The following is a 144179-nucleotide window of genomic DNA, read 5'->3' as shown; positions in this document are numbered from 1 at the left end:
TGGGTTTCCCACATGGCAGGTGAGTGTATATATTTTAATCTTTTGTTGAAACCTGGATATTTTGATATTTTTAAAATGCATTATTTCTGGAATTGAGACTCTGAGGCATCTGCTCCGTAAGTTGGGATCCAGCTAGTACCATGATGGAGTTTCCCTTGAGTGCTATTTCATTGTGGTTTTGATTTGCATTTCCCTAATGTCTAATGATGATGAGCATCTTTTCATGTGCTTTTTCGCCATTTTTATACCTTCTTTGGGGAAATGTCTATTTAAGTCTTTTACCCAATTTAAATTGGTTTGTATTTTTGTTATATTATAGGATTTCTTTCTATATTCTGGATGTTAATCCTTTATCAGATATATGTTCTCCAAATATTTTCTCCCATTCTCTATATTGTATTTTTACTTTCTTTTTTTTTTTTTTTTTTTTTTTAAAGAGAGAGGGAGGAAGGGAAGGAAAGACAGAGAAGGAAGGAAGGATGGAAGGAAGGAAGGGAGGAAGAAAGGGAAACATCTTTAAACATTTTCTTGTTTTATTATATTTTGTTTGTTTGTTTGTTTTTTACATGGGCTGGGGCCGGGAATCGAACCGGGGTCCTCCGGCACGGCAGGCAAGCACTCTTGCCCGCTGAGCCACCGCGGCCTGCCCTGTATTTTTACTTTCTTGATAAAGTCTTTTGATGCACAAAGTTTTCTAATTTTGATGACATCCCATTTTCTGTTCTTTCTTTTGTGGCTTGTACTTTTGGTATGAAGTCTAAGAAGCCATTGCCTAATACAAGGTCTTAAAGATGCTTCCCTATATTTCCTTCTAGGAATTTTATAGTTATATTCTTTCATAATTGAGTGAACTTGGCACTCTTGTCAAAAATTAATTGACCATTAGATGTGAGGATTTATTTCTGATCTCTCAGTTTGCTTTTGTTGGTGTGTAATTCTCTCCTTGTGCCAGCACCAGGCTGTTTTTATTACTTTAGCTTTGTAATAAGTTTTAAAATAAGGGAGTTTGGGTCCTCCAACTTTCTTTTTCTTTTTCAAGATAGTTTTGGCTGTTTGGTATTGAACACTACTTTTCCCTGCTATGATTAAATGTCTCAGATTGTAAGATAGCTATGTCTTCAAAGTGGGAGAAGGAAAAAGGGAAGCTCAGGAGGAAAGAAAAAAAAACTTGTTTTCCCTTTAACTTCAGTCAGTTGAGGAATGGTCAGGCTTGTGGTTTTTCCTTTGTGTCACTGATTGTCCTGTTTAGAACATCGCAGATACGAGCTTTTCTAAACTGTATTATAGTGGAAGTTATTAAGTGGAGACCTTGAAAGTCTTTCTTGTCTCTGGAATTTGCTCTCTAACCTGTGTAGGTCTGTTAGCATTTTTTAATGAGCTTATTAGTCCTTCAGTACACATTCTGTGAGGCTTAATTTTATGTAGATATGGTAGAGGCCACTGTGCTTGGGCAACAAATAGAGTACAATGTGGGTGGCTTAAGATATGAAAACTGAAATCCTAACCATGTGAAATGAGGAATTTATCAAGAGCCATTTGCCGCCTTGGATCCTGGGAGTTTTTCACTCGTTATTCTGCGAGTCGTTCTAGTTCTGCAGAGGGTTTCGCCTTCTTTGAGCAGTGGGGATGAGCCTAAGAAAATGATGGTGGAAAAGTGAAATTCACCGCACATCCCTACCCTAATACCTTTCTCTTCTCATCTACTTTGTTCTAATTCTGTGATCTTTGCTGATGGAATCTGGGTGGGGAAGGTTTTATGATTTATTTGGCAATTGATCCAGAAGTTTCCAAAAGGTATTATGGTGAAAGGGAAAAAGGGATTTCTTTCAAGAAACATGGTAAGAATTATTTGGTTCCTGCCTGAGTAATTTTACAACAGTATGACCTCTGTTAGTATACAGTTTCCTTTTATTCATGAATATTTAATTCATAAAAAATGTGAAAATTTAGGAAAATATTTATATGCTTGGCTGGTCTGTTTTCTTTTCAGTAATCACACAATAACGTATTATAACGTGAATGTCCTTGGGTCTCACCAAGTATAGTGGATACTCTAGAACTTTCATATCAAGAGGGGTCCAAATTTGCTACTTCACAAAGGCTCTTATAAAGCTCCTTTATCCCCAGTAGGATTTCTGTTAGTCATTGGGTTGGGGGAGGGGCTTTTACAGATACTGATAAGCTATCCTGCAGCATCAATCATACTGTTTCTTTCAGGTTCCAAGCCTTCCTCCTTGATGTCTTTTGCTCATGACATTGCTTTCCACTCTCATTGCCACTGTGTTGTCTCTGGTGCCTCTTGTGTGAATGACAAAGGGCTGTCTTTTTTGTGGCAATATGTATATAACATAAAATTTGCCACTTTAACCAGTTTTAAGTGTACAATTCAGTGGCATTAATTACTTTACAATGCTGTGTAACCATCACCACTTTCCATTACTAAGTTTTTTCTGACCCAAAATAGAAATTTATTAACCCATTAAGCATTAACCCCACCCACCCCCACCCCAGAAAAGGGCTGTCTTTTGGTGCTCACAGAGACATTTGTCCTCAAGAGCCATGGTGCTTTATGAAATACAGAGACTGCCCCTTCCCCCAGCTTTGAGTTGTGTCTTAGCACTAGAGAAAGCAAGGAATTACTTTTGCTCCCTCCCCCAAGTCATGCCTTTTGTAACTTTTGATTAAAACAGTCTTTTCCGTTTCCCCCTGCACTTCTCTTGATTCATGGTCAGGCCCTGTCTCCTGGGGCAGTTGGAGAGCTAGTACCTTGATATTCTCCATTTTCCCTCCTACTTCTTACTCCTGCTTTGGGTACATGGGTCTGAAACGCCCTCTTCCTCCTTTATTAAAAAGTCATCTGGATACAAACAGACACTTGTGGGGGGCTGTGTTGGTCCCTTAAGACATATGGTCTCAAGAATGATCTGGGCCCATGCTCTGGTTAAGCAGGCTATGTGGAGCTTTTCCAGGTTCCAAGCTCACAACCTTGGCACCTTAAGAAGGGGTGAACATTGAACCAAGCCCTGAGAACTATTTTATCCTCTCTCAGCAGCCTGGTTGGCTGACCTTATCTGCCTTTTCTTCCTGCTCTCCTTCTTTTCTTTCCTCCCTCCTTTTCTTTGGATGAAGCATAACTTTGGTGATGGTGTTACAGTCAACCTGTTTGAAGTTTTGCTTCAGTGAAAGCTAGCATTTCACTCTGCCCTATTCTTTGATTGGTGGATTTAAGAATCAAATAAATCACATTGGTAGCATTCTGAGTGTGGCTCTTGCAGTTCAGTTAGTGCTACCTTCCTCTTATTGCCTGTGGTGGGAGGCAGGTAAGACTGAAGTTGTTCTAAGATCTGGCTGTACATTAGAATCTCTTGGACAGTTTGAAAAAACTACCAATGCCTGAACCCTGCCTTCAGAGGTTATTATTTGATTGGTCCAGGACCCAATACTGACTGCATATCAGACTGCATCTTGATACTTAAGACACAGAACATCTGAGGGGAGCCTGGCCTTTGATACCAGGGACCACTTAATCTGTCAGAAATTAATACACATGTCCTTGGTGTAGCATCGCTTCTTGATGTGTTTTAGAAAAAATCTGGGCACAACAAAATAGCTGGTCCAGAATGAATCTGCTGACACTCGATTTTAATATTCCTAAAGTGGACCGTTTCATGAAGATAAAAGTTGTCCAAATTTTGATCTTAATTCTTCCCATTTTTTTGTTTTTCTTTTTTTCTGTGGATGGGACTATTTTCTGAAAACTCACAAGAATGGACTAAAGATGAGGCAGGAACATCCCATGTGCACGAGAATATGACATTTTCTTGGATTTGTGTAAGTTTAAGTTAAGAATGCACCTCCACAAATGTCAGAAATAGGTCTCCATCCAGCACGGTGTCAATAGGTTATCATTACAATAGAATACTATGGGAGTTTCCATGCCAGAAAGTGGTAGCTATTTAGATAGGGAAAGGTGAGGCCATTGTGAGTAAAAATGCCCCATAGTCCTGAGGACTCTGAGCAGTTTACTGGAGTGTGACGTCAGTTTGCATGTACAGTGGGGGATTGGGGTGCTCTGTGTTAGAGTAGCTCTGTGGGTCTTCTTGATGTGTACATGTTGACATGTCAAGAGAAAGCATCCCAGCGTTAACTCAGATTGTGAGATAATTACGACTTATTCACAGCACTGCAGGCCGATTACAATAATGATTACATTTCTGTAACAGTTTCCTTCTGTACTCCTTCCTGTCCCTGGGAAGCCTAAAGCATATTACTTATCTATTTTCATATTGTGCCCAAAGTTTAGTTGCATATATTTTTTAAACCACAAAGACATGACTTTGGGGAAAAAAACAATTACTCAAATTTATGAAACGAGGTGGAATTAAACCTTACCTAAATAATTTGTCTTTACCTGCTTTATTATGTTATGAGAGCATCATAAATACTGAGTGTAGTTTCCTTTAAGCTTGCCTTAGTATGGAGAGCAATGGATAATGGTTGAAAGGATGATGTGGGGCCAGTTGTAGAGGAAAGAGCATGTATTGTTAGATTTCTCTTTAAAGGTACTGGATTAGTGAGAAGAGGTAGCACTGGAAAGCATATTAATGCCTTTCCTTGGAGACTGCAAATAAATAGGAAATTTTAGCCACTTTGCCAAGTGATTTGGCAGTGTTTTATTTTCCTAAGCTGCTTAAAGCAAAATACCCTGATATAGTTGCCCTTAAACAATGGGAATTTATTAGCTTACATCTGAAGGCCACGAGAATGTCCAAATCAAGCCATCATCAAAGTGATGCTTTTTTCCTGAAGATCAGCTGCCTGTGATCCTTGGCTCCTCTGTTACCTGGCAAGGCACAAGGAAGTGCCTGCTGGCCTCTCCCTTGTCTTCTGGGTTTCAGTGCTTTCAGCCTCTTGCTTCCATGGCTTTCTCTCTCTTGGTCTGAATTTCTTTGTCTTATAAAGAAATCCGGTAAGAGGATTAAGACCCATTCAGATTGAACAGGGTCACACCTTGACTGAAGTAGCCTCATCAAAAGGTCCTACTTACAATGGTCCACACCCAGAGGAATGGATTCACTTTAAGAACATTCTTTTCTGAGGAGGCATGCAGTTATAAACCGCCACAGGCAGTACTTACTAAAGGTGAACATATGCCTACCCTATGACCCAGAAATCCTACTTTGAGATATGTACTCAAGAGAAATGAATGCATACATCCATCAAAAGGCATGTATTATGAGAATGTTTATAAGTCTTATTCATATTAGCCTCAAAATGGAAGCAACCTAAATGTCCATCAATAGGAGAATGCATCATTTATAATATGTACATATGATGAAATGCCACTCAGTTAAAAACAAACCCTACTGATTCTCACAGACATTATGAAAGAGGCCAGACACAAACGGTACATGCTGTATAATTCATTGATTAAAAAGTTCAAGGAGAGGCAAAACTAATAGATAGTGATGAAAGTCAGTGGAGTGTTTCTCTTTGAGGGTGCATATGGATTGGAGGGGTCGTGAAGGAGACTTCTCAGTGCTGGAGATATTCTAGATCTTGATCTGGTGATGATGACCTGGGTGTGTTCATATGTCAAAATGCAAACAGATACTTGTACACCAATGTTCATAGCACCGTTACTCACAACTGCCAACAATTAGAAGCAACGCAAGTGTCCATCAGCAGCTGAATGGATAAACAAAATGTGGTGTATCCCTATAATGGAGTATTATTCAGCTGTAAAAAGAATGAACTGATACATGTGACAACAGGGATGAACCTTGAAGACAACATGTTGAGTAAAGAAGCCAGACACAAAAGGACAGATATGCTATAATTCTACTCATATGAGATATATAGAATAAGCAAATTCATGGAGATAGAAAGTGGATTAAAGGTTATCAGGGATTGAGGAGGGGTATGGGGGAGTTATTGCTTAATGGGTACAGAGTTTTTGTTTTCTGTGATGAAAAAGTTTTGGTAATGGATGAAAGTGAGGTATCACAATATGAATGTAATTAAAATCACTGAATTGTACACGTGAAAATGGCTAAAATGGGAAATTTTGTATTGTATATATATTCCCAGAGTAAAATTCTTAAAATATACTGAGCTCTAAACTTGAGATTGAAACACATCATATACTTTTTGTATGTATGTTATAAAACAATACAAAGACAAAAACACGTAAATAATTACAAACAGATAGGAGCGGTCTTCTGATGGCAAAGAATCAGATTTAAAAATCGAGAATTAAAGTAAAAAAAGTGAAAGTTGATTACATCACTTGTGCTAAAATCATTTTATTTCAATAACTAGAAATTTTCAGGTGCTGATAAATTACTAGCCCTCAAAAGGATCATCTGGTAGGCAATTAACAGAATAAAGCCATGTTCTTTTTTATCCCTCTATCAATAAGATAGTCATTAAAATTTTTTTTTTTGCATAGGCAGGCGCTGGAATTGAACCCAGGTCTCTGGTATGGCAGGCGAGAATTCTGCTACTGAGCCACTGTCACACTACCCTAATTTTGTATTTATCATAAAGATGTTGGTAGCAGATCTGTGGATTGGCTAACTAAAAACCATTTCCAACCTTTTGTTCTTGCAGATTTCTTATTATAGATGTTGGAAAATCCAGAGATTCACTTTCTCAGCTTCTCCTTCAGTTTTACACATAGATCCTCTGTCTGGATGGGAAGACATCCACAGAATTTGTGGACGTGTTTTACAATTTTCACAGCATCCACCATTGATATAAATATTAATTTTCAGCTTTCAATCACTCTGTTTAAACTAGGAGAAATAGGAAGCCAATTACAATCCATTTGGGTTGTATCATGCCTCCATTTTAATTTTTTAACTGTAGGTAGTCTTATGAGCCTGTGACCACGGAAGGTGGGAAACAATTGTGGAGGAGTCAAACCAACAGGGTCTTCCAGGGATTTCTTTCATTTTGTTGGTTCAATCAGTAATGGACCAAACCAAATGGATAGGGAAAGTAAGGTAGATTTATGATTGTCTAAGACAGAGGGTTTTCAGGGGAAATGAAGTATAACTGCTACTGGGTAAGAGGTTTCTTTTTGAGGTGATGAAAGTGTTCCAAAATTGATTGTGTTGATGGATGCACTATTCTGAATATACTAAAAATAATTGAACTGTATACTTAAGTGGGAAAATTACATGGGTGTTTATTATATCTCAACAGAGTTAAAAAAATTTTTTTTAAGTAATAGTGGGCCAAACAAGAAGGGCTTTACAAAATGAGATAAAAGACTAGGATTTTTTTTTTTTTTAATACAAACAGGCACCAGGAAATGAACCCGGGTCTCCAGCATGGCAGGCGAGAACTTTGCCGCTGAGCCACCGTTGCCCCAGACAAGTAGGATCTTGAACAAAAAAACCCTACGTTTCTGTTTGGGGAAGTAATGCACTTTAAAAAATAAGGTGCCTTAGAATTTGCCTCATTGAAGGAATAGATAAAATATAAATAATTTAGCTCTGTGGTATAATTTGATCATGCCCATTGGGGTATTAAAAGAAGAGAGCCTCCACATTCCTCTTATTTTCTTGGGGTATAAAAAGACAAGGTAGGCTTCATGTTCTTAACACTTTGTGTAGGAAAAATGGCTTTGAACACCACAAAATCTGCTTATAAATCGAATGGGGTGGTAGAATACTTGCCTCTCACATGCGAGCCCTGGATTTGAGTCCCATACCATGTGTCAGGTACCCCCCCCCCCCCAAAAATAGAATGGGAAAGAAGCATTCAGTGAAACAAATGATAAGATAGAAGAATTAAGGATGAAAGTAAAAGTTTTCCCATAATAATAATGAAGGAAAACTGAAGTTCAACACTTCAGTTTGGAAAGAGAGGAACACACACATAATTAGGTGTTTCTATTTTACTTGAAGTTGTACAGTATAAAGAATTTGAATATACCATTTACTTTTTTCAGATTTTTTTGTATTTTTCCAACCTTTACATCCAGAAATATTGAAAAACTGTTCTGTGACCACCTTCATATCCGCCACCTAGATTCTATAGTGAATGTTCTAACATATTTGCTCTATCCTCTGTCTCTCCTTCCACCCATCCTGCCATCCACCCATCAATTCAGCTTATTTTTAGATGCATTTTGAAAAACATTTTTTATTGTGAAATATAACATATATACAGAATAGTGATAAATTTCAAAGTATAGTTTAACAAGTATATGTTATAGAGAAAATTTCAAAGTATAGTATGGGTTACAGTTCCACAATTTCAGGTATTTCTTCTCATTCTTCTGATGTACTAGAAATTAAGAAGTATCTATATGATTCAATAGTCATAATCATTTGTCAAATCCTAACTTCTCTGTTAAATAAGTCCTCCCTCTTATTTGATCAGTCTCTCAATCTTAAGGGATATTTGAGCAATGACCATTCTGACTTTTTCATGTTGAAAAGGGGTATTGACATTATGGGGTAGGGGAATGCAACTGGTTGATACTCTGGGAGAGACTGGTTCCTCTACATTTCAGGGCTCAACTGGCAAAGGAACAATCTAGAGGTTTTGAAAAACAATCTAGAGGGTTTGAAAGTTTCTGAAAAACAAAATAAGTAAAACTTTTATAGAGTCTTAAGTAGAGCCCAGGGTTTTCTTTAGGATTGTCAGGAATACTGTGGGTTGGGGCTTGGCATACCATGGCAATTTGTAATATCTGGCAGAAGTTTACGTAAGAGTAACCTCTAGAATGACCTCTCAACTGTATTTGGAATCTCTTAGCCACTGAAACGGTATTTATTTTTTTTTAACTTTTTTTATTGTATAGTACAATGTATATGCAAAGCAAAGAAATAAAGTAATAGTTTTCAAAGCACTCTTCAACAAGTAGTTACAGGACAGATTCCAGAGTTTGTCACGGGCTACCAAGCGATCCTCTCTTATTTTTCCTTCTAGCTGCTCCAGAACATGGGAGGCTAGAGGGCTTAAATACTTTTTTATCATCAAATCGACTTTTTCTTTCTTTCTTTTTTTGGTGAACAATAAAATATTTACAAAAAAGCTATAAAGTTCAAAGCACAGCACCACAATTAGTTATAGGACATATTTCAGAGTTTGACATGGGTTACAGTTTCACGATTTTAGGATTTTACTTCTAGCTTGCTCTAAAATACTGGACACTAAAAGTAATATCAGTTTAATGGTTCAGCATTTATATTCATTTGTTAGGTCCTATCTTCTATGTATAATTCCACCATCATCTTTGATCTTTTCATACCTTTCTTTGGAGTTGTTTGGGCTATGGCAATTTTTCATATTGGAAGGGTCTGTCACTAATACGGGGTAGGGAGATGGAACTATCTGATGTGCTGGAGAGGCTGGGCTAGGTTTCAAGACTTCCCTGGACCAGGGACTCATCTGGACATTGTAGGTTTCTGGCAACTTACTCTAGTGTCTGGAACCCTTGTGGAATCTCATATATTGCCCTAGGTGTTCTTTAGGATTGGCTGGAATGGTCCTGGTTGGGGGTTGGCAGATTATGATAGGTAGCAAGGTCTACCTGAAGCTTGTATAAGAGCAACCTCTGGAGTAGCCTCTCGACTCTATTTGAATTCTCTCTGCCACTGATACTTTATTAATTACACTTCTTTTGTCCCTTTTGGTCAGGATGGAATTGTCGATCCCACGGTGCCAGGTCTGGATTCATCCCTGGGAGTTATCACCCACATCACCAGGGAAACTTTCACCCCTGAATGTCATGTCCCTTGTAGGGAGGAGGGCAATGATTTCACTTGCAGAGTTGGGCTTATAGAGAGTGAGGCCACATCTGAGCAGCAAAAGAGGTCCTCCAGAAGTAACTCTTAGGCATGACTATAGGTAGTCTAAGGTTCTCTGCTACCTACATAAGGTTCACAAGTGTAAGCCTCATGATCGAGGGCAGGGCCTATTGATTTGGGTGTCCCTAAAGTTTGATGCAGTATCAAGGGATTCCCGTATGGTAAGGTTTGATAGGTCCATATTTTTCTCCTCTCCCTCAGGGGACTTTGCCAATACTTTTTGATTATCTGCTTAATATACTCTAGGATGTATCCAGGCATTACAATAACCTCTACAGGATTAAAGGACCTCTTTCTTATTCTGTGCTCCCTGTGTTTCAGTTGTTCAAATGTCTTGTCCAGATAGGTTGAATAAGATTATGCACTACAGAAAATTTGAGTTCCAGACCAAATAAACCTTTCTTTCATTGGTCTCAAAGAGTATGTGTGGTTCTAAAATATAGACACTGTTTTCCTTACCCCTGTGTTCTGAATTACTTTAACCCCAACCAGTTCGGTTTAGTTCTTATCTCTAAATATAGAGATTATTTATATAAAACAGCTTCTCAGAATTCAGAAATAATAATCACCACTCTGGACTTAATGTGTCGGCTCTAAAAGCTTACAGTCTAGGCCCCTGTTTTCTTATAAACGTTTTCTAAAGGTGACCATACCATTGTTGTTTTTTTGTTTCTGCCTTATTTTGTGTCACCTCAAATGCCTCACATGTTCATTCACATCATTGCACGCCTCACGACATTGTTCCTTTCTGCAGTAGCACAACCTTCATTCATAAGCATACACCCTCGTTCACCAATCTACTTCTCCATTAGTGCATCCTTCAGCTACCTGCATTCATTGGACATTATATAGAGGGCTGAAAGTGCACAGTCCATCAACATTCTCAATTTTACATAATTTCATTGTTCCCAAGAGACAGAAAACCGGTAAACACACCCTCACCAAATAGGAAATCTAAACCTCCTCCTAACTCTTGTCCCTTACCCCATAGTTTACCTCTGCTGTTGCTGTGGTAGTGCAGATGGTTTCCTTTTGAACATAGCTCATAGCATGCAATAGTAGTTTTCCCCTGTACCCTGGACTTAAACACTCTTTATACAAGAATCTTATCTTTGGAGTAATTCTTACAAGAACTCATTCATATTTCTACTGTGAGTGAGTAGAACACGTAGGTCTATACAACCCCTTTCAATCTTGTTCATCTTCAATATGGTAATATTACTTCTAGACCCACTAGAGAATCACCTTCACTCCTATCTGTTCCCTTACATTGGGGTTAAACCTCATTAGTTAATGGTTCACTCATCTCTAGCTTCTATGTATCTCTAAGTCCCTTATATTCTGTATTATAAGCCTCTGATTATACCTTTATGCTGGTCATAAAACTGGAATCATAGGGGAAAAGAAGTATAATTATTAAAGTATCAGAGGCAGAGAGAGTTCAAATAGAGTCGAGAGGCTACTCTGGAGGTTGCTCTTATGCAAGCTTCAGGTAGATCTTGCTACCTATTATAACATGCCAGCCCCCAACCAGGACCATTCTAGCCAATCCTAAGAACACCTAGGGCAATTTATAAGATTCCACAAGGGTTCCAGGCACTAGAGTAACTTTCCAGAAACCTACAACCTCAAGATGGGTCCCTGGTTCAAATAAGTCTTGAAACCTAGCCCAGCTTCCCCAGAACATCAAATAGTTCCATCTCCCTACCCACATTAGTGACAGACCCTTCCAATATGAAAAATTTAGAATTGCCATAGCCCAAACAACCCCAGTGAGAGGTGTGGAAAGATCAAAGGTGATGGTGGAATTATACATAGAAGATAGGACTTAACAATTTAATATGAATACTGACTAAATAAATTGATATCTCTTTTAGTCTCCAGTATTTCAGAGCACCTAGAAGTAAAAACCTAAAATTGTGCAATTGTAACCCATGTCAAAGTCTGAAATATTTTCTACAACTAATTGTGGAGCTGTGCTTGAAAATTTGAAGCTTTTTTGTATATATATTGTTCGCAAAAAGAGAAGGAAAAAAAGTCAGATTGTGATGATAAAAAAGTATTTAAGCCCTCTAGCCTCCTATATTCTGGAGTAGCTAGAAGGAAAAATGTGAGAGGATCATATGGTAGCCCATGACAGACTCTAGGATCCATCCTGTAACTACTTTTTGAAGAGTGCTTTGAAAACTTGCTTTTTTATTTCTTTGCTTTGCATATATGTTGTACTATACAATAAAAAAGTTTTAATAAAATATAATCATGTAATATCTTTCCTTTTGTGTCTGGCTAACTTCACTTAGCATTATGTCCTCAAGGCTCATTCATCTTGTCATGTGCTTCCAGCTGCATGTGCTGGTTTGAAATGATGTATGGACCCTAGAAAAGCCATGTTTTAATCCTATCCCATTTTGTAAAGGCAGCCATTGCTTCTAATCTCTATTCAGCATTGTATGTTTGAAACTAATGAGATCATCTCCCTGGAGATGTGATGTAATCGAGAGTGGTTGTTAAGCTGGATTAGGTGACAACATGTCTCCACCCATTTGGGTGGGTCTTGATTAGTTTCTGAAGTCCTATAAAAGAGGAAACATTTTGGAGAATGAGAGAGCAGAGCAGAACAACATAGCCACAAGAAGCAGAGTCCACCAGCCAGTGACCTTTGGAGATGAAGAAGGAAAATGCCTCCTGGGGAGCTTCATGAAACAGGAAGCCAGGAGAAGAAGCTAGCAGAATGTGCTGTGTTCGCCATGTGCCCTTCCAGATGAGAGAGGAACCCTGAGTGTGTTTGCCATGTGCCTTTCCAGATGAAAGAGAAACTTTGACCATGTTCACCATGTGCCCTTCACTTGAGAGAGAAACCCTGAACTTCATTGGCCTTCTTGAACCAAGGTATCTTTCCCTGAATGCTTTCTATTGGACATTTCTATAGACTTGTTTTAATTGGGACATTTTCTAGGCCTTACAGCTGTAAAATAGCAACTAATTAAATTACCCTTTTTAAAAAGCCATTCCGTTTCTGGTATATTGCATTATGGCAGCTAGCAAACTAGAACACTGCATAATATTCCATCATATGTGTATACCACATTTTGTTGATCTACTCGTCTGTTGATGGGCATTTGGTTTGTTTCCATCTTTTGGCGATTGTGAATAATGCTGCTATGAACATTGGTGTGCAAATGTCTGTGTCGTTGCTTTCAGCTCTTCTGGGTATATACTAAGTAGTGCTATTGCCAGGTCGTAGGGCAATTCAATATTTAGATTCTTAAGGAACTGCCAAACAGTCTTCCATAGTGGCTGCACCATTATACATCCCACCAGTAGTGCCTAAGTGTCCCAGTTTCTCCACATCCTCTACAACATTTATAGTTTCCTGTTTGTTTGTTAGCAGCCTTTCTCATAGATGTGAGGAGGCATCCATTGCTCTTGGTTTTGAATGACAGTTTTGCTGGGTATAGAATTCTTGGTTAGCAGTTTTTCTCTTTCAGAATCTTAAATGTATCATAACAATGCCTTCTTGCCTCCATGGTTTCTGCTGAGAAATCCACACATACTCTTATTCAGCTTTCCTTTTATGTGATGGATTACTTTTCTCTTGCTGCTTTCAAAAGTCTCTGTGTATTTGACATTTGAAAATCTGATTAGTAAGTGTCTTGAAGTAGGTCTGTTTGGATCTATGGTGTTTAAGGTATGCTGTGCTTCTTGGATTTCTGACTTTATGTTTTCATAAGAGATGGGAAATTTCAGTGATCATTTTCTCCATTAGTTTTTCTGCCCCCTTTCTCTTTTCTTCCTTTTGAACACCCATAACATGTATATTTGTAGTCTTCAGGTTGTCATTCAATTCCCTGAGATGCTATCTGTGCCAGTTTGAAAGGATGGTGTGTTCTAGAAAAGCCATGTTAATCCTGATCCATCTTGTGGAAGCAGCTGTTTCTTTTAATCCCTATTCAGTACTGTAGGTTGAAAATTTGATTAGATTATTTCCATGAAGATGTGACACGCCCAATTGTGAGTATTAACCTTTGATTAGAGGGAGATGTGACTCTACCCATTCCAAGTGGGTCTTTAATAGTTAAATGGAATCCTTTAAAAGAGAAAACATTTTGGAGAAATCTTCAGAGTCATGAGAACCATGAGAGTCCATGCAGCCAGAGACTTTTGGAGATGAAGAAGGAAAACACCCCAGGGGAGCGTCATGAAACAAGAAGCCTGGTGAGAAAGCTAGCAGATGTCACCATGTTCACCATATACCTTTCCAGTTAAGTGAGAAACCCAGAATAACATTGGCCTTCTAGAACCAAGGTATCTTTCCCTGGATGCCTTAGATTGGACATTTCTATAGCCTTGCCTTAATTTGGACATTTTCACAGCCTTAGAACTATAAATTTGCAACTTACTAAGTTCCTTTTTTTAATAGCCATTCTGTTTCTTGCATATTGCATTCCAGCAGCTACTAACTAGAAAACTATCTAGTATGATTTCAGATGTCCTGTCCTCTAGTTCACTAATCCTTTCTTCTGCCTCTTCAAATCTGTTACTGTTGGTCTCCAATATTTTTTCCATCTCTTCTATTGTGCCTTGCATTCTCATAAGTTTTGCCAGCCATTTGTTTTTACAAACTTTCGAGTTCTTTATGTTTATCCAGTGTCTTCTTTATTTCCTTAATTTCTTTTGCCAAATCTTCCCTCAGCTCATTGATTTTATATTTGATGTGATTTTGCCTCTCTGTTCAAACCTCTTGAATTAGTTGTTTAAAGTCCTGTATCTCATTTAATGTTGATTTGTTCCATTGAGCCATATCTTCGCTTTTCCTAGTATGAGTCATTATTTTTTGCTGGCCCGTAGGCATTTGATTTCCTTCATTAGGTTATTCTGGAGGTTGTTTTCACTCTTTTACCTAGGGTTTTCTTCTTGATTGGCTTTGTTCTCTTTGTACTCTTTGGCATTCAGTTCAACGTGTTCTAGACCTCTAGCATAGGTTCTCTTTGACTGATTAGAATTTTTCAGCTCTTCTTTTTCTGTTCTTGCCCTGCCTATATGGAACCTTTTTTTGAAGAGGGTCTCCTTAGATATGATAAAATTCAGTCAGATTTTCCCAGACCAGATACTCCCATGTCTCAGGAGGAAAGAGTAGCCAGTATCAAATTTCCCTGAGGGTGAGACCCAGCTGATTGTCAGCAGGTTCATAGCTTTCCTATGAAGCTTCTAGATACTGTGCTTTTCCTGTTCTGCCCAGCATGTGGTGCTTGTCTGCCTGCAGCTTCCCACCAGTGTAAAATGATGCAGTGCCTTTAATTTCAGCAGTCTCTCCCTGCCAGTGGTGTAGTTGAGACAGAGACTGAGGTAGAGGGTAGGCTTAGGTTGTTTCTGTTTTCCAGCCTCTGGGGCCTCTGTTCCCTGAAGGAGGGCCACCACTTGAACTGGATCCTGCCCCCCCTTTTCTTGGGTAACATGTACCCTTTAGGGAATTGTCCCCATTCACCTTACTTTTTACTTTGTCTCTCAGACATGCCTTAATTCAGCCCTTGCCTGGGGCAGTGCTGAAGCCTGGGAGTGCTGGCAGTTCTATCTAATGAACTGTTTAGAAGTTTAAAAAAGAAAAAAGACAAAGCCTTTCCAGAGCTGGACTTCGGTTCCCCAGGTTTGCCAATCAAAAGCTGGAGTTGGTATCTGACTCTATGTGTCTCTAGGCTCTATGTGCCTCCTTTTCCTTGGGGACCAGCCCTTTTCTAATACTTTGTGTTGTCCAACTCAAAAAGCCTCTCTCTCTCTCTCTCTCTTTTTTTCTGTTAGCCCTGCCCCTTCTCTGCCAGGGTAAAAATCCCTGGTTCTTTTAGTGCTTACTCCAAGTTTATCTGCGCTTGGGGTCTGTTTTCAGCAGTCAGAATTTGTTAATTAATTCTGCAATTGGAGCTTGGTTGCGCTAACTTCCTTGCTACTAGTCAAGTCTGTTTCCTTTTCCCTCAGGGAACCAGCCTGCCATGCCCATGAGGGAAGGGTGCTGTCCTCTGCAGCTTGGGAGACTTAAAGTTTTGTGTGGGATCTCAGCTGTTCCACTGTTATAGACTGGTGTATGAACCTAAAGGCTTCCTGTGGTTGTTAATCTCTGGGTTACCTCATCATCCCCTTTCAACTCTTCAAAACATTTTTATAAGTCCCAGAATTAAATTCTCTCTGTTGAATTACTCAGTGTGGGTTGTGTTTTCCTGACTGGATTCTAACTGATAGAGGTATGTATGTCCGACTGTGTAACCTTCTGGTTTCTGAGACAGTTCAAGGGAAGGGAGAAGTCTGAAGAGGGGGATGAAGCCTCAAGCATTTGTAGGCTTCGACAACCAATTCATTAGAAAAGTATTAGAGATATGACAATATTTACACCCATATTATTAAGACCATTCTGATTAATATTATGATACATATTATAATAATTGTGCAACTTGATTTTTATATTTAATGGTATGTCTTGGACAGCTTTCAAAGTCAGTATAGCTCATTCTTTTTTTTTTTTTTTCTTACATGGGCAGGCACCGGGAATAACTCATTCTTTTTAATAGCTTATATAAGTTAGGATACCAATTTGGTTGCTATAATACAGACCAAAATAATAGTGGGTCAGTGCAACAGAGATCGGCTTTTCTCTCAAAAGGTAGGTGTAAGTGTTTCAAGGCTGATGGCAGTTCCACAGCATGGGAGACTCAGGTTTCTTATTTATTTTTGTTCTGAGATCCTCAAATGCAGCTTCTGTGTCATAGGATAGCTGCTTCAGATCCTGCTATTTGTATTTTTTTTATGTCCTATCATGGCAAAATTTTAGCCAGGGGTAAATGGAGAAAAGGAAAGGTAGAGTACAAATTTGTCCTTTGGGGAATATGATCTGAACTTTGTACCCATCGATTATACTCAAATCCCATGCAAACCACGGCCACATCATTATGAAAGGGAGGCTTGGAAATGTGGACTTCAGCTGGGTGGCTATGTACCCAGCTAGAATTCTAAACTCTTACTAAAGAATGAAGGTGAATGTATATATTGAGAAGCAGCTCTTAATTTCTTCCACAAAACTGCATAATAATCCATTGTATGAGTGTCTTATGACTTATCTGATCCCTTACTGGTAGGTGATCTACTCATATACAATTCCTTCAACAAATAATTAGAAATGTTGACTATAATGTTACTATGCTAGTGAAACACTAAAAATAATGAACAAAAGTGAGTTGCTGTTCTGTCAGAGACCAAGCAGAATGGATACTATATAAGACTGCATACATATGTTCAAAGATTCAAGGATTCCAGGGAGACTTCTTGATGTGGTTCAGTGGTTCTCAACCTTTGGGCCATGTCAGGAAAAAATATGAATAACTTTGAAATGGGCAAAGAAGATTAGTAAGCGTCCTGTCTCATACACCCTTTTGGGTTTTCCATCCCTTTCATTGTCTTTGGGCTATTTTACAAGTTCTTAAGTTGTAGATAACTGAAAGCAATGAAAATGATTTTTGTTGATAGACTTACAAATGATTTTGTCTTGCGGAGGTGCAGTTGATTTCCCTCTCCTCCTGTGAAAGAAGCCAGTTTTGTATCTATTAAGCAAATTCATTTCCGCATTCTTTTTTTAAACTTTTTATTTTGAAATAATTTCAACTGTTTCAGCATTCTTGATGAACTATATATGTACCTGCTCTTGGGCTTTCTTCTCAACCAGTTATGACATTTTACTGGTTCCCTCATTGATTAACGAGCTAGATAAAATCTTTGTCATGTGTTCATTTTATATTTGTATGAGAGTCATGATTTTACCTTTTAAAAAAATTATCCTTTGACAGACATATCGGAATAATTTTTGGAGCGTTAAGAAAAAAACATTTTTTCCTTCTGCCATTAATATTCTGTTTCAGTAGATCAAGCATGATGCCTAGGCATCTGCATTTTTAAAAGCTCCTTGGGTTATAAGAGGTTAAGCAACACCTGTGTAGTCTCTTCAATAGAAAGAACTTGCCTTTGGAGTCAGACGTATCTGGATATCAATTCCAACTGTGATTCTTATTAGCTGTGTGGTCTTAATCAAATTACTTACGGTATTTATGCCTTAGATGGCTGTGACAATTAAAAACTGACTTATAGAAATAGTCCAGCCCAGTGCTAGGAACAGAGCAAATATTAGTTCCACATATGCTTATGCCCAATATTTATGTGTGGGCTTCAGTAAATCATAATATTTATGCCTTTGCTATCCTTCCATTTAAGTGGACAACAAAGAAAATGATTTACTTCTTTCTGAAAATTAGGTACATAATCACTGGGTCTATCTATTAAAAGAATAAATCCTATAGCAATAATATTTATGGATTAACATTGCTTCAGTAAGAAATATACATTAGTTACAAACAGATTTAAAAACCGAAACTCTCTAGGTAGAACTAAACTGATATTTTTATCCAGTTTCTGTTTTTTCTTGGTCTTCATTTTTTCCTTGACATTCTGTATATTATGTAAAATTGGTTTTATCCTTTTACTTTCTATATTTTGAGGAATGTTAATAAATAAAAGATATGAAAATCAAATTGCTATTCAAATTCAATTGGTTCCAATTATACTAGGAGCTAAGCAGAACCAAGCAATTCACAGTTTCTTAGCATGAAAGCAGCTCAACATTATTCAATCTCCTATAAAAAAAATAGAGAAAAAGTAGGGGAAATTCAGAGATTAAGAAGTATGATGATATGTTAGTATTATGAAGATGACATGGTTTTAAGAAGGTTCTGAAAAATCAATGTCAATACCTGGCATTCTCTGCTACATTCCTAGTATCATTGAGCCATCTTTATTATTGGGGACTTCAGTCTTTTCTTGCGTTTTTTTAAAAAAATTTTGAAAACTTTTTTATTGTATAATATATATAAAAAGCAAAGGGAGAAAAAAGCAATAATTTTCAGCGCATACTTCAACAAGTAGTTATAGAATAGATCCCAGAGTTTGTCATGGGCTACCATTCCATCATCTCAGATTTTTCCTTTTAGCTGTTCCAGAACACTGGAGGCTAGAAGGAATATGTATATATTTTATTTATTTATTTATTAAACATAACAACATACAAACATGAACATTCTTACCATATGATCATTTCATTCTTGATATATAATCAATCACAGTATTGTCGCACAGTTGTATATTCATCATTATGATCATTTCTTAGAGCATTTGGATCAGTTCAGAAAAAGAAATAAAAAGAGAAAAGAAAATTCGTACAAACCGTACCCCTTACCCCTCCATTTCATTGATCACTAGCATTTCAATCTACTAAATTTGTTTTAACATTTATTCACCCTATTATTTATTTTTAATCTATATGTTTTACTCATCTGTCCATAAGGTAGATAAAAGGATCGTCAGACACAAGGTTTTCACAATCACACAGTCACATTGTGAAAGCTATATCATTATACAATCATCTTCATGAAACATGGCTACTAGAACACAGCTCTACATTTTTAGGCACTTCCCTCCAGCCTCTCCATTATACCTTAACCAAAAAAGTAATATCTATATAATGCGTAAGAATAACCTCCAGGATAACCTCTTAACTCTGAAATCTCTCAGCCATTGACACTTTATTTTATCTCATTTCTCTCTTCCCCCTTTTGTTTGAAAAGGTTTTCTTATTTCTCTTGATGCCGAGTCCCAGCTCATTCTAGGATTTCTGTCCCATGTTGCCAGGAAGGTTTATATCCATGGGAGTCATGTCCCATGTAGAGAGGGGAAGGGCAGTGAGTTTGCTTGTCATGCTGGTTGAGACAGAGAGACCACATCTGAGCAAAAAAAGAGATTCTCTGGCGGCGAATCTTAGGCCTAATTTTAAGTAGGCTTAGCCTTTCCTTTGTGGGGATAAGTTTCATATGAACAAACCCCAAGATTGAGGGCTTGGCCTATTGCTTTGGTTGTCCCCACTGATTGTGAGAATAACAGGAATTCTCCACATGGGGAAGTTGAATTTCCCCCCTTTCTTGCCATTCCCCGAAGGGGACTTTGCAAATACTTTTTATTTACTGTTCAAATCATTCTGGGATTTATTGGGACATCACTCTGGACTAACCTACAAGATCTCATGCCCTACTCAAGATTCCATGTACTTATGGTGTTCAATTAGATGGTCCACATAAGTTACATTAGGAAATACACTAGTCAAAATATAAATTTTATACCAAATAAACATGTTTTTGCTTTAGTCTCACACACAAGTTAAAGTTTTAAAATATGAATTGCCATCTGTTTTCAGCCCCCTGCAGTATTGACATTCCTTTGTTCTTCCTCATGCAAAAACGTTTTTAAATTTGTACATTTAGTCACTATCATTATATATTCTAGGCATTCCTAGATTATACCATCTCAGTCTTTATCGTCTATCTTTCCTTCTGATTTCATTTGTGCCCCCAGGCCTGCTGCCTCAATCATTCTCACATTCAGCTTCATTCAGTGGACTAACATTATTGTATTACAGTTAGGTAGTATTGTACTATTCATTTCTGAATTTTTACAATCATTCCTGTTGTACAGTCTGTATCCCTTCAGCTCCAATTACCCAGTATCTACCCTATTTCTATCTCCTGATGCTCTCTGCTCTTGGGTGAAATTCTCCAAGTTCATTCACTAATGTTAGTTCATATCAGTGAGACCATACAGTATTTGTCCTTTTGTTTCTGACTAATCTCACTCAGCATAATGTCCTTAAGGTCCATCCATGTTGTTACATACTTCATAATCTTATTCTGTCTTACAGCTGCATCATATTCCATCATATGTATATACCACAGCTTGTTTAACCACTTGTTTGTTGATGGACATTTGGGCTGTTTACATCTCTTGGCAATTGTAAATAATGCTGCTATGAACATTGGTGTACAAATGTCCATTTATGTCCTTGCCTTCATGTCCTCTGAGTAGATGCCTAGCAATGGTATTGCCAGATCATATGGCAGTTCTATACTTAGCTTCCTGAGGAAGCACCAAATTGCCTTCTACAGTGATTGTACCATTTGACATTCCCACCAACAGTGGATAAGTGTGCCTCTTTCTCTACATCCTCTCTAGCACTTGTTGTTTTCTGTTTTATTGATAATGGCCATTCTGATTGAGTGTAAGGTGATACCTCATTTGGTTTTGATTTGCATTTCCCTAATAGCCATGTGTGTTAGTTAGATTCAGTTGTCAACTTGGCCAGGTGAGCATACCTAGTCTTGTTGCTCCGGACATAAGCCAATGGTACGTGAACCTCATCTGTTGCTAATTACATCTGCAGTCGGCTAGGAGGCATGTCTGCTGCAATGAGTGATGTTTGACTTAATTGGCTGGTGCTTCAATGAGAGAGCACAAGGTAGCACAGCCTAAACAGCTTGGCATTCCTCATCTCAGCACTCGCAGCTCAGCCCAGGCTTTTGGAGATGCAGAAAGGAATCACCCTGGGGAAAGTTGTTGGAACCCAGGGGCCTGGAGAGAAGACCAGCAGAGACCATCCTGTGCCTTCCACGTAAGAAAGAACCTCAGTGGAAAGTTAGCTGCCTTTCCTCTGAAGAACTAACAAAATAAATCCCCTTTTTATTAAAAACCAATCCGTCTCTGGTGTGTTGCATTCCAGCAGCTAGCAAACTAGAACACCATGGAAGTTGAGCATCTTTTCATGTGCCTTTTGGTCATTTGTATTTCTTCTTCTGAGAAGTGTCTGTTTATGCCCGCTTTGTGACTGAGTTGTCTGTCTTTTTGTTGTTGAGTTGAACAATCTGTTTATATATGTTGGATACTAGACTTTTATCTGATATATTGTTTCCAAATATTGTCTCCCATTGTGTAGGTTGTCTTTTACTTTCTTGATGAAGTTCTTTGATGCACAAAAGTGTTTAATTTTGGAGTTCTGATTTCTTTCTTTCTTTCTTCCTTCAATGCTCCTGCTTTGGGTGTAAGATCTAGGTAACCGCTGCGTATTATAAGATTTATATTTCCCTACATTTTCTGCTAAAGGTTTTATGGTCTTAGATCTAAAGTTCAGGTCTTTGATCCATTTTGAGTTAATTTTTGTATAGGGTGTGAGATATGGATCCTCTTTCATTCTTTTGAATGTGGATATCCAGTTCTCCAGGCACCATTTATTGAAGAGACTGTTCTGTCCCAGGTGAGTTGGCTTGACTGCCTTATCAAAGATCAATTTTCCATAAATGAAAGAGTCTATATCTGAACACTCTATTTGATTCCATTAGTCAGTATAGCTATCTTTATGCCAGTACCATGCTGTTTTGACCATGGTAGTTTTGTAATACTGCACTACCTTAAAGTAAGATAATGTGAGACCTCTGACTTATTTGGGGCATCCTACTCTTCCAGATAAATTTAGGTTATTGTTTTTTCTATTTCTGAAATGTAACTTTTGGGAATTTTAATTGGTATTGCACTGACTCTATAAATCAATTCAGGTAGAATTGACATTTTAACTATATTTAGTCTTCCAATCCATGAACATGGTATGCCCTTCCATTTATTTAGGTCTTCTGTGATTTCTTTTAGCAATTTCTTATAGTTTTCTCTGTATTGGTCTTTTGTATCTTTAGTTAAATTTATTCCTAAATATTTTGTTCTTTTGGTTGCAATTGTAAATGGAATTTGTTTCTTGATTTCTCCTTCAGATTGTTCATTACTAGTGTATAGAAACACTACAGATTTTTGAGTGTTGATCTTGTGTCCTGCCACTTTGCTATACTCATTTATTAAGTCTAGTAGTTTTGCTGTGGATTTTTTGGGGATTTTTGACATATAGTATCATATCATCTGCAAACAGTGGAAGTTTTACTTCTTTCCAATTTTGATTCCTTGTATTTCTTTTTTTGTCTAATTACTCTGGCTAGATCTTCCAACACAATGTTGAATAACAGTGGTCATAGTGGACATCCTTGTCTCGTTTCTGATCTTAGGGGAAAGTTTTCAGGTTTTCCCCATTGAGGATGATGTTAGCTGTGGGTTTTTCATGTATTCCCTTTTTCATGTTGAGGAAGTCCCCTTCTCTTCCTATCCTTTGAAGTGTTTTCAACAGGAAAGGATGTTGAATTTTGTCAAATGCCTTTTCTGCATCAATTGATGTGATCAGGTGATTTTTCCTTTGATTTGTTGATATGGCGTATTACATTAATTGATTTTCTTATGTTGAACCATCCTTGCATACTTGGGATGAATCCTACTTGGTCATGGTATATAATTCTTTTAATGTGCTGCTGGATTCGATTTGCAAGAATTTTGTTGAGGATTTTTGCATCTATATTCACTAGAGATTTTCTTACTTTTTATACATTTATTTGCCTTCCTTAGATCAACTAATAATATACAGTATACTTATACCATATACTTATTTCAAGTCTGACTACCACAGCTATAAATATTTCTCATGTATAGAAGGAGATAAATAAAAGATTGTGAAGTCTCAGTGTTGGGAAATCTAAACTATCCCAAACAACCAAGTGTGTCAAAAGGCTTCAAGAAATCAAACTATTGTCAGATTTCCTTTCTATATAGAAGGATTTAGGCTAAAAAGTCAGAAATGACTACCAGAGATACTTCTGCAGTTACAAAGAGAATGTAATAGAATACTATTTTCAAATGAACTGACATAGTACTGGGTATTTTGAGGAGGGCACATCTTTTTCGTTGTTTGTGTGTTAGGAGCAGAGATGTACAAGTGTCCTATACCTTTCTGAAATCTGTAGTTTATGGTTTGTAAGTTACAGAATAACCTATTGATGCACTAGATTGGAAGGTGCATTAGTCAGACTTACTGCAGTAACAAACAACCCTGATATTTTAGTAGCTAACAAAAATATTTTTTTATCTATGGTTCATGGTCTTCTGGTTTGCTTGGTTTTGCTAGGCTTGGCTGGACTTGGATTCAGGCTTTACGTCTAATTCAGGCTTTCTTAATGTGCAGGAGACCTAGGCTAAGGAACAGCAATTATCTAAGACATGATTTTCACATATTGAATGACAGAAGCACAAGTGTTGCTGGTAGAAGCTTACCATGCCTCTTAAAATTTCTGTTTATAACAGATATACTGTGATTTCTTCCCATACTCAACTGGTCAAAATAAGTCACAATGCTAGGCCCAAAGTCGACTGGGCAGAGATGAGTAGTTTGCACATTCCACTGAATTACAAAGTCAAATGGCAAAGACTGTAGATTGATTTATAACCTTATTTCAAGGAGGGAGTGTAGAGTTAGGAACAATAATCCAAACTTATCATAGAAAGCCTCTATTAGAGAAAGTTCTTGGAGTTAATGGAGTGTGATTTTTACCTTTTTCCCACAGTTTATAAAATCTAAAGTGAGGTAAGAGGCTTTCTTTTAGTTTGCCTGAGCTGCTATCATAGATACTGCATAATGGGTTGGTTAAACAACAGGAATTGATTGGCTCATGGTTTTCAGGCTAGAAGGAGTCCAAAATCAAGATATCAGCAAGACTTCAAGTCTTTCTCCTGGATTCTGTATGTTCGATTGCTGACTCCCGGCAATTCTTGGGGTTCCTCTGCTTGTATATATATATCCGTCTACCATCACATGGTTATGTCCTCTCCTTTCTTATTTTTGTGACTTTCAGGTTATCTTTATAAGGCCTCCAGGAATCTCAATTAAGACCCAGCCTCATTCAGGTGAGCCACACCTTAACTAAAAATAACATTTTCAACTGATCTTCTTTACTGTGGATTCACAACCTCAGGGATGTGGAGGAAGATTAAGAACATGTTTGTTGAAGGTACATAATTCAACCTACCACAGGCTTTATGTGAATTTTAATTCTTAGAGTATATTTAGGAACATGAAGGTTTAGAATTGCTTGAACTTAAGATGAATAGCTTGGAGAAATTCATAAAATGAACTGTATGAATTAGTCAATCAACATAGACTTATTAAGCCCTTACTGTTGCTCACCAGCGTGCTGGGTTCTGTGTGATGATGTGAAACAGCCAGCAGAGTGGCAAAACTGGAGAAGGAAAGGACATAGCAGTTTCCTCTGAGCCCTCCTAGATGAAATTTTAGACCGGAGTGGGTAGGAGTGCCCATCCTCCCAAAATGCCAGTGTACCCTTGTTATGAACAATGCTTTGGGGGAGTGAGCATGTCTACCACTTAAGAGGATGACATAATGATGAGTCTGAGTGAGGCTCAGTGAATCATTCCTCACTGGGCATTGCACCAGCCTACCTGTATTTCAGAGCTCTCACTGTTACCTCACATGGTGGGGGAGAGATGGAAGCTTACCTGGTATTTGTTCCAGAAATTTTGCCCTCTCCTCCTTGCTTCCTGTGCCTAAAGAAAGACACAGCAAGCCTTTTTTTTTTCTTCAGGAAAAGGTCTAGCATTTTTCTTTTCCACTGAGATGATTATTTCTCCAACAGTACCCCAGTTCTTCTTCCAACATTGTTGGAACATTGTTAATGTGGGCAGGAGAGAACAATGACTGTGGGTGACCAGCAGAGCATTCTGCAGTGAGTTTGAAAAGTGAAATCAAGCCGTGGACTCGCATGAGGCTTGGAAATCTCGTTGTAATTCCTATTTGGAAAACATTCAGTTCACCTAATGAATGCGTTTAAAGAAAGGTATTCCTGCCAGGTTTTTAGAAACAGAATAAATGACCTAATTTCTAGTTGAACCAGAATCAGAATCCAAAGCCTGCCTGGAGAAAAACAGGCCTAGAAGAGACCCACGGCATCCATCCATTCCTACTTCTTTTTCTAAATAGGGCGTCCTTCAAAGTGAGGTGTACATAGACTCTCAGGTTTATCCCAAATGTTCTTCTGAGCACTGTGTTGCATAGCTTGCCTTGTAACTGTTGCAAAGAAGTTTAAATATAGTTTCAGAAAACCCAACCATGCTTTTTGTGAGGATATCATGTGGATAAAGAAATGGACCCTTTCTGTATGCAGTGAGTTTTAGAGCCAGGTGCTGTGGATCAGCCATCATTTTACATACCGAGGTGTTTGCTGCATGAATCTCTTAACACCCAGTTTGAACTGGGGTGTTATATTTCCTAGCGTGACTGTGGTGGTTTGGAACCACATACCCCAGAAAAACATATTCTTAAACTCAGTCCATTCATGTGGGTGTGAATTCTTGTAAATAGGGCCTTTTGATGAGGTTACTTCAGTTAAGGTGCAGCCAACTAAGTCAGGATGGGTCTTAATCCTATGACTGAAGGCCTTATAGGGAAGGTCTCAAAGAGAGAGAGAAGACAACACAGTGGGCAGCAGCCAGAACGTGAAGGTCAGTGGAACCTGAAAGAGAATCCAGGAGAGGCTGCCATGTGTATTGCCATGTGACAGAAAAGCCAAGGACCAAGAATTGTTGGCAGCCAGCCCTAGAGTGCCATGGTCTTCTGAGAGTAAGCATCACCTTGATGATGCCTTGGTTTTGGTCTTCTCCTAGCCTCAAAACCATGAGCCAATAAATTCCCATTGTTTAAGCCAACCTATCACATGGCATTTGCTTTATCAATGAGGAAACTTAAACAGTTACCTTTTGTGCTGGTTTTAAATAGTTATGTACCCCAGAAAAGCCATGTTCTTTTAATCCTAATCCAGTCTTGTAGAGGCAGACACACTATGGCGTGGGATCTTTTTTAAAAAAATTCTTTTCTTTTCTTTTATTTTTGGTGGAATTTTTTGGTTAGATTGTTTTCATGGCAATATGAGCCACCCAGTTGTGGGTGTGACGTTTTGATTAGATGGAGATATGATCCTGCCTATTCAAGGTGGGTCTTAATTAGTTTACTGGAGTCCTTTAGAAGGGAAGACGTTTTGGAAAAGCACAGAGATGCTCGGAGTGCCAACAGAGATGCTTGGAGTGTTGACACAGATGCTTGGATAGCTGATACAGAGAGCAGGTGCCTAGACACAGATGTTTGGAGATGCAGAGCCTAGCAGACATTACTGTGTGCCTTCCCATGAGATGCTAACCAAGGACCTACAGTACTGAAAAGCCAGAACCTAGAGAGAGCCAAGGGAAGCTAAGAAAATAAATCCAGAGTTTGCTCTAGAGAAGCTAAGAGAACACCAGCAGATGCCAGCCACGTGCCTTTCCATGTGACAGAGAAAACCTGGACGCCATCTGGCCCTGATTTTGGAGTCAGGGAGTCTTTCTCTGGATGCCTTAGTTTGGAGATTTTTATGGCCTTAGAACTGTAAACTTGTAACTTAAATCCCATTTATAAAAGTCGATCCGTTTTTGGTATGTTGCATTTCAGAAGCTTTAGAAAACTAAAACACCTTCCTTTTTTTTAAATCAGAGAAGTTGTAGATTGAAAAATCATGCAGAAAGTAGAGTTCCTGTATGTACCCCCTTCATACTCACAATTTTCCCTATTATTAATACTTTGAATTATTGTTACCTTTGTTACAATTGATGAGATGGTATTCTTACACTTACACTATTAATTATAGTTCATAGTTTACATTAGCCTTTACCATTTGTGTCATATAGGCCTATGGTTTAAAAAGTTTAATTCTAGTAATATACAGCCCCCCAAATTTTCTCTTTTAATCACATTCTAATATATAACTCAGTGAAAGTAACTGGATTCATAATTTTGTACTACCATCACCACCATCCATTGCCAATAGTTTTCCATCACCTTGAACAGAAACTATGTACCAATTAAGCATTAACTCTCCATTCCCTACCCCTACCCTGGCCCTGGTAACCTATATTCTAGTTTCTGACTCTATGAATTTGCTTATTCTAAATGTTTCATATCAGTGAGATCATAAAATATTTGTCCTTTTGTGTCTGGTTTATTTCATTCAACGTGATGTTTTCAAGGTTCATCCACCTTGTTACATGTATCAGGACTTCATTCCTTTTTATGGCTTAATAGTATTCCATTGTATGTATATACCATGTTTTCTTTATCCATTCATCTGTTGATGGATACTTGTAGGGCTTCCATCTTCTGGCAGTTGTGAATAATGCAGCTGTGAATATCAGTGTGAAGTATCTATTCAAGTCCCTGCTTTCAATTCATTTGGGTATATACCTAGAAGTGGAATTTCCAGATCATCTAGAATTTGCAAGCTTAACTCTCTGAGAAACTGCCATAGTGTTTTCCACAGCTTCTGCACTATTTTACGTTTTCACCAGCAATGGATGAGTGTTCCTATTTCTCTACATTCCTTTCCAACACTTGTAATTTTCCGCTTTTTAAAATAGTAACCATTTTAATGGGTGTGGAATGCCATTTCATTGTGTTTTTCATTTGCATTTCCCTAGTGGCTAATGATGATGAGCATCTTTTCACGCGCTTTTTGACCATTTGCGTATCTTACTTGGAGAAATGTCTATTCAAGTCTTTTGCCCATTTTTATTTGTTTTTATTTTTTGCATGGGCAGGCACCAGGAATCAAACCTGGGTCTCTGGCATGGCAGGTGAGAGCTCTGCCTGCTAAGCCACCATGGCTCACCCTGCCCATTTTTAAATTGGATTGTTTGTCTTTTTGAAGTTGAGCTGTAGGATTTCTTTATTTATATCTGGATAGTAAACCCTTAACAGATAATGTGTTTTCCAGATATTTTCTCCCATTCTGTAGGTTGTTTTTTACTTTCATGATGAAGTCCTTTACACAAAAGTGTTTTTTTAATGAAGTCCCACTTATCTATTTTTTCTTTTGTTGCTTGACCTTTTTGTGTAAACCCTAAGAAACCATTACCTAATACAAGGTCCTGAAAAATGCTTCTGTATGTTTTTTTCTAGGAGTTTTCTAGTTTTTATTATGTTTAAGTTTTTGATCCATTTTGAGTTAATTTTTGTATATGGTGTGAGGTTGGGGCCCACTTTTATTCTCTTCCATGTGATTATCCAGTTTTCTAGCAGCATTTGTTGAAGAAATGATTCTCTCCTCATTGAGTGGACTTGGCACCCTTGTCAAAAATCAGTTGGTCATAGATGTGACAGTTTGGTTCTGAACTCTCAATTTGATTCCATTGCTCCATATGTCTGTCCTTGTGCCAGTACTATGCTGTTCTGATATCTGTAGCTTTGTAACAAGTTTTAAAATTGGGAAATTTGTGAGTCCTCCAACTTCATTAATTTTCAAGATGATTTTGACTATTCAGGGCTGCTTCCTTTTCCATCTAGATCTGATGATTGGCTTTTCCATCTCTGCAAAGAAGACTAGGAATTTTGACTGAGATTTCATTGAATATGTAAATTGCTTTGGATAGACTTGATGTTTTAACAATATTTGATCTTCCAACCTGTGATTGTGAAACGTCCATCTATTTATTTAGGTCTTCTTTGTTTTCTTTTAGCAATGTTTTATTGTTTTCCTAGTATAAGTACTTTGTACCTTGGTTAAATTTATTCTTAGATATTTGATACTTTTAGTTGCTATTAAGTGAGATTTATTCCTGATTTCTTCTTCAGATTGTTTAGTACTAGTTTATAGAAACACTACTGATTTTTGCATCTTGATCTTGTATCCTGCCACTTTGCTGAATCTGTTTATTAACTCTAGTAGTTTTGCTGTGGATTTTTCAGGATTTTCTCCATATAGGATAATGTAATTTGCAAATAGTGAAAGTTTTACCTCTTCCTTTCCTGTTTAGATGCATTTAATTTCTTTTTCTTGCCTATTTGTTCTGGCAGAAACTTCCAGTACAATGTTGAATAACAGTCTTGATAGTGTCTTGTTTCTGATCTTAGAAGAAAAACTTTCAGCCTTTCACCATTAAGTAGGATGTTGGCTGTGGGTTTTTCATGTAGACTTTATCATATTGAGGACGTTTCCTTCTATTTCTAGTTTTCTGAGTATTCTTATCAAGAAGGTGTGCTGGATTTTGTCAAATGCCTTTTCTACATCAATTTAGATGATTATGTGTTTGTTTTCCTTTATTGTGTTAATGTGGTGTACTGTATTAATTGATTTTCCTATGTTGAATCACACTTTCACACCTGGGATAAATCCCCCTTGATCGTGCTCTGTAATTCTTTTTAATGTGCCATTGGATTTGGTTTGTTAAAGCTGCTGAAATGCAGTAAACCAGAAATGGATTGGCTTTTCAAAATAGGGATTTATTAGCTTGCAAGTTACAATTCTAAGACTGCAAAAATGTCCAAATTAAGGCATCAACAGGAGGATACCTTCTCTGAAGAAAGGCTGCTGGCGTCTGGGACACCTTTGTCATATGGGAAGGCATATGGCTGGCATCTGCTATTCTTTCTCTCCTAGGTTTCATTGCTTTGAGGTTTTGGCTTCATTGGCTCTTTCAGTTTCTATGGGTCCTTGCTTGCTTCTCTGGGGATTTAGTCTCTCAGTTCTCTCTGGGTGTTTTTCTCTGAGCTTTTCTGGGATTTTTCTGTCTTGTATCCTCATAAAGGACTCCAGTAAAGGATTGTCTCACTTGGAATTGGGTGAGTCACATATCAATTGAAACAACATAACAAAAGTTCCCATCAAAATAGATCTGTACCCACAGGAATGGATTAAAAGAACATGCCATTCATAATGCTGAGTGAAATAAGCCAGATACAAAAGGATAGGTACTGTATAATTCCACTTTTATGACCATGGTAAAGGTAAAATCAGGGGGTTATAATGCAAAATATAGGGGACCTAGAGATACATGGAAGCTAGAGATAGGTGAATGGTAAGTAAATGAGGCTGAACTCAAATGTAAGGGAATAGAAGTAAAGGCAGTTCACTAGTGGGTCTATAAGTAATATAACCATACTGAAGGTGGACATGATTGAAAGGGGATGTATAGACCCATGTGCTCCACCAGTTAACACTACAAATATAAAGAAGTTCTTGCATAAACTACTTCAAAGGTGTGAATCTTGTACAAAGAGTATCTAATTTCAGGGTACGGGGGGAACTGCTATTGCATGCTATTGGCTATGTTTAACAGGACAACATCAATGATACCACAGCAACACCAGGGGTAAATAATGGGACAAAAGTTTAGGGGAGGTGTTTAGATTTTCTAGTTGGTGACAGTATGTTTATTGGTTATCTTTCTCTTGGGAACAGTGGAATTATGTAAAATAGAGTTGATGGACTGTTGATGCCTAGTGAATGGAGGTGGCTGAAGGATGTACTGACTGAGAAGTAGATTGATGAACTATGGTGTATACATATGATTGAATATTGTGCTGCTACAAAAAAGGAATGAAGTTGTGAGGCATGCAACTTTGTGAACGAACCTGTGGGACATTTGGTGAGGCAAAATAAGCCAGAAACAAAAAAGCAATTATTTTATGATCTCATTTAGAAAATGCTTGTAAGAAAACAGGATCCTAGATTGTAAGCTTTTATAGCAGTCACATTTAGTCCGGAGTGGTAATTGTTATTTCTGGATTTTGAGAGGCTGTTTTATATCTGTATAACCTGGTATTTAGAGATAAGAATGAAGCCAATCAGGTTGGGATTAAGGTAATTCAGAATACAGGGGTAAGGAAGACATTGTCTATATTTTAAAACTTCATCTATTCTTTGAGACCAAAGGAAGAAAGATTTATTTTGTCCAGAACCTAAATATTCTGTAGCACATAATCTAACTTGATCTGTCTGGATAGATCATTTAAACAATCCAAACACAGGGAGCCCAGAATAAAAATAAGAACCTTTAATCCTATATAGCTTAATGTAATGCCTGGATACATCCCAGAGTATATTAAGCAGATAATAAAAAAAAGTATTGGCAAAGTCCCTTGAGGAATGGAGGAAAATAGGCAACTATTAAACCTTACCACTGGGGAAACCCCCTGATACTGTGTCAAACATTAGGGACACCCAAATCAGTAGGCCAAGGCGTTGATCTTGAGGCTTGCTCTTTTTTTTAATTTTTAAATTTTTTTATTATGATCATTCCATTCTACATATATAATCAGTAATTCCTAATATCATCACATAATTACATATTCATCATCATGATCGTTTCTTAGAACTTTTGCATCAATTCAGAAAAAGAAATAAAAAGACAACAGAAAAAGTTTCATACATACCATACCCCTTACCCTTCCCTTTCATTGATCACTAGCATTTCAATCTAAATTTATTTTAAGATTTGTTCCCCCTATTATTTATTTTTGTTCCATTTGTTTTACTCATCTTTTGATAAGGTAGATAAAAGGAGCATCAGACACAAGGTTTTCACAATCACACAGTCACATTGTGAAAGGTATATCATTATACAATCATTTTCAAGAAACATGGCTACTGGAACACAGCTCTACATTTTCAGGCAGTTCCCTCCAGCCTCTCCATTACATCTTGACTAACAAGGTGATATCTATTTAATGTGTAAGAATATCCTCCAGGAAAACCTCTCGACTCTGTTTGGAACCTCTCAGCCATTGACACTTTATTTTGTCTCATTTCACTCTTCCCCTTTTGGTCAAGAAGGTTTTCTCAATCCCTTGATGCTGAGTCTCAACTCATTCTAGAGTTTTTCTCAATCCCTTGATGATGAATCTCAGCTCATTCTGAGATTTCTGTCCCACATTGCCAGGAAGATCCACACCCCTGGGAGTCATGTCCCATGTAGACAGGGGGAGGGCGGTGAGTTTGCTTGTTGTGTTGGCTGGAGAAGGCGGCCACATCTGAGCAACAAAAGAGGTTCTCTTGGGGATGACTCTTAGGCCTGATTTTAAGTAGTCTTAGCCCATCCTTTGTGGGGTTAAGTTTCATATGCACAAACCCCAAGATTGGGGGCTCAGCCTATTGCTTTGGCTGTCGGCACTGCTTTTCACTGAGTTTTTATATTATAGTTAGCCCATATGATTGAGGCATGATAATATTCATCTTCTTGTTCCTGCATTTCATTCAACATACAGTACTTAAAGTTCATACACTAGTTGCATGCCTCACAACTTCATTCCTCCTTGTGGTGATTCAATAGTCCATTGTATGTATACACTGTAGTTCCCCCCTTCCATTCCTCAGTCATTGTACCCTTAGGCCACCTCCATCTTTTGAGAATTACAAACACCACCACCATAAACACCAGTGTGCAAATGTCCATTCCTGTCCCCACACTCAGTTCATCCAGGTATATACTGAGCAATGGGGTTTCAGGATCATATGGCAACCCCACCCCTAGCATCCTCTGGAACCACCACACTATCCTCCAAGGAGCTGCACCTCTCAGTTTCCCTTCCGATAGTGAATAGTTATGTCACTTTTTCCACATTTTCTCTAGCGCTTATGTTTCTCTGTTCATTTCTAATCAGTTTTATTCACACATCCTACAATCCAGTTTAAGCGTATGGACATGCCTTCACCACCATAATCTATCCGAAGACATTTCCTTTTCTTCCACAAAGAATCCGTACCTCTCCCCCATGCCCCCTTCCTGTTGATATTTAGTTTTGGCATAATGCCTTTACTACATTCAGTGGAAGCTTATTCCAATGTTACAGTTAACTATAGACCCTAGCTTGCATTGATAGTACCTTTTCCTGAATACTATCCATTTTCAACACCTTGTAGTTTTGACATTCATTTGTTCTCCCTCATACAAAAATTTTTTTTTTATTTGTACGTTTAATCACCATCATGGTTCACTCTAGGCATTCCTAAATTATACCATCTCAGTCTTTATTGTCTATCTTTCCTTCTGGTTTCACATGTGCCCCAGCCCATCTCCCTCAATCATACTCACATTCAGCTTCATTCAGTGTTTTTATATTGTGCTACAACCAGGAGGTATACTTTTCATATTTTAATGTGTTATCCCTGAAATTTAGAGTCTGAAGCATCTGCTCCATAAGCTTGCGTCCAGCTAGCATTATGACAGAGCTTCCCTTGAAAGCCCAGAGCTAACAACAACAACAACAAAATGTCTTGCTTAGTCTCTGCAGATTGACCTATGTAAGTGCTCTCCTTCAGAGCTTATCCATACAGTGAGTTTTGAGAATAGCTCCAGACCAAAGCATGGGGTATTAATGGTCTTTTCTGACTTGTGTCTTGTCTTGGGTATACATATGTGGCCCTAGGAATACCTCCATTTATACAGATACAAATGTCCCCTGTTCCCTAGGAAAAAAATGTTCCTCAAGTTCTCAGGCACTACACTGTATGTCCTATGGCTAGCAATCCCGTGCCTCAGGCAACCACTTGACTACATTCCCACAGCGTTCTGTAGGAGAGTTCCCAGAGTCATCTTCTACATGCATGGCAAGTTTTCATAAAGCAAGTTGCTGAGGTCACAATCAGACATACAGAGTCCTGGTATGTGTGGGAGGAACCTGGACCCTCTGAAATTGAACCAGAGACCCACACTGGGAGTGCACACTGGTCCCCTGTTGTGCTGGGGAGGGGCCATTGAGGGTACCATTAGATCATACTGCTTTTATGGGGTCTTTTTCTTTGCTTGGTCCTTGCCCTTTTACTGCCATTCTTTAACTGTTTTCTGGAGCTTTGAGAAAGATGTTTCTGCCAGTTCTTCCTGGTTGTACAAAGCTCTGTTGAGGGGAATGAAGCACTGAAGCTTCTCACTCCATCCTCTTGACTGGGGTAGGGCACTGTTGGGAGGGCTTTTAAAAAAACAGCTTTTTAAAAAATTGTATAATATAATATAAATACAAAGCAAAGAAAGAAAACAGCAATAATTTTCAGAGCATTCTTCAACAAGTAGTTACAGGACAGATCCCAGAGTTTGTTGGGAGGTTTTGGATTACTGATTCAACTTCTTTACTTGAAATTGGTCTGTTGACATCTTCTATTTCTTCTTGAGGTAGTGTAGGTATTTTGTGTATTTCTAGGAATTTTTTTCTTTTATCTCATTTGCTGGTATATAGTTGCTTATAGTAGCCTGTTAGAATTCTTTTTATTTCTGTGGGGTTGGTAGGAATGTCCCCCTTTTCGTTTCTGACTTTAATTATTTGCATCCTTTCTTTTCATTGTCAGTGTAGCTAAAGGTTTGTCAATTTTATTGGTCTTTTCAAAGAACCAACTTTTTGTTTTGTTAATTTTTCTCTGTTATTTTTTATTCTCTAATTTATCTCTGCTCTAATTTTTATTTCCTTCTTTGTGCTCACTGTGTTTCTTTTTCTAGATCCTCCAGTTGTGATGTTAGGTCTCTGATTTGAGATTTTTCTTCTTTTTTAATATAAGCATTTAGTGCTATGAAATTCCCTCTGAGCACTGCCTTTGGTGCATACTGTAAGTATTAATTTGTTGTGGTGTTTTCTTTTGTTTTTCATTCACCTCAAGATAATGCTTCCTTTGTGATTTCTTCTTTGACACATTGGTTGTTTAAGAATGTGTTGTTTCATTTTCACGTTTTTTGTGAATTTTCCAATTTTCCCTCTGTTATTGATTTCTAGCTTTATTCCAATGTGGTCGGAAAAGATACATTGTATGATTTAAAATTTATTACAACATGCTTTCTGACGTAACATATAGTCTATGCTGGAGAATGCCCCATGGACCCTAGAGAAGAATGTGTATTGTTTTGCTGATTCATGAAGTATTCTGTATATATTTCTGTTAGATCTGGTTGGTTTAGAGTATCATTCACCTCTTCTTTTTCCTTATTGATCTTCTATCCAGATATTCTATCTGTTATTGAAAGTGGTGTATTGAAATCCGTTACTATTAATGTAGAACCACCTATTTCTCCCATTCAAATCTGTCAATATGTGTTTTCTGTAATTGGGGGATCTGTTGTTGGTGCATATATATTTGTAATTGTTATGTCTTCTTGTTGAATTGACCCCTTTATCAGTGTATAGTGTGACCTTCTTTTGTCTCTCAAATAGCTATCCCAGCTCTCTTTTGGTTATTTGCCTATTATTTTTTCCCCATGCTTTCATTTTCAACCTACTTGTGTCTTTGAATTTAAGGTGAGTTTCTTGTAGACAGTTGGGTCATACTTTTTATCCATTCTACCAATATCTGTCTTTTGACTGAAGAGTTTAATCCATTTATATTTAAATGGATTATCAGTCACTACTGATAATACAGGACTTTCTTCAACTGTTTTGCTATTTGACCTTTGTAAGTCTTATATCTATTTCATCTCTCACTTCTGTTAATGACTATTTTTGACTGTTCTATCAAGATCAGCCCAAGGAGAAAATGAAATGTAGGGTCCTCTTGAGCCCTCATCATGTCCAGTGCTTGTGCTTATTTGTGGCCTTAGGAACTTCCCTGTTAATAGGAATTTGAATGCTCTATTTCGTATGAAATAGATCCTTCTGGGGTGTCCTTTTCTATTTTTTAAAGCAGTATCCTTTGCCCCAGGCTGCTTGGATTTAATCATTTCTTACTCTGTTTTAGTTGTCCACAAAGCAAGTTCAGGGAGGGTAAGTCAGAGGATGAGCTTCCTGGTTCAATCTTTCAGGCTATTGCCTGATAGTTCACGTGGACATTCAGGCACCCCAGTGTATGCTAGAGGTTAGTCTTCTCTCTCTGGAGCTGTTTTTCTTGATTTGTTATTTGTTCATTTATTATGACCCATTAAGTGTTTTCTGGAGTTTTGAGGACATGGCCAGATTCTGCTAGTTGGTGAAATACTCTGTGGGAGAACAATACCCTGGAGTATTTTATGTTGTCCTCTTGGTTGACCAGAAGCCTTGTAACCTTCCTTTTATTAGGATTTTAGTCTTATTTGGAATTAGGGACTCCTTTAAGACTAATAAAAGTGATAGATACCCTCCTTCACCACAAATGCACATGCTTTCAGGCATTTAATTTCAGATGGTTCATAGAATCTGTGAAATGATGGTCCACATTAAGAATCCCTACTTTAGAGTCTTCTATTGAAAAATGTTTATTTTAGTCTATTAGATGGGTAGAAACACACAGGTTACTGAAATGGACATGTGGATAGAGTTGTGCTTTAGTACTCATGCTATTCTATCCTAGCCCCTGGGCCTTCCTCAACCTGAGTTTCTTTATTTGTAGAACAGCGAACATTGCACATTTTCAGGGTTGTTGTGAGATTGAAATGAGGCCATTTACTTGACTTTTGAGTAAGTGGGGATTCAAGAACTGTAATGATGACTGTTCTTGTTATCGATATATTGACACTGTTATTATGTTACAGATCCAACAAATGGAAAGCATAGCTGAATATGTTGTAACATCTAGAGGTGCCTAGGAAGAAATACCTGTCGTAGGTAATATCCCAACATAAATAAAATGATGCTTTTAAGGTCGCTGCCTCCTCTGTCTCTCTCTCTCTTTTTTAATTGAGATATATATTCACATACCATATAATCATCCAAAGTATACAGTCAGTGGTTTACAGTATCATCATATAGCTCTGCATTCATCATCACATTATTTGAACATTTTCATTACTCAAAAAAATAATAATAAAAATAAGAATAAAAATTTAAAATAAAAGTAAAAAAGAGCAACCCAAACATCTCATATATTCCATCGCTCCTACTTACTTTGTCTTTGTTTTTTCTTACTCATCTGCCCATACACCGGATAAAGGGAGTGTCAGTACAAGGTTTCCACAGTCACACGAACACATCTTAAAAGCTCTAGAGTTATTCAGTCATCTTCCAGAATCAAGGCTATTGGATTACAGTTCAGCAGTTTTAGGTATTTCCCTCCAGATACTTCCAAACCCCCCAAACTGGGAAGGGATATCTATATACTGCGTAAGAATAATCTCGAGAATGACCTTTTGACTCTATTTGAAATCTCCCAGCCACTGAAACTTTATTTTGTTTCATTTTCCATCCCCCCCCCCCCCCCGCCCCCGAAGACTTTCTCATTCCCATGTTGCCAGGAACAGGCTCATCCCTAGGAGTCATGTCCCACGCTTCCAGGGAGATTTACACTCCCGGGTGTCATGTCCCACATAGTGGGGAGATCAGTGAGTTCACCTTTGGAGTTGGCGTAGAGAGGCAGGCCACATCAGAGTAACAAAAGAGGTTCTTTTGGGGTGATTCATAGGTATAATAAGTAGGCTTGGCTTCTCCTCTGCAGGAATAAATTTCATAAGGGTAACCCCCCAGATTGAGGGCCTGGCCCATCAGATTGGCAGTCCCCAGTGAGAATATCAGGACCTTCTCCAGGTGGAGAAGTTTAATATTTCTACCTTTTTCCCCCAGTCCCTCAAGGAGACTTTACAAATACTTTTTAGTCTTCTGTCCAGATAACTCTGGGATGTATTGGGGCATCACATCATTTTTATAAACCAACAAGATCTCCCTTGTTATTTAAGGTTCCTTACAATTATGGTGTTCAAATAAGCTGACCATACAAGTTAAATTAGATAATGTGCTACCAAAAATATAAATTTTGCACCAAATAAACATCTCTTCTTTTGGTCTGTCACAGAAATTGAAGTTTTAAAATACAGTCAATATCATCCTTTATCCTTCAGTCAGATTTACCTTAGTCCTACCCAGATCAGCCTCATTCATCTCTCTAATTGAAGTCTGATCTCTTTTTCAGTGTTTTTAACAGTTGCTATATGGGGTATTGCTGACTTTTATAGCTGCAGAACTCTAGCTCTGAATCTCAGGTGTCCCACAAATACCCGAAATTCCATGGAATGACCAGCTTATAAACAAATAGCTCAGCATCTCAGACTTTAGAAATAACAGTTACAACTCCAGAATAGATATGATTGCTGTAAGAGCTTATTTATCAAAGTTCTATTCCTTTGTAGGCCTTTTCCTGCTAACCTATAATCTCAAATTCAATTCTCAGAGTTTGTACATTATAGTCAGTCCATATTAGTGACATGTTATGTTTGTCTTTTTGCTCCTGACTCATTTCACTTAACATAGTGTCCTCAAGTTTCATGCACTTTGCTGCATGCCTCACAGCTTCATTCTTTCTTCACTGCTTTGTCTTGAGGCAACAAATGCACTTACTTTTTGCATAACCGTCCATGACCTCTTCCATGGCATCTTGCAAGGTCCCCATCATCTCTAAACACCATGGTAGCTAAGCATTTAGAACAAAGTGCCTGACGTATAGTAGATGCTCAGTATAAGTTAATCATTATTGTTGGTATTATTGTTGCTTTATAAGGCGTTGTTCAGTATTACCTTAGTTTTAGGGGAAAGAGGAGGTTTTATAAAAACAGTTTTTATTGTGAAATATAACAAACAAAAAGCAATAAATTTCAAAGTACATTACAAAAAATTTTTTTGAACATAACATACAAACATGAACATTCTTACCATATGATCATTCCATTCTTGGTATATAATCAATAACTCATAATATCATCCCATAGTTGTATATTCATCACCATGATCACCTCTCAGAGTATTTGCATCAATCCAGAAAAAAAAAAAGAAAAAAATTCGTACATACCATACCCCCCTCCCCCTCCCTGATCACCAGCATTTCAGTCTATTAAATTTATTTTAACTCAAAGTACATTTTAACAAGTAATTATGGAGCAGATTTCAAAGTTTTGGGTGTGTTGCAGTTGCACAATTTCCGGTTTTCCTGAGAAAGAGGGTCTTAAGGGGATTTCTTCAAGGAGGGAAGAATATCTTTTCTTTTTTTACATGGGCAGGCACTGGAAATCGAACCCGGGTCCTCTGGCATGGCAGGCGAGCATTCTTGCCTGCTGAGCTACCAAGGAGGGAAGAATATCTTAAAGTCATTGTAATAAGGGGAATAAAAAAGTGGTTTTGTATCTTTTCCTTGTTTTCTTCTCATTTTTAATAAAAATTTCTATTAAAATTTATCATTTCATTTTGCTCAAAATAGGCTAGAATACATAGGGTCACCAGGCCCTCCAGGACAAATGACTAATTTGTTTACAGTGGTTGCTGGAACAGCCTTTGGAAAACAAGGAAATGTGTCAGACCCATGCCCTCCATTGCTGGGGTGGCTGGATCTAGGTCATCCCGGCCAAGAAACCTGTGTACTTAAGGTCTCTCTCCTTTTCTTTCTTGCCATGCTTGTTCTCAGGTCCTGATTTTCTTTAATGAACAAATGGTAATAACGGATTGAAGCGTGAGTACTCTCCAGGCTTCCATATTAATAGGAATAAAAGTTCAGGATTATATTTTTATCCATCTAGGACCTGGTAAGGGCTCAATAAATATCAAATGAACAAAGCAAAGAAATTGGAATAAGTAGAATATTAGTCATTAGTTGATGGGAAAATTTATTTTGGGGGGGGTGGGCAGTAGAGGGGTCTTGGTACCCTTGAGATCTTGCTGTTCTCTGTTGTCCTTAATTTTCTGTCTGTGGCAGTTGGACACCACTCTACTAACAATGTCATTTTTACATGTGAAGCTCTACTTTTCCTACCTGTTCCTGTTCCAGAGTAGTCCCAGTCTCACTACCATAGTAAGGTTAATGCCAGAATGTGAGAGGATCTGACTTTAGACCCTGTACCATTTAGCTATTGCAGTATAGCAATTGCCCTAAATCATAGTAGTTCCAAATAACAGCCATATTTTTTTCTGCTTGGGATTTTATAAACTGGGCTTAGCTCAGCTAGGTGGTTCTTCTGCTGGCTTTTCCTCCGTTTACTCCAGTGAGTGGCTGGGGACTGGGCATAATTGACAATCTAGAATGAATAGGCCTTTGTCTTTTTCTCTTTCCAAGATGTCTCAGGTCCTTTCCTTCTACATGTGGTCTCTACACATGGTCTCTCCAACAGGGTAGCTGGACTTTTACATGGTGGCTTAGGGTTCCCAAGAGTACAAAAGGGAAAGCTGCCATGCTTTCTTAACACATAAGCCGAAGCTGGCACAACATCATTTCTACTGTATCCTATTGGTTAAAGCAATTCATAGGATTTACTGAAATTTTTTTAAGGCAAGGAATCTACACAAGAGTGTGATTACAGTGAGGTGTGGTTCATTGAGGTCCATTTATGTATCAGACTGTGTTACACATTCTAGCCAGGAGAAGAGTTACTGCAATGAATGAAGAGAGGAAGTTATCCAAAGACATAAAGTAGGGGGCCGGTGTATATTTATTTTCCTGCCTTTGTAGTAACCAGTAAGTCCAGGAAATCTTTGAAGTGGAAGACCATGAGAATCCAGGTGTACTGGATATGATGCTCCAACTTTGATATGTCAAAGGCCACTCTCAAATGTTACAAAATAGGCCTGTGTCTCACCCTTGCACAATTTAATTTCTGGCTAAACAACTTGACGTAACTTCAGGATGAACTGGGCACAAACCTTTCTGCTCTGACAAACAAACAAAAATTAAATTGTACTTTTGTTTGTGAGGGATTTTCTTCTTAGAAGTACATTTTATTATTATTGTTTATATTCTTTCTACTCAGAATCCTGATGAGACATAAGGGCCAGGAAGTAGAGATGTGAGAGAGAAGTGGGAGGAAAATAGAAAGAGAGGCCTGCTTCCTCGCCTTTGCCTGTCGTGTGGGTTGCAGGTGTGGGAACACACTCAGCCTGGCAGCCAGGGAGAGTTCAGATTGCATCAGAAGATACAGAGTAAAAATTGGGAGATAATCCTTTGGAAGATTAGGGTATTTATTCATTCATCCAACAAAATAGTTAATGAGCATGTATGTTTCAAGGCATTGTTCTAGACCTAGCTGGAAACAAAACGAACAAAGTTTCTGGTGTCGTGATGCCAGATTGTGCTGTGAAATGCTACAATAAAGATAGAGTAGAAAGGGTAGTTAGATGGTGATGGTGATTGCTATTTTTTGTAAAATGGTCAGGGAGGGCCTGTTCGTTAAAGCAACATTTGAACTGAGCATTGAAGGAAATGAAGGAGAAACCGCCATGTAAATATCTGTGGGAAGAATGCTTCTGGTATAATGAATAGCCAGTGCAAAGACACTGAGACCAGTGTACCTGGAATGGATTTGGGGAAGGGAAGAGTGAGGGGAGAGTGTGTGTGTGTGTGTGTGTGGTGGTGGTGGTGGGGCAGACCAGGTAGCATCTGTAAGTCATAGTAAGGACTTAGCTTTTTCTCTGAGTGGAGGGTTTAGATCATAGGAATGACATAATCTCATTACACTTTTGGAGGAACACTCAGAAAGGAAAGTCACACTTCTTAAGTATAGCTCTCTCTGGCTCCTAGAGCCATGGCAATGTTACGTGCACCTCTCTCTTTCTCGAAGTACATAATTAAAATTAATTAGGATGTGAGGGGAGCCCAAAGTGGAGCATAAACAGTAGTAACAAAGAAACCTAACTTTATTACAAATGAATAACATAACCACATTGAAGGGATGGGAAAGAAAGGAACTAAACAAAGCAACTCTGAGAAATGTTATTTGACTGTATATTACATGACTGCTGCTGAAAATACACAAAAATATCAGTACTCTAGTCATTAAATTTGTTTTTTATATGGATACAAAGTTAACAATCCTGAAACAACTTTATGTGTATACCAGGATTGAGCAAGTAAGTATACACATTGTTGATAATCAGAGTCAGGTTTTTCACTGTCAGAGAATTAGTTACACAAAAGGAAGCCAAAGAAGTCTAAAATGAACTGTGTGGAGATGGTTGCACCGAAATTGGAGGTATCAGTATGAACTTACACGCATATTACCTAGCACTGTCCATTGAGAGGGTCTAAAACTAATGGTAGCCAGTAGCCATGAACACATCTAATATCTACTTCCTAGTTTCTAAATATTTCCTAGAGCAAAGAATCAGTTCCTTGGTGATATGATTGATTACAGGGCTGGGACAGGAAAATATAAGATGAACTTGGAAAGTCTTGTAGTTTCAGAAAGTAATGAGGTGCTCATACAATGATAGGGCCATGTCAAAGGACACAAGATCCAACTTGAGGGAGCACAAAATGAATACATCTGGGACGCATTGATCAGCAAGATAAATAATGATAACAATGGTTTGTAATCCATGGAATAAAATAAAGACCCATGAATCCATAGTGATATAAGTAAATTAATTAATAAATGGGAGAGAAGTGACAGCTCTTCCTTACAGTGAAATTACATTTATTAAATGTAGAAGGAATTGAGATAAACAGTGAACACTGGGCAAACACCAGAGTAAATTATTTCGGTCCTGGATCATTGTTCGGTGCCAGAATCAGTGGACAAAGCATGAGGAGAAACAGGATATTTGCATAATCTCAAAGTAGATCCCCATAAAATATTTCAGATTACAAAGGAAAAAATGGTAGCTTAGAGAAACCGGCAGACACCACATTAACCAAGTGATCAAAGTTGACAGTACCAAAAAGATGACATGTTGACATCATTTACCATGATATACTGTACTAAGACCATTTCACCTCTGTGGAGTCCTTGTCAAAAATGTTTAACCTTGATCTGATCATGATAAAACATCAGCATACCCAAATTGAGGGATATTCTACAAAATACCTGACTAGTACTCTTCAAAAGTGTCTGGGACATCAAAGACAAGGAAAGACTGAAACTGACACAGATTGGTGGAGACTAAAGAGTTGTGATGACTAAATGCAGCGTAGTGTCTTAGATTAGCTCCTGGATCAGAAACAGTGCTTTAGTGGAAAAACTCGCAAAATCCGAATATAGTTTGTAATTTAGTTAATAGTGCTGTACCACTGTATATTTCTTAGTTTTGATAAATGAACAATGGTTATGCAAGGTATTAATATTAGGAGAAGCTTGATGAAGGGTATGTGCCAACTCTATATTGTTTTTGCAACATTACTGCAAGTCTAAAATTATTTCAAAATAAAAAGTTAAAAAATGAGGAATTTATGGCACAGAAACTGTGTGTAGGTATAATGGGGCAAGAACTGAAGCAGGGACCCATTTGGAGTTTATTATAATAGTCCAGGCAAGAGATGATGGTGGTTTTTACAGAGTGCTTACAGCAGAGGGGTGAGAGATTGGATTCTGGATATATCTGGAAGGTGGAACCAATGAGATTGCTGATAGATTGGTTGTAGGAGTCAAGAGGAAGAGAGGAATTGAGGCTGTATTGAGACCTTATAGAAAGTTACTTCCCTAGTCCTCTTTTTCCTAGAAGACTATGCCTCTTAAAAAAAAATCAAGAGACTGACTCTAGGAACATGGCACCTGTAAGTTAAATGTTGGGAAAAGAGGTCTGGGAAATGAATCACCAGGCTGAGGACAGAGAGAGTTGACACTGGTGGAGTGGAGAAGCCCAAATGAAAAGGTATTTGCTATAGTCCAAATCCATTCTTCATCTATGACTGACATTGATCTTCTCCTCCTGATAAAGACAAAGGACACAATACAGTAATAAGAGAGGGACATGAGAAAACAATGGCAAGTCCAACAGAGAAAGAACTTCTGATGAACCAGTATCATCACTGGCATGCAAATCCAAACATGTTTACTATCTGGCTCTTTACAGAAAGTTTGCCAAGTCCTAGCCTAGGCAGTCAGAGGATTAAAAACACAAGCTAGTGCCTGTGAGTGTTATAGATGCTGTCTGACATGCTGTAGGGTAACTGTAAACATTAAGATAGAAGGTGGGAAAAACTGACATTTAAAGACTACTTTAATTCATAATTCACGTTTATTAACAGCCTCTATCTGATGGACAAAAAATAAATTCAGCTCCACTGGCGTCACTTTGAAGTGTCTATCCTTATTTCTAGGATAATCTCTTTGTGATGGATTAAAGACATCCATCCCACTGTTGAACCTGTCACACTGTATTTATTTTCTCCTTATGCCTATTTTTGGCCCCCTTCTTACTGCTATTCTATGTTCCCCCCCTCTTTTGTTCAGTCTTTGTCTTTTTCCCTTAGATGCTCACCCGAGTTTGACAGCGTGATTACTTAATACTTACCTGCCAAATTAACTGACTTATTTTACCAACTGGGTGGATATGCAATACCTTGACATTTGCTATTTGAGTATTTTACTAAATTTTTTGTATGTCCATGATGAATAAATAATGGTCCAAGCATTCAAATATTGGTAATTGGCCTGTTTTGCATTAAAGTATTCATCGCGATAGAATATTATCTCTCTCACTGTTTGAGTTTGGTTTGGTAAAACTTAATAGGTTAATATTAAAATTAGTAGTCCCCTCCATTCCTTCTGCACTTTTTACATCCCTTTCCACTTCTCCAAGTTGTGATGTTTATGAGGAAAGGAAAAGGGCATTTAGTGAAATAAACGCTGTCAATAACAGAGGAGTCCAGTTATTTGAAGATAGAACATACTCATGTAGTTCCCAAACATTTAGTTTTGAAATGCCCCCTAAGTTTATTGTACCAACTTAAACATTATTGGCAATGATCTGATGGTGCCGTTTGTTTATTTATTACATTGGAGGGTTGAGTTTTATTCCCCAGTACAGAACACACTATTATTATTAAACATGTATGACTCTGCCCTCCCTCCTTCCCTTCTTTTCTTTTCTTCCTTCCTTCTTCCTCTTTTATTCCTACTTTTTACTCTTTTCCCTTTCCCCCACTAGAAATAATTTTAATGTGTCTGATATGTTATTCAAATCTGTATGTATCTTTGCAGAATGTCAGGTTACTTTGTAAGAATGTTTTAGAAATTCACGTAAATGGTTTTTCTAAGGAACTCATTCTGTTTCTTAATTTGTCTTTCATTCAGGACCATGCCCTTAATATCTGTCAATCTTGCGTGTCCATCTCTTGTTGTTTCTGACTGTTGCATAATATGCTACAGTGTACATCCGTCACATTAAAAAAAATTTTGTTGACAAATCTTTGCACACATACAGTCCATACATGATCATCACATTTTAATTATCCATCAACCCCCAGCGATGGACCCTTAGGGGTATCCACCTTCTTTTATGACACTTGTTATAAATGTCACCTTTTGGGCTGTGTTTGAATTTCTGTGGGATATATTCCTAAGAGTGGAATTGCTGGATCATAGGGTATACAAATACTTTGATTAAATTCTATAAGATTGCTTTCCAGAATGGCTTTACCAGTGTGTGTGCACACGTGCATGCACACACACACACACACACACACACACACACATTCTCAGAACCCAAATGCAAGTTATTATGTCAGTCATCATCCTTAAAAATCCATGAAATCAGATTGGCCATTGTTTGGGGTGAAGGAAAGGGTGGAATTGCATTAACTTTTCTGTTAAGATTCAGTCTGCATTCTTTATCAATAATAATAAAGAAAAACTACCATAAAGCAAGCATTTACTATGTGCCAGGGACAACGTTGGGTGCTTTAGTCTTTTTTAGTCTCCACAATAATACTGTGTCGGAGAAGTTGGGCATCAGTGTTCAATATACCAGAAGAGAACATATTTGCATTCTGGTTTATAACTTAATTTTCCTGAGTATGAATTAGTCTCTCAAATGATTAAGTTATATATTGTGAAGTATCAAAACTGAGGTGAAGACCCTGTAACCAAAATGAACAATAGAAGCTCCCCTAATTGACCTATTCTGAATTACATTTTTGAAGGAACTGATACTCTTCATTTCACCTATAAACTGTACTTACTGCAACTTACAGCAAGCTGAGTACTATTGCCAGGTAGTGGGTCACTTTCCACTGTGTCTGAACACTCTTGTTCGTTCCTACCAATTGAATTTTAGGCTTAATGGAGACAGTTGTGTTTGCTCCCAAACATTTTTATGCCAGTTGTACTTATTAGTATATTATATAATTTAAATATTGGGTTAATGGATGGAATATGAGTGTGACGTTTCTGTGAAAATTAAGTTGGTTGCATTCATACGACTAAAAGAATATGAGTTGCTAAAAAGTAATTGGCTAATTAGGTGTGGGGAGGTGTGATAGTTTGAAGCTGTATGTATCCCAGAAAAATATGTTCTTAAATCTAATCCATTTCTGGGGATGTAAACCCATTCTTAGTAGGACCTTTTGATGAGAATACTTCACGTAACTCGTTCAGGATGGGTTTGAATCCTATTACTGGAGTCCTTTATAAACAGAATGGAGAGAGGGAGAAAGAAGCTGAAAGTAAGGAATCCTGGAAGAGAAGGGAGAGACCAGCAGATGCCACCATGCACCTTGCCATTGGCAGAGGAGCCAAGGATCTCTGGCAGCTGTTCTTTGGGAAGAAAGCATTCCCTTGATTTGGACATTTCCTCAGTGTCAAACTGTAAGCTAATAAATTTCCATTGTTTAAGCCAACCCATTTCATGGTATCGGCTTTGAGCAGCCTAGGAAGCTAAAACAGAAGGCTACTGTAAAAGATGGGAAAAATCATTAGATTTCTGGAAGGGTTCACCACCATTGCCTTATAGTATCTTTTTTTTATTAATTAAAAAAAATTACAAGAAAGAAACACAAACATCCTAAATATATGCTCATTCCATTCTACATTCATAATCAGTAATTCACAATAACATCACATAGTTGCATATTCATCATCATGATCATTTCCCAGATCATTTGCATCAATTCAGAAAAAGAAATAAAGACAACAGAAAAATAAAACAAAAGCAGAAAAAGAAAAAAAATTTACATACCATACCCCTTACCCCTCGCTTTCATTGATCACTAGCATTTCAAATTAAATTTATTTTAACATTTCTTCCCCCTATTATTTATTTTTATTCCATATGTTCTACTCGTCTGTTGATAAGGTAGATAAAAGGAGCATTAGACACAAGGTTTTCACAATCACACAGTCACATTGTGAAAGCTATATCATTATACAATCATCATCAAGAAACATGGCTACTGGAACTCAGCTCTACATTTTCAGGCAGTTCCCTCCAGCCTCTCCATTACATCTTGACTAACAAGGTGATATCTACTTAATGAGTAAGAATAACCTCCAGGATAACCTCTCGACGCTGTTTGGAATCTCTCAGCCATTGATACTTTGTCTCATTTCCCTCTTCCCCCTTTTGGTCGAGAAGGTTTTCTCAATCCCTTGATTATGGGTCTCAGCTCATTTTAGAGTTTTTCTCAATCCCTTGATGCTGAGTCTCAGCTCATTCTAGGATTTATGTCCCACATTGACAGAAAGGTCCACACCCCTGGGAGTCATATCCCACGTAGGCAGGGGGAAAGTGGTGAGTTTGCTTGTTGTATTGGCTGGAGACACAGGCCACATCTGAGCAACAAAAGAGGTTCTCTTGGGGATGACTCTTAGGCCTAATTTTAAGTAGGCTTGACCTGTCCTTTGTGGGATTAAGTTTCATATGAACAAACCCCAAGACTGGGGGCTCAGCCTATAGCTTTGGTTGTCTGCACTCCTTGTGAGAGTATCAATAATTCAACTTGGGGAGGTTGAATTTTCCCCCGTTCTCACCATTCCCCAAAGGGGACTTTGCAAATACTTTTCCACTCACTGATCAAATCACTCTGGGATTTATCAGGGCATCACTCTGGACCAACCAACAAAATCTCATGTCCTACCCTAGGTTCCATGTACTTATTTTGTTCAACCAACTATTTACATAAGTTATATTGGGAGATGCACTAGTCAAAATATAAATTTTGTACCAAATAAGCATTTTTTGCTTTAGTCTCACATATAAGTTAAAGTTTTAAAATATTAATTACCATCTATTTTCAGCACCCTGCAGTGATGACATTCCTTTGTTCTTCCTCATGCAAAAACATGTTTAAATTTGTATATTTAGTCACTATCATTATATACTCTAGGCATTCCTAGATTATACCATCTCAATCTTTATCATCTATCTTTCTTTGTGATTTCATTTATGCCCCCAGCCCTCCTCCCTCTATCATTCTCACATTCAGCTTCATTCAGTGTTTTAACGTAATTGTATTACAGTTAGGTAGTGTTGTGCTGTCCATTTCTGAGTTTTTATATTGAGTCCTGTTGCACAATCTGTATCCCTTCAGCTCCAGTTACCCAATATCTTACCCTATTTCTATGTCCTGATGGTCTCTGTTACCAATGGAATATTCCAAGTTTATTCACTAATGTCAGTTCATATCAGTGATACCATACAGCATTGTCCTTTTGTTTCTGGCTAATCACACTCAGCATAATGTCCTTAAGGTCCATTCATGTTGTTACATACTTCATAACTTTATTCTGTCTTACAGCTGCATAATATTCCATCGTATGTATATGCCACAATTTGTTTAGCCCCCGTCCGTTGATGAACACTTTGGCTGTTTCCATCTCTTGGTAATTGTAAATATTGCTGCTATAAACGTTGGTATGCAAATGTCCGTTTGTAGTCCTTGCTCTCATGTCCTTTGAGTAGAGACAGCATATAGATGGGTCTTGTTTTTTAATCCCTTCTGCCAGTCTATGTCTTTTGATTGGGGAGTTTAATCCATTAACATTTAGTGTTATTACTGCACGGGTAGTATTTTCTTCTAGTATTTTGCCTTCTGGATTTTGTATGTCATATCTGATTTTCCTTCTTTTTACCTTTACTCATTGTCTTCCTTTCTACACTCTTCTCCACACCTCTCTCTTCTGTCTTTTCGTATCTGTTTCTAGTGCTCCCTTTAGTATTTCTTGCAGAGCTGGTCTCTTGGTCACAAATTCTCTCAGTGATTTTTTGTCTGAAAATGTTTTAATTTCTCCCTCATTTTTGAAGGACGATTTTGCTGGGCCTTATAGTATCTTTAAGTTCTCAGACTACCCTAAAGAAACAAACTGGAAATCATAGATGATCCATTATGGGTAGGGTTTATTCAAGAAGGACCATACACAACTCCAGCTGGCAGACCCATCCTCAAGGATGTCAGCCTTTCATCAAAATATTAGCAACCAGATTTATGTATTTTAAGTCAAGTCAAGTAATATACGATTGTATCATTTTTATAACTCACAGCTTTACCACATTTATTTTGTTAACCAGACAACTGTATATATCTGTATTGTTTTGGGCAACAGGGCTTCTACCAAACTCTTCTCCTGAGAATCTCTGCTTGAAGAGGTTATCCATTATCATCCTTTCTTATCATATGTTAGCTGCACCAATACCAGGGTAAATATTCTCTAATTAGTAAATATGTACACAAGGTCAAATAACTTTTAGTGACATTTAAAGGAATCCAAATTCTCAGGTACAGTGTGGTACCATTGTCACAAGTACTCACTGTTACCTCTCACTTCCTAATCTAATTTTGAATTTTCTTCTTTTGCATTAGTGGAATCTTTAGCACTCTCCCGCACTGAAAGGCCTGAGCTTTCACAAGTATCTTTGGAGCTTGCTCCTTCTGCCTGCTGAAGGCATAAGAGGAACTTTTCATGGAAATTCTGATCTCACCCCCTTGCTACATAGGAACAATAGCAATAGTGTTAAATGGCTCCCTATCAATCGCTTCCCTAATGGCTCTTCCTTTGCAACTGCAATTTCCTTTGCTTTTTAAACTTCTAGGGACTCATATACCTCTTTGAAAGACTAGTTTGGACCCTCTCCCCTGCAGGCACAATACACAATGAATTTTATATACAAAATTTTTAGGAGGAGTTTTGAAGTTCTTAAAGCCCATCCATGGACCCAAGTTCATTACCCCAACTTTATTTGATGCTACACAGGGAGGTAGTAGGCCTGCGTTATTCCTGCTCTGCTAGTTAGTTGGTCCCCTTAGGCAAATCCATGAACCACTTTGGGCTTCAGTTTCCTTATCTATAAAATAGGAAGTTTGATTTCCTTTCAGTTCTGCCATACAATCCCATTTTGACACTCCAGTATTTTTTATGTGTGTGAAAAGGAAAGCCTGAAATCACTGTTTTTTTTTTTTGCAGGACAAAAAAGAATGGTAACAACTAAAAGTGGATAGTGTCCACAGACATTCGCTTGTCTTTTGATTCCACAAACACATGAGGAGGACCTACTATGTGCCTATCCCTGTTGCTAAATTGGCTCAGTCCTTAGCTCCAAAGAGTGGGGGAGGTTTCAGTGCATTTATGTATATATATTTTTTGTTCTAGGAAGTATAAAAAGATCAAGTTGTGTGTTTTCCTCAGCACGAATAAAATTGGCTTAAATGGTCTCTATTCAAGCATTTCCTGGCAGCTATGCTTCTAATTCAGCTCCCTCCTTCAGCAGAAAAACGAATGTTTAGAGAGTCAGGCTTCTTTGCCTTTGGGCAATTTCCTGCTTGCCAGAGACCAGCTCTTAATTCTTAAAGGGACCAGGCCTCTCTTCCCTGGAACCTTCAAAATCACCTTGCCACAACAGATTGCTAGTCGTCATGCCATCATTTCCTCACCCTCACGTTGCTTTCCTGACTCTCAAGCAGGAGGGGCAAGTCTGCAGGGTTGGACTGGTTTATGGGGGATACAATGGAGCATTGAGAACTTCTCATTTTTATTTACTTATTTGATAATCTGCTACTTATTTTATTTTTCCTCTTTTGTTTAGTCTTTGTCTTTCTCCCTTTGATACTCACCCGATTCTGACAGCATGATTACTTAATACTTACCTGCCAAATTAACTGACTTATTTTACCAACTGGGTGGATATACAATACCTTGACACTTGCTATTTGAGTGTTTTACTGAATTAAAAAAAATGTTCCTGGTGATATCTTATCCAAAGGCGAAGCCCTGGGGCTCCTTTTATTAAAAAAAAAAGCCATTTGTTGCTTTTGTATTTATAAACCATGTTTGGTTATAATACATGTTCATGATAAGAGAGAGCAAACCAGTTTTCTCCTTGTAGTTATAAAGGGTGAAAAATACATGTATATGCGCCTATATTCCAATTTAATTTTTTGAAATTGTTTTGTATCCCCCAATAAGAACATGATTTTGTTCACAGTTATCTCTTAATTTGACTCAATTGGATTGGGCCAATTAAGAATTTTTTTTTTAACATTTTGGGGTATTCAATCAGCAATGGATAAATAAAATATTTCCCCAGAACCAAATAGCTAGCTTCTTTTTAAAAAATTATATTATTTTATTGTGAAAAATGATGTATATACAAGAAAAAAATTCAAAGCAGACTGCAACAATTAGTTATAGGACAGATTTCAGAGTTTGGTATGGTTTACAGTTCTACAATTTTAAGTTTTTCCTTCTAGCTGGTCCAAGACACTGGAGACAAAAAAAGAGTATCAGTATAATGATTCAGCAGTCAGACTTAACTTGTTAAATCCCATCTTCTCCGTTATCATTCCACCTTCTCCTTTGATCTTTCTCTCAATCTTTAGGGGTATTTGGACTATGCCCATTCTAACTTTTTCATGTTGGAAAGGGCTGTCGATAATATGGGATAGGGAAACAGAACTAGTTGATGTTCTGAAGAGGTTGGCCCCTCTGCATTTCAGGACTTGTGTGGCATAGGAACCCATCTGGAGGTTGTAGGCTTCTGGAAAGTAGTCATAGTACATGTAACCTTTGTAGAATCTCAGATAAAGCTCTAGGTGTTCTTTAGGACTGGCAGAAATGGTTTTGGTTGGAGTTTGGCAAACCATGGTAAATAGGAATATCTAAGCTAGCTTCTTTTATAACTAGAAGTGGATTAATGAAATTGGAAAAAATCTTTCTAGAAATTATTATAGTGCCTACCTAGAACACACTCATTTCTCCTTATAGATCAGGATGAAAGGATGAAGGATAGAAAAGAATAACCCAAGAACTCATGTTTTTCCATTCTCTCAAACAAATCCTCAACTAAATAATAATAATAATAAATAGAATTAATTATCCATGGGCTGTAGGAGAGTAGAATGCTTTGTTCTACAATAGGATATAGATATCTGTGTAACATTTATAGCCTTCTCTGAGAACAGAGAGTTCTGGTTTCAGGTCCAGAAAAGATCAAGTTTGTGAATTTCCCTGGACCTGAATAAAATCTGCCTAAAGTGGAGCTTTCCTTGCCCTGCAAGATACCTTGCAGCCATTTGTGTTTGAGCTTTTAGAAACAAGGATGGAGAGAAAAACAATAAAAACATAAAAAGCTGAGGGGAGTCTGTAAGTCGGGTTGTATGCCCTAAGGAACAAGGATGCTTTCTCTCCAATTCAGTGAAAACTCTCTCTCAAGGTAAAATGAAGATAATGCTTGAGCAATACTCTTGGTGAGCCTGGGGTCATCTTGTTAAGTTTATCGCCTCTGGATCTGGATATGATTAGCATGCTTTAAAGCACGAGGTATTTCACAAAGAGGTATAGTTTATTTTCCTTTTGAGCTACATGATTTCCAGAATCTATAGAGTTCGTCTTGACTAATTTTAATTTCCTAAGAATAAATTCAGTCCCTATAACCTCTATTAACAGTGGTTTTCAGAATATGGTTCAGGGACCCACAAGATCTCAGGGGATAAACAATATTTCATGATAATATTAGAAAGTATTTGCCTTTTGAATTCTCATTTTTTTTCTTGAGTTGTACAGTGGAGTTTTCCAGAGGCTCTACGGCACGTGATATTGCAACAGACCGAATGCGGAAGCAGATAAATGAAACACTTTTTTATGATTCTTTGTTTTATTAGAGAAGTTGTAGGTTTACAGAAAAGTTGTGCATAAAATACAGAGTTCCCATATCCCACCCTTTTATTAATACCTTTCATTAGTGTGGTATATTTGTGAAACAGCTGTCTTATATTAAACCAGACATTAAAGAGATTTGCAAAAATATAAAACGGTTGCAGTCTTTTTTAAAAACCATTTTCAAGTGTGCAGTTCGGTGGTATTAATTACAATCACACTGTGCTACCATTACCACCATCCATTACCAAATTTTTTTTTATCACCTCAAACAGAAATTCTGTACCCATTCGGCAGTGAACCTGTATCTCCCCCCACTACCCCGCCCTGGTAACCTGTAATCTGTTTTCTGTCTCTATGGATTTGTTCATTTGAGATATTTCATAGAAATGGAATCATACAATATTTGTCCTTTTGTGTATGGTTTATTTTACACAACATGATGTCTTCAGGGTTCATCTGTGTTGTAGCATGTTTCAGATCTTCATTCCTTTTATAGTCAAATAATAGTCCATTGTATGAATATACCACATTTTATTTATCCATTCACCTGTCGATGGGCACTTGGGTATTTTCCATCTTCTGGCTATTGTGAATAATGCTGCTATGAACACTGGTATACAAGTATCTGTTTGAGTTCCAAGAAATGTCATTCTTCTTGCTATTTTCTTTTTCTTTTTTTTAGAAAATATAGCTCCTTTTCATTAAGACGTGTTGTTTTAACACTATTACTATTTTCAAATAAATTAATCAAATATTTAAAAATTTCTCAGTTTTAACTTCTGATATGGTAAATATCAATGGCTATAACCCATATAAACAAAGGCTGTTTGAGGTCCCCAATAATTTTTTAAGGGTGTAAGCGGTCTTGAAACCAAAATGTTTGAGAACTTCTGCTCTATGAACATATTCACATGGTCCAATGCAGAAAAGAACATAACAGAAATAGATTGTAAAGAACATTTTTCATAAAATGGCACTATCACATCTAAATGTCAATGTTATTGCAATTGTGTGCCTTACAAAGATTTGTTGGCATGACATTGCACATTGTCTGTTCTGAGAATCTGCTTGAATTTAGAAACTTGGGGCTAATTGCCACTGCTCTTTGTAATCTGATCATTGTTACATAGGTGAGCATTTCTTCTTTTGCCACTGACATGGAATAGTTAACCATTGTTACACAGGTGAAGCTAGTGACATTTACCATTTGCTCTGATTCCACCCGCCTCCCCCTTTTTTTTGTTCTGGAAGATAAACAGTATTTGGAGAATTGTGTAGTGCAATTATCTGTGATCATCTAAAATTTATAACTACTACATTTTGTTAATTAACTTACAAAGGTGGTAGCTTTGAGGGAAAAAAATGTCAGTGGTATTGATGAAACTAAAAATTTTAAGTTAGAGCTGGTTTTCCATAATTCTTTATAATTAATTGTGCTTTCACAATCTTACATACTTTGGTTCTTTCTGTTCTTCAAGGAGGAGTGTATCAGGTTCTGAACAATGTAAATGTGAGTGTGGAGCATTTAGGGAGATGTGTTATAGCGGAAAAGCTTAAATTAATTGAGACCATTTAGCCTAAAGAATAGACCTTAACAGAAATCTCTGAGTATAGAGACTCTCATTTTGCAGAGGACAGAAACCAGCTGTCCTTCGCCTCAGATGAGACGAGAATAAGAGGACATGGACTTAAAGTGTAATCAGAGGGATTTACTTAAGATATACTGCACAAGTTTCCTCACAACAAAGGCTATTAAACTCTGGAATGGGTTCCTGAAGGCAGCTGTGGACATTCTTTCTCTGGAGTCTTAGGAATTTGAAACCGTTTTCATGTTGATCAGGCGTAGGCAGAAATTAGGGAACTGCCTCCTAATTTGTTAGGACCTTGGCACTTCAACATTTAAAATTTTTCATTGGAACATACAGATGTGGGTGGGCAGAAAGGCCTTTGTAAAATTATATCTATTATAATGAAGAAGGCGAAAAGAGGGAAAGGGCTAGACCACAAATGCATAGAATTTAGCAGCGAGGGTGGTTTCTATCCATTTCCTTTCTTCTCCCGTATAGTTCATGTTCTACCCAGAACTCATGATCTTTCAAAAGAGCATATCAGATCACACAATTCCCCTGCTTCGAATCCTGCTACAGTTTCCCTTTGCAATTGGAATAAATTCTTGACTCCTCACTGTGACCCAGCCTACCTGTCTTAAATCATCTTCGAACGCTTTCTCCCTTGTTCACCGCATCCCACTTCTTTGCCCTTGTATTTTGTCTCCCTAAGATTCCCAGTTCATTCTCATCTTGAGGCCTGTTCCTTTGCCGTCATGCTTTTTTCCTGGAGCTTTGCATAGCCATCTCCTTTTCATCATTTAGTCTCAGCTGAGGTGTTCCCTCGTCAGAGAGGTCTGAAACTCAAAGAAGCGTCATCTCAGTCCTCTCTTTCCCATTACCCCATTTAATTGTCTTTATTGCACTTATAACCTCCTGGAATTACTTTATCAGTTGTCAAGATATATCCAGAATCTGACCAATTCTCACCTATTCATTCTTTTTTTAAAAATTTTTATTAATTAAAAAAAATTACAAGAAGCACAAACATTCCCAACACATACACTCAGCAATTCACAATATCATCACATAGTTGCATATTCATCATGATCATTTCCCAGACATTTGCATCAATTCAGAAAAAGACATCAAAAGACAACAGAAAAATAAAACAGCAGAAAAAAAATTTTACATACCATACCCTTTACCCCTCACTTTCATTGATCACTAGCATTTCAAACTAAATTTATTTTAACATTTGCTCCCCCTATTATTTATTTTTATTCCATATATTCTACTCATCTGTTGACAAGGTAGATAAAAGGAGCATCAGACGCAAGGTTTTCACAATCACACAGTCACATTGTGAAAGCTATATCATTATACAATCATTTCAAGAAACATGGCTACTGGAACACAGCTCTACATTTTCAGGCAGTTCCCTCCAGCCTCTTCATTACATCTTAATAACAAGATGATATCTACTTGATGCATGAGAATAACCTCCAGGATAACCTCTCGACTCTGTTTGGAATCTCTCAGCCATTGATACTTTGTCTCATTTCCCTCTTCCGCTTTTTGGACGAGAAGGTTTTCTCAATCCCTTGATGCCAAGTCTCAGCTCATTCTAGGGTTTTTCTCAATCCCTTGATGCTGAGTCTCCACTCATTCCAAGATCTCTGTCCCACGTTGCCAGGAAGGTCCACACCCCTGGGAGTAATGTCCCACGTAGACAGGGGGAGGGTGGTGAGTCTGCTCGTTGTGTTGGCTGGAGAGAGAGGCCACATCTGAGCAATAAAAGAGGCTCTCTTGGGGGTGACTCTTAGGCCTAGATTTTAAGTAGACTTGACCTATCCTTTGTGGGGTTAAGTTTCATATGAACAAACCCCAAGACTGGGGGCTCAGCCTATAGCTTTGGTTGTCCACACTGCTTGTGAGAATATCAAGAATTCAACTTGAGGAAGTTGAATTTCTCCCCATTCTCACCACTCCCTGAAGGGGGCTTTGCACATACTTTTCCACTCACTGATTGAATCACTGTGGGATTCATCGGGGCGTCACTCTGGACAAACCAACAAAATCTCATGCCCTACCTGAATTCAAAGTCACCTCTTCATTCTTATCTCCCTGGTCTTAGCCACCATCTCTTTCACCAGGATTGTCACAGTAACCTCTGCACTGGTCTCCCTGCATCACCCTTACTCCACCCTTACCTGCCTTTCCTCAACACATCAACCAGAGGAATCCTCTTAAAACGGAAGTTAGATCATGAGGCTCCCCATTACTCTCAGAGTGTAAACAAATGTCCTACAAGACCCTCATTAGCTGGCCCATCTTGACCTCTCTGACCATATCTCCTCATGTTCTCACTCTCACTCACCTTTCTCCCAGTACTCCGGTCTCCTGTTGTTCCTTGATCAGACCAAACCTGTGTCTGTTATAGTGAGTGCCTTTGCACAGGCTGATTTCCCTTTTAATATTCTATAGCATTTTTTTGTCTATTTTATTTATTGCTCCAGAATATATGGTCCAAAAGGCAGATTTTTTTCATCTGTTTTATTTATTATTGTATCCTTGATGCCTGGGACAGTGCCTGGCATGTAGTAGATACTTGATAAGTGTTTGTTGAATAATTGCATCTATTGTTATGTATTTATGATGTCTCCTCCACAAGAATGCCAGCTCCTGGAGGATATTCTGTGTCTTATTCTCCATTGTATCCTCAGTATCTAGAACAATGTGTGACAAAAGAAGGTTTAGAATGATTTAGAGAAACTGTGTAGAGTGGCAGTAAAGCCTGGGGGCTCTGGTGTCAGTCCCCTTGCATTCAGGTTCTAGCTCTACCTCTTACCAGTTGTGTGCCTTTGCTTCATATCTTTGGATCTCACTGGGAAGTCTCTTCATTTTTAGAATGGACTGTAATACTTAAAGTAGTTAGAACAGTGCCTGAGTCCTTAAGCACTCAATACCTGTTTTCTATTTTTATTAGCTGGCTTATAAATCATGATAAGACTAAAATTAGACACAGGAAAGCTTCATGGACTAGAGGCTGAAGACGCCAAGAATTCACTGTGGAACCCTAGCTAAAATCATACACAAAAATTAACTCAAGAGTTAAAAGTATGAAACTCTTAGAGAAAACATGGGGAAATACCTTCAGGACCTTGTATTAGGCAATGTATTCTTTGATTTTATACCAAAAGCATGAACAGCAAAAGAAAAATAGATTAATTGGACTTCATCAAAATTTAAAACTTTTGTACATCAAAAGACATTATTAAGAAAGTGAAAAGACCACCAACAGGATGGGAGAAAATATTTGGAAACCCTAAATATGATTTCATGGTGTATGTATTTTTTTCCACAATGAAAAGAGAGACTAAAGAGACAATAGCAATTGAATGCAGTGTATAATATTGGTCTGAATCTAGAAGTGGAAGAAAAAAATGCCCCAAAGGGCATTATCAAGGCATATAAAAAATTAGAATATAGACTGTAAGCTTTATTATCAATGTTAAACTTCCTGTACTTGATAACTCTACTTAAGGTGGTTATATAAGTGAATATATTTGTTCTTAGGAAATATAAATTTAGAAAGTATTAAGCTTTCAAAGAGCATGAGGTATAAAACCTTCCCCAACTGTTTATAAAATGGATGAATAAATAGACTGATGGATAGATAGAAAGATATGGCAAATGTGGCAAAATGTTAAAAGTTGATGTATCTGGGTATTTGGGGATATGTTGGAGTTCTCTCTGAATGGGTTTTGTATTATTCTTTTTTTTAGTGCCCCCTTTTAATTCTTTTTTTTTCATCCCAATTGACTTTATTTTCTTTTTTGTAAAAAATGACTTATGAAAAAGCAATGCATTTCAAAGCACATCACAACAATTAGTTGTAGAACAGATTTTGGCGTTTGGTATGGGTTACAGTTCCACAGTTTTAGGATTTTACTTCTAGTTGCTCTGAGAAACTGGAGACTAAAAGAAATATCAATATAATAATTCAGCGATCTTACTCGTTTGTTAAACCTACCTTCTCTGTAGAATTCCAGCATCACTTTTGATGGGATTTTATTATTTTTGCAACTGTCCTGTAGGTTTGAAATTATTTCAAAATAAAAACTTAAAAAAATCTCACTGTGGGACCTTAGGCAAATGACTGCTCTCTGAATCCCCAGTTCCTCATCTGCAGAGTCCGTGCAGCATATTGCAGTATTAGCTGTGGGAAGGTGGGGTGCAAAGAGCATGGTACTGAGGTCTGAAGGCCTAAGTTTGAATGTCCTGCCACTCACTTCTGGTGTGTCCTTGGCCAAGTCGCTTGCATTCACTCATTTATAAATAGGTGGTGAAGAAATTCACTTTACTAACTTTATAGGGTTATTACAATCATGATGAAACAATATGTGGGCAAGAGTTTTGTAAAGTGGAACACACTTTGCAAAAGTTAGTTGTTATGGCTCATGGTTACTGCCTGGATATAGTACAGGAAAAAGTATCTAGAGGTTTTTTTTGTGTGTGTGTGTGTGTAATAGTTAATGTAATCAAAGCACTTGAAATCCATAATGTATTTAACCATTGTATTAGTCAGGGTTCTGTAGGAAAACAGAACCAAAAGGAGATATTGGTACATAATATGATAGTAAGTAGTGTCTCACGCAACTGTGGGGATGCACAAGTTCAGATTAACATAGGGCAGGCTGCAAGCTGGTACTCTGCTGAAAGTCTTCCATGAATTCCCCAGGAGAGGCTGGCTGGCCGAAGTAGAGATGAAAGTTCTCTTTTCTGACTGCTGAAACTATCACCTCCCCCTTAAAACCCTTCAACTGATTAGATTAACCTATCCCGTTGTGGCCGACTGCAGATGTAATCAGCCATAGATGCAATCAATATACTGATGGTTTCAGTCCAAGAAGTGTCCTCACAGGAATGGATGGGCCAGTGCTTGCTTTGCCCAGACAACTGGGCACCATCACCTGGCCAAGTTGACACATGAACCTAACCATCTAGTGAGTTTAAGGCCCTTAATGGCTCCAAGGCAACTTCAGTGCATTGGACATTTAGAAAATTTGTGAAACTCTTAGTGTAGTAAAGATTGATTACTGTTACCACCTCTTCACTCCTTTCCTGACATAGAATTATGCATATGTGCTTTTTGTCATGCGACTTCGCAGTTTTCCCACGAGAATAGGTGGAGTACATTTCTCTACTCCACTGAGCTTGGTTTGGCCATGTATTTGTTTCGTCCAATGGAATGTTAGCAAAAGAGATGTGAGTAGAGGCTTTAGATGTCCCTGATGATTTGTCTTTTCCCTTGTTGCTATTGTAAGAACATATCTCCGATAGTCACTGATCCAAGGATAATGAGGAGTGGACTCCACCTGGACTGTATCTGCAGCCTGAAGTCAAGTCACCTCAATCCAAAGCCTGAAAAGATAACCCAGCTGACCCTCAGACTTGCGAGCAAGAAAAATAAATCTTCATTGTTGTAAGCCACTGAACTTTTGGGTGGTTTGTTATACAGCATTATTTCAGAAAACTGACTAGACTGATACATAGTAAAATAATGCATGCTTTTGATTGTGTCAATAAAGGCATTTCTCTAAAATTGCTTTCATTTTCAGCCATTCAACCTTGAACCATACATCATGGCTTTTATTGTTCTTTGGTTTACTCTATATTTTATTACATGTTTTCTCTCTCCCTCTTTCCATCTCTCTGTCTCTCTCTCTTCTACATTAAATCTGTAGTCATGAAAGAACGTCACCACCTTGATTGATCCACTGATGGTATGTTGGCTTTTACAACTACTTTTCTCTTTCCTAGTTTTTCTTTTATGAGGTTTCATATTCCTTTTTAACCTTAGCAGAATAACTGCTCACTGGCTCTCTAGCCATCATAGCTGGGTCCTTGTACATGCATACAATCCCTGCCCTGGACCACTTCCTCTAACCATTTTCAAGACAGTTTTCCTCTGTACAATATCTGAGGCATTGATAATAATTTTGTGATAACAACTTTCTTGTTATAATTTTGAATCTTATAATAGGTTCTTACTTGCGTAGAACACTTATCCCTAGTCCAATGTGGTCTGGAAGAAAGAGGAAAATAACTGAAAGCAGAGTTCAGATTATGACTCTATTCATTCAATTCAGTGCCAGAGAAAGGATTATCATAGTTATGTTGTTCTAGTTATCGATTTCTGAGTAAGAAATTGCCCCAACATTTAGTGGCTTGAAACAACCATTTTATTTCGCTCACAATTATGTGGATCAGTAGTTCAGGAAGGGCTCAATTGGGTGGTTCATCACTGATCCACGTGATATCAACTTGGATGGCTGGGTATGGGAGGGGGAGGATCCATTTTGAAGATGGCTGCGTCACTCACATTTTGGATACCTGGGCTAGGATCGGTATTAACCAAATGTGTCAGCAGGTTGCTGAGCTGGGGCTGTCATCTGAAGTGCATACATGTGGTCTCTCTATGTGGCCTGGGCTTTCACAGTATGTGACTGGGTTCCCAGAGGCAATGTCCCAAGAATGAGCATTTTAAGAGATAGGTAGTAGAAGGTGCCAGACTTTTAATGCCTGGATTAGGAGTTTGGCCCATCACTTCCACTGTATTTTCTTCAAAGCAGTCACAGAGCTTGCTTAGATTTGGGAGGAGAGGACACAGAAAATCCCTTACCATGAAAGAAGTAGCAAAGAATTTGCAGCCATCTTTAATCTATATGTATGCAGATGTTTTTTCTCTTGGAGGGCTTTAAGAAATAAATGGGGGCTGAATTGAAGACTTGGGGTTGGCAATTTCCTTGCTAATTTATTAACATCATTCTTTTTTATTTCTTTAAGTGGAATCTTGATGAACTGGTGGCAAATTTTAACCTCTGTCAGGTAAAGTAAGGTGCATTCTAATTATTTCACAATCTGTCACAACATTTTAAAGCTTAAATGATAAAATGGTCTTAACAGTAATGGCTTCCTGGGGCCTGGCTTAGTTCTAAGTGTGATATGTATGTTGATTCATATGATCCTTGTAAGAAAGCCATGAGTTAAGTTCTTTTACCATACCCATTTTCATATGAGAAAAATGAGGCAACAGAGAGGTTAAATAACTTGCCAGGGTCACACAGCTAGTAAATGGCAGCGAGATTTTAATTGCATCTGTCTGGTTCCTCTACCTAAAAGGAAATCATCTAGCTGACCTTTATATTCCTCATTTCACATGGAGGAAAATCAGCAGGTGTGTGAATTTGCTGCTATTAAATACTATTATCTGCATAAATTATCCAAATATGTTCGGATTAAAGCTTGGGTCCGGAAGCGGTAAAACAGAAACATGTTCTTTCCTCTATAGGTGATCTTTAGAGAAGCTATTTCAGGAAAACACTTTCACATTTTTGTCTCCAGAGTCCCTGCCCCAAATCATTTTGTCTAAAGTTAAAAATGTGCTTATTAACCTCCATAACCCTTTTTATCATTGCCATCTTTTGGTCAAATGTAATTGTTCATTTTAAAAGAGTGTTATGTGTGTGTGTGTGTGTGTGTGTGTGTGTAAATCCTATTGCTACTGTGAAAATAGCAGAGGAAAGTTTCAATAAACAAATGTAACAGTTCCTCTTCTGAAATCCTATTTTCTGAATTATTTCTCAGCGGTCTTTAACTCATATGCTGGCATAGTTTGTTAGTTCACATTTATTCACGGGTTCATACCGCAGTTTCAAATCCCCTTGTTGTTGGGAAATTTCAGGATTTCAAGACAGCTGGCCACCTTTCCTGAGGCCCCATAACACTTTTTTTTTTTTTTTTTTTGCATGTGATTTACAAAGAATACTGACTGGTGTGTGGCTAGAATGGGCAGCAACAGGTGGAAGGTTCAAAGGTCACCCTCTGTATAGGTTCCCACCACAAGTGTACACTCTCCCCTTTTGTTATGTTAACCTCTTAATTACCTATAGACAGCTACGGTGGTGAAGGAAATTAAATTGACTTACAAAGTTTCTGCACAGCCAGTCGAAGCCCTTGGATGGGCTCTGTTTAATTTTCTGATCTGGGTATAAACCTGAAATAAACCTTAGAAGATGCCAGAAATTCTGAAATAACCAAAAAGTTTGGGGATCATTTCTCAGAAAACAGCTGTGGGCAACACTTATTACAAAGACAGTTTTGTGCAACCTTCCTAAATGATCATGAATAATATTTAGAATTTTTTGACCCTTGGGTAAACTGGTCTTGATTTAAGATTTAAGTGTTTTTTGTTTGTTTGTTTGTTTGTTTGTGGAAGGGATGAAATTTATTAGTAAAGCTGATGGTCAAGCCTTGGACTTAAGACACCATTCTGATCGTTAACATATTTTTTTTCCCTCTCAAATTCAATTCCATGTTGAATTTATTCTTTGATAAAAAAGATAGGAATAAATGACTTTTATTGAAGAAGACTAATTGCGTATACTAGTATAGACATTTTCAAATGATCAATTTTCTTAAATTACAGAGAGATAATTATCTTGATGAGTACTGTGTTCTGTTTTTCTAACTTAAAAAATATATGCTAAGGTCTGATTTATCTTCCTTTCTCAGATGAGGAAGCTGAGGCACAGAGAAATTGAATAGTTTGCCTAAGGGTACAAATCAAATAAAAGCAAGAGTCTTTTCCATTGGACAGTGCTACCTGCTTTTCTGATCTAAATCACCCGATTTCCATTGTATTTCATTGTTGGAAGGGTCTGAGTGCAAAGCCTAAGATGGTCAATAAATTTCAGAAACTACTTTAATAGGAGTTCATTTAACCCGTAGGTCTGGGAAAACATCCCTTTACTACTTTCTTGATTGCTTACATGCATTGAACTGTGCTGGTTTGCTGAAGATTTGATTCTCTCTGCAGCATAGATATTACCTCTGTGAACACAATTGAATGAGTGCTTGTGTTTAGCAGTACATCTCCTTGATTTGTAGCTTCTTCATGGATTTAATTAAAAATTGTATTAAAATTAGGGTGGGCAACAGTGGCTCAGTGGCAGAGTTTTTGCCTGCCATGCCGGAGACCCAGGTTGGTTTCCTGGAGTCTGCCCATGTCAAAAAAAAGTATTGAAGTTTAATTTTGTTTAATATATACCTAGTTATGCTTACATCAACTGTCTGTTGGGTCTGTATGTAGGTGAGGGTAGAGGCACAAGGATGATTAAGACAAGATATCAGCCCTTCACATGATCATAGACATGTAGATGGACCATTCTGATCTGGTGTGATAAGAGCTATGGCAAAATTGCCAAACCCTATGGGAGATGAGTAAGTATCTAACTGTCCTTGGAAGATTCATGGAAGGCTTTGTGAGGGAGGGAGTGTTTGGGTTTGGTATTAAAAGATGAAGGGTTTGTTAGATGAAGAAGGGAGAAAAGGCAGAGGGAACAGCATATCAAAGGCAAAATGCATCAAAGGGCCTGGAGTGTTTGGGGGAACTATGAGTGGCTTATTGTGGTTGAAGAACAGAAGATGTGTGTGATCTTGGAGAGATAAGTTAAAACCAGTGAAGGGGCCCTCCAATCAATGGGGAGCCATAGAAGAATACAGTAGTATGATAAAATTTGTATTTCAGAAAATTGATTCCATATTCTGGTTGGGTTTGAGGAAGGGATATGTTAGGAAGTGAGTACTGACAAGAGCCATAGCTGTGGTGTGAGTGAGGAGGTAAGAGACTCTCAGGAAAATTGGAATATAATGCTTGTTATATTTGGAAATAATTGTTTAGTATATGTACTGGATTGAATTATCTATCCAATTTAGACATGTTCTTGGTTTTGATACACGTTCCTGTGAATGTGAACCCATTGTAAATGGGGTCTCTTGAAAATGTTATTTATAGCTAAGGTGCAGCTCAACTGAATGGAGGCGAGTCTTAATGTGGATTACTGGAGGCCTCTGTAAGTGAAAGATATTCAGATAGTGAAAGAAAGCCTCTGGGAAGAGCTGGAAGCCAGCAGTCAGCAGGAACTTGGAAGTGATGAGAAGCGGAGATATAACTCAGGGAACCCCAAAGATTGTCAGACACAGCACCAGAATGTTAGAGACATGGGGGAGAGAGGATTCATTGTCTTACTGATATCTTGATTTTAGATTTCTCCTAGCTTCAAAACTGTGAACCAATAATTTAAGTCAGCCTATTGTGTGGCATTTGTCATAGCAGCCTGGCTAACTGTGACAGTGTGGTTGACGGGAAATGTGGAGTGATTGAACCTTGAATTTCAGATTTCTGGCTAGGACAAAGTGGGGTTGTGCTCATCTGAAAGTGTTGTATATCCCAGAAAAGCCATGTTTTCTCTCCTAAATCAATCTTGTAGGGGCAGACCTACTGCTTAGTGTGAAAACTTTGGACTGTTTCCATGGTGATATGACACACCCAGTTGTGGGTGTGACCTTTGATTAGATGGAGCTGTGACTCTGCCTCTTCAAACTGGATCTTTATTAGTTTACTGGAGTCCTTTAAAAGGGGAAACATTGTGGAGTTGCTCTGTTGCAGAGCCAACAGAAACACAGACATTTGGAGATGCTTGGAGATGCCAACAGAGAGAGCAAATGTCTAGACATGGATGTTGGGAGATGTAGAACCTAGCAGACATCACCATATGCCTTCCTATGAGATGCTAAGCAAGCCAGAACCCAGAGTTGTTTCCTGGAGGAGTTAAGTGAAAGCCCACAGACGCTTAGAGAAGAAACCACCGGCGTCAGAAGCTGGAAGCAGAGGAATTGGGAACAAGGACCAGCAGATGCCAGTTATGTGCCTTTCCATGTGACAGACATTGGTTTACTTGAGTCAAGGTATCTTTTTTGGATGCCTTAGTTTGGACATTTTTATGGCCTTATAACTGTAAACTCATAACTTAATAAATTCCCTTTTAAAAGACTGTTTCATTTCTGGTATATTGCATTCTGGCAGCATTAACAGACTAATACAGGAGCCATCAACTGAGTTGGAATTGTAGAATAAAAAGCAGATTGGGAGAGAGAGATGAAAAAAATAAGTTTCCATATAAAAGAGTTTCCTCTTCCAAGGTTTGAAGAGTCCATGAAATGTAGAGGTGGAGGTGACCAGCAGATTGTTGGAAATTTTGGTCTGGAGCTCAGGAGGGAGTATAGGCTACAAGGAGAGATTTGGGACTCGTCTACTTATAGGGGACAGTTAAAGGTTTGGAAACAAATGAGATCACGTGGAGAGAGAGAAAAGGGCAGGGAAGGAGGGGATGGACAGATCAGAGGGGAACCAAGAGAGAATGCTGTTATGAAAAACAGAGAAAGAGAATCCAAAATGACTGAATGTTTGGAATGCCAGTGATGCAAGCAGGCCAAAGAGACTAAAGACTGATAAGAAACCTAAGAATTTTGGACTTAGGAAGTCACCACTGACCATGTAAACTAAAAGGCTGGTTTCAAAGCAATATGTAAAACAAAATGTGTATTCTCAGTATCATTTTTATAACACAGTGCATTAAAAACTCTGAAGTAATAGGTTCCTTACAGTGGTTAACTATGGATGGTGGGATTAGAGATTTTTATTGCTCTTTTGGTTTTTTTTTTTTTTTTGCTTATCTGTATTTTCTAAATGTCCTACAATGATAATGCATTACTTATGTAGTCATGAAAGTATGCAACAAAAATTCTTGCAAAAGGAAGTCACCAGTGACCTTGGTGTGGATATTCAGTGGAGGAACTGTGGAGTTTATATGGGTTATGACTATCAGTATTTATCATATTAGAATTAATGTAGAAATTTAAAATGTGATTAGTTATTAACTCATTTAAAAATAACAATAATCCATTACTTTTTAACATAAATGACATATTTTAATGAAAAATAATTATACTTTTCAAACCAAAAATTTAGTGAAAACTGACATTGTTTTTCATTTTTGCAAGTGTCTTTAGTGCTTGACTTGGTAGAAAACAGCTGGATTTTCATATCTGCTTCAGCATGTACTCTGTTACAATATGTTGTCTTGGTTGAAGTAAATAAGAAAAATTTGACCTCACACAGATACTTGGTAAAAGGAAGACCTTGCAGATGCCCTGAAAGGACCTCAGAGACACCCCCCAGGGTTCCTTGGACCACACTCTAAGAATCACTGATTTATAAGATGGGAGAAATTTAAACATACTTATAACTTGAACAGAAGAAGCCTATAGAGAGGCAGACATTTAAAATTCAAAAGAGGAAGGCATGACTGAAGGAGTGTAGCAATATAGGTAAGGGGTCATCTTCTCAAGGAGATGAGGCAGGTAGGATAGAGTTGTAAGGATAAACGTGGCTGTAAATATATTTGGAGGAGGAGTGGAGGTAGCTGATGGATTACACCTGCATTAGTTCCAGTTTTCTCTGTGAAGCAGAAGGAAAAAAACATACTTTCTAGGGGTGAGGGCCACAGGAAGGGTGGGGACTTATGAAGTACCATAAAAGTTATTTCTGTAGTTTGTCTCCATGTATACCGCAAGATGAGGTGCTGGCTGTGTGAAGGTTTAAGTATTTCTGTGAGCAGAAACATGCATTTTTAGTGGAGTGCAGGGAATATTCTGAGCTCAGTATAAACCCCAGGAGTCTTCTATGCCACACTTTAATCCAAATAAGCCACGTTGAAATAAACATCAAGGACACCCTTGGTGGAAAAGAGAGATTAACAAAAAGTATCTTGATCTTGAGATATATGAGCATAATAGAGGAGGGACATTGCTCTTGATTTTATAAGTGATTGTTTATTAGCTGGTTGTGTGTGTATATATGACATGTATTTTTAGTACTACTTAGCAGTGCTACTTGGAAGGGAAGCTCTCCAAAACCCAGAGTTTGGGATTGTTGCCTCTCTTCTCAGGGAGGGCATGCCTCTGAGCGGGTCTCTACTGTACTAGATTTTATATATTTAGATTGGGAGAATATGCATGTTTCTCTATTTGCATGTGTAAGTGGGGGGCAGATTTGCTGCTTTATTTAGCAACACTTTATTTTGATTGTCTTTGGTGTTCAAGTCTTTCTTGAAGTATTCAGGAAGACCAGAACATAAAAAATAAACCAGTGGAAATGAAAGGGAAAACTTAAGTCGGGAATACCTTAGCAGCAGAAGAAAATTCAGGTTGAGGAATAGAAGCATAAGTAGTATTTTATACAATTGTTTTAATTTCATGTGTTTTGAACAAATTTAAGTGATTTAAGCAAAGCCTTTTTGGTGGTGGGTGGGGAGGGGGTTCTTTAAAAACGAGATCTTTTCCTATCAATCTGGAATAATATGGACCTTTTTCTTAAACTTTTTCCCCTGAAGGTGAATGCTTACTTAAATACATATTGGCATCTTATCACTTTTCCACAGAAAAGTGTAGCTCTGGGATGGAAAGTCTCTCTCCCACAGGCTAATTCTTAGAATAAACCTTTAATTTACAAAAAGCTTTTAACTCACCAGACTTATCAGCAAATGCCAAGAAAGTTTACCATATCTTGATGAAATCTTGGAGCTGAAAGGAAACTTACAGGCCATCTTATTCAACTTCCTCATTTTGTAGTTTAAAAAACAAGAGGTGAAGGGAGTGTCTGAAGACCACATAAGTGGCTTGTTCTTGAGCTATTTTCTTCCAGTTCTCTATGCTTTTCTTAATACTAGAGATCTAAACTTCCTATGGTTACAAAAATACAGAAATGCAAGACTTTTAGATTTTTTAGTGGCACAAACAAAATCTTGACCATCTCTTCATATTTGAGAGCTGTTTCTATTTTAGTCTTGGTTTAATTGGTTTCACTTAGGTTTCTGTCTCTTTTTGGCTATCTTCTACTCATTAATCTATTTGCATTGTGGTTTTTTCCCCCTCATCTACTCATTAATCTATTTGCATTGTGGTTTTTTTTCCCCTCAATCTCTTGGTTTTTATTTCTGTCTGTCTCTCTCTTTTCCTATCCATGAATGTTCACCATTCCCTGTGTTTCTCTATCAGTCTCTCTCTTCTTGGGAATCTCATTCCATTTCTCTCTCCGTTCTTTTACCCCTGCTCTCAAATTGTCCTAAAGAGCAATTTTAGTGTTATATGTTGCTTTTATTGAATTTAATTTAAAAGTCATCAATTGAACCTATTTTTTATTACTAAAGAACGAGCACATTTCTTTTGACTTATATAACCTTTAGTTGGCTTGTGTCAGATGCTTTCAACTAAGGAAAGTTTCCCTATTTCTGCTGTAGATCGTCTGATGGTCTTTCCTCATTTGGTCCTAACTGATTCTATACAATGATACCAAAGCAGAAGATGTTTGGGGGAAACTCTTTTAGAGCGGTCAAGGTCAGTTTACCTAGTTTCTGATAATCTTAAATGTCAGTGTCCCTGCATAAATCAAGTTAGACTAGATTATGCTGCAGTGACGAGCAATTCCATATCGCAATGGCTGCTGCAGGTCTGGATGATTCTCCTGGACAATCATCTACCATATGGTGACTCAATAATCCAGCCTGAGAGGGGTTTCAGTACTCTGAAGTTGGGGTACTACTACCTTGAACATGTGACCTCATTGGTCAATATAGTACTGGGGTCTCAAACTGGCAATTAAATGCTTCAGCCCGGAAGTGACAGACACCACTTCCACTCACAACCTGTCTGACAGCTAGTCATATGACCTTGCTTACCTGGGATGGGTAGGAGAGGAGATACAGATGTGGGTAGCCACTAGAAGTGTCTACTACAGCTTCCAGGCTGCGTGAATTAATGGTGTCCAAGCAGGGCATGAGGTCAGAGATTCTCCTGCTCTCCCAGGAGGGGAAGAGGAAAAGGCAGCCCCATTGGAAGACCACCTGAAGTGACCTCTACTTGACACACCTCTCCTGGCAGTGAGAACTCAAACACCAGAGATTGGCATTGGATCAGAGGATATCAGAGCCTCACTGAAGGATCTCAAAGAACTTTTCCAAGGAGAAGAGATAGCTAGGATCAGGGTTTATATCAAATACCAAATCATGAAGAAGAACATTCTAAGATTGCTTAATATTTTAATTTAAAAAATTATTTTGGCTTAATTATTTTTTCATGTGCTCTTTAAATTTTTAGAATCAAAATTTATATAGCTAACCATTCATTTTGTTGAAAATGGTATTTTGTTTTTAATAATGAACTTTTTCTGTAAGTATGGCAATGTAAGGTCTTTTTTGGGGGCAGGGGTTTTTATAATCAAGCCACTGCTTTTCATATTTCACATCCAATGTAGCATATTGGGAAGGATGGAAATTCTGTATATTATTCAGCTGACAATTGACATTGCTTAGGGGCAAGATGACTTGGGTTTGGGAAAGATCTCATTTGTTTCCTTTCCTTGGACAAAAATTCATTTAATAGAGTGCCAATTTTCTTTGTTTTCCTTTAACCAACAGAGCTCTCCTCTTTTCAGATGACAGATGAGTGGATAAACAAAAGAAAGTATATAACAATGGAATATTATTCAGCCATGTAAAGCATGAACGCTGATACATGCTACAACCTGGATGAAGCTTAAAAACATTATGCTCTGTGAAATAAGCCAGACACAAAAGAATATATTGTATGATTCTACTTATATGAAATACCTAGAATAAGCAAATTCATAGATACAGAAAGTATATTAGAGGTTACTAGGGGCTGGTGGTGTGGAAGGTTGAAGAGGGAATGAAGAGTTACTGTTTAATGGGGAGCAAATTTCTGTATGGGATGCTGAAAAAGTTTTGGTAATGAATGGTGGTGATGGTAGCACAACCTCGTAAAAGTAATTAATGCTGGGCAGTGTGATGGTGGCTCAGTGGCAGAATTCTGGCCTGCCATGCAGAGACCTGGGTTCAATTCCTGATGTCTACCCATGTCAGAAAGAAAAAAAAAAAAGGAATTAATGCCACTGAATTGTATACTTAAAAATAGATAAAATGGCAAATTTTATGTTATATATATGTTACTACAATAAAAGTGTTTTAGTTTGCTAGGCTGCTGAAAGCAGATACCATGAAATGTGTTTGGTTAACCATGGGAATTTATTAGCTTACAGTTTTGAGGCTGAGAAAAATTTCCAAATCAAGGCATCATCAGGACAATGCTTTTTTCCTGAAGGGTGGCTGCTGGCAATCCTTGACTCTGCTGCCATATGGCAAGGCATATGATGGTGAATGCTGGTCTCTCCCTTCTCTTCCGGGTTTCCTTGATTTCAGTTTCTTGCTTCTGTGGCATTTTCTCTCTATCTGAATTTCATTGTTGTACAAAGGACTCCAGTAATAGGATTAAAACTGATCCTGATTGTGGTGGGCCACTCCTTAACTAAAGTAACCTCATCAAAGGGTGATACTTACAGGAGTGGATTAGTTTGAAGAACATGATTTTCTGGGGATACGTAAAGTTCCAAATCACCGTAAAAAGTAAATGAATAAAAAGGGGCAACAGCCAAACTGACAAGTGGTCTATGAAAAGCAAAGCAAAGAAGCCAGAAATCAATGGATTATTGTTTTCAAAAGGTTGAAGGAAAATAATTAATAATCTGAAATTTTACTATTGGTTTAACTATCATCTAAAGTTAGGGCAATGTAAAGAAATTTTCAGATGAGTTAAAGCTGAAAGTTTACCACTCACAGTACTTTGCTGAAAGAATCTCTTTAAAAATGAACTTTAATAAGAAAGAAATTGAACCCAGTACGAAGAAATGGGGTACAGGAAGTAATTGTGTGCTTTGGTAAACATTTGGATGAATTTATACAAGTGTTTACATTAAAAAGCAATCCTAGTACTGCTAATGACTAATTTTGTGGGATTTAAACACAAGATAGAAAACAATACTTTACAAAAATATCATGGAGATCTGTGATTAAAGAATATAAAATTTTGTATTATTTGGGAAGAGTTGGAGGCATTGATTAACTTCATATTTTTATGTCAAGAAGCGTAAAGGAAAAATCACTGAAAATAGAAATAGAATGTTTAATTTCTGAAACAATGCAGGGAGAAAAGCAAACAATATCGTCTATCCAATAAAATTCAGGAAAGAAAATAAACCAATGGAAATCATGGTAACTTAAAAGTACATAATATGATGGTGGAAATAAATCCAAAACACTGCAAATCTTCAGTTATAATAAATATAAATGCACTAAACTCATCAGGTCAAAAGGTTGTATTAAACCACTCCCAATCCAGCAAAATATTCTTTATAAGAGTTAAAACCATAAGGATATAGAAAGGGATAAGATTAGTCATTCTAGGCAAATAATCAGAAGAAATCTGATGTAGTAATATTACTATCAAAGTGAAATACCATGAAGGAAAACAGTTATCAAAAATATTACCCAATGGTACAGGCAATACTTCCAGGAATATGTAGCAATTCTGAATCTGTGTGTAGCTAATAATATAGTCTCAAAATATATAAAGAAGAAATCTTTAGAATTTCAAGGAAGTAATGACAAAATTCAGAGTAGGATATTATAATATATCTTCCTTGGTTTTGATGACTGACAATCTTGAGGAGTATTGGCCAGGTATCCTATAGAACATCCCCCAATTTGCATTTGTCTGATATTTTTCTCATGATTAATTTGAGTTGTGGTTTTGTGGGAAGAATACACAAAGGTGAAGTGCTCTCCACATCATCATGCTATTTATCCTGTCCGTCCTATCCTTTCTATCACATCATATCATGGGGTACATGATCTGCACATGACGTTCTCGGTGATGCTAACCTTCATTACTTTGTTGATGTAGTGTTTGCCAGTTTTCTCCACTGTAAAATCACTATTTTTCCTTTTCCTTATTCTGTTGTTTGGAAGCAGATCACTAAGCCTAGCTTCTGCTCCAGGGAGGGGGATTAAGGTTTATTTCCTGGAGGGAGGGGTATCTACATATATTAATTAGAATTGTTCTGTAAGGAAGATTTGTCTCTTCTTCCCCGTTTGCTTATTCAGTCATTTATTAAAATATGGACTCATGTATATTTATTTTATACTTTGGGTTATAATCTAATAGTACATTTAAAATTTTGTTGCTCAAATTTTTCCATCTTTTGAACGTTGGACATGCTTTCACATTGGCGTCTGTGTCCCTTTGACATGAACCCAGCCTTTTGCTTTTTAATACTTCCTTTCTTTCTGTTAGTATACAATACTCCTGGATCATCTTGGATTTTTCCTACCTCAGCACTAGAATTTAGACAATTCTTCAAAGACACCTGCTACTTTTATTGGAGAATGTTATTTAGAAACTAAGGTGTGGGTAATGGGTGTACTCATTGCTACTAGGGTATCATTGCTTCTGGGTCCTTTTGAGCAGACAGAGCTAGATAATATGCATATGTATACTAACCCATGTATATATAAATATTTATAATTGTTTCTGTATTTGTTCATGTGAATATATTGTTAGCTAAACATGAATTCACACTGATGTCTCTGACTCTAATCCAGTACCGCAGGGCTCATTATAGCCTTCCTTTCTTGGTTATCTGTAACTTCCCTCTCCAACAGTAAGAAACATGGCATAATAGATGTTTTTAAATCATTCATGGGTCAAAGAAGATATCTTTTTTTTAACTTCATGGTTTTTATTGTATCTTCTTAAAAGATATTTTTATTGAGAATTCTTCACACATACATCCACAGTATGCAAGGGCTCACAATATCATCACATATTTGTGTATCATCACCATGATAATTTTTTAGAACATTTGTATCACTCCAGAAAAAGAAATAAGAAAAAAGAAAAAAACTCAATCACATAAACCTTACCTCTCTCTCTCATTGACCACTGGTATTTTAATCTACCCAATTAATTTTACCCCTTGTCCCCCCCATTATTTATTTATTTTTCCTTATTTATTTATTTATTTTTACTCATCTGTCCATACCATGGATAAAAGGAACATCAGACACAAGGTTTTCAAGATCACATGATCACATTGTAAAACCTATATACTTATGCAATCGTCTTCAAGAATCAAGGCTATTGGAGCACAGTTGAACAGTTTCATTTACTTCCCTCTAGCCACCCCAATATACCATAAATTAAAAAGGGATGTTTTTATAATGCATAAGAATAACCTCCAGGATAACCTCTCAACTCTGAAATCTCTCAGCCACTGGTATTTTATTTTCTTTCATTTCTTTCTTCCCCCTTTTGGTCAAGAAGGCTTTTTCAGTCCTTTGTTACCAGGTCCTGGCTCATCCCTGGAGTTCTATCCCCCACTGCACAGGAGATTTATGGTCGTGGGAGTCAAATCTTGTGTAGGAGGAGGACAGTGAGTTCAGCTGCTGAGTTAGCTTCGAGTGAGAGGCCACATCTGAGCAACAAAAGGGGTTTTCTAGGAGTGACTTATACCTAATTATAAGTAAGCTTAGCTTCTCCTTTGCAGGAATAAGTTTCATAGGGTTGAATCCTGAGATCGAGGGCCCAGCCTACTGAATTGGTTGGCCCCTCTGCTTGCGAGAATATCAGGAATTCCCCAGATGGGAAAGTTGAATATTTCCTCCTTTCTCCCCAGTCCTGCAAGGGGATCTTGCAAATACTTTTTTATTTTCTGCCCAAATTACTCTGGGATATATCAGATCATCACACTAACCTGTACAAACCAACAAGATCTCACGCCCTATTCAAGATTCCATGTAATTATGGTATTCAAATAAACTGATCATAGAAGTTAAATTAGACAGTGTGCTATCCAAAATATAAATTATACACCAAATAAACATCTCTCCCTTTGGTCTCACGCAGAAGTTAAAGTTTTGAGATATGGACCATATCATCCTTTACCCTGTATTCTCTCTCTCTCTCTTAATAGAATACAAGCCTTGATCATTTATTATTATTATAGTCAACAATCATAAAACTACATTTCAGTTAAAAAAATATGAATAGCAGAAAAGTTTTACAAAGGACTTAAAATATACACATTATTCATTGGGAGCTTGATAAAGAATTACTATTACACTAATTTTGAGTAAAATAATGTTTCTGTATTAAGTGTCTTTATGCACACTTTGAACACAGTGTGTATCAATGAAGTTTTAAATATGAAAAGTGGATTTGTATTTGGTTTGTCAATTTACCTTAATCTAGCCTGGACTGACAGCAGTGCTACTCAGGGCATAGCATATATCCAAATTGTTTTATAATGTTGTTTTAATAGTTCTCACAGTAGGGAAATCAGTTTCACAGTGCTGTGTTAATAGGAGCAGAAGAGATTTTTTAAAAAACTTTTTTTATTGTACAGTATAACATATATACAAAGCAAAGAAATAAAAAGGCAATAGTTTTCAAAGCACTCTTAAAAAAGTGGTTACAGGACAGATCCCAGAGTTTGTCATGGGCTACCATCCTATCCTCTCATATTTTTCCTTCTAGCTGCTCCAGAATATAGGAGGCTAGAGGGCTTAAATATATATTTTTTTATCATCACAATTGACTTTTTTTCTTTCTTTTTTTGTGAAAAATAACATATATACAAAAAAGCTATAAATTTCAAAGCATAGCACCACAATTAGTTGTAGAACATATTTCCGAGTTTGACATGGGTTACAGTTTCATAATTTTAGGTTTTTACTTCTAGCTGCTCTAAAATACTGGAGACTAAAAGAGATATCAATTTAATGATTCAGCATCATATTCATTTGTTAAATCCTATCTTCTCTGTATAATTCCACCATTACCTTTGATCTTTCCATCCACCTCTTTAGGGGTGTTTGGACTTTGGCAATTCTAAATTTTTCGTATTGGAGGGTCTGTCACTAATATGGGGTAGGGAGATGGAACTGTCTGATGTTCTGGAGAGGCTGGTTAGGTTTCAGGACTTATCTGGACCAGGGACCCACTGGAGGTTGTAGGTTTCTGGAAAGTTACTCTATAGTGCATGGATCCCTTGTGGAATCTTGTATATCGCCCTGGGTGTTCTTTAGGATTGGCTGGAATGGTCCTGGCTGGGGGCTGGTAGGTTATGATAGGTAACAAGGTCTACCTGAAGCTGTGTAAGAGCAACCTCCAGAGTAGCCTCTTTGCTCTATTTGAACTCTCTCTGCCACTGACACTTTATTAATTACCCTTCTTTTCCCTTTTTGGTCAGGATGGAATTATTGATCCCATGGTGCCAGGTCTGGATTCATCCTTGGGAGTCATCTCTCACGTTGCGAGGGAGACTTTCACCCCTGGATGTCATGTCCCACTTAGGGGGGAGGGCAATGATTTCACTTGCAGAGTTGGGCTTAGAGAGAGTGAGGCCACATCTGAGAGCAAAAGAGGTCTCCAGAAGTAACTCTTAGGCATGCCTGTAGGTAGTCTAAGCTTCTCTGCTACCTACATAAGCTTCACAAGAGTAAGCCTCAGGATCAAGGGCATGGCCTATTGATTTGGGTGTCCCTAAAGTTTGACACAGTATCAAGGGATTCCCTGATGGTAAGGTTTGAGAGTTCCATAGTCTTTCTCCCCTCCCTCAGGGGACTTTGCCAATACTTTTTGATTATCTAGTTAATATAGTCTAAGATGTATCCAGGCATTACAATAATCTCTATAGGATTAACAGACCTATTCACAGGGCTCCCTTCCAGATAGGTTGAATTACATTATGCACTACAGAAAATTTCAGTTCCAGACCAAATAAAACTTTCTTCCATTGGTCTCAAAGAGTATGTGTGGTTCTAAAATACAGACACTGTCTTCCTTAGTCCTGTGTTCTGAATGACTTTAACCCCAACTGGTTCTGCTTCATTCTTATCTCTAAGTATCAGATTATATATATAAAACAGCCTCTCAAAATCCAGAAATAACAATCACCACTCCAAACTTAATGTGTCTGTTCTAAAAGCTTATAATCTAGGCCCCTGTTTTCTTATAAGCCTTTTCTAAAGGTGACCATACCATTGTTGTTTTTTTGTTTCTGCCTTATTTTGTCTCACCATATGTCCCACATGTTCATTCACATTGTTGCATGCCTCACAACATTGTTCCTTTTTGTAGCAGCACAACCTTCATTCATAAGTATACACCGTGGTTCACCAATCTACTTCTCCATCAGTGCATCCTTCAGCCACCTGCATTCATCAGGCATCATGTAGAGGGTCCAAAGTCCACAGTTCATCATCATTCTCAATTTTACATAACTTCATTGGTCCTAAGAGACAGAAAACCAATAAGCACACCCTCACCAAATAGGAGATCTAAACCTCCTCTTAACTCTTGTTCCTCACCCCATTATTTACCTCTTCTGTTGCTGTGGTAGTGCTGATGGTTTCCTTTTGAACACAGCTCATAGCATGCAATAGCAATTTTCCCACTGTACCCTGGACTTAAACACTCTTTATACAAGAATCATATCTTTGAAGTAATTCTTACAAGAACTCATTCATATTTCTAGTGTGACTCATCTTCAATATGGTAATAATACTTCTAGACCCACTAGAGAATCACCTTCACTCCTGTGTATTCCCTTACATTGGAGTTCAAACTCATTAGGTAACGGTTCACCCATCTCTAACTTCTATGTATCTCTAAGTCCCCTATATTCTGTATTATAAGTCTCTGATTATACCTTTATGCTGGTCATGAAAGTGGAATCATACAGTATCTGTCCTTTTGTGTCTCACTAATTTGGCTCAACTTTGTGTCATCCAGGTTCTTCCATCTTGTCATGTCCTTTAGGACGTCATTTTTTCTTACTGCTGCATAATCTTCCATCGTATGTATATACCACATTTTGTTGAGGTGCAGAAACATTTGATTTTGAGGAGTTCCAATTTATCTAATTTTTCTTTTGTTGCTTGTCCTTTGGATGTCAAGTTTAGGAAGCTGCCTCCTATTACTAGGTCTTGAAGATGTTCCTCTACATTTTCTTCTGGAAGCTTTATGGTGCAAGTTCTTATATTTAGGTGTTTGATCTACTTTGAGTTAATTTTTGTGTAGGGTATAAGATAGGGGTCCTCTTTTATTCTCTTGGCTATTGATATCTAGTTCTTCCATGCCCAATTATTGAAAAGACTATTTTGTCCCAGTTCAGAGGATTTGAGGACCTTGTCAAAAATCAGTTGATCATGTATTTGGTTGTCTATTTCTGCACTCTCAATTCGATTCTATTGGTCAATGCTTCTGTCTTTGTGCCAGTACCATGCTGTTTTAACCACTGTGGTTTTATAATAGGTTTTAAAGTCAGGGAGTGTTAATCCTCCCACTTCGTTCTTCTTTTTTCAGATGCTTTTAGCTATTTGCGGCCTCTTTCCCTTCCAGATGAATTTGGTAGTTAGCTTTTCCAAATCTTCAAAGTAGGTTGTTGGAATTTTTATTGGTGCAATTTGGGGAGAATTGACATCTTAACTATATTTAGCCTTCCTATCTGTGAGTAGGGAATGTCTTTCCACCTATTTAGATCTCCTTTGATTTCTGTTAGCAATGTTATGTAGTTTTCCGTGTACAAGTCCTTCATGTCCCTAGTTAAGTTCATTCCTGATATTTGATTCTTTTAGTTCCTATTTTGAATGGAAAATTTTCCTTAACTGACTCCTCAGCTAACTCATTGCTTATGTATAGAAATGTTACTGATTTTTGCATATTAATATTATATCCCGCCACTTTGCTGAATTTACTTATTAGCTTAAGTAATTTTGCTATAGATTTCTCAGGATCTTCCAAGTATAATATCATATCATCTACAAATAATGAGAATTTTACTTCTTCCTTTCCAATTTGGATGCCTTTTCTTTCTTTGTCTTGCCTGATTGCTCTAGCTAGAATGTCTAGCACAATGTTAAATAATAGTGGTGACAGTGGGCATCCTTGTCTAGTACCTGATTTTAGGGGGAAGGCTTTCAGTCTCTCTCCATTGGGTAAGATGCTGGCTATTGATTTTTTCATGTATTCCCTTTATCATGTTGAGGTAGTTATCTTTGATTCATATCTTTTGGAGTGTTTTTATCAGAAAAGGATGCTGAATTTTGTTGAATGCTTTTTTGGTATCAATTGAGTAGATAATGTGATTTTTCCCTTTTGATTTGTTAATGTGCTGTGGTACATTGATTGATTTTCTTGTGTTGAACCATCCTTGCATTCCTGGTATAAACCCCACTTGTTCAAGGTGTATAATTCTTTTAATGTGCTGTTGGATTCAATTTGCTAATATTTTTTGAGAATTTTTGCATCTGTGTTCATTAGGGAGATTGGCCTGTAGTTTTCCTTTCTTATAGCATCTTTACCCAGCTTTGGTATTAAAATAATATTAGCTTCATAAAATGAGTTAGGTAGAGTTCCTTTTTCCTCAATATTTTGGAAAATTTTTTACCAGGATTGGTGTTAGTTCTTTCTGGAATGTTTGATAAAATTTCCCTGTGAAGCCATCTGGCCCTGGGCTTTTCTTTGTAGGAAGATTTTTTGATGACTGATTGAATCTCTTTACTTGTAAAGGGTAACACACCCTTTCTCATTTTTTATTTTTTTTATTTGCATCCTCGCTCTTTTTTCTTTGTCAGTCTTGCTAGTGGCCCATTAATTGTATTGATTTTCTCAAAGAACCAAGTTTTTGTTTTATGATTCTTTCTATTGTTCTTTTGTTCTCCCATTCATTTATCTCTGCTTTAATTTTTATTTCTCTTCTCCTATTTGCTTTGTGGTTAGGTTGCTGTTCTTTCTCAAATTCCTCCAGGTTTGCTGTTAAGTTCTCGATTTTTGCTTTTTCTTGTTTTTTAATATAGGCATTTAAGGCAATAAATTTCCCTCCCAGCACAGCCTTTGCTGCATACCATAAGTTCTGATAAGTTGTATTTTCATTTTCATTCATCTCCAGATAACTGCTGATTTCTCTAGCAATTTCTTCTTTGACCCACTGGTTGTTTAAGAGTGTGTTATTTAATCTCCATATATTTGTGAGTGTTCTCGCTCCTCGGTGGTTATTGAGATCCAGCTTCATCCCGTTGTGATCAGATAAAGTGCTTTGAATAATTTCAGTGTTTTTAAATTTATAAAGACCTGTTTTGTGTCCCAGCATATATCTATCCTGTCCAGCATATCTATCCTGGAGAATGTTCCATGAGCACTAGAGAAGAATGTATATCCTTGTGCTTTGGGGTGCAATGATCTATATCTGTCTGTTAGGTCTGATTTATTTATCAAGTTACTTAACTTCTCTATTTCCTTGTTGATCTTCTGTCTGGTTGTTTTATCTATAGAAGAGAGTGGTGTTTTGAAGTCTTCTGCTATTATTGTTGAAACATTTATTGCTCCCTTCAGTTTTTCCAATGTCTGTCTCATGTACTTTGGAGTTCCTTGATTGGGAGCATAAACATTTATGATTGTTATATCTTCTTAGTGAATCTACCCTTTAATTAGTATATAATGTCCTTCTTTGTCTCTTATGATGTCTTTACATTTAAAGGCTATTTTGTCCCATATTAATATAGCCACTCCTGCTTTCTTTTGGTTACAACTTGTGTGGAAAATCTTTTTCTGTCCTTTCACTTTCAGTCTATTTGTATCCTTGTGTCTAAGATGAGTCTCTTTTAAGTAGCATATAGCTGGATTATGTTTCTTAACCCATTCTGCCTATCTGTATCTTTTAATTGGTATGTTTAGTCTGTTAGCATTCAGAGTTATTATTGAAAAGACATTTCTTGATTCCACCATCTTATCTTTTTTATTTTATTTGTCAGATCTGTATATTCTTTTCCCTTTTACTCTTTGTTAAATTACCCTTAGTGGTACTCTTCAATTCTGTGCCCTCCTCCAGACCTTCCTGTCCTGTTTTTTTTTGTTTTTTTTCAGCCAGCTGAACTCCTTTTAGTATTTCTTGTATGGTCAGTCTCTTGTTGACAAATTCTTTCAGGACTTCTTTGTCTGTGAAAACTTTATTCTCTCCCTTAGTTTTGAAGGACAATTTGGCTGGGTAGAGATTCCTTGGCTACAAGTCTCCTCTTTCAGGATCTTGAATATATCATGCTACTGCTTTCTTGCCTCCAGGGTGCTAGTTGAGTAGTCTTAACTCAGTCTTATTTGATTTCCCTGTGTGTAGATTGTTTTTCTCTTGCTGCTTTCAGGATTTTCTGTTTCTTTTCAACATTTGACAGACTAATTAGTATGCATCTTAGGGATAGCCTATTTGAATTTATTGTGTTTGGAGTTCGTTGGGCTTCTTTGAGTTGTATATTTGTGTCCTTTATGAGGGTTAGGAAAGATTCCCCCATTATATCCTCAACTACTTTCCTAGCCCTTTACTCCTCTCTTTTCCTTCTGGGACATCAGTGATTCTTATATTTGTGTGTTTGTTTTCGCTATCATTTCCTTGAGAACCAAATAAAATTTTTCCATCTTTTTAGACATTTGCTGTTTTGAATCTTTGATGTCAGTTATTCTGTCCTCTATATCACTTATTCTTTCTTTCCCCTCTTCAAATCTGGCTTTGTGTGCCTCTAGTATGTTTTTTATTTGGTCAACAGAGTCTTTTATCTCTGTGATATCCACTATTTTTCTATTTATTCTTTCAGATTCCTCTTTATGCTCTTCTGTCTTTTTGATCTCCTTTATGTCATTTGCAATCCCACTTATTTTATTAAGTAGAGTTGTGTGAACATCTTTGATTAGTTGTTCCAACATCTGTGTCTCCTCTGGTGTTTTAATTTGGTCATTAGGCAGGGTTATATTTGTCTGCATTGTGATATGCTTAATGATCTTCTGCTGTTTTCTTGGCATGTAAATTTCTTGATTGATTTAATTTGGGAGTTGATTTCTTTCAGTAGTCTAAGGCCTTGTGTTTGCAGGATGGTTGTACAGCAGGTAGCAAGGTATGGGGTGGGGTGCTCAGTGTGGTGATTTGTTTCAGAGCAGGTATAGGTGCAGGTTGGGGATGTTACGCTGATGCTTGTGAACGTGGGTGCCCAGCAGCCAGAATGTAGCTGTGCGGGTGCACTGGTGTGGGGTGCATAACCCTGGTGTGTGCTGGTCTAAGGCACAGGGCCCTTTGTGCGTAGAGCTGTTGACAGCAGGTTGGTGTTATGCCGTCATGGATTGGAGGCAGATGTGACCTGGCTGCACAGGCCAACACTTTCTTAGAGCTGGAAAATGTGACTGAGGGCCGTGTGCATGCGCAGTTCTAGGACTGCTGTGAAGTGCATTTCCCAGAGCTGAATGACCTGCTTGGGGGCCCGTGTGCATGTGTGGGCCTAGGAGTGCTGTAAACTGATGCACAGAGCTCAGTGGGGGTGGGGTGAGGCTGTGCAACACTATGGGCAGGGGGGCAGGTGTAGCCTGGGTATGGAGGTTAGTGCCTGCAGCTTTTATGTACTGGCAACAGCCTACGGGAAACAGTGAGGGGGAGGTAGTGCTTGGAAGGCATGCAGCAGAGGTGGGTTGGGCTGCACTTGGGGTGGGTGTGTGGGGCAGGTGCTTGCAGTCGGGGCGGGTGGGGTGGGATTGCCAGGAGCTCAGGGAATGGAGATGGGTGATGGGGTTTGGGTGTGTGGGGTGAGTCACTGGTCATGGGGCTGAGCTGGTGAAGGTAGTGCACACAAAGAACATGGCCTGGCTTACTTCCTAGTCCCTGGCTCCCATCCATGCACTCCTGCGGCCTCTGTGCCTCCGCTCCTGACTCCAGCTTTCTACCTCTCAGTTCCTTCTGCATCTGTATTCATTAGAGAAATTGGTCTATAATTTCTTTTCTGATAGTGTCTTTATGTAGCTTTGGTTGTAGGGTGTTGTTTTCCTCATAGAAGAGTTAGGTGGTATTCTCTCTTGTTCAAAATTTGGAAGAGTTTCAGCAGAAATGGTAGTAATTTATGGAATGATTGGAAAAATTCAACTGTGACACCATCTGGTCCTGGGCTTTTCTTTGTTGGGAAGTTTTAGGTAACTAGTTCAGTGTCTTTTGATTAGTCTGTTAGGGTCCTTTATTTCTTTTAGAATCAGTGTAGGTTGTTTGTGTGTTTCTAGAAATTTGTCAGTTTCATCTAGGTTGTTGATTTGTTGGCATACAATTGTTTATAGTATCCTCTTCTGATCTCTTTTTTTTCCTATGTGGGATTAGTAGTACTGTCCCCCAGTCCTATTTCTGGTTTTATTTGAATCATCTTTCTTTTTCTCTTTGTCTAGCTAATGGCTTGTCAATTTTATTGATCTTTCAAAGAACCGACTTTTGGTTTAATTCTGTCTATTGTATTATTGTTCTCAAATTGATTTATTTCTGCTATAATCTTTGTTATTTCTTTCCTCTTGCTTGCTTTGGGATTAAATTGGTGTTCTTTTTTAGTTCCTTCAGGCATGTGATTTGGTCTTCGATTTTAGCTCTTCTTCCTTTTTAGCGTAGGTGTTTAGGGCTATAAACTTACCTCCAAGCACTGCCTTTGCTGCATCCCATAGTTTTGATATGTTGTATTATTGTTTTCATTTGTCTCGAGATACTTATTAATTTCTCTTGTAATTTGTTCTTTGTTCTACTGGTTAGGAGTGTGTTATTTAACTTCCATATATTTGTGAATTTTTTAGTTCTCCACCTATTTATTCATTCATTTTCAACTTCACTGCATTATGATCAGAGGAAGTGCTTTTTATAATTTCAGTCTTTTAAAATTTATTAAGACTTTTTTCTGACCCTACATGTAGTCTGTCCTGGAGAATGATCTCTAGGCACTTGAGAATAATGTATATACTGCTATTTTGGGTATAATATTCCTTATGTCTGATTAGGTCTAGTCCATTTTTTGTTTTATTTATGTTCTCTGCTTCTTTTATTAATCCTTTGTTTAGATGTTCTGTCTGTTGATGAGAGTGGTGTATTGAAATTTCCAACTATTATTATCAAGACATATACTACTCCCTTTAGTTTTGCTGGTGTTTGCCTAATATATTTTAAGGCACCATAGTTTAGGTGTATAAATATTTGTTATTTCTTGACCACTTTATTAATATATTGTGCCCTTCTTTGTCCTTTATAACGGTTTTTCATGTGAAGTCTATTTTGCCCAGTATTAATATTGTTTCCCCAGCTCTTTTTTTTGTTACTGTTTGCATGGAGTATCTTTTTCATTCTTTCACTTTCAAACTATTTGTGCCCTTGGGTCTATGGTGAGTCTTTTGTAAACAGCATGTAGATGGATCATGATTTTTTATCCATTCTGTCAATCTGTGTCTTTTTAAAAATTAATTTTTAAATTAAAAAATATATGACAATAAAGAAACACAAACATTCTTAACATATGATCATTCCGTTCTACATATATAATCAGTAATTCACAATATCATCTCATAGTTGCAAATTCATCATCATGATCATTTCTTAGAACATTTGCATCAATTCAGAAAAAGAAATAAAAAGACAACAGAAAAAAATTCATCTATACCATACCCCTTATCCCTCCCTTTCATTGATCACTAGCATTTCAATTTAAGTTTAACATTTGTCCCCCCTATTATTTATTTTTATTCCATATGTTTTATTCGTCTGTTGATAAGGTACAATCTGTGTCTTTTGACTGGGGAGTTTTACCCTTTAATATTCAATGTGTTACTACTGTAAAGGCAGTACTTATTTCAACCATTTTATCCTTTGTTTTTCATATGTTATATCTTATTTTTGTCTCTCTTTTTACCCTTTCAGTTACCCATACTGGTAATCTTCATTTATGTACTTTCTTCCAAGCCTGTCTCTCTTGTGTTTTCCTTTCAGCCTGTAGAACTCCCTATAATAATTCTTATAGGACAGTTCTCTTGTTGTTCAACTCTGTCAGTTTCTGGTTCTCTGTGCATATTTTAAATTTTCCCTCATTTTGAAGGTCAGTTTTGTCAGGTAAAGAAATCTTGGCTGGCATTTTTCTCTTTTAGTGCCTTAAATATATCATCCAACTGCCTTCCTCCTTCCATGAGTTCTGATGAAAAATTGGCAGTTAGTCTTATTGCAGAGTTCCCTTGTGTGTGAAAAATTGCTTTTCTCTTGCTGCTTTCAGGATTTTCTTTTATCTTTGGCATTTGGCATTCTGCTTAGTGTGTGTCTTGGAGCAGGTCTATTAGAATTTATTCTGTTTGGAGTTTGTTGCTCTTCTTGGACATGTATATTTATGTCTTTCATAAGAGTTGGGAAATTTTTGGCCGTTATTTCCTTTAATATTCTTTCTGCTCCTTTTACCTCCTCTTCTCTTTCTGGGGCACCCAAGATACATATGTTGGCATGTTCATGCTGTTATTAAAATCCTTGAGACCCTGCTCATTGTTTTCCATTATTTTCTGTATCTGTTCTTCTGTATGTAAGATTTCAGTTGTCCTGTTTTCTAGTTTGCTCACTTATTCTTCTGCCTGTTGAAATCTGATGTTGTATGCCTCTAGTGTATTTTATTCTCTTTTATTTTGCATTTAATTCCCATTAGTTCTGTTATATTTATTTTTATACCTTCAGATTCTTCTTTATGCTCACCCAGTGTCTTCTTCATATCTCTTTACCATATTTTCCTTCATCTCCTTGAGTTGATATAAGAGATTTGTTTGAATATCTTCGATTAGTTTTTCCAAATCCTGTGCGTACTCTGAAGTTTTAATTTGTTCCTTTGGCTGAGCCATATCTCCCTCTTCCTTAGTGTGGCCTGTAATTTTTCAGTGATGCTTAGGACTCTCATTATCTTGATGAGTTTACTCTGGAGGGCAGGTTCTGTCTTGCCTAGGTTTTTATTGTTGATTAGCTTTGTGTTAAGAATCTTTGAAACTCAGTTCAACTTGTTCTAGGCCTTTAGTATAGCCCATGTTTAACTGATCAGATTTTTCAGCTCTTCTTTATCTGATTCTTGCCCTAATATATAGTACAATATATATGGTAATGCCACTATGAGTAGACCTGTGCTATATATATATATATATATATATATATATATATATATGTTTATTAGTCTAAGTTATGTATGGATCTCTAGAAGTGGGATTGTTTGATCCAAGAGTTATTGCATAAATAAATTTTTTTTTAGATATTGCCAAATTTCCCTTTGTAGAGACTTTACCATTTTGCATTTCTGTTAACAGTATATGAGGGAACCTATTTACCTAAGACTCAACCAGTGGAGACTACTGCCAATTTGATATGAAGAAATGGGAATTCAGGTTAGTTTTATCTGCATTTATCTAATTATGAGTGAGTTTGATCATCTTTTCATATGATTAAGAGGCATTTGCATTTCTTTTTCTATGAACCCTCTGTTCTTACCACCAACATATTTTTCCTTAGTGCTATAGGACTTTTACTCTTCTATTTTTAGATGATCTTTATATATATAGTAAAGATACATTCATTGGAGTTTTACATTTAAAAACCTAGATACAATGGACAATTTTATTAAAAGTGAAAATTTACTAAAATTGACTCTAAAGGAAATACCAAATGTGAATAAACTCTTACTCATTAAAGGAATTTATTCAGTAGCCAAAAATTTGCCCATAAACTCCCCTCAAATAACCCACTCTCCCACAAAACAAAACAAAAAACAGCAGGCCTAGGTGTTTTTCAAATGAGGTCTACTGAAATTTATAGGTGTACATAACCCTTGTCTTTTATTTATTTATTTGTTTATTTTAAATGGGCAGGCACCGGGAACTGAGCCCAGGTCTCTGGCATGGCAGGTGAGAACTCTGCCACTGAACCACCGTTGCCCGCCCAACCCTTGTCTTTTAAAAACTGTTTTATTGAATAGAAATAGTAAGGAAATCCCTCAATTTATTGTATGTGTTTAGTAAGAAATGATGGGGAGGTGTGTCAGCATTAAATAAAGCACAGGGATATATTTTCTTCCTGTTTCTCAGATGATCCATTAATTTCAACCACACTGTCTCTTTCTATGTCTGCTTGTAATATCAACTGAAATTGCAATGCTGGCAGTGAAAAGAGACTTCCCCAGATGCCTGAAGTCCTACCGGTAGCCTCTTTTCTTTTGGACAACTGGAGAGGCATCTGGTGTTTGGACTGATCAGTGAATAATTACTAGCAGCCTTCTAGTCTTGCAAAAACACTACAGCTTACACAAAGAAATTCCATGACTTCTTCATGACCAGGTCTACAGAGACATGTGTCTGCTTGTCAGCAGACTACCAGCTTCTGTTTTCTCATTCTTGGTTGCTCTTATCTGCAGCTAACATTATAAGACCATATTTGCTATTATGCTATTCTTCCTTTAGGTTAAAACAAACAAGTTGTCTCCTATTTGAGCTCCAGGTAGTTGGGATTGTTACTTTTGGTTCCAGAGAATTCAGTAAGTGGAAATATATTTTATATAAGATACGAAGAAGAACCAAATGGAAAGTTCAGAATTCAAAAATAATATAACTGAAATAAAAAACTCAATGGATGAAGTCAACAGCCTAATGGAGAGGAGGGAGGAAAGAATCACTGAACATGAAGATAGAACAATAGGAATGACTGAATCTGCACAACAGAGAGAAAATAATCTAAGAAAAAAGAACAGAAATCCAGAGAAATGTGGGGGCATAACAAAAGCTTTAACACTGTATCATTGGAATTCCAGAAGGAGAGGAAAAAGAGGGTGGGACTGGAAAAGTATTAGAAGAAATGATATTAAAAATTTCCCAAAGTTTTCAAAAGACATAAACTTATAGATTTAAGAGCTAAAAGAACCCCAAATATGATAAACCCACAGTAATCCATGCCAAGACACTTCATGATCAAACTTTTGAAAATGCCTTGAAAGCAGCAAAGAGAAATGACACATTATGTATAGGGGAACAAACAATTCAAGTGACAGCAGATTTTTCATCAGAAATCATGGAAGCCAGGAAAAATTGGCAAAACATTTTTCACATGATGAAAGAAAAGAACTGTCAACTGCAAATTTTATATTCAGCAAAACTATATTTAAGGAATGAAAGGAAAATAATGACATTCTCAGACAAAGTAAAACTAAAGTAATCTGTCATTAGCAGACCTACCCTGCAAGAATTGCTTGGAGAAGTTCTTGAAACAGAAAAGAAATGAAGGAACTTTGGTACATCAGGAAGGAAGAAAGAACAAAGGAAAGAACAAAAATATGGGCATGTACAACAGACTTTTCTTCTCTGCTTGAGTTTTCTAAATTATGTTTTATAGTTGAAACAAAATATAACATTTTCTGATGTGATTCGCAATGTATAAAGAGGAAATACTTAAGACGATTATGTCATAAACAAGGGAGGGTAAAGAGACTTAAAGGGATTGGTAAATTTCATGCCAATAGACTGTGATGTTACATATGTAATACCTAGATTAACCACTAAAAATATATGTATATGCACAATATCTTTTATGACCCTCAAGGGTGTTATGCTGAGTGGAAGAAATCTATCTTAAAGGTCACATCCTATAATAATCCATTTATACAGCATTCTTGAAATGATAGACTTATAGAGATGGATAACAAATTGGTGGTTGCCAAGAGTTAGTGATGGCTGAGTGGATGGGGGTGACTCTAAAGGGGTAGCATGATCTTTGTGGTGACTAGTTTTATATCTTTTTTTATATTAAGAGATTTTTATTTTTTTTAACTTTTTTATTAATTAAAAAAATTAACAAACAAAACATTAAGAGATCATTCCATTCTACATATACAATCGGTAATTCTTAATATCATCACATAGTTGCATATTCATAATTTCTTAGAACATTTGCATCAATTTAGAAAAAGAAATAAAAAGACAACAGAAAAAGAAATAAAACGATAACAGAGGAAAAAAAAGATTATACATACCATACCCCTTACCCCTCGCTTTCATTTACCACTATTTCAAACTGAATTTATTTTAACATTTGTTCCCCCTATAATTTATTTTTATTCCATATGTTCTACTCTTCTGTTGATATAGTAGCTAAAAGGAGCATCAGACATAAGGTTTTCACATTCACAGAGTCTCATTGGGAAAGCTATATCATTGTTCAATCATCATCAAGAAACATGGCTACTGGAACACAGCTCTACATTTTCAGGCAGTTCCCTCCAGCCTCTCCACTACATCTTGAACAACAAGGTGATATCTACTTAATGCCTAAGAATAACCTCCAGGATAACCTCTCGACTCTGTTTGGAATCTCTCAGCCATTGACACTTAGTCTCATTTCACTCTTCCCCCTTTGGTCGAGAAGGTTCTCTCAGTACGCTGATGTTAATTCTCATCTCATTCTAGGGTTTTTCTCCGTCCTTTGATGCTGAGTCTCAGCTCATTCCAGGATCTTTGTCCCACGTTGCCAGGAAGGTCCACACCCCTGGGAGTCATATCCCACGCAGAGAGGGGGAGGGTGGTGAGACTGCTTAGTTTTATATCTTGATTGCAGTGGTGGTGACATGAATCTACATGTGCAATTAAATGACATAGAACTACACACACACATTGAATCAATGTTTATATCCTGGTTTTAATATTGTACTATAGTTATGTAGGATGTAAACATTGGGAGATAATGGGTGAAAGGTATATAGGCTAGACTTCTCTGTACTATCTTTACAACTTGCTGTAAACCTATAGTTATTTCAAAATTAAGAATTTAAAACAAGATATTGGTAAAACGATTTCATTTTTACTTTAGTTTACATTCAATAATTATTTTTTTTCAAAATGGAATTTTCCTTTAGTTTTCTCCATTATTGTGTAGTATGACTATTGCATAGAAATCTTGGATGACAGTAGCAAGTTAAAACAGGATTTTCTCTCCTAAATGTAATTTCAGTATTTGAGTCACCATGGTTTTGAATTGGTTGCTAGTAAGGTGCTAGCGTACATAAGAGAGAATGAGGTAGGTGTCCCCCATCTCACCCCACCTCAAGCAGGATTACTCTGGGATTATTTTTTGGTAGGAATTCTAAAGGCATTCAAACCCCTCCTTATACCTTTCTTACTCCAGTGAGCTTGTTTTAAGAGTTGGGTGGCTGTAGTCAGGCATACATTGGTGTCTGCGGAATGGAATTCTCATTACACAAGGTTAAGTAGACTATATGATTATCCTCTTTATAACCTTGACTAACAACTTGAATTAACGGCAGGTTTTCCCTTATGACTATCATTTTCTCCCTAATTAATCATTTTTCCGGAAGCTCTATCTGTACAACTAACTCGACTAGATCTCTCTGCAGAGGTGGGAATAGAAATTACTCTGGGAATCTTGATTGTGTTACTGATTTGCATAGTGCTAATGATTTGTATGTTAATAGGGTGGGGAGGCCCTAGGACTGCATATCAGTATAACGTGTTTCCTCTTTCCAGTTCTGGAGCCATGAGGGTCATCTTCTTTTTTTTTAAATTTCTCTTTTAGTTCCCCCCCTTTTTTTTGCACTTTATTTTATAGCCAGAATTTAATTTCAACTAGCATTTCTTTGCAAATGACTCTTGAGCTCTTTGCTACTGCCTCAGGAGCTTTGACATATACCATCTTATTATCCCAAACAGCAATCCTTTATTTTAAGTAATAATTTAGTATTTCAGTATTCCATCATGTTGGCCTTATGCTTAAATGCCAAATTAATAATTAAACATTTGATGAATACTGTTAAATGCATTCTATATGACACATGGAATACCTGCATTAGTTTGATACAATAGAATTATTAAATACACCATAAGAGACTTAATCTTATTTCAGTGCATACAGTGAAGGAAATTCAGGAACCATAGTCAGGAAGCTCACCTGTTGAAAAAAATATACAAGATAGAATAAACCTAACATAGGATATTTTCATCCTACTTACTTTAATCCCCCAGTGTTCATCTTTGAAAAAATTTCTATTTCAATTATTATTACAGATGTAGGAATTAAGGTGTGATGAATGATAGTATATCCCAAGGTATATGTAGTGATTAAGTGACAATGAAACCATTACAGTTCATCACAGTAAAGCAAACCACTTGGAAATGTATTATTGTTGTCATTATCATTATGACTGTGTTGGAAGGGGGTCAATCAATCAATCAAGGCTCTAGCCATCTGATAGATTGGATTTGTAATAAGAGGTTTACTATCGAGTGGAAGATGTGGCAGACAGCAAGCTTGGAATGGTGAACCACACATCCCACTGGCAACATTTGTGGCACTGGAAGTGGTATTCATGTGAACATAGCTACTCAGAGGAGTAGTAAAAGGGAGAAAAATCAGAGTGCATATGTGGATGCGATCATAAAGCAGTAGACCCCCTATTTATGAGTCAGCTTTCAAAATGCACCTGTAAGGGTCCACGGGTAGTTCAGTGGTTAGAATGCCAGCCTTTCCTGTGGGAGACACGGGTTCGATTTCTGGACCATGCACCCCCCCCCAAAAAAAATGCACCTGTAATTTGAAATACAGTTTTGTCTCCTTGGAAATGCTAATAATGTAACATGCACTGCTTGTAATTTATACAATGGTGATAGTACAGCAGTAAAGTTGTTTTTATTCAGTAAATTGACTCATATAGTGTAGCAGGCAGCCTCTAAGGTGACGCCCCTCTCCCCCCCCACCAATGATCCCCACCTTTTGGTATCAACACCTTTGTGTAATTCCCACCCCTAAAGTGTGGGCTGGACTTATTGACAGTCTTATAATGAGCGGGATCTGGTAGAAGTGATGAAATGCCACTTCTGATACTAGATTAAAAAAAAACTGTGGCTTCCATGTCTGGTGCTGTCTCTCGGACTGCTCATTTTGGGGGAAGTCAGCTGCCATGCTGTGAGCCAGCCCTGTGGAGAGGTCCGCGTTAGTGAGCTTGAAGGTGGCTCTTCTCAGGCCTGCCAGCAGTCACGTGAGTGAGCTTTGAAGTGGCTCCTGCCACAGTTGACCCTTGGGATGACTGCAAGCCTGGTTGACACTCTGATTGCAACCTCAAGGGAGACTCTAATCAAGACCACCCTGCTAAGCTGCTCCTGGATTCCTGATCCAAAGAAAGTTTGGGATCATTTGCTTCACAGCCATAGAAAACTAATACATATAGTGTTATTTAGTATTTGCCTCTTCAATTGCTATATCAGAATCTTCAGAAGTAGGAGTCACCATTAAGAGGTTCTATCACTAAGGAGTGGAAGAATAGGACAATTTCCCTTCTCTTTATTTACGCTTTTCTTTGCAGAAATGATTTATGTAATCTGTGAACATTCTGATGGACAGAATGATTTTATTTGCCTCAGGAAATTGTGTGTTACGTGGGAGCCACCTGTGGGATCTCTGATTTTGCTCATGCCCCCCTGAATAGTCAGGATGCTATATGGAAATTTTTGTTACTAGGGGATTTCACAGATGCGTTTGTCTTTGAGTATCATTTTACAAACGACTACCACCTGGTCTGAAGTGAAGGGGCGCTTAATAGCCAGCTGGAAGGTAGAAGTTGGCAAATGAACCATTTAAAATTACAGCCCTGCCCAGAAACCCTCAACTTTCTCGAATGCCCAGTGTAAGGATGGATTTTCCTCAAGCCTCTTAGGGCCGTGGAGTACCTCATGCTCCATTGGCATGCTGGAGTAGTTACATTCGTAGCCAATTAGCAGGGTGGCACACACTCCGCCAAGAAGCCCCCAGTCTCTTTAGACCCTGTATAGAGAGTGAAATTAGCTGAGACAAATACCTGTTAATCCTCTGTTCTTGGCTGGCGTGGAGTGCCTACTGTGCAGTGCTAATAGTTCTGGGAAATCCCAATTCCCAGTGTCAAGAGTTGAACAGACTAAGTCTGTTAAATAAAGAAATTTACAGCGCATTAGCTTTGATCAAAAAATTCTAGGTGCAAGTTTCTTAAACAAATGAAAGCTGCTTGGAAATACAGGTCACCCTTCTGGGAAACTGTTTTTGAGGTAGTTTATCTTTAATCTCCTCTTTCCCATGTCAGAGTCAGGAACAAGAAAGTGACAGTTTGAGGGGCTGGACCTGGGGACAGTAGAAAATAGTCTTATTTAGATGGGAGGAAAGAAATAAGTGATTATCCCAGAGTTTTGTCCAAGGTAGAAGGGAGCTTGGATATGGTTTTTGATCATGAGAAATATGTGACAAAAATTGCAGGAGCACTTACAGCTTCCACCGAAGGCTCGTTGATACTTATATGTGTAAACCGCGCCCTCTGCTGGCTGGAGCCAGCCATGTCCCTGTCCTTCTTTTTCCCCCTTCCTGGGAAAAATGTGCTGTATTTTCGCATCTAAATTATGTTTTCAGTTGCGTTCTATCAGCTCAGTGCTGTCTATGCAAAGAATGAATCAAGCAGAATTTAAATCGTGGCTTGTACCATAGTGCTTGTCACTCAATGCTCTGCATAGCTGTTTTCAGAGAAGGGCGAAGGCTTTGGGAATTCTTGGGGACACAGTATAAAATTGCAAATTGTGATTCCTTGCCTAAGTTCACGGACATCTAGGTCCCTTTTTCGTGGCATATCTTTTATTTTAACTTTTGTTCTGTTGTGGAAGGCAGAAAAATACTTCCTTAGTTCTAGGAAATGCTCTTAATTTAGACATGCTTTTAATTCTTAGTGACATGAAATATTGTTGACATGAAATATAAAGGATTTTGGTTATTGCCCTCAACTCTGGCCTAAAGCAATGGAGAGAGGATGAGTAGCATGAGCATGAAATAGGAGGAGGGTGGGCTGATGAGATCAGTGAATGGAAGAACAGACTATCTTATGCTCAAGTGTCATTGTGGCCTGGAGACTAGGAGGAAAGATGATTTACATTTTGACCTGTCACAACTAACAATTTGTGAAGAGTTTCTCGACTGTAAAGCACTATCCAATTTTTTTTCCAAAAAAAAAGAAGAAAGAAGTATCCGTTCTAGGGAAAGCAGAGGAAAAAAAATATAGCTCTGTCCCCGGAGTTGAGCTAAGCATGCTATGGGGAGTGTAGGTGGCAGATGGTGCTGTAGATTTTCATTTCCGGAAAGGCATGTTCAAAATGTAGTCCAGGATGTTTGTGAAAATGAACCAACATCATCCTAATCCCTCTGGAAATTGGCATGCATCATTTAACCCTCTCTTCCCACCCTCTGCACAGAGGTTGGCATTGTTTGGTATAGTTGGCAGGACTAAGAACCAAGACAAATAACACAGGTGTTTTTATAAACTGGGATTAAGTCACAGTTAGCAGAGATGTACAGCTGAGCTGTTTGGATAACCCTCTCCCTCCTCCAGTCAGCTTTAGTTGATGAAAGCATTCTCTAATAACTGTGGTCACCGTATGCTCATTCCCTTTATCCCAATACATAAAAATCACATCTACAGCAGAGATGTTTCTATTGATGTCAGGCCATGGAAAACTTGCTTTCAGGCCGAGACCACGCATGGGGGATGTTAAACCCTTATAACAATGGCTTCCAGCTATTCATGTTTACCAAGAGCTAGGATCAAGACCTACGCTGTTACTGCACAATAAAATATCACGGCGATTACATGGGGCCACTCCACAGACATGTCTAATCTGCAATTTGTGTGCAGTATAACTTGCTGAAACCTTTTAGTTGCTCTAAGTCTTGAGTAGTAAAACAAAACAAAACAAAACAAAAAAACATGTCTCTTGTCATTTTGATTTTACAGATTGTATTTTCGCAGTCTATCCTGTATGTGTAAAATATTCCAGTCAACAACTAATGTGATAGTTAAACTCTAAAAGTTTGAAAGTTGTTCTTTCTATATACCGAAGTGTTTACCAATAACTCACTGTTGTAATTGTTCAAAGCCTGGATTTTGGAGTCACACAGACCTGGATTTGACCTAATTCTATCCTTAATAGCAGTGTGATCTCAGATAAGTTTTCCACGTCTCTGAACTTTAGTTTTCTTTAATTATAAATACTGATAATTATAGTACCAATTCATGGAGTTGTAAGGATTTAGTTAAATTATGATTAAAAATTTAACTCCATTCTTGGCTCATGTAACTTCTAAAAATGTTAGCTGTGTAACAAGATTCTTGGAATGAAATCAGAAACTATCTTTTTTTGGTTTGTCTCCTATTGTCTCTTTACATTTTGTTTTGTTGAAGAAGTTCTTCTCCAGGCACTGGATAAAAAGTCCACCAAGCTCCAAGATTTTTTCCTGGAAAAGCAAGTTCTAAGGTGACTTTAATTTGCAAACCCACTCTCAATTCAGTTAAAAATTGTTCAGGCCCAGATATTCCAAACCTGATTCAACATTAAATTTTTTCTTTTTCCCCTGCTTCTCTTTCCCCAGTTTGCTGCCCAAGGTTTCTAATATCTTTGGAATTGGATGGCGGGAAGAGAGGAGGGGAAAGAGGGGCAAGAAAGTTCTTCTTTGCTGGCTCTGTTTCAAGGCAACATTGAGCAACAGGGCCAGATGTTTGAATAGTCTTCTTCTCAGAGTATTTTCATGGGTCCACAGAGACCCTCTCCCCCGCCCCCCGCTAGGTCTTTCTTGATTTGGGCAGTGCTTCTCCTTCAGCCAGATGTCCCCATTGCCCCTCAAACTCTCCCTGGTGATATACCTCACAGCCTCTTAGTCCTGGTGGCCCTGTCCCCTGGCAGGCTGCCCTCTTGGGAGGCCCATATTTGGTCCCTGGGATTTGTACATATTTGATTTGTTACTGGAGGTAATGTAGTTGCTTCCTAGAAGCAGCTATTTAATTTGATATGTTCGGCTACTTTAGCTTCCTAAGGTGTGAGTCAGCTACCAGTTCTTTGTGTGGCTGACTTTGTGTGGCAATGAACATATATTAAGTTCTCCGAGCAATGCCTGTGGAGCCCATCTCACCTGGCTTAGGGATAGGAGATAGTGGCCCCCTTCCCTGTCCCCCTCAGAGGGCATAAGGGTGAGCCTCAGAATTTGGCCTTCTCCAAAAAGTCAATTATTATCCTCTTATCTACCTTCAGATTCTCTCAATTTCCAACATTCCCCTATCATATCCTTGAGGTGGATGAAATATCTAATTGGTATGTATTCCCCTACTATGAAATGTTTTCATGGTAGTCTGTCTTACAACTCACTTTGGTATTTGATGTTCTGGTGTCTCAGTCAGAACTCCCAACTAAACAACCTCTTATAGGTGTTATCTATATGAAAGATATTTGATTTGATCATACTTTTCCCCTCTCATTTAGTCCCCATTGTGATCAAGTGGTTTATATTTAAAAATAAAAACATAGCCTTTTTTGAGGAAACCTAATCATCTAATTAACTTTCCCAAATGCTCTTGGCTGGTCAGTTATTTTAACATTAACCACAGAGAAAATGATACTTGAAGAAAATGCATCAATTTGCTCTATTTTCAAGGTGTATTTCTAGGAATATTATAAAATTTGAGTGTATCAGAAATAGGGAAATCTGCAAAGATTAAATCTCAAAGGATGCTCATTGCAGTGTTCTTTATAATAAAAAGAAAACTGAAGATAATATAAATGTCTAAATCTAAGTCAGGGTATTGATTAAATTGAAGAATGGAATATTATACTATTGTTAAAATGATATTGTAGAAGAATGCTTAATGGCCTGGAAAAATGTTCATTGTTCATAACATATTGTAAATTAAAAAAATGAAAAATAAAGAAGTATGCATTATCATTTTTTTTTTTTTAGTAAAAACAGACATACCTACACATAGAAAAAAGGACCATGCAGATATCCACCAAAATGAAAATGGTACTGCTGTGTAAACTTTTCTGGGTGGGTGTATATTATGCTTCAATAAAAAGTTAAAAAAAATGTACATGGCACTTGTACCTTTGTAATGAGATTGTAGGTAATTTTTATGTCTTCTTTCTGCCTATATATAATTTCTAAATTACTTAATAGGCACATGTTTTTTCATAGTATTTAAAAGATAAATGTTACTTAAAAATAATACTTGGGCACTTCCACGATGCCCTGGTGTAGGGTACCCAGGCTGGTGGGGCAAGGTGAACCAAGGAATGTTAGCACAAAGGCTCTGGTCTTGCTGTGGGCCCCTCAAAAAGCGGGCGAAGATCACTCAGCCCTCAGCCTGCAGTGGAGCCTTCTCAATCTGGGTCCTGGCCCTGAACTGAGGAGCTTCTAGAACTGTGTAGAAAACAGAAGCTGCTCTTAGCATATGCAGTACTTCATGACTCAAGTCCTGATTGTTGATTTTCAGCCTAAGTGAAGCAAAGACTGAGGTGAAGTCAATAATTCAGCCGAGTCCTTCGTCGTTTGCCACTCTCTGGCTCATAGAGACCCAAAAGAGCAAAATTCTGATATCTAGAGGACCCGGGAAAGAGGAGAGTAAGAGCAATTTGTTGGGAGAAGGAATCTGTCCTGGCCCAGCATTTGCGCCCGGGGTACACCATGCTGTCCATTCCCAAAAGCCCTGCAGGTTCATGAGTCACAGTCGCACATGGGAAGGGGAGTCCTCCAAGTTGATGATGCGGGGGGATTTAGGACATACTTAGGAGTGAGGGATTTATAGAATAGGGAGCCTTTGACGGATTTTAAACTGGGGAATGACATAGTCATGTTTGCTCTTTAGATGGTCATTCTGTGCTCAAAAGGGAAAAGTTTAAGCATAAAGATTTGCTAGGAGGTGTGGTAAGTCCAGGCCTGAATTAGAGTGGAGGGAATGTTGACAAGGAAGATATAAGAAAACTTTACAGTGAATTATGTGGAGCAGGAGACACATTAACTGGGGTAAATGCAAAGCATAGTGTGAGTTTCATTTAGTCCTTGGAAAATATGGAATAACTGCCACTTAGCAGGCATTGGGTAAATATTTGTTGATGCTGTGAATGAATTTTAGTCTAATAAAGGAGTGTGGCAAGGCTCTTCATATAAATGTGTTGCACAGCATAATTGTAACTTAGCTATGAAACCCAAAGGGCTATTTTTAAAAACCAATCTCCTTTTCAGCACAGTGGGTTTTGCATGGTTCCTTAGCTGGTAAACGTAGGAGGGTCCTTTTGAGTTGGGGTAGTGATCCCTGTGGGTGGATGACAGGGAAACCCAGTAAAAAGAGCTTGTTGAAGTGACCACTTTCTTGGCTTACATGTAGTTTTGTCCCTTTGCAGCCACATTCTGCCAGCAGTATTGCTGTGAAAATATAATAGTCTTGCTAAAAGTGGCTTCGTTTGTGTGGGCAGTGGAATAGAGAAATAGAAGAAATTTCTAGGATGCCATTTCAGCCATGTAAATGAACACTTGCCCATGTACCAGGGATTTAAAAGAGGTTCTTTACTTCTTTCTGCTGAATTTCTTGGGATTTAGGGTTGGCAGGGTGGACGAATGGGTGGTTTGGGTCTATATGGCATAGCTCCAAGACAGAATTTGAGGCCAGTTACTGGGTATCTGCTTTGGAGCCAGATTTCTCTAGCTTAATTGTATACATTTATCAGGGCATCAAGATATTTTCGTTTCCTAGGCTGGTCGAAGCAAATACCATGAAATAGGTCAGTTTAAACTATGGGCATTTATTTGCTTGTGGTTTTGAGACAAGGAAAATGTTCAAACCAAGCCATCATCAAGGTGGTGCTTTCTTCCCAAAGACTGGCTGCCTGTGATCCTGGACTCCTCTGCCACATGGCAAGGCACATGGCATGGCAGAGTCTGCTAATCTCTCTTTGGGGTTTCATTGATTTCAGCTTCTTGCTTCCATGGCTTTCTTTCTCTTGGTCTGAATTTCATTCTCTTAAAAAGGACTCCAGTAATAGGATTAAGACCCATCCTGATTGAGGTGGGTCACATGTTAATTGAAGTAGCCACATCAAAAGGTCCTACTTACAAGAGGTTTACACCCACAGGAATGGATTAGATTTAAGAACATGTTTTTTTTTTTTTTTTTTGGGTACATACAATTTCAAACCACCACACCAGGTAACTGTCAAATCAATGGGAATGATGACCTTGTTCTTTCTCTATACAGCCTATGTGTGTTAGCCTGAAGGAATATGAATACTTTCAACCAAGCGAGGATGGGTTAATTCAGAGCAGCTGAAGAAGACTTTGTAGAGGAAGCTACAGACACAGGTGGGGCTCAATTAAAACATTAATCCAGCTGTAAGCTGTGTTATTGAATATAAGAGGAAACAAATTGACAAGGTGGCTAGTTTTTGAACAAAGCAACTGGCCCATGATGATATTATTTTGATGTATCTGGAATTATCATAATAGCAAAGTCCAACAATAAATAGAAAAATGAATGGCAGTGAGATTCCAACAGAGACCATTTCCTCTAAGAATAGGAGCCAGAATATGCACAATTGTATTCACAGTATCATTAAAATATGAATAAACAGCAGCAAGTTTTTATTATACAGTGAAAGAACCTCCTGCAGGGAACTGAAAATTGAGTGGTGTGTGTTTAATAAATTAAAACCAACAAGAAATGGTTATTTACCAGGATGCAGGAAGGACTCAGAATAATGGGGGGTTAGCTAGGGACACAAATGAAATGGATTTATTATTAGCTGGTATCTTAAAGGTTTAAAAATTTTAATTATATGGCAAAATTGTGAAGGGAAGAGAGGGAATGGTGAGAGATGAGACTGTAAAGTTTAGCTGGTGCTAAATTGTGAAGGGCCACATTTTAATAAGTTAAGGTGTTTGAGCTTTATTCTAGGAATCTATTCTAGGATTTTAATCGGGACACAAAAAACTTAGAGTATCATTTTGCTTTAGCTGTATAACAAACTACGTCAAGTCTTAGTTGCTTAAGACAATAGTCTTATTATTTTCTATGGTTCTTTGGCTAATCTGGGCTGTTCTTTTGGTCTGGGTCAATTTACCTGGGCCTGAATAGTCTAGGATGGCCTCACATGTCAGGGGCCTCAGGTGGGGTGGCTGGGATCTCTCTCCACATCATGTCTTATCTTCTAATAGGATATCCCAGGCTTGTTATCATGGTGACTGAAGACTTCCTAGCAGCAAGAGAGGGCAAGCACCAATGGTGTGAGCACTTTGCCAATTTCTGATTGTGTATGGTTTGCTAATGTTCCATTGACCAAAGCAACTCATATATCCAAGCTCAGATTCAAGGGATGGAGAAATAGACTCTACCATTTGATAGGTGGAACTACAAAATATTGTGGTCATTTTTTTTTTCAATCTACCACAATTGGATTTGCGTCATGAAGAATGGACTGGAACATGGCAAGCCTTTGGGAAGAAGTTGGTGGCAGTTGCAGCAATCTGAGAGAGGTGATAATGGATAATGGCAAGAGAAATAGAAAGATGTTGAGAATTCAATAAATACTTAGGATATGTAATTAATAGAACTTGGTAATTAAGGATTTGTGTCTGTGTATATATGTGTCTGCACGTGCGTGTGAGTATGATTGTAGTCAAGGATATCATTCGTATTTCTGCCTTAGGCTTCTGAGTAGAATTAGATTCATAATGGCCCTTCTGTGGGGGCTCTTTATTGACGCATTTTTGTGGCTGAATTAAACTAGGCTAAAAGGTTAATCTCTATTTGACCCTATAGTTAAATATGGGAAAGGGAACTAGAAGTACAGACCTTACTATATAGAGAAGACGCAGACAACTTTCACCTATTCAGACAAACAGCATTATTTTTCTAGTCAATGATACAAGTTCTGCGGACATCTGCTGTGGACTGATGTTATTAGACAATAATATAATAGATTAGACAATCTATTATATAGACAATCAGATTGGTCAGTCAAATATTCGTGGAATGCCCTCCATATCCAAGGCACTGGTTGAGATCCTTAGGGCAATTTGAAGAGAGATAAAATCTTGGCTTGATTAGTTTTGTCTTGGGGAATGAGCCACATCTACAGTACCTAGTAAAAGGTTTCTCCCAATTTAGGACTGTGGGTAAGTGTTGAATCAATGGGAATGATACTAGGGTCTTTCAAAGTTCCAAGGAGAAGCAGGGTCCATAATTCAAGATGTTTGAAAAGGAACCAAATGAATAGCATGCATGCTCTGGATGATGAGTCCATTTTAAGTCAGTTTCTTAGAAAAAGTTGATGTATTTGGACTGAATTACTTTTATAATTGAGAGTTATAAAAACCAAACCTCAATATATTTCTTTCTAGTTAATGTGAATTAAAGGATTTTAAGCCAGTTTCAGTATGTGTAGGATGCTTTATTGCCAGCTCTTCTGCTTTTACCAAAACTCCTGTATAAAGTCTTATTTTACAGTGTTAAAGTGCTTTTCCTTGTATTTGTTTGCTATGGTGAAAATGTACCCCCCCCCTTTTTTTTGAAAATTATACAAAATAATATGGATGCCTGAAGCAATGTACTGGGTAATTCAACTATCCACAATCTAGGTAAAAATGTGGATATCATGTTTGTATAAAATATCCAGATAACTAACACATATTCATTTTTCTCATTTGGTTTTTCTAGATAGCTGTCATAAGATTAGCATTGGTTCAGAGCTTTCAGTGTGACCTTGGTTATCTTTCGCTGACTTTTCCTTGTATTAATGTGGGCATATTCCAACTGAAAAGGAAATTGGGATATCTCTTTTAGCTGCTGTAAAAATGCTTTGATATTTGCATCTGGTGACTAGGGTGCCTTTGTTTCACCTCCTAAAGAAATATAAAATTGCTGTAATATTAAACCATTCCTGTAGCTACTAATGGTGGTGACAGATACTCAAATGATGATCGCTAACACTTTGCATGCATTTCTTCATTCACTCCTCACAACGACTCTGTAATGTAGGTACTATTTTATCCTCATTTTATGGAAGATGAAACTGAGGAACAAAGTGCTTAAAATACTTGCCCAAGGTCATATAGCTGATAAGTGTGGCAAAACCAAGACTAGAGCTCTGGAAGACTGGATTACTGTTCAAAAATACTCTTGTTGTCATTCACACAATGACACTGACCAGACTCATTGATGTTGGTCTTGGCCATGAGGCTCGCTTTGGTTTCATAGTGAGTGGAATGTATTTCCCCATTCCTTGACTTTGAGCTTCACTGGCTTTAGCCTCTGAGTTAGTAATATAAATGATGCCGGCCAAGACATGAAATGTGCTCATGTGATCGGGCTCATCCTCTTGTGCTTCTGCTATTACTATTAGAAGAACATGCCCTAGTTAACCCATTGATCCAAGGAAGAAGAGAGACATGTCAAGTAGACCTAGACTCATCCAATAGCTTGGGGCTAAGCCCAGTTGAGCCCAGTCTACATCAGCAGAGCCATGCCTACTGACCCAAAGATAGGTGAGTAAGAATAAGAGATTGTTGTTTTAAACCATTGATATAGGTGCAGTTTGTTACACAGCAAAAGATAAATGATGCAGAGCCTAAGCAGTCTAAATCTAGGAACCTGCACTATTGATCACTACCAGTATATCAAATTCAGAATTATTGCAAAAACAACTAAATCAAGAAGTGTCAGTCATCTCAAATGATCAACTCTGTAATATTATGTGGTAGATAGTATTATAGAGGTATTCTCCTTGGAAGTTCCATGTCTTTATGTTTCATTCATATATTAAAAAAATTAAGAATACAGGTACTTGGTTTTGTTTAATGTCCAGTTCACACAACTTGTATATACATTTCTTGGCCATCAGCTTCTAGATGTAATCGACTTACAAGTTAGGAAACATGCCTGCCACTCTAAAAACAATATCTGAGATGGATAAGTGAACACACTTTTGAATGACACAAATGGTTCCCATCTACAGAAAAGCAATGACAGGGAAGGAAATGGAAAACTGGATATTTACAATAAAAATAACTAACAATGCGAAGAGGTTTGTTCTGCACCAGTGGGCCAGAGATGTAAAATTTAGATAGCGATCTGGACAATAGACACCGGAGCAATGACAGACTTTATTTATTTATTTATTTATTTCTACCTTTTAAGATGTGTTGATCTTTTGCATTTAAAATAAACTGAAAAACTGGAAAGCAGGTCAAGGTCTTGGTTTGAGCTTGCTTATTTTTGATCCCAGGAGCTTTAGGGCATAAAATAGCAGGTGAGATTATATAGTTTAGAGTGATCATTTGACTGCCTTCTGTGGATCCTGCATTTATTTCATATTGTGTTTTCTAAAACATATTCTGAGAGTTTGGGTTTTGGGGGGCATATATGTTTTGCAAATGCATGATCGCTCAAAAATGTAATGCTTCTTTACTGCGGGACTTCTCATAGATTTTAATGTACTAAGAGGCATTATGAATCTTTCAGAAAGGGGTGGAAATGTAGCATATCCCAGGCTATTTATTCGTCTGTGAATACTTTGTTCAAGAGGTAACTTCTAAGGCTAAAGTGATGCAGAACATATGTTGGGGTATTTTGCTCTGACCTGTTTCTCTGATGAAATTCTATTGCTTCAGGGATCCAGCATACCATATTCTCATAACACCCAGTGAGATAAGTAGGGAATAGGCTTTACTGGTTGGATTCTTCTTGCTGTAGAAGGGGAGGCTGCCTGTTTGAATCTGTGTGGCAGTGGGTAAGATGTAGGTTCTGGTATCTGACTGGATAGAATCAAATTCTGGCTTTACCACTTACTAGTGGTGTAAACTTGGGTGTCTGTGCCTTAGTTTATTCATCTATAAATATGATAATTAAAGTATATAATCTCATAGGTTTGTTGTGAAGCTTTAATGAGATAATAACTAGAAAACACTTAGCATAGTGCTTGTCATGTGTTAGGCTCTCAATAAATATTATTTTAAATTATAATTATATATGTCTGATCAGGGACTTGTATCATATACACACAGAAATTTTACAGCTCATTTATAAAAAGAGAGCCCAACTGAAAAATAGGCAAAGGATTAGAATAGGCATTTCTCCGTAGAAGAAATGCGGACAGCCAATAAGCATGTGAAAAGATGCTCATCATTAGTCATTAGGGAAATGCAAATCAAAACCACAGTGAGATAACACTTCACACCCACTAGAATGGCTATAATAAAAATGACAGTTAATAACAAGTGTTGACAAGGATGTGGAGAAATTGGAATTCTTGTATATTGCTGGTGGGAATGTAAAATAGTGCAACCACTTTGGAAAGCAGTTTGGCACATGCCTCAAAATGTTATACATAGAGTTGTTTTATAACCCAGTAATTTCACTCCCAGGTATGTATCCAAGAGACATGAAAACATCCATTCTCATAAAAACTTATACATGAAAGTTCATAGCAGTATTATTCAAAATAGCCTAAAACTGAAAACAATCTAGATGTCCATCAACTGATGAATGATTAAAAAAAATATGGTCAGTTTATACAGTGGAATATTATTCAGGCATCAAAAAGGCATGATGTTCTGATACATGCTACAACATGGATGAAACTTGGAAACATGCTAAGCGAAAGATACCAGTCACAGAAGACCACATATTGTATGATTACATTTATATGAAACATCTAGACTAGGCAAATCCATAGAGATCGAAATAGATTAGTGATTGCCTAGTGCTGGTGAGTACTGAGAGGGATAGGGGATGATTGCTAATGGGTTCATGATTTTGTTTCGGGGGGGGGGGCGGAATGTTAAAAGCTGTTAGAAGTTTTATTTATTATTTCTAAGCAGAATGGCCAGTGCTAGGTTGGGGGACTTCTCTCCCATCTATTGTACTGCCTAGTATAGCTTGAGCCATTGCCATAGCTCCAATTATGCTGTGTTAAAACTAAGAGATTTCTAGAGATGTTTGAAAAAATGAGTTGGAGTGGCCAAGATTGCTCCCCCTCTCTATGATTATGATAGAACTTTTTTGGGGGGGGGCATGGAAGATTCCTCCCTCCCTTCCTCCTTTCCTTCCTCCCTCCCTCCTTCCCTCTCTCCCCTACTCTCCCTTTCTCTCTTTCTTTCCTTCTTCAGTTGTAGGTTTACAGAAAAATCACGCATTAAGTACAGCGTTCCCTTATACCCCTCTCTCTCACACATGGTTTTCCGTACTGTTAACACTTTGCGCTAGTGTGGCCTCTCTGTTACAATTGATGAAACAGTATTGTTATAATTATATTCTTAATTATAGTCCACAGTTATTAGTATTCACCCTTTTCGTTGTACAGCTCTATTCTGGTAACATATACACAGCTTAAAATTAATCGTTTTAGCCACTTTCAAGTATGCAATTCAGTGGTGTTGAATCTGTTCACAATGTTGTTGTGTTACCATCACCACCATCCATTACCAAAAGTTATCCATCATCCCAAACAGAAACTCTGTTCCAATTTAGCATTAACTCCCCATTCTCTACCTCCACCCTGGGCCCTGGTAACCTGTATTCCTAGTTTCTTACTATACGGATTTACATATGCTAATTAATTTAGTATAAGTGAGCACAAGCAGTATTTATCCTTTTGTGTAAGGTAAAGTTTTGGGATGATGCCTTTCTGTCTGTTTATAGTCTTGGTATCTGGTTGCTAAAGGGGATGTGGCAAGATATGGAAGAGAGGATCGTAACCATTTGTCTTTGCTCCCTACTCCATGTCCAGAGAATTCCTTGTCATCTGCAGATTGTCCTTTGGGGAGATTTCTCTTGTAGAGTGCACAGCTTGAAACTGACAGTGCTTTAGCTTTGTTATAATGTCCTCTCCCCTTGTCTCTGGAAGTGAGATCGTTTCTGTTTTGTAAAACAGAATGTAAAATCGCTTCATTTCAACCAGCTAGCGGTATAGCTGGGTGAAGTATAGTTTTAGATTTTACATTAGAGATTAGATTGGGAACTTTTCTTTTCTTTATATCCACCCTCCTACACACACACACATGCCACACATTATTTTTATGCTAAACTATCTGAGGGATTGATGTAGACATCATGACGTTTATCCCTAATTACATCAGCCTGTTACTCCTAAGAACAAGGACATACTCCTACGTAGCCACAATACAACTATCATCCCTGAGGGAATTTAACATTCATAAAGCACTGTCATCAATATATGAACCATATTCACATTTTCACTGCTGTGGATTGGGAATGTTTGGAGGGCAGAAGTCAGTATCTTTTCTCTTTGTTTTTCTTTTGGTAGGCTTTTTTTGACATCTTATTTGCCTTTGTGTCTATCATATATTATTTTCTGTTTACTTCCCATCACTCCACTGGGCTATGAGTACACAGATTTGTTCGCAATTGAATACTCAGGACACACTTAGGTACTGCTCATCCCTCTGTTTACATTGTTACCTAGTATGCTACCCATAGTAGATGCTCAATAAATGCTTGAAGAATTGGCTTGAGCTGAATATGCTAGTCAGGTTCCATTGTTGCAGATGTACACATTGGTACATCCAAATGAGTCATCAGTGACTTTCTTTTTCTCTTTTAGATTTCTTGGATCACCATTGACGTTTTGCATGCAGCATCTCCCTACAACACTCATATTATCTTTGGTGTAATTTTTGACAGCTCGTAAAGTAGTGGGAGTAGAAAGATAATAAGGTTGATGATGTAAGTGGAAGAGAATGAGATGCTAATTCCATTCAGAGGAAGTTGGTATTTATAAGCCAGTGTGAGTTGTCGTGGTGGCAAAACTACAAAGTCAGTAACGCTTTTGAACTGCTCAGGTGACAATTCTCTACCCTAGTTCCATGTTCTCTTTTTCACAGATGTGATGTTATGAAACCGGAATGGTTCCTAGATCAAATCAGACTAGAAGCAAAATATCCTGAAGGCTTTAAACTTTAGACCTGGGTGGCAGGCAGATTTGTGATGGGTAATCGGTGTGGTTGTCAGCTCATTTATTTTGTCTTGTCACAGGAAGCCTGCAGGACCATGATATTTTAAAGACTTGTCAAGTTTACTAGTTCCATGTTAAAAATTATGCTTCTAAGACAAAGGTGATAAAGGAGTTCAAGACAAAGAGGAACTTTTCTCAGCACACATTTGGGAGCACATAGGTATATCATGTAACTTACTTTGACAGGGTACTCGATAAAAATTAGGGAAAGAAATGGATATAATTCCAGAAGGTCTGAGGTACCTTACTTAGTCCGGTTAAGTAGAAACTAGAATCCAATATTTTCAAGATGTTGGCTATTGGTTGAAGAAGCTTGAGGTCTTTTTCATTTGCATCCATGTTTATATACAGATGCAAAGATCATACTTGACACAGTTTACTCATCTTCACCAAGTAGTTATAATGTGATAAAGATTTTTCCTATTTATAAATGGAGAACATAAAGCATATGGGATGCCAGTTAGGTACTCAAAAATGAGAACTTAGAAGACCTTTAAGCGTACTGTGAAGAGGCCACACTTTTATCAGAATTTCTTGGCTTTTACAAATTTTCAAGTAGGTAATATAATGAATACAGGATGAACATTTCTGATCTGTAGGCATTTGTAGCAAAGAAGTCACTGTTGAGTTATGTTCACTGTTGGCCATTTAATTTCTAATATTACTGAACAAGTTTGAGGTTCCTTTTTTTTCATCCTGGTGGCTCTTACAAAGATGTTGTCTGAAAACATGGAGAAATAGGAGTCTTCTGGCGACATCAAAAAGGGTTTTTGAGCTGTTATAAATCTATCAGCAAAGGAACACTATTATACACAGGTGAAATAGTGAAAATGGCACTGTAAAACATTTTCTTCTTCCTCCTCTTTGGAGCTTTCTCTTTATACTGCAAGTTCATGATGGGCAGTTTATTTAGGTTTGATCTTGGGCAACTTCATTAGGTCTTGGATAATTTCTTGTTTTTATTGCTCCATTCAGTACTTATTTGTCCTCCTTCCCAGTCAAAGAGCCTGACTTGTGACTGGTTAGCTAACTCAATGAAATAATTTGCCCTTTGATGTAAGTGGCTAATTTGGTGTAATGTGTTATCTTCCCAAGATAATTTTTAAAAACCTTTCATTGTGGAAATAAAAAAATGTATAAAAAAGTATAGCGACTATTATAAGAGACTTATCTTCAATAATTATCAGTACATGCCAATTTTGGTTAATCTAGAGCCCCACCTTCCCCCTTTAGACCCATATTATTTTGAAACACATCTTGGATGACATATAATTTCATCTATAAGAAATTTTACAGTGTATTTCTAAAAGATAAGGACTTAAAACACATAATCACCATACTGTTATCATGCTGAAAATTAATAATAATTCCTTAATATCATCAAGTGTCTAGTAATTTACATTCATCTGATTAAAAAATACTTTGTATGTTTGCATTTGGATACAGTAAAGCTTCATATACTGTGATTTGTTATGTCTCCTATGCCCCTTTCAATGATTGGTTTCCCCACCTTGCTCTCTTTCTTTTATTTGTTGAATACATTGATTGTTAGTCTTGTGATTAGTTTGGATTTGCTGATAAAACCCTAGTGGTGTCGTTTAACGTGCTCTTCTGTCCTCTGGATTTTCTGCAAATTCTAATTCTCCCATTCCTTCTTTATTTACTAGTTGGAATAACTCTGTAAAGAGAAATTTCACTTCATCAACTATTTGGTTACCCTGAGGTATATAACATATAAGAAAGGCAGGATATATGCTCACTTCTTTCTGTTTATTTTCCAGTTTTTAAAATAATGAGTTGGTTTCCTAATACCCTTCAATAGTGACCAATGAGATTTTTACATTTTAATATCATTATAAGTTCATGGATTTAAATATATTCAGTGTTTAATTGTTCAGATTTCTCCATGTTTAGCCAATGGGAATCCCTTCAGATTGTCTCCTGAATCCTTTTGAAATATATATATATATATATTTATTTTAAAATAACTTTCCTGCTTTCTGATATGACAAGATGTTCAAACTTTATCTTTACATTTCCTATTTCAGACCTGAAAAAAACCATTTTGGCAAGAAACCCTGGTTCCTTTAGTAGAAATATTTAGATACTACAATATGGGTGCTTGGGTTAGTCATTGTTTCTAGACCTTTTTAGTGGACAGAGAGGAAGTGTGTATTTTTTTTAAAACAAGAGGAAATGCGCATTGAGTTTACACAGGTACTTCCAATTCAAATCCAGGGCTACAGGATTTTTACTTAACCTCATTAAGTTTACATTTGCTTCCTTTCAATAACACCAAAAACCTTGATTACCAGTGACACTAATTTGCTGTTTCCCACAGTATGCACACAATGAAATCTCCAAATGAATACCAGTACTAATACTACTAATATAATTACCGAAAGTAGTTTAATATACTTTTGTAGTTCTTTTGGAACTTTGGGTATCCTATTATGGATTTACAGTGATACTATTGTGTTTTAAAGACATTTGGAATAATTCTTCTTCAAGCAGTTATGTGTCCAACTGGAAACAAAGGTTCATTAAAAAATCATATATTTGATTATTAGGGGTTGATTTTTCAAATTTGATTTTCTTTTATAATTATGTTACGTATTTACATGATTCCTAAGTCAAATGTACAAAACAAGGTACAAGGTACATTCAAAGAAGGCTAGCTTCTATTCTTGTAAGCATTCCCCTGTGCCGTCCATATCCTATTTGGTCTATGTTTTGGTTTGCTAAAGCTGCTGGAAAGCAATACATCAGAAATGAATGAGCTTTTATAAAGAGGATTTACTAAGGTACAAGTTACAATTCTAAGGCCAGGAAAATGTCCAAATTAAGGCGCCGACAAGGGGATACCTTCTCAGAGGAAAGGCAGCATCCGGGTTCCTCTGTCACATGGGAAGTCACCCTTGTGGGTTGTTTTCAGAATAGCTCTCTCAGCTCCTGTGGGTCCTTCTGGCTTCTGCCAGGGGTCTACTTCATTCTGCATCTCCAAAAAATGTCCATGTCTAGGCATCTGCTCTCTATATCAGCTCTGAGCTCTTTCTCTCTCTCTCAGCTCCTTTAAGGACTTCAGTAAACTAAGACCCACCTTGAATGGGTGGGGCCACAAGTCCTTGGAAATAATCTAATCAAAAGTCCCCAACCACAACAGACCTGCACCCACAGATTAGAAGAGCATAGCTTTTCTGGGGTCCATAACAGTTTCAAGCCAGCAGTCTACTAGCTTTTAATTTTATGGTTTATTATACCATTTAAATATAAGCGAATATGTGGGTATATAGATGTACATGTGTGTATATATATATATTCACGGCTCTTTTTTTCCTAAGGTAAATGATAACAACCTAAACTTACTCCATTTTGCTTTTTTCTCTTACCACATTCTGATGATCACTCCATATTGAGAATGTTTGGAGATATTCCTCCTTCCTTTTACAGCTACCTAGCACTCTATTGTATATGGGTACTATAATTTGTATTTCCAGTCCCCTGTTAGTGGATATTTGGGTCGATTCTAGACTTTTCCTGTCACAAATAGTGCTGTCATGAATAGTCTTGTGCATACACCTTTTTCTATTTTTGCCAATGTGTCTTGGGATAGAAGTGGAATTATTGGGTCAAAGATTAAGTGCATATGTAGTTTTGTTAGACATAGCTAGATCCCCAACCCATAGGGAACGTATCATTTTATATTCTAGCAGCGATGTGTGGGAGTGCCTGTTTTCCCTCATCCTGGCCAAATAAAACTTTGGGATTTTTGCCAGTCTGATAGGTGAGAAGTGGGGTAGTTTTAATTTGCATTTTTCTGCCATGATTGAGGTTGGACACATTTTCATTGTTAGGAGCCATTTACATTTCTTTTTTCCTGTGGATTGTCTTTTAATACCTGTTGCCCTTCCTTTTTAAATAGCACCCCTTCCCTCTTTTCAGAAGTTGTTTATATATTAGATGTCAATCCTTTTTCTATGATATGAGTTGCAAATACTTTTCTCCATTTGTAACTTGTCTTTTTTTTTTGCTTATGATGTTTTCTTTTTATGCTGTGGAAAAGTTTTTTATGTAATCAAATTTATCTTTGCCATCATTGCTTATCAATTTTGAGTCATAGTTAGGAAAGATTTCCCCCTTTCTCTGTGTATTGATTGCCATGTTGTACCACCCAGATTCTTTTTCTGGACTGAAGGACTTATTTCCCTATATGTTAGGAGTGTGACTGGTTGACAGTCTCACCTGTCAGTCCTATCCTAGAATTGCCTTCAGCTGAATTGTCTTGCTCAAAGTCCTACTCCTTCACTCCCAGGGGCAGCTAGCCTCCAGTGACTTATACTGGTTATAATTGCCTGCATGCTAATCTCCATCTGAGAGTCTGCTTTCCTGGGCACATGACCTGCAGCGTCCAGGCTATAGAGGAGTTCTCTTGTATTTTCTTCTAGTACTTCTATAGTTTCAGTTTTAGTGTTTAAATCTTTTATACATTTGAGATTTAACCTGGTATACAGTATAAGGATATATCCAATTTTAACTTTCTCCATATGGCTATCCAGTTATTCTAACACCCACCTATTAAAAATTAATAAGTTCTCCACTGCTTTAAGTTGCTGTTTTTATCATACATTAAGTTTCCATAAAAAACTGGGTCATCTTCTGAATTTATTTGGTTGGTCCGTCTGTTCTCATACCATAAGCAAACTTCTTAAGTTATAGAAGCTTTATTGTATGTTTTAATGTCTGGTTAGCTGGTAAGTCCTCAATTTACTATTCTTTTTTAGAGATCTTCTGGCTTGTTTGTTCCTTCAAATAAATTTTATAATCAATTTGTGAAGCTTCAGAAAAAGTTCTGATGATATATTATGTTTCAAATTAGTTATTTTATTATTTATCCTTAATAAACACTGGATTCTGTATAAAAGTTAAGTCAGGAAACTAATTATACAGTTGGTCTCCATATGCTTGGACTTGGCTACAAGTGCTTGTTTGGGGAGTAAATTCTCAATGGTTCAGAATGGTTCCAAATTCTTTAAGCTTGCTTTGGGCAGGTTTTTTAAAACTTTATTTTTTAGAGAAGTTGTAAGTTTACAGAAAAACTACACAGAAAGTGCTGAGCTCCTATATACTGCCCTCTCCTCGCTTGTTTTCCCTATTATTGACATTTTACATTAGTGTAGTACATTTGTTACAATTGATGAACCAGTATCAGAACTTCATCCATTTTTTGGCTAAGTAATATTCCATCATATGTATATATCACATTTTGTTTATCCATTCATCCATTGATGGACACTTGGATTGCTTCCATCTTTTGGCTATTGTGAATAACACTTCTGTGAACATTAGTGTATGGACATAGTTTTTGTCTCCAACCCCTGTATTACTACAAATTCTTGCATTTAAACAGTAGATTCAAAATATATAGCTGTATGTGGTTTTTCTTTTCTGAGTTATCTTTTTTCTGGAGTAATGTTTTAGATGAAGCTAAGAAGACAAAATATTTACAATTATTGGGAATCAGCCTTGTACAGTAAAAATTAAGCTTTAAAATTTTTCCTTGAACAGGACTTCTGGTGATTGCGTAATGAAGAGTTCAAAATCCTCTCTCCAAATTAACAACAAAAAAAACAATAAAACTGGATAAAATGATTAAAAGCAATCATGACAAAATTGTCAAAAACAACTAGCAATGTATGAGGAATCCAATTTCTCCACATTCAATTGTGTTTTTAAAAACTGAGTTCCCAACTTTAAAACCTATCAGCAGATTGTACATGTAAATAGAGATGCTGATTTGTCTTGGAAAAAAAAATCAGAAAAACTGGCAATTCTGGGCCTGCATTCCTGTACAGTGACAATCATTACATTACGTGCCTGGCCCCTAAGATACTTGTGTTTGAAATCCCCTGTCTGGTGTAATACAGAAAACAGTGTTCCTAATTTAGGAGCTGAGGGAGGCCAGAGTTGCAAGAAAAATGAACAGGTCAGCAGTATTGGGTGCCACAGGATATCAAAGGCCAATGTCCATGGCTTAGAGAGCAGAGGGTTGAGGAGGTTAGTAAACGAGGACAGGAGGTAGATGACTTCCTCCAGAAGCATGGCTGAGAAGGAGGAAGAGATGGGGCCTTAGCCTGTGTCTCCTGACTTGCTCCTGGCTCTTCTACCAGGGGTCACAGAGACCATGTCTGTGTCCTCTTTCTGGGGGGCTCTAGCAGAGACATGCAGGCAGGCTTGGGACTTCTGCCCCAGGTTTCAGAGGACCTCCAGTACCCCTTCCTGGTTATGGATGCCTCTCTCTACACACACACACACACACACACATTCATTCCACTGTTACATTTTTTTTGTAAAGCAGTTTAATTGAGATGAATTCACATACCACAAAATCCATCTAGTCTATAATCAATAGCTTTTAGTATAATCACAGAGCTGTTCATTCATCACCACAATCAATTTTAGAACATTTTCGTTACTCCAAGAAGAAAATCCCATACCCCTTAGCAATCACCTCAATCCCCTCTATCCTTCCCCAGCCCCCCATAATTAGATGACAACTAATCTAATTATGTCTCTATAGATTTATTTATATTAACATTTTATACAAATGGAACAATACCAATGTAGTATTTTGTGTCTGATTTCTTTCACTTAGCCTAATGTTTTTTTTAAATATTATTTTTTAATCAGAGAAGTTGTAGGTTACATAAACGCCATGTGAAAAATACAGTGTTCCCACATACCCCCCATTGTTCACATTTTGCATGGATGTGGTACCTTTTTCAAAATTGATGAAAGAATATTTTGTATTAGAATGTTTGTATTAAGTATATATATTTTTCCATTTACCACCCTATTATTAGCACCTTGTAATAGTGATGTACATTTGTTATAATTCATGAAAGAAAATTCTTTTATTTATACTATTTACCGCAATCATCATCCACAACGGGGTTCACTGTATTACACACTCCCGTGTTTTATCTTCTAACTTTCCTTCTAGTAACATACACGTCCTGAAACTTTCCCTTTCAATCACATTCACAGACATAATATAGTGCTGTTAATTATACCCACAATAATGTGCTACGATCACTACCATCCATATTCAAACATTTACGATCAGCCTAAATAGAAATTCTGTACAAATTAAGCATCAGCTCCCCTTTCTCTACCCCCATTCTATCTCCTGGTAACCTATATTCTATATCCTAGCTGTGTGAGTTTGCTAATTATGATTAGTTCATATCAGTGATATCATGCAATATTTGTCTTTTTGTTTCTGTCTTATTTTGTTTAACATAATGTCCTCCAGGTTCATCCATGCGGTCGCGTCTATATACCTATTCTATTTATTCATTCCTCGGTTGATGAACACTGGGGTTACTTCCATCTTTTAGCAATTGTGAATAATGCCACTGTGATATGAGTGTGCCAATGTATGTTCAAGTCCCTGCTTTCAGTTCCTCTGCGTAAGTATACTTAATGGTGGAATTGCTGGATCATATGGTAATTCTCTACCTACTGATGGGATCACTGGATCATATGGCAATTCTATACTTAGCTTCCTGAGGAAGTCCACAGTAGCCAGCCAGGGACTGGACCCAAGGTGGCGTGCCTTGAGAATGGAGGATAGTCACTGGCACCTGCCACAGAGCAGTTACTCACAGTTCTTTACCGCAGTTTCTTAGCCTCTTTGTCTTACTCTTCCCTGGAGTAAGTCCTGGAACTCCCTTTTCTGCCATCATCCCATTTGATCTATCTTGAATTGACAAAAGTATGATAATGTCTCTCATCATTATTGTGTTTCTGTTTATTTATCCTTGCATCGCTTATAGTTTCTGCTTTATGAAAGTTGTTGCTGTGTTATTTGGTACAGAAATATTAATAGCTTACATCTTTATTCTGCATTGTAGACTTTATCTTTATAAAGTTTCCTTCTTTGTGTCTTTTGATGATTTTTAGTATAAATTATAGGTAATAAAATATAAGGATTTCTCCCCCTGCTTTTTAAAATGCAGTTTTATTGAGATATATTATATATTCACATACCATATAATCATCCAAATTATACAATCTGTAGTTTGCAGTATCATCATAGAGCTGAGCATTCATCATCACAACCAATTTTTGAACATTTTCATTACTCCAAAAAAATAAAAAGAAGAAAAGTAAAAATAAGTTATAAAGAACCCCATACTTCCCCCATCATTTATTCATTTTTTGTCTTTTTTTTCCTTGCTCATCTGTACATGCACTGGATAAAGAGAGTATTAGTCATAAGATTTTCACAATCACGTCACACCTTAAAAGCTCTATAATTATTCAGTCGTCTTTAAGAATCAAGGCTATTGGATTACAGTTCAACAGTATCAGGTATTTCCCTTTAGCTATTCCAATATACCAAAAACTGAAAAGGAGTATCTATATAGTACATAAGAATAACCTCCAGAATGACTTTTCAGCTCTATTTGAAATCTCTCAGCCACTGAAAGTTTATTTTGTCTCATTGCTTTTCACCTTTTTGGTCAGGAAGTCTAGAATTCTCACTCGCACATTGCCAGGGCCAGACTCATCTCTTGAAGTCGTGTCCCATGTTGCTAGGGAGATTTACACCCCTGGGAGTCATGTCTCACTTGGGGGAGAGGGTTGGGATGGGGAGGGCAGTGAGTTCACCTGCAGAGTTGGCTTAGAGAGAGAGAGGCCACATCCGAACAACAAAAGAGGTTGTCTAGGGGTGACTCTTAGGTACAGTCATAAGTAGGCTTAGCTTCTCCTTTGCAGGAATAAGTTTCATAAGGGCAAGCGACAAGGTCAAGGGTCTGGCCCATCAAATTGGCAGTCCCCAACAACAGAGAATATCAAGTATTCCCCAGGTGGGGAAGTTTAATAATTCTACCTTTTTCCCTCAAAATGACTTTGTAAATACTTTTTAATCTTCTGCCCAGATTACCTGGAATGTATTGAACTACCCCTGCTTTTTTTTTGAATTTGCATTTGCCTGTTTTTAAATCGTTTTGCATCTCTTTATTTTAGGTGTGTCTGTTATATACAACATAGTATTGGATTTTGCTTTGTTAGCCAATCTGAAAATACTTTTTTATTCCCAATGGGTTAGTAGGTAGAGGTCAAGTAGATAGAGGTCAAGGAGACTGCTAATTGACTTACATCAATTGATTCTATATTTGGCTTCAGTTCTCTCATTGTTTTATATGCATGCACACACACAGATGTACACATGCATATGTACACATACATACAGGTGTATGAGGGAGCATATCACTATGCAATCTATTTTATTGATTCCTTCCCTCTTTTTGTTTGATATACCTTTTGGTATTTAGGAGGGTTTGACTTACTAATGGCCATTATTTTTATTAATGGTTATTTTTATACGAAAATCTTTATACAATATTCCTTCTCCCTCCTTTAGCTAGTACCTGTTGGTACTTACTGTGAGCAGTATCGAAATTCACTAGTGATTGCTTCCTTCCCTTTCCCCTCTTTGTCTTCCATCATGTTTGAATTAATATAGTTTTACTCCAGTTAAAACCTATAAAGTATTCAGTGGTCTTATTTTCCTTTCCATAAGCATCACCCATTATCTACCCCCCCCTTTTTAAAATCTCCCTTGTTTTTGATAGTTGTGTTATATCAGAAGGTATAGTCATTTTCTACTATACCAGTGTTTCTCAACCAGGGATGATATTGCACCCACGCCCAGGGGACGTTGAGCTGTGCCTGGAGACATTTTTGGCTATCACAACTTGAGGAGGATGATTCTGTCAGCTGGTAGGTGGAGGTCAAGGTAGAGGTCAAGGAGACTGCTAAACATCTTACAAAGCACAGGACAAATTGCATGCAACCAGGAATTATCCAGTAGATGCCTTGAGAATGACTCATTAGAACAATATCCCATGAATTTTGACATGCTCATGGAGTTTGTGTGTTTTTATACTCAAAGGTCAGTTTAATTGCACATAAAATTTGTGGTTCATGTTGTTTTCCTTGTCTCAATTCATTGTTTTTTGGCTTAATTGCTGCTGTCAAGAAGACTGATGACAATCTGACTTTCTTCTCTTCGTAAGTAACGTTGTCTTTTTGCCTGAGTGCCCAAATATTTATTTTAAAATGTTTTTTAAAACTATGTCTTTGTGTTATCTGTTCTGGTCAGCTTTCCCTTTCAATATGTGTTTCAAAAAAAAAAGAAGTCCTGTGTTTCTGAGAATTTTTCTTGAATTAAAGCAGTTTTTAGTGTTTCTTTTGTCCCATTGTTTTAGTTTTCTTCTTTGGGAACACCTATTTTGACTGCAGTTTACACATGTAATTTCTTTTTCTGTGTCTTCTGTAGTTGGCACTTTATCTCAAATCCTTTTTAAAGAGCGTTTTATTCAGTTCTTTTTAATTAAAAATTTTCCCATTTCCCCTGACATCTTTTTCTATTAAAACTTTATTTTCTCTGTTTATTCATTCTTGTGTTTATTCTAGTTTAGTCATCATTTTCAAAATGATTTTTTATTTTAATTTTCTCCTGAGTTCTGTTACCTCTTATTTCCATATTTCCTTTTCTCCAATCTCCTTATTTATGAGTTTTTCTAATTCTGATTTATTCTGTTTTTTTTCCATAGGTTCTATCACTTTCCAAAAAATTTGAGCTTTCTTTGAAATATCAGGTTATAGTTTTTAACTGGTTTTGTGGGCGTGACTTTCTGGCCTGTCTTTGAAGGAATGTTAATTCTATTCCTTAGTCTCTTTTTTTGCCATAATAACTCTGTGGAAAGGCAATTGTGAACGGGCTTTCGTATAGTTTTAGAAGGGAGAGGTGTACCAGGTAACTCTTCTGGCTTCACAGATTTACAGGTCCCTCTTTTGATGCTTTTTCAAAGTCATAAGGAATGTGACCCCTCCTCCTCTTTTAGTGACTCATAATCAAAGGTGTCCATATTTTCCAGCCTTGCTCAATTTGGTTTATACTTTCAGCATTTTATCCTGATTATGGGGCTCTGTCTTGGAAGGGAGATAGGATTTGTTCATTTTGAAGTGTGTAGGGCCCAGATGGCTCCAGCATGGTCATATCTTATTGCCCAATCAAGCACAGCCCCTTCCCAAGTTTAGTGGCTGTTTTCTGACTGATCTGCTTGAGTACTTGCTGATTTTGGGCTTCCCTGTTCTAAGGCTATCACAATCCAGGTTGACTTTACTGTACATCCTCCTGAGTAGATGCTGAATCCATATGCTCTATGCCCTTGGAATTTTACCTCCACTTGCTTATATTTGGGAGCTTGTGGGGGGATAACTTTGACCCCTGGTTTTGTTGTTGGTGTTTCAGTATTGTCCGTGGGATTTTGGCCTTGCTATCCTAGTTGTTCGGTCTTAGTTTCCATGAGGGGATTGAAGAGATTCAAAACAGCCACGATTCATGGTTGTAGTAGCATAGTACTGTTATTGTAATCAATGTCACCGAGTTAAACATATGAAAGTGGGTAAAATGAGAAATTTTGTGTTGTATATGTGTTACCACAGTAAAAAAAAAAAAAAGAAAAGGAGAATAAGGATGTGGGATTGAATAGCTACTAAAGTTATGCAGTGTTCATCTCAGCATTGAATATTTCTATTCCACTGATGCTAGCTTTGGTCATATATGCCTTACTGTAGTAAACGAAATATAAGTTAACGTGACATGCACCACTTCAGAGATGAAGCTATAAGAGAACAGAACTGACATACTCTCTTTTCCTTCTACGATGAGACCAGCAATGTCCTAGATAGGGGCTCCTCATTCAGTCTTGGTCCTGGAATAAACATATATAACAGAGCCACAGCTGACCTGTGATGCATAGTGTAAGCAAGAAATAAACTGTTACTGCTGTAAAAAACTTACTGCCATTTTTCTTGATTTTTACTTATATGAAGAGTGAAATGGTATATAGTTTAATTTGTTAAACATTTTAAAAAACTTTTTATTGTATAGTATAACATATATACAAAGCAAAGAAATAAAAAACAATAGTTTACAAAGCACTCTTCAAAAAGTAGTTACAGGATAGATCGCAGAGTTTGTCATGGGCTACCATACGATCCTCTCCTATTTTTCCTTCTAGCTGCTACAGAATATAGGAGGCTAGAGGGCTTAAATAGTTTTTTACCATCACAGTCGACTTTTTTTTCCTTTTTTTTTTTATGAGCAATAACATATATACAAAAAAGCTATACATTTCCAAACCAGCACCACAATTAGTTGTAGAACATATTTCAGACTTTAACATGGGTTACAGTTTCACAATTTTAGATTTTTACTTCTAGTTGTTCTAAAATACTGGACACTAAAAGAGGTATCAATTTGATTCAGCATTCATATTCATTTGTTAAGTCCTCTCTTCTATGTAAAATTCCACCATCACTTTTGATCTTTCCATACCTCTCTTAGGGGTTGTTTGGGCTATAGCAATTCTAAATTTTTGATATTGGAAGGGTCTGTCACTAATATGGGGTAGGGAGATGGAACTATCTGATGTTCTGGTGAGGCTGGGCTAGGTTTCAGGACTTATCTGGACCAGGGACCCATCTGGAAAGTTACTCTAGTGCCTGGAACCCTTGTGGAATCTTATCAACTGCCCTAGGTATTCTTTAGGATTGGCTGGAATGGTCCTCATTGGGGGTTGGCAGGTTATGATAGGTAGCAAGGTCTACCTGAAGCTTGCATAAGAGCAACCTCCAGGGTAGTTTCTCTACTGTATTTGAACTCTCCCTGCCACTGATGCTTTATTAATTATACTTATTTCCCCCTATTTGATCAGGATGTAATTGTTGATCCCACGGTGCCAGGTCTGGATTCATCCCTGGGAGTCCTCTCCCACATTGCCAGGGAGACTTTCACCCCTGGATGTCATGTCCCACATAGCAGGGAGGGCAGTGATTTCACTTGCAGAGTTGGGCTTAGAGAGACTGAGGCCACATCTGAGCAGCAACAGAGGTCCTCCAGAAGTAACTCTTAGGCATGCCTATAGGTAGTCTAAGCTTCTCTGCTACCTACATAAACTTCACAAGAGTAAGCCTCATGATTGAGGGTATGGCCTATTGATTTGGGTGTCCCTAAAGTTTGACACAGTATCAGGGGATTCCGTGATGGTATGGTTTAATAGTTCCATAGTCTTTCTCCCATCCCTCAGGGGACTTTGCCAATACTTTTTGATTATCTGGTTAATATACTCTAGGATGTTTCCAGGTATTACAATAATCTATACAGGATTAAAGGACCTCTTTCTCTTTCTGTGCTTTCTGTGTTTCAGTTGTGTTGAACATTTTTTGATGTGTTTATCGGCCATTTGTATTCTTTTTTGTTCCTGTTTTTAACCCATTGGTCTTAGGGAGATAAGTTTTCCCCTATTGGTTTATAAGAGATTTTTGTATTGTAAGTGTATTAACTCTTTATCATATACATAAAAAATGATGAGGTCATACTAGGTTAGAGTGGGCCCCAAGCCAATGACTGGTGTTCTTATAAGAAGAGGGAAATTTGGACATAGAGACCCATAGGGAATATACCATGTGATGATGAAGGCAGAGATTGGAGTGATGCATCTACAAGTCAAGAACATCTAGGATTGCCAGAAGCTAGAAAGAGATAAGAAAAGATCTTTCCCTTGAGCATTCACAGAAAGCATGGCCCTGCAAACACCTTGATTTTGGACTTCAAACCTCCAGAATTGTAAGAGAATAAAATTCTGTGTTTTAAGCCACCCCCAAAGCCATTTGTACTGGTTTGAAACTGTCCTGTACCGCAGAAAAGCCCTGTTCTTTAATCTTCATTCAATATTGCTGGGCGGAATTTTTTTATTGTTTCCGTGGAGATGTGACCCACCCAATTGTGGGTGGTAATGTTTAATTAGATGGTTTCCATTGACATGCGTCTCCATTCAAGGTGGGATTGCTTACTGGAATTCTTTAAGAGGGAACCATTTTGGAAAAAGCTTTAGAGCCAACAGAGTCCACACAGCCAGAGACCTTTGGAGATGCAGAAGGAAGGTGCCCCCAGGGAAATCTAATGAAATGAGGAGAGAAACCTAGGGGACTTAGCCCTGTGTCTTCCCAGCTGAGAGAGAAACCCTGAATGTCATTGACCCTTTCTTTGGAGTTAAAGTATCTGTCTGTCAATGACTTAGTTTGGAAAGTTCCTAGAACTGTAAACTTGAAACTTAATAAATTCCCTTTTTAAAAGTCGTTCCATTTCTGGCATATTATATTCCAGCAGCTTTGACAAACTAAAATACCAACCAACAAACAATCCAAAAAACAAAAGGCTGCCACCACCATATCTTCTTCATTGCTTCTTTTGTCTTAGTTCAGGTCTTAATCATTTCACCTGGATTCTGTAATATCTTCTTACTGATTTGCCTGACTTCAATACCTGTAAGAAAGTCCCTCTAAAATGCACACTGCTTTATTGTTCTCCTTTGTATACAGGATAAAGTCCAAACTCAACAGCAAAGCTTTTTAGGCCTTTTAAATTTCCTTGCTTCCCCTGTCTTATCTCTCACCATTTCCTCTTTCACACCATCTCTATCTTGGTTGGAACTCTCGCACGTGCCATGTTGGTTCCTGCTTCTGGTGTTTTGCTTGTGCTGTGGCTTCTGACTGTAATACCTTTCTCTTTTTATTATCTAACTTGTCCCTTCAGATCACTTAGTGGCTCACCTCCTTCAAGAAGAAACTCCCTGGACTACCCTTACACTCAGCCTTATGCCCCCATAATGCCCCATGCACTTATATTTTGTTGCACTTGCCACGCTGTAATTAACTATTTAAGTATCCCTCATCCCCTTATCACCTAGCTTAGCTAAAGACTCATCTAACTCATTCTTTGTCTTACTTACATTTATTTTTCTAGAACTTTGTAAAGAATGGTTGCCTATAAATGGTTGTGGAGTAGATGAATGAATAAATAAACAATTAGTTAGATATTTTAGGTAAAGTGTGAGAGATACATATGGAAAGGATGGTTTTCTAACATGTTTCCAGTCATGGTGGATAGAGTAGTATCTGTTCTGTCTACATGCATGGCTGGCCTTCCTCTGTGAAATGTTGCGTTTCTATAAGAGATTATGGCCAACTTCAAGCTTTGTTCTCTCCAATTTTACAATATGGCAAGAACAAGACCATATTACCCTATTGTAGGTTTATAAGCAAGTGTATGCATGTTGTGAGGTTGTCTGTTACTGACCAGTATATCAAGGTAAATGTAACACATGGAATAGATCAATTCAAGGTATTGTGAAAACAAATGCCCACAAGATGCCATTGTATGTGTGTATGTATGTGTGTGATCACAAACGGTTGAAGCCAGATTAAGCAATGGTTTAAATAAAGCAAAACTGGGTAGTTCCTGGACAAACGGCTACCAGTTGTCTGAAAGACTGAATTAATATTTGTGGAAGTAACACACGCATGATGAAGACAAGGGAGAAAGAGGGAGGCACGGACACTCCTTCTCCCCTAGTCAACTTTTCTTTTCAAAGAAATGACGGTAGCCAACATCTGCTCTGGGGTGTCAGAAACCATTGGCTCGTGACATGGCCTAGTGATAGAAATGCCAAGGAATATGAAAAAACAGTGAAAACAAGCCTGCTGAAAGTTCAGGCTTTCTTTCTTACATCATGCGTGGGATAGAGCCTCTGAAAGGTAATACCAAACAGGGTGAGGAATGTCTAAATGAAGGTGGATAGAGTTGGAATTAATAAATAGGCAAATTAATATACTGGCTAAGTTCTCAATAAATGAAGCTGTTGCTATTTTCCCGTAGCAAATATTTAGGTGTTCGTTTGGGAAGTAGCTTAGGTGTAGAAGGAGAACCCTGGAAGGCAAACACCATACTTCTGTTATCCAGTGTAAGTTACAAATATATCTCTATAAAAGCTAAGATGGGCGGGCTGTGGTGGCTCAGCAGGCAGAGTTCTTGCCTGCCATGCCAGAGACCGGGGTTCGAGTCCCCATGCCTGCCCATGCAAATTAAAAAAAAAAGCTAAGAAACAAGAGAGCACAGAACACTAGAGGAATAGCAGTTTGTAAGCTGGGACCAAGCTGCACGTAAGGAGTCATTCATGTAATTGTCCATCTGACAGGTATTTACTGATTACTCATTGTAAGGAGAAACTCTATGAATGTAACAAATGGTCAGCCCCTTGACTTGAGCTTGGGTATTATCTGCATAGCTCTCTGCTACTTTATCCTCTTAACTTTTGCAGCACATACGTTCTAACCTCAGCCTGTGTGTTCATCTCTTTAGACTTTGGGAATAAAGGTAACCTTAGGCAGGAGAATTTTAAAGAACTGTACTTCAAGAGCCACAACCAAGCCTCAACCTTTATAGTATAAGCTCTCCTGAATCACTGATTAATGGAAGCCATTGGATGCAGGCTGTCATATTGTCTAACTCCAGACTGTGAACGTCAGCCTGTGGAATTCTGCAGTGCACAGCCTGTGCAGCCTGACATGGCAGCCCTGCATTGGAAGCAGTTCTCCTTCCTTGTCTTTTCCAGAGAATCTATACTAGAGTGTTTGCATATGAAAATAACAAAATAGGAAATCATCGAGGATGATTTCTGATTTGTTACATCTCCGGAATTCACAATTCTGTGAGAGAGTCTTTGTGTATTCACTCATCGAGGGCAGGCAATTTACTTGAGATAACTTGGAATCTCACTGACGATGCTGATAAAATTGGCTTGGAATAATTTAGCTTTTATTCATACTGTTACAAATTTCTTTGTAAAACACAAATTTCAGTGCAAGGTTTTACCTTTTGGGGGAAAATATGTGTGCCTTAATGGTGTTGGAGAAAGTGAATACATTTCAGATTATGCACTGAGAAGGTGTGGAAATTGACATATTGATTGATTTGAATCCATAGCTTTCGCTTTGTCCATATTGTCAGTGTAGACTCAGCTGGGGACAGAAACTTAAAAAAAAGATGTGGTGCATGTGTCATTCTAGCTCCCCAAATTCTTAGTGTCAGTGAAGGAGTCAGGCTTAATTTTAGCTGTGGTAATTCTCAAAGTGCCTCGGCCCTGTGGTTGATAATTATGGGACTGCATATTTGGCTAGGCCTTGTGTGCTATTTGCAACAGTAATAAAAACGTCACATAAAAGTCATCTAGTCCATGGAAACTTCCCACATCTGAGCAGAGCTTAATCTTAATGCTCTGCTAGGGGTTGTATGAGGTGGTTAGGCAGTGGTGTGTATTTTCCCAGTGCTCCAGACCTTTTAATGTGTGTTAACTAGGCCACTAAATCTTCATGTTTCTACCTCCCTGTTTATACCATCTTTTCATTTTGGTGTCAGTTTTTTGAGCAGAAGAACTTCATCTTCTTGCTTAGTCGTACTAGAGAAATGTTACATATTAGGCAAGAAATAACTGATACTCAAAAAAATCACTCAGGCCAATTGCAATCTTTAAAGCAGCATTCCTCACTTGCCTTCCAGGGTTAAAATAAAAATGCTGTGCTGGTAAAATTGCTTGGACCTGATGTGTTGTGTCTGATGGCCAGAGCGGTAGCAAATCTGCTGACAGGTTTGGACAGAAAAAAAAAACAAAAAAAACCCAACACATTGAAATAACTGTGCAGTGCTGCTTTAGAGAAATGCTATTTTTAAAGAAATGAAATGTATTATTTAGGATTTGTGGATGTTATCCAGGCCTTTGAAGTTGGGAAGAAGATCTTAATTAGAAAGAAATGGGAACATTGAATGCTTTTATGGAGAACACAGCTTTAAGAGGTATGCTTATCATAGATACAGATGATATATATTGTGTACTGGCCACAGACCTTCTTTGATAAAACCGAAGCCTTTATAGTTATTGGAGTACATCTGTCCACAAATTTGTTTAGCATCTAATGAGCATGCATTAATCATAGAAAACTTGGAGGCAGTTCATAAAAGGACAATGAAGATGATTTAAGGCTTGGAAAATAAAACCCATAAGGAAAGTTTAAAACAATTCCCATTATTAGCTTGACAAAAAGAAGATGAGGAGTGAGGATTTCCAGGAGATGCAAGGTTACTCTTGGTGAGATAGTTGCCTAATGAGAAAGCATTCTACAGGAATTCTAAAATTATTGTTTTTTTGGTCTTATTATAAAAATATATTCATAGGAAAAATTGGAAAACACATTTGAACAAGAAGAATAAGTCCTAAAACTTTAACACACAGCTGAAATGGAGAGGTTGAGCAGAATGTCGGAGCTAGAGTTTTCACAGATGGAAAGTATAATATCCATTTTTTTGTTGTATATTCTCACAATTGCAATTTGCTAACTGCTTGTATATTTATTTATCTGTCTATCTTCCAAGCTAAATTGTAAGTTCCACAAGAGCAGGAATTGTGTTAGTCTTTTCCATTGTGTTTTCAGAGCCTAACACAGTGCCTGGCACATAATAGGTGCTTAATAAAATAAAATGTTAATAAACATTTTGTGCCCACATGAGGAATATGCACGCATATAATTTTTAAAACGGAAATGTGGTCCCACTGTAAGTACTCTTTTGTAACTCTCAACAAAATATTTTGGCAGTGTTTTCATGTCATCAATATTGTATGCCATCATTTGAGTGGCAGCAAGATGTACTGCCATATGCATATGGCCTTAGGTATTTAACAGTTCCTCTTTGGGGACATTTAGGTGGTTTCCAGTTTTCCTATTTCCAACAGTACTGCCATAATGATGGTTTCAATTAAATCCTTCTCCACAGGAATTTTTAAAAGTCGACTGTTATAAAGGGATGGCAAGATCTCATTCACTGAAGGTCTTGAAAACATGGCAAAAATTGATTTAACCTATTTTGTTGCAGTCTTGTATAGAAGCAGAGAAGTGGATTTGATGACCTCAGCATTGAATTGTGCTTGAACCCCTGTGTATATTTTACATGCCTGTCTACTCTAAGCTACTCACATACTCATGTTACTCATTGGTATGGTGAGTTTGTAAAAGTTATGGAGGAGGGAAGTACATTCTTTTGAGATAAGAGAGAAAATAAAATATTTTAAAAGAGGAAAATTGACTATGTTCTTAGACTTAGCTAAATTTACTCTTTTTATTCACTGAAAAAACTCAAGTCAACTTCAAATATTTCTTAATGATGAAAGTAGGAATTTTAAGAAAAATTGTCCCCCCTAAGGTGCTGACCTATTCAATTTTAAGGAAATGAGTCATTTCTAAAGAGAGGTGGTTTATAAGGCAAATGTGTATGTATAGACTTTCATGATCAGATTGGAGATGTGTTCTGGGAAAAATGCATTCAAATGTGGCTCTCAGAATCTATATACCAGATGCTGTTTTTTTTCAACCCATATATTCTTTACATAAGTCAGATTGTCCTAATTGTGTTTTTCCTTTGTGATCTTGGCCACTTTCTGTGATTTGTTACTGCCTTAGCCCCAGAAACTCTGAGGCTGAGTCCTTATTTGAGGATTATGCCCCTACTTTTCTCTCTTGATTTTTTCCATTTTTCTCATTTTTTCTCAGCATTACGAGTCTTTCTAGAATGTTTTTTCTCAACCCATATACCCTCTGGTTAAACCACATTTTATGTGTCCCTAGATTCAGTATGACTTCCTTTGGGACCAGAAGTGGGGGTGGCATGGATGATGCTTCCCCTTTCTTTCTGGTTTGGAAGTCACAGATCTTGAAACGAGAAGCGGCATTCCAAAAGTTAGAGCTAGGTAGAACAAGCTAAGTCAATTTACACAGCCATCAAAGGTCAGAGCATGCCACAGAGGAGAATCTGGTTGAAGACTATCATCCACCTCAGGGCATTTGTGCTTACTCTTTCCCCTGCGTGGAACACCCTTCCCTCATTTATTTTTATGGCTGTCATGAACTCTGAAGGGCTGGAGATTTTACCCTGCTTGCAAGCTAACAAGTTAACCTGTCATAGTTTCATGAATTCTGGCAGAAGATGCAAGACTCCTGGGTTAGAAACAAATGACTTTATTACTCACAACGATAGCCATAGCCAGAGTAGCAGCATTTTTTTTAAAGACTGTGGTTCCCTGAGCCCCGATTCCCACAACAAGATATGAAGAGGACCAGGAGACACCAGCACAGCAACTATGTTGTCTGAAAGGAGAGGAACTCTGAGATTAAGAAACCTGAATCTTTTAAAATGGACAGTAAGCATGCCTGCCCTTTCCTCCAGAGGAAGGCATTATCTTTATTATATCGGAGGGCAAATATACCCACTGTTTACTTTGGAGGAAGACATTATCTCTACCTTCCATGGATATTTGCTGTATGAATACCCTTAAAAAGATATCTAGAACAAAGGTAATCAATGCCTGTGCTCCCAAGTTGTACGAAAACACACAAGAGACCCATGGCGAATTATCTTCCAATAATGACTTGTTCTTTCACTTCCTTTGGGTCTCTGTTCAGATGTCACTTTGTCAATGACACTTGCCTGAGCATTTTGTTATCATTAGCCACTTATAGTCCCACATCAAATAGCTACTTATCATCACTGGACATACTGTGATGGACTGTGAATATTTAGTTGTTCGTTGTCTGCCTCTTGACCTAGCTGTAAGCTCTGTGATGGCGGGGCCTTTGCCTATTCTATTCATTGCTGTTTCACCTGAAGCAAGCATGATGTCTGGAGCATGGTAGCCATTTGATAGAGATAAATGAATGAACGAATGCATCAGTACTTCAGCACCAGTCAAGAAGCTTACAAAAAAATGTCTATTTTACTTTTCCAGTTATATTAAATATTCTTTGTCCCGCTTCACAATATGCCTCCCCCAGCTCTGGCTGGGAGCCCTGTTCTAAGCATCCAACTCTGTCTTGACTACTGGCTTTCTGGCCTTTCCCTGGTACTGGGCCAGCTCTCTCCTGCACTATTGTCCCATTCCACATCTTGACTCCTTACCCTGTGATCCTTTCTCTCTTTCTGCCTTATGTCCCAACACAGCCAGTGGCAACCCAGTTAAAAATAGGTCACTGCTATGCTGATAAACCAGCTCTCTGATTAAGAGGTCTGACTGGTAGTATTTGCTGATTTCCCTGGTGTAAGTACTCCCAACCATGGCAGATTTCAAGACACCAATAGTTTAACAACTGGCTTGTAAGATTCATGAATATTTTTAACAAACATTTCTCGCAAGCTGGCAGGAGTCGGCTCCAGCACACCATCATAATAGGAAAATAACAACATCTATGTAGTATCTGGGATTATTTTTTCCTTGGCACAATAACATAAGTCTAAAGAATAATGATGTCTATGGGCTGAGTGAACCCCTTATGCTGAACATGGTTTCCTGTTGCCCCTTATTCCCCTATCTTCCAGAGCAATGATTCTCCCACTAGAGTGGGCACCACAATCACCAGGAGGCCTTGTTAAAACACGGAGGCCAAGTGTTTCTGATTTAGTAGGTCTGGAGTGGGGCCTGAGAATTTGCATTTCTAACAAGTTCCCAGGTGAGGCTGATGCTGCAGGTCAAAGACCACACTTTAAGACCCATTGCCCTAATGGGATCGCTTGCCAACTATTTTTCTCAAAAACTGTTTCTGAGTGCTAAGTGGAAGATATAACAGTATATCTGGACTGAAGAGCAGAAAAGCCATGGAATAAGGAAAACTCAAAATGTAGTTAGAAAAGAACAGATGGGAGTACCCAATACTAAAGCTCACTGCTCCTGGACTTAAAGATACTCAAAAGTGAGTTTCTGGGTGTGCACGAAGAAGTAATTCCTTGGCTTATAACTCTACCATATCCAATTTTGTGGTATTGGGTTTCTGAAGGATGAAGTAGACCTGAAATGGTACTGATGAGGGCATAAATCTTGAGGCTTGCCAGGTAAGCTCTCCTTTAGATGAAACTGAGGAGTAGATCACTTATTTAAGGGCCTGCATCTCAAACAACCTTGAAAAAATTATTTATCCATTACTATGTGGTACTCATGCAAATAAGAGGGCTTGGGCAAAGAGGGAACACTTAGCCTTGATTAGATGGGACATATTAGCTTCCTGAAATTTTTCTCACCTGTTTAAGCAGCTCTCAATCACAAATCTTGACAGGATAGACACTCATTGTAGGAAGGATTAACAGGGCTCAGCTAAACCCAAGGGGTGTCACACTTATCCTAAATCTCTGGGGGATTGCATGGTTCTCCATATCCCTCTGAGATTCCAGTCGCAAAGGCCCTGTATCTCTCCCTTTGCCATTCTCTAGGGGGATGATGCTGTAAGGCATACTATTCAGAGCCTGGCATCTTTGCCACTGATTTAACCCCAGAGCTGGTTAAATCAGGACCAACAAGGCCAAACAAGATAAGAATGTGATTCCTATGTCACATCCACCCAGGGTATGCTGGTGGAACAGGGCGGCAGTAAAAGCCCAATTTTCCTGAGTTCTGCTGTTTGTGGTTTGCTAGGGACCAAATCTGTCCTTGACACTCAGACCCAAACAAGTTTGTTTTGACAAGCTTTATTTGAAAGAGGTAGAGAGGAAAGACAGTTCATTATTAGGCATCTCCCAGGCATGATAGTCTCTCCAGCTGGATTATTCTTTTTCCCTGGGCGGAAGAAGAAAGGCCAAACCTCTATCTTGCTATCTTTTCTATGCTCTACCTAAAAAAATCACATCATTCGCTCTAGAGATTTCTCTATGACATCTGTGCTATCACTATAATTTAGTGGGGACACATCCTCTGGTTGCCTGATTTAATCACTGGGCTTTGTTTAACCCAAATTGTTCCTGTTCTGCTTCTGGAGAGAGGTTATGTTTTCATTGTGAAGTTGAGGTCCAGTAGCAGTAAAGGGTTCTGGAGGATCTTGGGCTTTCAGGAAGAAGCCACTTACTTTGTATCTGATGGGGCCTGCAGCCTCTGTTATGATCTGGACGTCAAAGGGTTCTCTCTTCTAGGGTAGTCCCTTCAAGTCACCTTTTAGATTTAACTGTTAGCGGTGCCAAAGTGGCAGACTTAACAATGTCTGCACCAGTGGTTCTTAAAGTGTGGTCCCTGGATCAGCCACATTCGCATCACTTGGGAACTTGTTAAAAATGCAAGTTCTCGGGCTTCATCCCAGAAGATCAGAAATTTTGAGGCTGGGGCCCAGAAATGAGTGCTTTAACAAGTTCTCCAGGTGGTTTTGATGTATGCCAAAGTTTGAGAACCACAGGCCTATATGAATGTCTCTCCTGCAGGTACTCCACAGCATTGACAGAGTGATAGCTCCGAGGCATCTGGGATGAGCTGCTTCTTTGGTAGTCATCCTTTGTACTCTTTATGCATTTTTAAATAATGCCCATTTCTTCCCTGGCATCTCTGCTTAATTATAAAGTAGCCCTCTGGCTGTTTAAAAGGTAAGTGAAACTGTTTCTTGGGAAGTATAGATGTAAAGACATACAAATAAAGGGAGGAAAGCTCGTTGGTATCCATCTTTTAGTTACTGTGATCGTGTGGCTGGAACACTCTCTGATTAACTCTTCCCTCCACTCCAAATCCAAACATTTCCTGTCTATTATTATGCACTCTTCAAACTGGTTTGGAATCCCCAACCTGTGCTTTGCTGAATGTTTTGTGACTGCAACATGGCACAGGGCTTAGTTTCTGATATGTCCTTTGGATTTGGGTGGACTTAATGACCCATGTGGGAGGAGCATAGGCCTGTTAGAGTCTAGGACTCAGTAAGCTCCATGTAAAAGTGTTTCTTCAAAGGTCAATCTGCTGTTTACCTTGTGAACATCAATACATGTCGGCGAAATGCTGACCTTGGTTATAGACCAAGTAGTCATGATGTTTAACATACATTTGAGGGGTGCACATAAGCTTTTTTTAACAGGCCAGACATGCAATTAATGATGATGTTAAAGTAAAATTTTGGTGGGCCAGAAAATGGGTGGGCTACTAAGGAAGAGAAGATGCTTTTTGGAAGAGATGGAGGATGAGACGAGATTTTCTTAATGGCTTTGTAATTGTAAGCAAGTTACTGAACCTCTCTTGAAGGAAACCTCTAAGTTTCCTTATCTTTCCCTCTCTGCATACACCTTTTCCTATTCATTGTTGCTTTTACTTTAAGGCAAGCATCCCATTAAAGCACTGATATCCTTGGCATTAGTCACTCTCTACCATCTCATCTCTGCTGTGATTGATAGGGGATGGGTGTGGGTGGAGGACAAAGAGAACACCAGGCTCTGGAGACCCACTGGTTGTAAGAAAGGATCTGAGGATAGGAATGGTGATAGAAACAGATTCAGTTGGTGCTTGCCTTTTTTACAATGTGCTCAGGGCTGTCACAGAGTGAAGAGGGCAGGGGGCACCTTGTCCTAGTCAACAGCGAGAGGTGATTCTTAGCAAGGCCTTTTTTCTGTCTCTTAAAATCTCATCTCTCAGCACACCTTTGGACATGGGTCTTCTGTCATCCAAGTTGGTAAGCGTCACAGACCTCTACATTCTTGCCTTTGTTTCCCTCATTGGCCTTGAAGAGTTCCACTCTCCTCTTTGTTCATTATACTCCAATATCATGGGTTTTATTTCAAGATGCTCTGTTTTCTCCAACCTCAGAGCCCGTAAACATGCTATTTTCGCTGCCTGGTGTGCCCTTCCCTCACTTTTGGCCTAGTTATGGCTCACTTACCCTCCAGGCATTAGCTCAAATATCACTTCCTCAAGTAGATTTCCTAGGCCTCTCCCAGACTAGGATTGTTTCCACTCTGTGCCTCCATTGTTTCTTGTTCTTCTACATATTTTAACCCTTATATCTGCAGAACTTAACACAGTGCTTGGCACATAGTAAGTGTTAATATTTGCTGTTGAATAAAGAAGTGAGTGTTATGTGGATGGTCCGAGTTGGGTGGAGGGGAGAAGGAGACTTACATTGGATCCTTTTATTATATTTCCCTCCATCCTGGTTCAAAATCATTCCTGGGACCTGAGCATAGACGTTTTCAAGGAGAGAAAACTGCTATAATTGGAAAAAAGGGGAAAAGGTATTTTCACAGTTCATGTGATTTTCTTCACTTTCTTCAAATTCTATGGCATGATGAGAATCTCTTATCAGCCCCAGGGACTCGGTTGTTAGCTGGTGGCTCTGTGAAATGTATGTTCCCCATAAACTCAGTTGCAAAATGGGTACTTTATAAATTTTAGAAATAGACATGCACTTTACCTTTTCTGTGTTAGTAGGTGGGAACACCAAGAACTTCTGGGGGTTTGAACATTTCTTTCACAACACTGTGCAGGAAGTGGTTTATCATTTTACTTTGCATTGATGTTCCTGGTAATAACATTCACATACCTAGGATGGATGCAATTGTTTAGCTGTCACCCCCAAACTTAGTCATACCATAGATCTGAGATCAGAAAGTACTTACCCTATTGATCTAGTGTCAGATGGGTTGTATAATAGTAATAATGGACTTTGATTGACAGTTTGAATTGACATATTATCTAGTCTTATTTTCCTACAGTCAAACTGCTGACGGGCTTGGAATTTTTCCTTGTCCACACAGATCCCCTTGACCTTTAACTTCTCGTTACATGTGCTAAAGCCAGTCCTCATTTAATGGCACTGGCAATGCTCCCAGTTCAGCTTATTTCAACACACAGGCAGAGAATCTAGAATTATCTCAACTTAGTCGGGAGTATTACACATAAGAGGTAAACAACAAATATTTGTTGATTGTATGAGTAAATGAATTTAAATTTATGGCTTGTGTTCCAAGACAGGTAGTCAGGGACAGTCAGGTGATACTTGCCACAGTATCTCAGGCATTCAGAGGTAGACTGTCACAGCAGCTGAGACCAGCCTGTGTCAGCCATGATAAATATTCAGGGTCAGCTGGGGCACTGACCAGAATAAGGAGGGCAGGCCGTTCCTTGAGTGGCTTGAAATCAGGAGTGTCAGGAAGGACTCCATATCTGGGGCTCCATCCTTTGTAATTTAGTTCTGCGATTCAAGGATTTGCCCAAAGTGTGGTTCTGGGGCCAGCAGCCAGCAGCATCACATCGGAGGGAGCTTGTGAGAATTGCATTTCTGCCTTCTCCCCAGTCCTACCTAATAAGAATCTGCACTTTAACAAGATCCCCAGGTGATTCTCATTACGTTTTGAGTAACGCTGGTGTAATAGTCTCATCCTTCTTAAAATGCAAATATCTTAAAGCAAAATCCTTTCTAGGATGCCAGGAGTTTAGATGCTAGGTCTTAGGTCTTAAGAAGTTCAGAGTTCTTAATTGTAAGCAACAGAAACATTGTTGGGGTGACCTGAGTAGAAAGGAATTTGCTAGATGGACTACTGTGTAGCTTTCAGTATTACTTAGGAGGGTGGGAAACCAGGCTGAGAAACTGGAATGAGAGCTGTTAGCTGGATAACTAACTTTTTGACTTCAGCCAAAGCTATACCATACAACCAGTTTAATGAGGACGCTGCTGCCACGACTTCTGAAGCCACTTGCTGGGAAATGCTAGAGTCGGCATGTACAGGTTTGTGGGGACTGGTTAGGTGCTTCTCTTCCCAATTCCACATTCCATGACATCTAGTCCAGTTGGAAGTATGAAATGAGCTGTGGTGGAAGTTTTTACACTATGGAAATCAGCAGATGTGACAAATGTATGTGTGAGTCAGTTTATAAGCACACCACTGCGCTGAGTCTATTACTAGTGCCACTGGCCCTGCTTCCTCTGGAAACTGGATGTTGCTGCTATAGCCAATTCATGATGGCTATTTACCTGTGCCCCTTTTATTATGTATCATTAGCCTGAGGAGTGTCATGTGACTTGGGTTGAGATCAGTGTTTCTCATCCTTGGTTGCATAATGAACTTACCTGGGGATCTTTAACAATACTATTGCTTGACTTCTAATGCCAGAAATTCCAACTTAATTTTTCAGATGACGAGTTCTCAAAGTGTGGTCCCTGGACCAGTAGTGTTAGCATTACTGGGGACTTGCTAGAAATGCAAATTCTCAGGCTCCACTCTCGGCCTACTAAATCAGAAACTCTGGCATGAGGCCCAGTGACGTATGTTGTAACAAAAACCCCTGTTACCATGATTCTGATGGAACTGAAGTCTGAGAACCACTGGTCTGGGATATGGTTTAGGCAACTGGACTTTCAAAAAATTCCCAGGTGATTCAAAAGTACAGCCAGGGTTAAAAACCAATGGGTTACTGGCTTGTTAAATGGCCTCATGTGTCTGCCCTCACTTACAGAGATTATGGCTGATTCATTCAGAGGGTGGTGGCACATACAGAGGGGAAGATCAGTAAATTCCAGTTTGGACTCTCAGAAGTCAAACATGGGGTCCCTGTAATGTAAATCTTTTGTGCAATTGTCAGTTGAGTACTGCGATTGGAAAGCATTTCACCTAGTAGTTTCAAAAATACTGTGACCTTCAGGTCAGAACCACCTGTGGTACTGGTTAGAATGCAGATTCTTGGGCCCCATCTAATACAGAATCAGATTCTGGGGTGTGGGATGGATGGAGCCTGGATAGATACCTTTTTAATAGATTCCCCATACCGCTGTCAGCAACACATTTATGACCCCCTGAATTAGTCTGGGGAGGAGACAGTTGTGATCGAAATAAACCCACGAGGGGCATTTTTGGTCCTGTGCTCATCAAACCCTGACAAAAATAAAAGCCCGGTGGGTTCCAACAAGATACAGAGAGGCCTTCAGAAAAGCTGAGAATTCCAGGTGAATATTCAACATATGTCTGGGTTTGGAAACAGTGAAATGCTGTAAAAATGGAGAATCTTTTGAATCTATCTTTCCTAAGTTTGCTTGACCTTATGTTGAGAGGAGAGAAACAGAAAAAAAAAAAAGAAGCAACTTTGTTTTTATTTCAGTTTGTTTTGGGTTTAGTATAAATATATAATTGATATTTACATTCTGGCAACTTTTGGTGGGGAGCTAAAAACCTGTTGTGAAACTCATTGGTGAATGTTCTATGGATAGAACTTAACATTGTTTTAAAGTTAGTAACAATACAGCTCTACTTTCAGAAGAATTGTGTGATCTCTTTGACTCTTTCTGACGGTTTTGGGAAGTAGGGGTATTTATTACCACCTCTCAGATGAAGAAGTTGAGAAATGGAATAAATTGCCTACACTTCAGTGGAGAACCTGGGATTTGAATCTAGGGATTGTTTGTCTAATAACCTTTAAGCCCAGGATTTCCCCCCATGTCACTTTGCGATAGAGACAAATTAATATCAGAGATATTTTTGTAGCAAGGTGGTGAAATCCCATTGTAGGAAGGAACAAAGGCAGGAGGAAGACTGGAAAGATGAGCTAGTTGATCAAAAGGCCAAATGAGGTTATTTTGTTCTCAAATGGCTTAAGCAGAGTCATAAACCTTCAATGGCTGTGGAAGAGAGAAACTGACAGCTGAGGAAATAATCCTAGATGTAATTTTATTGCTAACTGGCTCCTGGTCTCTGGAGGTGTAAAGTCTAAGAAGAGTTCAGGGTGAGTTAGATTGACTAAGGCCTGGGGAAGGAATTATGTTTAGATTAAGCAGTGACTGGTCACACTTGAAAGGTATGAAAAAATGAGGTAACTTCAAAATATAAGGTTTTAAAGTTTGGAAAGCCTTTTGACACATTGCTTTCTCTGTGAAGTAAGTAGGACAAATATGATTTTATTTTACAGAGAGGAAACTGAGGCTTAAACAGGTCCTGGAATTTTACCCAAGGTCACAGAGATGATAGAGGAACGTTCCTGACGGGAGTTTTGTGAGTCTTTCTTGCACACCACAGTACCTAAGTGTATGTGGATTTTGTAAAGAGTTTAATCTTATTAAAATTGCATATTTTCATATTAATTGATGTTAATACCGATTAGTATTCATGCTTAGTGATTTAAATAAGAGTATTTTTTTCTAATAGAGAAAGAACAGTTGACTAGGGCATTGATTCTCAAATTTGGCTACACACTGGAGCTTTAAAAAATATCAATGCTTGAGTCCCAGCGCAGAGATTCTTCTAATCCTTTCCTTCCGGGATTTTTGCCCCTGCTAGAATATCTGCCCCAGAACTGTCTAGTGATGTTTATTTTAATTCTGCTTTAGGTGCATTATTATTCTTATTATTTTGACATATTCTTCTTCTTGGTGAAACAGAGCTGTTATAAATGTGTGCTTTGGGTATTTGAATAAAATAGAATTTTTGTCTCCTAAAAGTAAGAGCCAAGAGAAATCTAGAAATATTTCCTTTTTGACTTGCATGCTTTTCTTCTAAGACTCCATGGCAGTAAATAAAGAACACTGGAACAAAAAAATAAAAAGCACCACTGCAACATGTCTTGTCACGTTCTGCTCACCCCTACACCTGATTTCAAATGTAAATTGCACAGCATTTAGCGCTAATGAAAATACTCTAGTGAAGGAAATTGTTAAGATTTTCTGGTGCTCCCCTAGGGGTAATATTAAAACCCCCGTTACTAACATCTCACTCGGAGAAGACAAAAATGTGCACTGAGAATACAAAAACTCTGTTGGCATCTAAATGTGGGCCAATTAATTTGCTGTTATCGACGTGTGGGTTTGAGATGTAAAAGTAGGACCCAGGAAAGCTATCGAGATCTCCGTATTGTGGGGCTCCTTGACCCTGGATTTTCAAGGCTTGCTTAATCATGGCATTCTGCTTTCTATTTATTTATACAGTTGCTTCAACGAACAAATTAATAATTATACAGCACATTGACAAACATGCCAGGTAATATTTGCCAGATTTTAAATTAATTTAATTCAAGGGCCACTTCATTTACAGGATTCATCCGCACATCAGGCATCAGCCTTACCTCGTTGCTATTCATGCAACACCAAGATTTTCATCGTTCCCCCCACCACTTTCTTTTCTTCTCTGCAGACAAAGACAGCACAACTTGCCGTGCCAAATAAATAGACACTAACTGGCAGGTGGAAGACAGATAGATGACAGACAAATAGGAATATAGATAAATGTGCAGATGACATAAATTTAGAAGGAAGGATAATAGCTGTTACTATGATATGTGGAAAACAATTAGATTCCACTAAAATCTTGTATTTATTTTCATTTAGCTCCAATTTGCAATTTATCCTCTCTTGTTTCACACCCACAAGCTTTTTTTCACAGTTTACTGGCTGGAAACTCAAATGACTAGCTTATAGTTCCAGAAATGATCACTCTTCTTGGAAACAGAAAAAACGTGTAAAAATGGGACCTCATGGGCTTGGGCAGCCAGGCAAAATTCCGGGTTGTTTTGTGTATCAGTGAGGCTTGAAGGAAAGTTAATAATGAGAATGGATCGCATAGAAGTGGTCAGTTGCTTCTAGAAAAATTGCAGTTGCAACCATCAGACATAATTGTATTTGGATTTATAAGAAAGAAAGAGGGTTTTTAAGAAAGAAAAAGGGTTTTTAATTCAATTGTGGTATGTTACCATATACAGAGTTATGGCTAGAGATAAAACCTTGGCTAATAGGAAGGAATAACACAAAGAAAATCAGTGAATCAGTTTTCGCTTTCATGCCTTCGTTAGGTGTGTCAGCATGTAAAAATATCGACTGAGCCTGGGTTTCTGCCTTCTCTTTAGAAAGGCCTGAATGTCAAGCACAGCTCAGGATAATAATGAAATCTAACCGAGTCATGAGAGGTTAGCCCAAATAAGAGAATCATAAACCAGACCAATTAATGAGTTTGCAGATTATTTTTCATGCTTCCAGCAGGCTAAGATTTGGAGCGTTAGTTGGTTCATAGGCTTTATAAACACGTATAAATCAGTTGGCAGTTCATTCTTAAGGGAGATAAAAAATTTTTCCTACAGATTGTTACATATCCTCAGCACGGATTAATATCTATCATAAGACTATTTGGAGTGAAATCATTACAGAATATAGTGCTTAATAATTTCTGCCACTTAAAACAGAAGCATAAATTAATGTATGTAGGTACCACAATGTGAAGAGGCATTTGCTTTTTCTCGTGAATGTATTTATTCATTACAGTTGGTTCAGTGTTTTATTTATTTTTATTTTTATTTTTTTGTGGGCTAGGGAATCCACAGGGTGGTGTTGATCAGAATAAATGTTTTCTTTTGGGGGACAAATATCGAACCTGGGATTACATCACAGAATCTGAGAATACTCTGCAGATGTATGTAGCTGTATGCCTATTCTGAGTAAATTGTTCATAGAATGCTTTAGTTTTATTTTCTGAAAAGAGAAGGATATTTAGGTACAATGCTCTAAGGTGGATCTTTTTTTTTTTTTTTTTTTTAATGGAGCAACCATTTAGAGAAAATCAGGCAAAGATTAGGCAGATAATTTTAGTGCAAGCTGGCTTTTGCTTCAGTACCCGAGATAATTATCTCAATCTCCTTTTTACTCTGCGGGGTCACAGATGTCAAAAGGCATTCCCACATGCAAGTTGAAATTGTTCAATATGTAGCCCAGAAATTATGTGTCTTTTACGAAAAAAAATAAGGTAGACCTATATGCCATAATAATTATAAAAATTATACTAGCATTTATTTGGTTATATTAATGTGCTATTTGTATTAACTAGTTTTACTAATTACCTAATTATTGCCCCTAGGGTAATTACTCATCTTGATTAAATGAATGTTGAAAGGTGAACGCATAGGCATGAATTTGGTAATCATTTTCCTATCTAGAATAATAGTGCTGAGGGCAGATGCTCAATCCATTTACTACTCTCATTGATTGTACAGCTAGGAGCAGATTATAAGGTGTAGTTCGTAAAACTAGTGTAACGAAATAGGAGATTGAAGCAAATAGGTATAAATTAGAAGCACTTAATGGTGTTTCCTTGACAAAAAGGAGCATTAGAATGGATGGTTTGCAAGTGACTTTAAGAAAGGTGTAGCGGAAAAAGCAAAAGACGTTCATGCCACATGGACTTGAATTTGATTCTAGTTTCATGTAGCTTGAGGAACCCAACCTCATTTCTTTGAGTCTCATTTTTCTATTCTATGCAATGCACATATTGTATTCAATAACAATTTCTAGTATCATTTTTAGGAGTGAATTAAATAATGTCTATAAATTGTCTGGAATGAAAGAAGCATCTTTTAACTTTATTCTCTTCTAAAGTTTGGGTTTTATAATCTTGCCATATTGTTTAACTATTAATAATAAATTGAATTTTGAAACAGCAGTTATATAGAATGATTAGTACCGTGAAGAAGAGAAGAGTTCCCGTAACAAGTTTGCTTCAATAGTTGAACTCTAGTATCAGCAACCCCCAAATATCCAGGTTATATGAAACAGGTATAAATTTCAACGTAGTGAAATAAAAGCATCTTGTGAATAAAAGCATCTTGAAAGGTGGAAACTGGTCCCTTTTGTTTACCTCTGTATCTTCAGCACTTATCATAAACTTGGTCTATAGCTCCTGCTCGAGAAATACTTGTAACGAAGAAAGGAATTAAGGGATTGATCTCTTTCTAGAAGTTTGGGTGATAAATGCATCACATCCTATGTGATCTCCATAGATCTGGAGGTCACTTTTGAGAATGCACCTGTGTTCTGGGGACAATAAGATGTTTTCCTAGTGGGTAACTTTTGCACATTTCAGCAGCTGCAATGGACTGGTGTGTTTTACACCACCTAGCTGTCATCAACATAATGTTCAAAGGGATAATGAAATACATTGTCTCCCTTCTATCACCATAGATAACAGTTTATTTCACATTCTAGTTCCCCTCTGCTCCTAGTCTGCATCTGTGGACCAGCGTGGGTGGCTCTGAGATGTGTCAGAAACCAGGACCCACTTGCCCTAGAGGGAAGGTCAGACAAGCCTTGCTGAGGTAGTACAAGTGATAAATAATTGAAACCTGTGGAATCTCATACTCTCCGCAGGAGTCCAGTGGGCAAGTCAACCAAACAAATGAGTGGTTACAATCATGCAGTAAACACTCACGAGGACTAAGTTCAAGCCCAGAAGAGAACCTGCCCCAAACTCCCTGAGTTGACCTATCAGGAGTCAGGAAGGCAATCTTTGACTGTCTTTTAAGATGAAATGCTTCCTGGGTGGACGAGAGGGAAAGGTTAGTCCACCGAGTATCCAGGAGAAGGTCTGCACCATTTAAAACCGTGCTTATCCTCTCAAAGATGCTAATCACAAGAAAAACCCAGAAAGTATGAACATCGTTAACTGTAAATAACATACTCATGGCAATGGTGCAGTTAACTGCAAATACCACCACCAACAGGAATGGCGCATCAGTAATTGTAAACATCACCACTAACCCTGATGGATGGAAATTTGGAATAAAAAACAAGTTTGGGGGTTTTATTTGGAGAACTTGTTTTATGAATGTTTTTCTCTTTTATAGAGCAACTGTTTTCAATAGCAAGTTGTCCTTAATGTATTTGGTGGGGAATAGGATTGCACACGATATTTCACTGACATATCGAGACTCCAAAGTGAAGTGCATCCGCACAAGTTGCTTGAATTCTTGCCTCACAAAAGATCAGAGAGGGCCCTCAGCCCATGGGTCAGACACAGTGCTGGCAATTAGTTTCTTACTTCACCTACTGAACTGTTCTCAGTCTTTGCTTCCGGCTTTTACACACACAAACAAACATAATAGGACCTTGTGTTTTATGCAACACAAGCAGAAGATGAAGAATTACTTTTTCTGTTTTTTTTTCAAGAGCTTTTAGGTGAGATTCCAATCATTTCTAATGCCATTTAAAAGCCTTTTAAAGAACAGCCTTCTCTTCCAATAATTGACAGCCAAGACAACACCATGGGGGGAAGGAGGTGGAGTGGGACTGAGGTGTAGATGTACTTGACTGAAAGAGCCTCTAAATTATGTTGTCAAAAATTATAGCAACACCATTTAAAATGCTTTTCCCCCTATAAAGCTCTTTCCTCCAAATACTAACATTTCCACTTTTATTTGTTTTGTGCAATCCACCTACAAGGTGAGGTTATGTTGTGTTTTGGGGGTCACTTCTTACAATGTTAAGTGGAGATCCCAACACTCCAGATAGAGAGTGTTGGCTGTGAGTATAAGAGACAGACTGCAGGTTCCTGGTAACCGTTTACCTTTCAAGAACTCTTCTCTAGCTGTATTGAGGTGTTAATATCTGCTGAAATTACTTTGAGTTTATAAATCAGCCATGATATGAATTCTACAAGAATGCTTTTCTTGGAGGATTCTTTCAGAGAAACTATGGAAGCAAGAGAAATGGGTAAACTAAGGCAAGAGGGGCTTCAGAATTCACTGCATTTAAGTACTATTGCAAAGTAAGAAGCCAAAGCACTCCTCAGTCTAGAATGAGCATCCTTGCGGATAACTTTTGAAAGGAAACCATTTCTACACTCAGTAAGTGAGCAGAAATGTTGCCATAGTGGAGTATTTTAAGTCAAAGCTTTAGGAATAGGAAGGACCCAAGAAGGTTAGGATGTTACTGTCTGTTTTTTCACACTTCTGAGACCTCAATATGTAGAATGTCTTAAGCTCTGATGAGAGTCATGTGGACTTAGTGCCAACCTCAGTGGCCCACTGATAAGATTTTCTGCATTTAACCATCCATCCATCCATCCATCTATCCACATATTCATTTATGAAACATTGACTTCTACCATATGTCAAGCTTTGTGGTGAGAACTAGGTGCCCTGTGTTTCAGAGGCTTGTAATTTAGAAGCTCAAGGGCATTATCCATTTGATCATTGCCAGCAAAAATTCAGGACTTCCAGCTGTGGTCAATCCCTTAGTGCTTCTTGTCAATCCTTTGACTGACAGGTTTACTCTTCTCTCAGAGTTCTTTCAACCCTTTGTCACTCTCTTTGAGCTCATTCCCAATCTCTGAACTTACACATTTTCATCGAAACACCACTGAATTCACCTTCTCCTCCTATACCCTTGAGAAAATCAAGGCCAAGAGGTTTGTGGCAGACACTGGCTAGTTATTCATCCACACATTTCCCTCTTCCTAATGAAAACCCATTTTCTAGTTCCACTTGCAGTCAGGTGTGATCATATACTTGAATTCCAACCAATGTAAAGTAGGAGGAAGTGATGTATTATGCTTCCAGGCCTGCTTCATAAAACTTTTCCAAGCTTGATCCTGTATTCTTCGACTGCATCTTCCAAAGCATTGGAGAAGCCTTCTAAGAACCTAGAAGAAGGTAAAGGCATAAAATGTAAGAAGCCTTGGTCCCTGAGTTACTGCTTGGAGGAGGATTGTCTGACCTGGAGCCTCTGCATTGGACTGTTCTGGAGGTAAAAATAAACTTTTACTGTATTAAGCCAGTGAAATGTTGAAATTGTTTATTGCAGCAGTTGACATCCTGCTGACCAATTCAAGATATTAACACGCTAATTTTTTTTCCAAGTATCTTTTTAGTTCATCCATCCTTAGGTCTTTTCTTCCTGTCTCTATCTGTGCTAAAATGCAAACTTCATGAGGGCAGGGATTTTTATCTTGTTCACTGCTGTACCCCAAGCACTTAGAATAGTGCCTGGGACATAGTGGGTGTTCAAAAAATATTTGCTAAATGAATGGATATGCCTAAGAAGTTCATCACTTCTCTTCCCTAAGTCTATATCTTTCTCTTCTAAATCCTCCCATTGTCAAATATATTCTTTCCCCTCCTCTTTCTCTCTCAGTTTCATTTTATTCTTTCTGTTGACTCTATTTATTCTTGGTCTTTTCCATCTCCAAAACATTCTTCCTAGATCTTATATTTTTCTCTAGCAGTTACCCTCTATCTATCCCTACCTCCACTCCATCCTCATTGAGGAATTACCTACAACTACTATCTCTACTTCCCCATCTCCCACTTTGCAAGTTACTGCATTTTGGAACAAGGCCCAACAACTCACTGAAATTGTTCCTGATGGGGTCAGACTAGGTCATTTGCCTGTTTCGCTCTCAGATCCAAAGAAAAAGTTCTTTGCTTTCTCCTACTTAACTCTATTTTATAGGGAATGGCTGTCACTGCCCTCTGGCTTCCAGGTAGGTTTGGCCTATTTAAGAAACTGGTGTAATACTGGATGGTGGAAGAAGGGGAGAAGCCAGGGTATTTTTCCCTTTCTCTCCCTCTACCTCAGGTGTTATCTCTAGCTGTGTCTCCTCTTTGGCTATAGCTCCCTCACATGGTCCCTCTCTCTGTGATCTCAGTTCATATAGGGGAATGTTATGGTATTCCAACCTCAGACTTGGGCTAAGGTAACCCCACTCCTCTGGTTGTCCTGAAGCCCCAAGGAAGATGCTGGCTTCCTATTGTTGACAATCTCTGCGTTTGTTCATCATCCTCTGTTTGGCTTCTCAACTTTTTCATCACCTGTATAACCACTTCTTTGTATTATATTCCCTCTGTTTGAAATACCTGGAGTGGCATCTCTTTTCCTGATTAGACCCTGACTGATATAATCACCAATAATTTTCAGTCTTTATCTTACCTTATCTCACTGTACTTGACCCCATTGAACACTCTTTTAACGTTGTAAATTCTCTCTGGCTTCCATGTTGTTTGTTACTCTCTCTTGGTTCTTCTCCTACTCCCTGACCATTCCTTCTCTGTTTGTCTTTTGGATTTTCCTCTTGTGCCCTCTCTTAAATGTCCCCCTGGGTTTTAACCTCATCATTTTGCATATTATCTTTGGGTCACCTCGTTAAACTCAGTGGTGTTAATTAAGTGATTCTCAAATCCCAGCTCCAGTTCAGATCTCACCTCTGGGTTTTAGACCTCCATATCCAACTATCTGCTAACTCGCTCTTCCTGGATGTCAGACTCAACATATCCAAAATGCCCACTAACATGTTCCTCAAACAATCTCTGCCCGTGTTTTCCTTTCCTTGTGTGTGGATACTCACGAAACCCAGGAATCCAAAAGTTGTATATGGTTCAGACTCTCCTACCCCACACTAACCATGTTTTCACAGAGCTTTACTTCTAAGGTTGTTTCTTGAGTCTTCCTTTTGGATACACATCTTTTCTAGTCTTTCCTATGGTACTAGTCTTTGCTTTGTCTTCCCTGCTTCCAACCTTACTCCATCTTTCCATCCATGCTCCATATTGCTAGCGGAGTGAACTTCCTTAAAAACAAATCCAATCATGTTATTTCTTTGTATAAAACCATTCAAAAGCTTTCCACTGTCTCACAAATGAAATTAGTGAGTGGTAAACAAGGTTTTCTAGTATTTCTTGGTTAATGGAACTGTAATATCTGCCTACTGCTGTCTTCAACCATTAAGGCCTGGAGGAGGCTCTGTTTCATGCATTCAGGGATCCTGTCTCCCCCCATCTTCTACATCTGCCTTCTCTGGGTCATTGGAGTCCTTTCCATTCAGTAAGTTCGTGGATGGGTAAGGCTTGAGGGTTGAGTGTGAGAGGGCTGGGATTGGAAGTGGTACATATTACTTCTGCTTATATTCTGTTGTTCGGAACTCAGTCACATGGCAACATCTAACTGTAGGGGAGGCTTAAAAATGTCATTTGGCCATGTTACCCAGAAGAGGAGTGCCAGCAGTTTCTGCACAGTGAGCTAAAGAGGAGCAATCTTTGCCACATTGTCCTTTAAGGACTAGTCCAGGAGTCTATCCTCCCAACCTTTCCAGCCCAAATAGGCATATTCTCCTTTGTAATTCCCTTGAACTTACTTCAACTGTGGTGCTTATCACACTGTGTTTCACTTATTTCTTTACATGAGTGGTGATGGGAGACTCAGTGACTAGAGGACAGGGAGAATGTCTTATTCTTTAGAGTTCCCTTGGTACCTAGCACAGTGAATGGACTGTAGTCGATGTTTAATTAAAATTGCTTGGGGACAGTGGCTCAGTGACAGAATTCTCACCTGCCATGCCAGAGACCCAGGTTGAATTCCTAGTACCTCCCCATGCAAAAAATAATAATGATAATAATAAAAATATTAAAAAAGAAAACTGCTTGAAATAATTACTAATGGAATTGTTCTTTTGAAAAATATTTTTCCTTCAGCAGTAGATATTTTTGTAGAT

General features: G+C 37.9%; 1 long non-coding RNA gene across 1 annotated transcript; it reads left to right on the top strand.

Annotated features, from left to right (window-relative positions):
- The first annotated feature begins 60449 nt into the window (after nucleotides 1-60449).
- LOC143670412 (uncharacterized) lies at nucleotides 60450-134942 on the top strand. The gene is made up of 5 exons (XR_013169353.1): nucleotides 60450-60477; nucleotides 61541-61582; nucleotides 85664-85741; nucleotides 98434-98537; nucleotides 134851-134942. It is a non-coding gene; the product is annotated as an uncharacterized LOC143670412 (long non-coding RNA).
- The last annotated feature ends 9237 nt before the right edge of the window (nucleotides 134943-144179 follow it).

The sequence above is a fragment of the Tamandua tetradactyla genome, chromosome X, assembly GCF_023851605.1.
Source record: "Tamandua tetradactyla isolate mTamTet1 chromosome X, mTamTet1.pri, whole genome shotgun sequence".
Taxonomy (NCBI): Eukaryota; Metazoa; Chordata; class Mammalia; order Pilosa; family Myrmecophagidae; genus Tamandua; species Tamandua tetradactyla.
This window is presented reverse-complemented; position numbering and strand designations above follow the sequence as displayed.